General features: G+C 38.2%; 19 protein-coding genes and 1 long non-coding RNA gene across 56 annotated transcripts in view; 9 read left to right on the top strand and 11 right to left on the bottom strand.

The window, feature by feature from the left end:
* Nucleotides 1-98, bottom strand: part of LOC126632862 (chloride channel protein CLC-c) — a 5,301-nt gene extending 5,203 nt beyond the window's left edge. For 4 of the 5 annotated variants that reach the window (XR_007626852.1, XM_050303388.1, XM_050303390.1 and 1 more), the window contains exon 1: nucleotides 1-98. This exon is cut by the window's left edge and continues 258 nt beyond it. The gene's annotated coding sequence lies outside the window, so the exon portion shown is untranslated. The other variant, XM_050303387.1, reaches the window with a different exon arrangement.
* A 588-nt stretch (nucleotides 99-686) lies between these two features.
* On the top strand, nucleotides 687-1,984 carry LOC126632861 (uncharacterized). The gene is made up of 3 exons (XR_007626851.1): nucleotides 687-884; nucleotides 965-1,062; nucleotides 1,796-1,984. It is a non-coding gene; the product is annotated as an uncharacterized LOC126632861 (long non-coding RNA).
* Nucleotides 1,985-2,436: 452 nt separating this feature from the next.
* LOC126632860 (MLO-like protein 13) lies at nucleotides 2,437-6,761 on the top strand. Its single transcript, XM_050303386.1, has 14 exons — nucleotides 2,437-2,650; nucleotides 3,749-3,806; nucleotides 3,955-4,172; nucleotides 4,319-4,435; nucleotides 4,609-4,636; nucleotides 4,727-4,833; nucleotides 4,974-5,048; nucleotides 5,157-5,245; nucleotides 5,422-5,471; nucleotides 5,557-5,597; nucleotides 5,727-5,945; nucleotides 6,070-6,137; nucleotides 6,229-6,289; nucleotides 6,392-6,761. Exons 1-14 carry the CDS (start codon nucleotides 2,528-2,530, stop codon nucleotides 6,623-6,625), a joined length of 1,488 nt encoding a protein of 495 aa, XP_050159343.1. The 5' UTR covers nucleotides 2,437-2,527; the 3' UTR covers nucleotides 6,626-6,761.
* Nucleotides 6,762-13,117: 6,356 nt separating this feature from the next.
* On the top strand, nucleotides 13,118-16,602 carry LOC126632859 (glycosyltransferase BC10-like). 5 transcript variants are annotated; one of them, XM_050303385.1, is made up of 4 exons: nucleotides 13,118-13,299; nucleotides 13,401-13,470; nucleotides 13,645-14,226; nucleotides 15,518-16,602. In XM_050303385.1, the coding sequence occupies exons 3-4, from the start codon at nucleotides 13,696-13,698 to the stop codon at nucleotides 16,157-16,159; spliced, it is 1,173 nt and encodes a 390-aa protein (XP_050159342.1). In that variant the 5' UTR covers nucleotides 13,118-13,299; nucleotides 13,401-13,470; nucleotides 13,645-13,695; the 3' UTR covers nucleotides 16,160-16,602. The 5 variants fall into 5 exon arrangements, with proteins under 5 accessions (XP_050159342.1, XP_050159340.1, XP_050159341.1 ...); XM_050303383.1 differs by having other exon boundaries at nucleotides 13,118-13,294; nucleotides 13,401-14,226; XM_050303384.1 differs by having other exon boundaries at nucleotides 13,401-14,226.
* A 462-nt stretch (nucleotides 16,603-17,064) lies between these two features.
* Nucleotides 17,065-20,009, bottom strand: LOC126632858 (pentatricopeptide repeat-containing protein At1g10270-like). 8 transcript variants are annotated; one of them, XM_050303377.1, is made up of 2 exons: nucleotides 17,823-20,009; nucleotides 17,065-17,717 (listed from the first exon to the last, which is right to left on the bottom strand). In XM_050303377.1, exons 1-2 carry the CDS (start codon nucleotides 19,901-19,903, stop codon nucleotides 17,330-17,332), a joined length of 2,469 nt encoding a protein of 822 aa, XP_050159334.1. In that variant the 5' UTR covers nucleotides 19,904-20,009; the 3' UTR covers nucleotides 17,065-17,329. The 8 variants fall into 8 exon arrangements, with proteins under 8 accessions (XP_050159334.1, XP_050159332.1, XP_050159336.1 ...); XM_050303375.1 differs by having other exon boundaries at nucleotides 17,065-17,801; nucleotides 17,886-20,009; XM_050303379.1 differs by having other exon boundaries at nucleotides 17,065-17,675; nucleotides 17,886-20,009.
* A 674-nt stretch (nucleotides 20,010-20,683) lies between these two features.
* LOC126632855 (general transcription and DNA repair factor IIH subunit TFB1-3-like) lies at nucleotides 20,684-28,068 on the bottom strand. 11 transcript variants are annotated; one of them, XR_007626849.1, is made up of 21 exons: nucleotides 27,931-28,068; nucleotides 27,471-27,549; nucleotides 27,192-27,256; nucleotides 27,020-27,083; nucleotides 26,371-26,497; nucleotides 25,182-25,257; nucleotides 24,891-24,986; nucleotides 24,627-24,671; nucleotides 24,423-24,479; nucleotides 24,125-24,280; nucleotides 23,952-24,017; nucleotides 23,512-23,635; nucleotides 23,281-23,337; nucleotides 23,035-23,144; nucleotides 22,734-22,925; nucleotides 22,512-22,625; nucleotides 22,252-22,329; nucleotides 22,071-22,118; nucleotides 21,531-21,588; nucleotides 21,327-21,386; nucleotides 20,973-21,044 (listed from the first exon to the last, which is right to left on the bottom strand). XR_007626849.1 is itself a non-coding variant. In XM_050303361.1 (20 exons), the coding sequence occupies exons 1-20, from the start codon at nucleotides 28,033-28,035 to the stop codon at nucleotides 20,958-20,960; spliced, it is 1,806 nt and encodes a 601-aa protein (XP_050159318.1). In that variant the 5' UTR covers nucleotides 28,036-28,068; the 3' UTR covers nucleotides 20,684-20,957. The 11 variants fall into 11 exon arrangements, 8 of the variants coding, with proteins under 8 accessions (XP_050159318.1, XP_050159319.1, XP_050159320.1 ...); XM_050303361.1 differs by lacking the exon at nucleotides 21,531-21,588 and having other exon boundaries at nucleotides 20,684-21,044; XM_050303362.1 differs by lacking the exon at nucleotides 21,531-21,588 and having other exon boundaries at nucleotides 20,684-21,044; nucleotides 23,547-23,635; nucleotides 23,952-23,983.
* A 276-nt stretch (nucleotides 28,069-28,344) lies between these two features.
* LOC126632857 (membrane-bound O-acyltransferase gup1-like) lies at nucleotides 28,345-39,053 on the top strand. Of its 3 annotated transcripts, none has more exons than XR_007626850.1 (21): nucleotides 28,345-28,406; nucleotides 28,487-28,752; nucleotides 28,864-28,922; nucleotides 29,635-29,816; nucleotides 29,901-29,949; nucleotides 30,709-30,812; nucleotides 30,914-30,978; nucleotides 31,852-31,922; nucleotides 33,894-33,953; nucleotides 34,084-34,197; nucleotides 34,370-34,494; nucleotides 34,610-34,661; nucleotides 35,323-35,385; nucleotides 35,558-35,667; nucleotides 35,757-35,849; nucleotides 35,970-36,051; nucleotides 36,997-37,074; nucleotides 37,729-37,804; nucleotides 37,889-37,938; nucleotides 38,357-38,578; nucleotides 38,936-39,053. XR_007626850.1 is itself a non-coding variant. In XM_050303370.1 (21 exons), exons 1-20 carry the CDS (start codon nucleotides 28,390-28,392, stop codon nucleotides 38,396-38,398), a joined length of 1,758 nt encoding a protein of 585 aa, XP_050159327.1. In that variant the 5' UTR covers nucleotides 28,345-28,389; the 3' UTR covers nucleotides 38,399-38,414; nucleotides 38,488-38,810. The 3 variants fall into 3 exon arrangements, 2 of the variants coding, with proteins under 2 accessions (XP_050159327.1, XP_050159326.1); XM_050303370.1 differs by lacking the exon at nucleotides 38,936-39,053 and having other exon boundaries at nucleotides 38,357-38,414; nucleotides 38,488-38,810; XM_050303369.1 differs by lacking the exon at nucleotides 38,936-39,053 and having other exon boundaries at nucleotides 38,357-38,810.
* Nucleotides 38,986-40,711, bottom strand: LOC126631528 (probable xyloglucan galactosyltransferase GT14). The gene has a single exon (XM_050301644.1). The coding sequence runs from the start codon at nucleotides 40,709-40,711 to the stop codon at nucleotides 39,035-39,037; it is 1,677 nt and encodes a 558-aa protein (XP_050157601.1). The 3' UTR covers nucleotides 38,986-39,034.
* A 701-nt stretch (nucleotides 40,712-41,412) lies between these two features.
* On the bottom strand, nucleotides 41,413-46,034 carry LOC126632854 (pentatricopeptide repeat-containing protein At5g65560-like). The gene is made up of 3 exons (XM_050303360.1): nucleotides 42,867-46,034; nucleotides 42,186-42,434; nucleotides 41,413-41,978 (listed from the first exon to the last, which is right to left on the bottom strand). The coding sequence occupies exon 1, from the start codon at nucleotides 45,873-45,875 to the stop codon at nucleotides 43,158-43,160; it is 2,718 nt and encodes a 905-aa protein (XP_050159317.1). The 5' UTR covers nucleotides 45,876-46,034; the 3' UTR covers nucleotides 41,413-41,978; nucleotides 42,186-42,434; nucleotides 42,867-43,157.
* Nucleotides 46,035-54,059: 8,025 nt separating this feature from the next.
* Nucleotides 54,060-57,937, top strand: LOC126632852 (ETHYLENE INSENSITIVE 3-like 1 protein). Its single transcript, XM_050303355.1, has 2 exons — nucleotides 54,060-54,231; nucleotides 55,374-57,937. Exon 2 carries the CDS (start codon nucleotides 55,568-55,570, stop codon nucleotides 57,443-57,445), a length of 1,878 nt encoding a protein of 625 aa, XP_050159312.1. The 5' UTR covers nucleotides 54,060-54,231; nucleotides 55,374-55,567; the 3' UTR covers nucleotides 57,446-57,937.
* A 722-nt stretch (nucleotides 57,938-58,659) lies between these two features.
* LOC126632853 (uncharacterized) lies at nucleotides 58,660-65,193 on the bottom strand. Of its 4 annotated transcripts, none has more exons than XM_050303356.1 (15): nucleotides 64,848-65,191; nucleotides 64,356-64,496; nucleotides 64,188-64,247; nucleotides 63,992-64,093; nucleotides 62,739-62,822; nucleotides 62,540-62,658; nucleotides 62,324-62,425; nucleotides 61,913-62,029; nucleotides 60,504-60,569; nucleotides 60,337-60,403; nucleotides 60,000-60,053; nucleotides 59,824-59,913; nucleotides 59,520-59,567; nucleotides 59,375-59,413; nucleotides 58,660-59,228 (listed from the first exon to the last, which is right to left on the bottom strand). In XM_050303356.1, exons 1-15 carry the CDS (start codon nucleotides 64,857-64,859, stop codon nucleotides 59,121-59,123), a joined length of 1,209 nt encoding a protein of 402 aa, XP_050159313.1. In that variant the 5' UTR covers nucleotides 64,860-65,191; the 3' UTR covers nucleotides 58,660-59,120. The 4 variants fall into 4 exon arrangements, with proteins under 4 accessions (XP_050159313.1, XP_050159314.1, XP_050159315.1 ...); XM_050303357.1 differs by having other exon boundaries at nucleotides 64,356-64,475; nucleotides 64,848-65,189; XM_050303358.1 differs by lacking the exon at nucleotides 60,000-60,053 and having other exon boundaries at nucleotides 64,848-65,193.
* A 4,868-nt stretch (nucleotides 65,194-70,061) lies between these two features.
* On the top strand, nucleotides 70,062-71,499 carry LOC126632851 (uncharacterized). The gene is made up of 4 exons (XM_050303354.1): nucleotides 70,062-70,184; nucleotides 70,703-70,783; nucleotides 70,886-71,106; nucleotides 71,287-71,499. The coding sequence occupies exons 1-4, from the start codon at nucleotides 70,100-70,102 to the stop codon at nucleotides 71,380-71,382; spliced, it is 483 nt and encodes a 160-aa protein (XP_050159311.1). The 5' UTR covers nucleotides 70,062-70,099; the 3' UTR covers nucleotides 71,383-71,499.
* Nucleotides 71,500-72,016: 517 nt separating this feature from the next.
* On the bottom strand, nucleotides 72,017-73,758 carry LOC126632850 (mitogen-activated protein kinase kinase kinase 18-like). Its single transcript, XM_050303353.1, has one exon. The coding sequence runs from the start codon at nucleotides 73,277-73,279 to the stop codon at nucleotides 72,227-72,229; it is 1,053 nt and encodes a 350-aa protein (XP_050159310.1). The 5' UTR covers nucleotides 73,280-73,758; the 3' UTR covers nucleotides 72,017-72,226.
* A 272-nt stretch (nucleotides 73,759-74,030) lies between these two features.
* Nucleotides 74,031-82,533, bottom strand: LOC126632849 (uncharacterized). 2 transcript variants are annotated; one of them, XM_050303351.1, is made up of 20 exons: nucleotides 82,387-82,533; nucleotides 80,973-81,052; nucleotides 80,194-80,298; nucleotides 79,932-79,988; nucleotides 79,746-79,816; nucleotides 79,480-79,579; nucleotides 78,829-78,899; nucleotides 78,624-78,724; nucleotides 78,446-78,549; nucleotides 78,311-78,364; nucleotides 78,124-78,179; nucleotides 77,894-77,932; nucleotides 77,637-77,781; nucleotides 77,286-77,467; nucleotides 77,141-77,208; nucleotides 76,288-76,360; nucleotides 76,157-76,218; nucleotides 75,135-76,062; nucleotides 74,702-74,992; nucleotides 74,031-74,416 (listed from the first exon to the last, which is right to left on the bottom strand). In XM_050303351.1, the coding sequence occupies exons 2-20, from the start codon at nucleotides 81,045-81,047 to the stop codon at nucleotides 74,140-74,142; spliced, it is 2,859 nt and encodes a 952-aa protein (XP_050159308.1). In that variant the 5' UTR covers nucleotides 81,048-81,052; nucleotides 82,387-82,533; the 3' UTR covers nucleotides 74,031-74,139. The 2 variants fall into 2 exon arrangements, with proteins under 2 accessions (XP_050159308.1, XP_050159309.1); XM_050303352.1 differs by lacking the exons at nucleotides 80,973-81,052; nucleotides 82,387-82,533 and having other exon boundaries at nucleotides 79,480-79,574; nucleotides 80,194-80,284.
* A 2,498-nt stretch (nucleotides 82,534-85,031) lies between these two features.
* Nucleotides 85,032-89,059, bottom strand: LOC126632848 (uncharacterized protein At5g43822-like). Of its 4 annotated transcripts, none has more exons than XM_050303347.1 (7): nucleotides 88,921-89,059; nucleotides 88,067-88,291; nucleotides 87,744-87,862; nucleotides 86,895-87,077; nucleotides 86,537-86,565; nucleotides 85,917-85,981; nucleotides 85,032-85,676 (listed from the first exon to the last, which is right to left on the bottom strand). In XM_050303347.1, exons 2-7 carry the CDS (start codon nucleotides 88,196-88,198, stop codon nucleotides 85,539-85,541), a joined length of 666 nt encoding a protein of 221 aa, XP_050159304.1. In that variant the 5' UTR covers nucleotides 88,199-88,291; nucleotides 88,921-89,059; the 3' UTR covers nucleotides 85,032-85,538. The 4 variants fall into 4 exon arrangements, 3 of the variants coding, with proteins under 3 accessions (XP_050159304.1, XP_050159307.1, XP_050159306.1); XM_050303350.1 differs by having other exon boundaries at nucleotides 85,456-85,676; nucleotides 85,917-85,975; nucleotides 86,503-86,565; nucleotides 88,067-88,295; nucleotides 88,922-89,047; XM_050303349.1 differs by having other exon boundaries at nucleotides 85,456-85,676; nucleotides 86,503-86,565; nucleotides 88,067-88,295; nucleotides 88,922-89,046.
* A 1,291-nt stretch (nucleotides 89,060-90,350) lies between these two features.
* Nucleotides 90,351-93,258, bottom strand: LOC126632847 (uncharacterized). The gene is made up of 2 exons (XM_050303346.1): nucleotides 93,100-93,258; nucleotides 90,351-91,944 (listed from the first exon to the last, which is right to left on the bottom strand). Exon 2 carries the CDS (start codon nucleotides 91,685-91,687, stop codon nucleotides 90,467-90,469), a length of 1,221 nt encoding a protein of 406 aa, XP_050159303.1. The 5' UTR covers nucleotides 91,688-91,944; nucleotides 93,100-93,258; the 3' UTR covers nucleotides 90,351-90,466.
* A 3,305-nt stretch (nucleotides 93,259-96,563) lies between these two features.
* Nucleotides 96,564-118,656, top strand: LOC126632842 (vacuolar protein sorting-associated protein 52 A-like). 3 transcript variants are annotated; one of them, XM_050303340.1, is made up of 20 exons: nucleotides 96,565-97,101; nucleotides 97,222-97,319; nucleotides 97,793-97,853; nucleotides 98,388-98,483; nucleotides 99,083-99,184; nucleotides 104,259-104,342; nucleotides 104,630-104,710; nucleotides 104,962-105,105; nucleotides 105,575-105,666; nucleotides 112,916-112,997; nucleotides 114,606-114,788; nucleotides 115,545-115,660; nucleotides 115,765-115,823; nucleotides 116,046-116,146; nucleotides 116,242-116,292; nucleotides 116,760-116,939; nucleotides 117,029-117,163; nucleotides 117,341-117,415; nucleotides 117,722-117,779; nucleotides 117,936-118,656. In XM_050303340.1, exons 1-20 carry the CDS (start codon nucleotides 97,075-97,077, stop codon nucleotides 118,241-118,243), a joined length of 2,133 nt encoding a protein of 710 aa, XP_050159297.1. In that variant the 5' UTR covers nucleotides 96,565-97,074; the 3' UTR covers nucleotides 118,244-118,656. The 3 variants fall into 3 exon arrangements, with proteins under 3 accessions (XP_050159299.1, XP_050159297.1, XP_050159298.1); XM_050303341.1 differs by having other exon boundaries at nucleotides 96,566-97,101; nucleotides 117,939-118,656; XM_050303342.1 differs by lacking the exons at nucleotides 117,722-117,779; nucleotides 117,936-118,656 and having other exon boundaries at nucleotides 96,564-97,101; nucleotides 117,290-117,416.
* Nucleotides 118,657-119,300: 644 nt separating this feature from the next.
* LOC126632841 (probable serine/threonine-protein kinase At1g09600) lies at nucleotides 119,301-125,489 on the top strand. Its single transcript, XM_050303339.1, has 9 exons — nucleotides 119,301-120,830; nucleotides 121,428-121,712; nucleotides 122,087-122,404; nucleotides 123,046-123,273; nucleotides 123,408-123,508; nucleotides 123,816-123,894; nucleotides 124,022-124,453; nucleotides 124,634-125,026; nucleotides 125,153-125,489. Exons 1-8 carry the CDS (start codon nucleotides 120,303-120,305, stop codon nucleotides 124,838-124,840), a joined length of 2,178 nt encoding a protein of 725 aa, XP_050159296.1. The 5' UTR covers nucleotides 119,301-120,302; the 3' UTR covers nucleotides 124,841-125,026; nucleotides 125,153-125,489.
* A 2,017-nt stretch (nucleotides 125,490-127,506) lies between these two features.
* Nucleotides 127,507-128,812, top strand: LOC126632843 (glucuronoxylan 4-O-methyltransferase 1-like). Its single transcript, XM_050303343.1, has one exon. The coding sequence runs from the start codon at nucleotides 127,597-127,599 to the stop codon at nucleotides 128,470-128,472; it is 876 nt and encodes a 291-aa protein (XP_050159300.1). The 5' UTR covers nucleotides 127,507-127,596; the 3' UTR covers nucleotides 128,473-128,812.
* An 834-nt stretch (nucleotides 128,813-129,646) lies between these two features.
* On the bottom strand, nucleotides 129,647-134,975 carry LOC126632840 (leucine--tRNA ligase, cytoplasmic-like). Its single transcript, XM_050303338.1, has 3 exons — nucleotides 134,787-134,975; nucleotides 130,942-134,247; nucleotides 129,647-130,071 (listed from the first exon to the last, which is right to left on the bottom strand). Exons 2-3 carry the CDS (start codon nucleotides 134,226-134,228, stop codon nucleotides 130,065-130,067), a joined length of 3,294 nt encoding a protein of 1,097 aa, XP_050159295.1. The 5' UTR covers nucleotides 134,229-134,247; nucleotides 134,787-134,975; the 3' UTR covers nucleotides 129,647-130,064.
* Nucleotides 134,976-135,926: the final 951 nt, after the last annotated feature.

Raw genomic sequence — 135,926 nt, 5'->3', positions numbered from 1 at the left:
ACAATTTGATTAGATTTGGTAAACATAAGAAATTGTTAACGTAAACAGACATCCAACATTGATGAAGATAAGGACAAGGTTTTATGAGGTAACCACGGGACAGCAACGCTATTCCGTCCTTGTCATGGAGTTGCCAACCCTATCTTCTCTCTATATTTTTTTCATCCGTTTTTCATTATGGACTGCATGTAATCGATTGGCCCACGGAACCGGTGTTTCGTATTAGAATAGTCAAAACATATGAATTTAACAGTCATTGCCGGGATGTTACTTGTTATTCTACCCGTGAATTTGTTCGACATATATGAATGACTAAACACTCATTAAATGATTATCATGTTTGTCATATAAAATGATGTCAAGTTGTTGTTATAAAGAGGAATGGTTAATTTTACTGCATCTAGTTTCGAGCCTCAATTTTAGTTCCAATGCAATCCGATTTTTCTATCATTCATATCAAGATGAAGTGTAACACCCCAACCCCCAATTATATGTATATTTCAGTGTTCCCCAAAATAGTTATGGAATTATTATTTTGACCCCTATTTTTTTTACTAAATCTAGACCTTTGATCTAGATTCCAAATCATTCTCAAGCTGCCACGTGGCAGCGCTCCAGCAATCCTCACTCTTCTCTCTTTCTATCCCCTACCCGTGACCCTCTCCTCTTTCTTTCTTCTCTATCTTTCTCTTTTCTCTTTCTCTTTCGAAACCCTCCCATCTCTCTCTCGTTCTCGTCGTGAACACACACACACATACGCACACCATTGCGTAAGGAAGATCATCATCATCAGTAGCAACCTCGTCCTTCTCTCTCTCTTCTGTCGTAGCAAGGACGCCGAGAGCCCAGGAAGCTTCGGCGAGTTTCTTCTTTTCTTCGGTTAGGTAAGCTTCGAGTTTATCTCTTTTCATCCTAGTTGAAGCTTGGGTGTGTGGTATTAAGTGTTACACTCATGTTTTTCAAGGTTTTGGAGCTCGGGTTTAGGCACACCCATTCTCCGGCGAGGTCGTGGGTGTCGAGAGGTTTTTCGACCACCACAGGTTGTTTCACGGCAAGTGGAAGGTACGATTCTTAGCGGTGATTCCTATTACTCCTGTTAGTAAGGATTTGCACCAACGATGTACAGTGAGTGGACCCCTTCTAAAAATGCATGTTTTAATAGTAGAATTGCATACATGAAAAACATGATTTAATGATTACGTTTTATGAAACGCTTTGAGATAACATGCTTACTGAGGCTAGTTTGAATTACTAGTATTTTTCCTATAACCCGTGTTCTTATAGAATATCTGATGGATGACGATATAATATTTAGAACATGTTTAGAACACCTCTTTATAGTATAGATGATGGATGACTTTATACTATGAAGTTGTTTTTCAATAGACATATGTTCAATGATTTTGTACTTACCTAGTTGTCCACATTCCGCTACGGGGCGATGAAGTTCCGTCCTGGGCGACGGTTTGGTGCTGGCATAGGGCCCGAAGTGGTTTTTCCTCTGGATGAAGTTCCCAGGGACGGGGAGTTGGTATAGGGCCTGAAGTGTTATTTCCTCTGGATGAAGTTCCTAGGGATGAGAAGCTGGCAAGGGGCCTGGAGGGTTATGGACATTCACTAGTGACTGCATATACGAGTTATGTTTTTGAGACACTGCGCGGCATGCTAGGTTCCGGAAAACCTATTTTATCATATATATGTGTTTTCATAAAACCTGGGGGTTAGTACGTTGATAACTGTTTTATTATATGCATATCAAATTGGTCCACTCATATTTGTTTTGCGCCCCCTTCAGGAGTTGAGAACGAGGATTGGGACTTGAGCTACGAGGCATTCCCCTATCATTGATATCGTGCTATCTTCCTCCTGTATCGACACCTTTTGTAATAGCACTATCTTATCTTAAATTCCGCCTTTACTCTGTATTAGACGTATGCTCTGGACATATTGTGCACTATCTTAATGTTTAATTATTAGCAGCTGAATTTAGTTGGTGTTATTCGTTCCCATATGCATGTTTAGTATATTTCTCCGCTTTCGCTAAATTAAATTACATGACCATCCCAATGTCCCGAGGACATCGGGGTCGAGGCGTGTCAAGGTTGATATGAAATGACGTCAAATCAAAAGTGATATGTAACACTATTTTTTTACCCAAAATTTTGTCACACGCAAGTTTTTTTTTTTTTTTTTTAACAAACGATATTATTTACATTAAATTGTGGGGAAATGAGCTAAACTTCATAATAAGCTAACAATAATATATGATTCAAATTATGTACATTACTTGAAATGCACGGCCACCTCGAATATGAGTACCCCCAATTTATTTGCTTCTCCCTTTATTCTCTTCTTTTTCCTTTGCTTCGGAAAAGGGTATTCTTTGTCCCCAGAATCAAATTTTCCCTATACTTACATATTTAAAGTTCGCAATCAATTAAAACAACATTCATTTCCGTCCCAACCTAAAATGCTCACCGCGGCAATCTTTGTTGGTGGATTGTTCATTTTGGTGTGATCAAGCTATATGGCAGAAGAAGAACTCAACAGCTCTTTAGAGTATACACCGACATGGGTGGTTGCGCTTGTTTGCTTTGTCATTGTTCTGCTCTCTCTTTGTGCCGAGCGCGCTCTTCATAAACTCGGAAAGGTATCTAAACATTGTTCCCCCCTCTCTTATCATATTTGCAATCATTATAACACTTGAAATCTTTTTGCTTTTTCTCCCTCCCATGCTGGAAATTTTTTTCCACCGTGCGCCACCCCATCCCCATTCCCCCGGCATGCCACCTCACCTAAAGTGTTCACAAACAAATCTAACATCATGAAACAATATTAGCAAATACAATCATTAACAAATCTGATAACTGAATTAGCCTTAGCCTAGATCCTTTAGTGGAGGGATCAGTTTGATCACAAGGTTCATGACGATGATGATGATTCAGAAGATGTAGTGCTAACACCACCTACATAAAAAGCTCAACCTTGCTAGAATTCTACCAGTGTTGACAGCTTGAATCAGGCCCCTGGGTAAGGAACATAGGTAATGGGTCAAAAGAAGTAATAGAACAATGATAAATTAGATTTAACTTAAGTGATCCCTAGCAGTAGCGGTGAATGGAGTTTGTCTTTCATTGTTCCCTCATCGGTACTTGGAGAAAAATAACCCTTTGTCATCAGTTTCACAATAATAAGTAATTACAGTAGGCTAGTTCTTCATCGTCTTCAGTCATCACCATACTGCTCCTCATTCAATCTATAGAATTCTTAGCAGCTGGTGAATATGGAAATATGTGAATAAGCAAGAATGTATTGACAGGTGATAAATGCAATGCATATACGGAGGGCGGGAACTTATTTAGTCGATAAATATTTGTCAGAAATTGATACTGTTGAGATTCAAATAGTTCCAAGGGAGGGAAACGAATCTTGAAATCACAATTTTGTAAGAAAATTGTAGGAAATAAGTTTTGGAGCTTATCAGAAATTTAGATGTCTCAGTCACAAAAGATGCACGTAGCATTGATAAGCTGCGAGACATGTCCAAAATCTTGAAAAATGAGGATTTTTCCTACTTCCAAATTATTGACGGATAGAGTCATAGAGTACTCTTAGCTTTGTTTTTGGAAAGTTGAACTTATCTATAGGACAATTCTTCAAGGGGTTATTTGGGCACATCAAAAAAATTTCAACTAGTTTGCTGTTTGGTTTAACTTTTTTTTTTCTTTTTTTTTGTCTGGAAATTCAGTACTTAAAGCATGAGAAACAAGATGCGCTATTTGAAGCCCTACAGAAATTAAAAGAAGGTCTCTCTCTCTCTCTCTCTCTCTCTCTCTCTCTCTCAACATATCATTTCATTCTTGTATCTTGACCAATTAGATGGATGGATCATAAATTAAGAATGCCTATATACTTTACTAACACTAATCATTGTGTTTCCTATCATTGAAACAGAGTTGATGCTTTTAGGGTTCATTTCCCTTCTACTAACTGTATCTCAGCGTTCCATAATCCGCATATGCATCCCCTCTAATCTAGCAAATCACATGCTTCCGTGCAAGAGGGAAACTTCTGAGGGAAACAATAATGCACATTACTCTCTTGATCAATCTATAAACAACCGGCGGCGGCTTTTGTCTACAGATACAAATTCAGACCATTGTCTGCAAAAGGTACTGTATTTTTAGTACCTTATACATTTTACCACCACTTTCAATGCTTGTAATATGAGTTTGGTGTGTGTGTGTGCGCGCGCGCGTATTCCCCTTTTTTGGCAGAGAAAGTTACAGGACTATGCTTGCTTTTTCTATTTCCTTAGGGGAAGGTTCCGTTGTTATCATTGGAAGCACTACATCATCTACACATCTTCATCTTTGTATTGGCAGTTGTGCATGTGATCTTTTGTGTCACAACTATGGTTCTTGGAGGGGCAAGGGTAATGCTTGTTTCAGAATTTTTTTACTATTTGGATGATTATCTAAATATGTTTGATACAACATGGTGTCCTATTCCAGCTCTTTATGGTTTGGGACCTTTCAGTTTGTATAGTGCTGCGATGGATATGGTTTGTATCTCTACGTTGTAACACATACGGTTTACCATGTGTAGGTACGTCAATGGAAGCGCTGGGAGTCTGGTAAGAGTAAATATGAAATTGGATTTGCAAGTATATTTTAGCCAATCCAAGTGCTTGTATCCGCTTTGTATGAAACGCTACCCTATGCAGATGCAACTAGTGGTGGAAATGTGCATGTTTCTCAACGCCAACATCGTGAATTCTTGAGTAAACGAGGAGTAGGATATTGGCGAAGAGCAGCTGTCATAGGTTGGGTGGTGAGTTTGCTATAGTTTTGTTGTTGGAGATTATGGACTCTATATGCATGGTTCTCAAAATTCCTTGTTGCTTTATATTATTTCCTATATGATATGAAGGATTAAGATCTGATAACACTCAGTTTAATGTACTTTCCTAGATATCATTCTTCAAACAATTTTATGGTTCTGTCTCTAAGCCGGACTACATTGCATTGCGACAAGGGTTTACCAAGGTTAATATCTCCTTCGTGTTTCTATGTGGTTCACATATCAAGGTTAAAGTTTCTCCCGTGGACATGTCATTACCAAAAATGTATGGGACTGACTCGGTTTGGTTTCAGGAGCACTTCCCTTCGGATCCTCAATTTGATTTTCACAAATACATTATGCGGACACTTGAAGCTGATTTTAGAAAAATTGTTGGGATAAGGTAATGCCTGGCTGTTGAGGTTTTGTTGTTGTTCTTGTTAAGCAGCTCAGCTGCGTATAAGTATGAAGATCCTTTTGTGGCCGGAGCCATGTATTAAGATCAGATGGAATTTGATTGTCGACTAATATAGTAATACATATTCACTCAACCGTATGTATGTGTGTGTGTGTGTGTAGCTGGTACCTATGGCTCTTTGTTGTGCTATTTTTGTTGCTGAATGTGGAAGGTAAGCTCTTGTAATAAAATCTCAATTTGAGCTGAATTAAATATCTGAGTGAAGTACTTGACAATCTATATCTTCGAATGTGCAGGATGGCATACCTATTTTTGGTTAGCGTTTTTGCCGCTGATTGTGAGTATTGCCTTAAGGTCCCTTAATTTTAAGTGGAACTGGAAATCAATAATTTCCTATTAATCTTGTTGAGTGACTTTGAGGAGATGATCGCATGTAAAATGATTAATGTTTGATATGGGATGACAGCTTCTGCTTCTTGTGGGCACTAAGCTGGAACACATAATTACCCGTTTGGCTCAGGAGGTTACGCAAGGGACGACAGCACTGGGTGATCATGGAGCAGGTGCAAGAGTGAAACCTTCAGACGAACACTTTTGGTTTCACAACCCTCGCATTGTTCTGAATTTGATCCACTTCATATTGTTCCAGAATTCATTTGAGATTGCATTCTTCTTCTGGATCTGGGTATGTGTGCACTGTGCAATATATATATATATATATATATATATATATATATATATATATATCTTACAATTCCTCCAGATTTGGATCTGCGTATGACTGACAGTCAAGATTCACTTGTTTGCAGACAACGTATGGATTTCGTTCATGCATCATGGAAAAGTTGGGGTACATCGTGCCGAGACTTATTATGGGGTAATGGAATTCTATAAGGAAGCAATTCGACATAATATAGCAACTTGTGTACTTAATTACTCTCATCTGATGGTTCCATCACCGTATGCAGTGTGATTGTTCAAGTGCTTTGCAGTTACAGCACACTACCTTTGTATGCACTTGTCAGCCAGGTAAGCTCTCTCTCGGTCTCTCTCTCACTGCTTGTTTTGTTTTTCCTTGTCTTTTTCATTTCATTTGTACAGTAAATAATCTCTTCCGTTTGGATGATTCAGATGGGTAGCATGTACAAGTTTGATCAAAATGTACAACAATATATTGGTTCGTGGGTGGGAGATGCAAAAAACAAGCAAGATAAAACAGACAAAGACCAATCTTTGTCACAAAGAACACAAACGCACAACATGATGAATACAGAGTTATCTCAAATTGATATTGTACAACAAGAAACAGCTGCCAACAAAACAACTACCACTTCGCCAGTTTCATCCTCTCAACTTTGTTCATGATTTTTTTTAGTTACCTCTTTTGTTCATTTAATTTGCATGTAACCATATACTTAACTATGTGTACAAACAAAATATTTCATTGTCGAAATTTACTTCTACGTACAAATAAATATTTCATCCTCTTTGTTGCAGTCAATATTTAATTAAGGGTAAATATCAGTTTACTACTCTCAAGTTTCGTGATTTTCAACATTTGGTACATGAAGTTTTTTTCGTCCCAAAGTTATACCTAAAGTGTTAATTTTGAAACAGTCTCTTACATCCGTTAGTCAAATTGTTAACCCTGCCGTTAACTGGTGATGTTGCCTATGTGGACAATGACTGAACGCCACGTGTCATTAAAAGGTCCACATGAAAATTCAAAATTTAAAAAATTAATTTTAAACAAAAAAAAAAAAAAAAAACCCAGATCGTCTTCCCCAACACCCAAATCGTCTTCCTCAAATCCCCCCGTGCCCACAGTCCCACCCACACCCAGATCTTCCCATCGACCCATCCCTTCCCTCCTTCTCCCTCCCTTCTCTTCCCCGCATCCATCCTCCCTGCAAACCCACCCATTCCACTCCTTCTCCTTCCCTTATCTCCTCTGCACTCACCCTCCCCACACACCCACCCACCTCGCACACCCACCCATCTGCCCGCTCCTCTTCCACCCATCTGCCCACTTCTAATCACATTCCAATCAAACAAATAAGAAAGAAAGTATCTATTCCAAACCCATCGCAACTAAAATCGAAAGACTTAATATATGATTTTATGAATTAACTTGATGCAAATCACCACCAATTAGTTGAAGTAATTACTTGGATTGACATGGCTTTTCGTTTGTTTTAAGCTGACTTCCTGTTCAAATCAAACAATTAGCCCAAATCAATATTCGTATTAGACCACCAACCAGATCTAACCATGATTCCTTCTAATTTCTCACAGTGGACATTTTTCAGTGAAATTTTACACAATAATCCCCAAAAGAAGCTTGCACGCAATTAAACCCAATTCACGATCGGGTTCGCGGAGAGCTCTAGGTTTCTGACGGTGAGATCAGCAACTTTCCTAAACGGCGCCGGATAGAGATTCGAAGAGGAGGTGGAGAAGAGGAAGAAGAAGACGAGGAGAGAGAAGCGGAAGCCGAGGAAGAGGCTGATGAGGCAGCAGAGGCCGTGGAGTAGTAGCCAGAACACCGTCGCCGGCGCCTTGCCGTCTGATGTGGAGTCCAACGGCGCCGATCCCCTGAAGGTGTTACTCTGTCGAGTGAGGTAGCTCTGGTGCAAAGCCGAGAGCTTCATAATCTCTCTCTCTCTGTCTCTCTCAAATCCTAGAGAGGGAAAGCCGAGCTAAGAATTAGAGAGGTGGGCTTGTTTGTTGTGTGGTCTCTGGAGCTAAGAATGGGAGGGAATGGGTGGGTTTGCAGGGAGGATGGGTGCAGGGAAGAGAAGGGAGGGAGAAGGAGGGAGGGGACGGGGGGATTTGAGGAAGACGATCTGGGTGTGGGTGGGAGGGTGGGCACGGGGGAATTTGGGGAAGGCGATCTGCGTTTTGCTTCTTTTTTTTTTTTTTTTTTTTTTAACTTTTTTTTAAATAATTATTTTTTTGAATTTTGAATTTCTACGTGGATCCTTTAATGACACGTGGTGTCTAGTCATTGTCCACATAAGCACCACATCATCAATTAACGGCAGAATTAACAGTTTGACTAACGGATGTATGAGACTGTTCCAAATGTTTTCAAAATGTTGAAAACCACGAAACTTGAGGATAGTAAACAGATATTTACCCTTTAATTAAATATGTGTTCGTGTAAATCCTTAGATTAAGTATAGTATTACTAGAGATCTAGAAGATCTTTCTTTGCAAAACATTGTTTTTAGTTCTTGACTAGAAAATGTGTCTGCGCTTCGCTGCGAGGATTGAATATATTAGTCGGAACATGCATGAATAGTTTCTACACAAAGTAATTGAATAATGGTACACTCCTCAACAATGCACATGAACATGGTTAGTTGAAATTTTGAAACATTCAACAACAAAAAGAAAGAAGAAAAGAAAGAGATGCTCACTCAAAAAGAAAGAAGAAACAATACCAGGCTTCTTCTCTTTGGCATCCAAAATTCCATCGCTGACTCCTTCAACCTTAAATGTATTTAAAATAAAAAATGGAAAAAACCCAGAAGAAATCATCCCATAGAATTAAATCATCCAAGTAAAATTAGACCATGGACACAAAAAGAAATGAAGGTGTAGTTTAATCTGACTTGATCAGTAACTTACTGAATAATCTTGGAATCTTTCCCACGCATGCGTTCGACTTAACCCCCATCCTCATTGCCCCTGTAATATATAGACATAAAGGAAAAGAAATCGACTTTAAGTTATCAATCAAATCATTTGCTTGGCTAAAAAGGTTAAAATATAATAAATATATTCAAATTCAATTTATGAGATATCATGCAAAAAAAAAATGTAAATGATTTCAAAATCATGAATGCGAATAAGAAACTCAAACTTGCTAAAAAGAAAACCTATTATAATGTGTCAAGATATTCGCAGCATATAGTGTCAAGATAACTGCAACAAAAGTTCCATCCAATGATTTAACACTCAGATCAAACAAAAGATGTGGCTTCATAATTTCCAATTTCAGTTCCTTACCAGCCTCAGTGAGCATTTCACCAATTTCAATCTCTTCCTAGTATAGTGTACCTTTCATTTTCAAAATAAAACATCTTCATGTACCAAGTAAATGATAACATAAAATATCATTTTCAATCTACAGAATTTTGTAATCAAACTCATATACATACACGTAGAAAAATCAACTATGTCCCTAGTACTAACAAAATTAGTAGTGTATATACGTAATATATAAATACACTTTTGGTTTTGTAAGACGAAGCAACCATACCCTGAATATATATAAGCACACTTTTGGATTTGAAGAATTTATTGTTGGATAATAAAATTGCAGGGTAAAACGTACTTGAACCATTTCACTGACGAAGTTGAAACCTCCAAGGTCCATAACGGATCCAGCCAGCAAATATTCACTAATAACCTGTCAAGTTTTGGTATGAAGGAAGCAGAATATGAACATTAAGTAAGATCATGGCATTAAGTTTTCTCTATAAGTTTGGAAATATATGTACACACGTATGTACTTATGAATGTAACAGATCGGTTGTCCAGCGCAAGCAAAGGCAATGCCACCGCAGGTTGCAGATATAATAACGACCACCAAATCTGATATTAATCTACAACGAAACCAGTAGATGAGTTCAAATCAGCATTTTTTGTTAAGAGAAGACCAATGAACTTAACGAAACTGTAATGAGCCAGTAAGTTTGCCTCAAGTCTAGTTGCAGCATTGGATATTTTGATTTAAAATTTGATATTATGAAGACACTGTCCTAAAAATATTAAAAACAAAGTTACATTTAGGTCTGTCAAGATAAATAACCGGAGCAATTATATTTTCCATGAAGCAATCTTACATTGTGATCTATCAGTGTTGGTGTATCTTCCTTCGTCTAATTTTTCTTCGACTTTACTCTCGCAACTGTTTCCAGTACCGCCTAATCCACACAAAGATAGGTAAACAATGAAATTAGAAAGAATTACAACATATCGCATTTGAGACCGAATCAAGTATGCATCAAAACATTAGATTGCACTATATTTGCGCTAGCAACCCATGAATTACGATAAGAAATGGTTCAATGTAAACAAGGGCGGAGCTACCATGGGCCTAGGGGGCGGATGCCCCCACTGAGATTTTTCTGATTCTGCTATAACTGATCTGGTTCTGCAGTAGCAGAGCCCCACTGAGATTTTTCTGGTTATGCAGTAGCAGAGATGGGTCTTATTTGGTGAAAAAAAAAATTTTAAAAAAAGTAAATGAAACGGGTCGTTTCATATATGTTTTAAAAAAAAAAGTATGTATAGTGGGGGACCGCTTGTCCCCACGGTCCACCCCCATTCCATCTCCGTTTCATTTTTATTTGCCTTTGCCAATCAGAGAGCAGTGTGGTGCTGCTCTGCCCCCAAATTCCCAGCAACTTGAAATGGAATGGAACAGGAGCAAAGGTGTTGTTCCCAGCCAGTGTAGTGCAGCCACTCCAGCCAGCCACTCTCTAGCCGACATATATATATATATATATTTAGGTAAAAAATTTAATTCCTAAATCTATAATCCCTAACCCTAATTAATTATTTAAGACGAATTTTTGTTTAATTGGTATAGAAATATAGAATCATATGGTAATGCACTAATATGGTTATTGATTATTGATTATTGATATGAATTCTATGATTATTGATGAATGAAATTATGAAATTACAAATTCTATGAATATGGGTATACATTTATTCATATGATTAGTTGAATTAAATGTTTATTTGTTGAATAATTTGTATGCTCATTGGTATTGGTTAATTGAATTGTTGGTTGGATTAATTATTAGGCATATTAGTATAGTATACTCTAGGATTAAGAGTCTTAAGAATTTTATTGAGATTTTTATTCTATAAATTCTACAAATTATGTATGAACCTTATATGTTATCGGTTGTGTTTAGTAAATTCTTGAGCTTTTTAATTATGACTTTTGTTGTGATGCTGCATCAGTGATGTTGCATCTATTGATGCTGCATATGGAGTCTACTACCAAGGTGACCCCTAGGGTAAATCTCTAGGGTAAGGCTCATTGTAATCTTTAAGGTAAGGGTATGTAAATCACATTTCCCTTGATTTATGGGAGGAGACTGATTGGGGTAATGTCTTTGTGTAAGGTTTAGATTAGGTAGGCAACACGCCTTCTTCTTTCTTGTCGGCTGCTTGCTACAACCATCCTTCCCATCTCTTTTCCCTCTCTCTTCTCATATATACCCGGACTCACTCTTGTACAAATATACATGAAATATACATTGAAACTTTAAACTAGAAAATCTACAACTTTGTTGTTTGAGGATGCCCCCATTCACACAAATCTCTAGCTTCGTCCCTGAATGTAAAGGTTTCAAATTCCTTAAATAAAACTGAATCAGACCTCAAGAAATGGTTCAATGCCACATAAAATTTGCTTAGTATTCAACTCCTGGCCAGCGACGCTGTTATTGAAACTTCCAGGATCAGTATAAGCAAGCAAGGGAAACAATAAATTGAGAGTGGTGATATTCCTACCCCGGTGTCTTATTTCCCAACCCACCATTTAATGAAAATGTTAATAACATATTTATCATTTTAAAAGAAGACTCTTAAACCCCTATTTAATTCAGTATTAAAATTTTGAAAAAAAAAACAAAATATAATTTAAAATAATAAATAAATAATGGTGGGTGGGGTGTGATATATTTGGTGGAAAGAGGTTGGGAAAGATTTGGATTAGAATCGACGGAAAGATTGGAGGAAGAAATGAGCGTGTGCTAGATGAAGGGGAGAAACTTCAATGGAGAAAAAAGAGAATTGGGTGTGAGATCTGTGGTTTTGACAAAAAAGGAGGAAGATGAGTGATTTGGGGATCCGGGGTCTCTGTAGGGTGGCGTTAGGTGTGAAGGAGATGAAAAATGTCTAGGTCTTAGGTCATGCATTTTCTTTCATTTTTTTTCTATTTTTATTTATTTATTTATAATATTATTTAAAGATATATTAGAGTTATTTAAAAAAAAATATTATGGTTATTTTGGGAATAATGGTGGGTGGGAAAATAACATTTTACTTTTTTAATTTTCTTTGGTGGGTGGGATTATCATGTGGGTGAGAAAATAAGACACTTGGGTGAGTCTAGTAGCACTCTAAATTTAATTTAAGACTAAAAACATGAATTAGCTAACGGACAAGATTACCCTTCTAACGTTTCATAATTACCCTCCCAACCCAACTCCATTTGGTTGGCATTGTTGTAAATAAGATGAAATTGAATGACAAACTTTTGTTAGCTACAATCAAATCATTCCTCAATTTTAGAATAGATAATGTAATTCGATTTTTCTATCATCAATATCACGATGAAGGTTGATATGAAATGATGTCAAATCAAAAGTGATTAGTAACGCTATTTTTTCTATCCAAAATTTTGTCACAAGCAAATATTTTTTTTAATAAACGATATTCTCTATGCTAAGAGGTGGGGGAGTGGGCTAAGCCTCACAATGAGCTAACAATGAACTAACAATAATATGATTCAAATCCACCTTTGACGAAAATCAAATCTAAATTTGTGTTTGTCACACATAATTTTCTTTAAGAAATATTTATCGAGGCCAACTAAATTAGCGTACTACCACTAACTTGATGTTTTCACAACTAAAGAAAAGGCTTTATGTCTTGACGGATAAGATTGAAGAGGCGAGACATGCTCTTTTCTTTTGTTTCTTTTTCTGTTTGTCTTATTATCTTGTTTAGGCAACGCTTTTATTCGAACTATAAAGATGACGCTTTTGTTTCTTTTTAACTGTAAACAGAAGCACTCCACTTTATATGCAAATAACAACAAACAAACAAAGCACTCGGATTCAGACAGAGTCAGCCCACAAAGTACATTCTCTCTCTCTCTCTCTCTCTCTCAACCCGCTCACCACAAACCGATGTACCGCCAAACATTCTCTCTCTCTCTCTCTCCCTCTCTTCTCCCAAGCAAAACGCATCACCAACCCCACTTTGTATATGCTTTGATTTGTAAGGTTCTTGTCTTCAAACTCTCTCACATCTTCCTTCTGGACCACTCCGTATGTTGTTCTCATCACCTAATCAAAACTCTCTGCTTTATTTACTTCCTCCCCAGAATTTTCCGGGCAAGTTTATAACTTTTGGATGATATCTTCATCATCCATCATTCATCGATTGAGTTAGAGGTACCCAAATGACTGTGATTTATGTTAAATTCATTTGAGTTTCTAATTATGATTTGAGGCAATATTTGTTCACAGTTTGAGTAATTATGATGCGAGTATTTGTTAGAATTAAGTAATTAATCAGTGCTGATTCTCCAGAACTGAAGTGTTTGTGTGTTCATATATAAATGGTAGTGTGAATTTAGACTTGGAATTTGGATTTGAATTTCTGGAATCTGGAAAGCCATGGCAAGAGGCAGAGAAGACTATGAGAAGCACCCGGGTTTGCTCAAACTCTTGCAGATTCTCTCGTTCTTGGTAGTTTTTGTTGTGGGGATTGTTATAGGATTAGCAACGAGCGCCCATATTAACCGGCATTTTGGTTCACAAACTGAGATTTATTCGTTTATCAATCACTTCTCCGCCAATAAGCCGCACAAGGAGAAGAATTGTACTACTGTGCAAGTTAGTGACAAGGTTGATTGTATAAGCATGGAGACGTTTCTTCAGCCGAAGAATTTGACGCACGGTCTGTCTGATGATGAGCTCTTTTGGAGAGCTTCAATGGTGCCGCAGAAGCCAGAGTTTCCATTCGAGAGAGGGCCTAAAGTGGCTTTCATGTTTTTGACTAGAGGACCTTTGCCCTTGTTGCCATTGTGGGAGAGGTTCTTCCATGGCCATGACAAGTATTTCTCAATTTATGTCCATGTAATTCCGGGTTATGAGCTCAATGTATCTACCACCTCTCCTTTTTATCAACGCCAAATCCCCAGTCAGGTACAAGGCATGTTTTATGACATACTAATCTTTTTTCTTGTCACTGATGCTCTACTGCTTCAATATTTCTCATTGTTTCTCTTTTGGTTTGTACGATTATGTTATTGCGTACTTGTAGCTTCGTATCAATGTTGTGAGGGAGATTGGCATGAAAAAGATTATCTAAGTTTGTGGGGGAGGGAAGTGAACTGAATTTCGTGGCTATGATAATTTTATTTGGCGTGTAATCGTTTATTAGTTTTTCTTTACTTAAGAGATCAGAAACTTGTATCAAGGGAAGTAGGGTAATTATCATGGACTCTTTGGCTTGGTGTCCTGCAAGATTAATGTTTTCTGAATTTCTTTAGGGATGTTTCCTACCACCACCTAATTTAATCTCTAGATCGTTTACTTTTCTAGATCCAAGTTATCAAAGTTTTTTTTTTCTTCATTCATTATGCTGACTTACTTGGGAGCAGCCTCTCCATAAATGGGGGTAAGGCTAGCCGACATTCACCTCTCCCAGACCCTGCGTAAAGCGGGAGCCTTGTGCACTGGGTACGACCTTTTTATTCATTATGCTGACTTAAACTTAGGTACTCATGAACTAATTTAAGGTTGCTTTATCATTTGCAGCATTTTCTAGATAGGACTTGCATTGGCCATTGTTTCTGTAGACCCGTAACATCCTCTTATATATTGAAATTTCACCGGATATGCTTGGTCGTTAAGTTAGGTAACTGATTGCAGTAGCTTCTTGTAAAATCAGACGTAAGGCAATTGCTAAGTGCTGCTTAATTTGGAAGAGATACAGATCAGTAGCTTCACATGAAGTGAAATAATCATTATTGCTTTGGTGCAAAACTTCTTTTCCATAATTCGGGTCTTGCTATTTCCTCTTCATGGTCCTTACAGTAGATTTGTTGTCTGTCATCGCAACAAATCTGCTTAATTTGTTAGGCATTGTTCTTTATCATGTGCCATGTAAACTGTATTTTTTTCTTAATAAACCAAGGTTGAAGAAATTTACGCTAGATGTTTGCATATGGTGTTGTAATTCCTTCTTCTTAGCCTAAGAGAGTTGCAATGGGCGTAATGTCCATATATCAATTAGGTAGTGCTATCCGGTATTGTTAGATCACTTAGATTTTGTCTTAAACTTGTATCACGAGTGTGTTCTGAATTATCGAGTAATCTGAGATGAAAAAAAAAGACCCGAGAGGTGTGTGCATCTATCAACCGTGAAGATAGTATGGTCTACCTTCTTAATGAATTACCTAATGCTTACCCTTAAAAATTTTCTTCTCTGCAGCCTGTTTCATGGGGGACAGTAACATTGGTTGATGCAGAGAGGCGGCTTCTAGCAAATGCCTTGCTTGACTTCTCAAATGAGCGCTTTGTTCTTCTCTCTGAGAGCTGCATCCCGATCTATAATTTCCCTACTGTCTACAAGTATCTGATTGGTTCAAACCATAGCTATGTTGAGTCATACGATAATCCTGGGCGTTATGGGCGTGGGCGTTACAGCCGCGAAATGTTTCCTGATATTCAACTGTATCAGTGGAGGAAAGGGTCTCAGTGGTTTGAACTTAGCCGTGCGTTATCCGTGTATATAGTGTCGGAAACAAAGTATTACACAATCTTCAGCAAATATTGTTTGCCTGCATGCTACCCGGATGAGCATTACCTGCCTACTTACTTCAACATGTTCCATGGATGGCTGAATTCGAATAGGACTGTGACGTGGGTAGACTGGTCACTGGGAGGCCCGCACCCTGCAACGTACGGAGGAGACAATATTACGGAAGATTTCGTACGGTCTATAAGGAACAATGGAGCGCTGTGTCAGTACAATGCGGAGATGACATCCATATGTTACCTATTTGCTCGGAAGTTTGCACCAACTGCATTGGGGCCTCTGCTCGAGTTCGCCGCGTCGGTGATGGAATATTGACAATTTCCGATCTTTTCGGCACAGAATTTTGGCATCAATTTCGTCCCAAATACGAAGATGTACAGGGAGGTAGTTTTGGATAGAGAGACGTTACTGAGTTGGTTCTCTGTGTCATTGAGTTGAGAGAATGAGTTGGTTCTTAAAATAAAGGGAACTTCAGCGAAAAGTTTCTGGTATTGTTCACTTTAACGAAAAATCACATTAATCAGCAAAGTCCTTCGAAGAAGGATATCACCAATATATTATACAAAAGTTCAATTTATTGACGGCTCCGAAATCTTTTTGTCGTATGTATTTGATCTAACTGCTCTTGTTGTAATGAATAACTTAAACGGGCACTTTGGAGAAATCCTCGTATTTGGCTAGTGTTGTCGAGGTGAAATCAAACAGCAACCAATGAGCCGTTAAGTGAGATATTTGTGAAACATAAGACTATAAACGTATTTTGGCATATTTTTATTCACTTGTACGCACGCAAAATTAACACACCTGATGACACACTCAAACAAAAATTGTATGTGAATCGTTGAATCAAAATTGTATATGATTCATATACCATTTGAAACACATAAGCAGTGCGAGGAAAATTGATTTCAACCGAACCAACGGCACAGCACCATCTGCCGAATCGACCCCAAATTACAATGAATCCGTCGTCCCCTAGCCACCACAAGGAACCAGTTTGAAGAACAACAATCAAACTACTAAACTGAACCATTCACCGGGATGTATTCACCTACCGTGCATCTTTAGGCTGTGAATCTCAATACTAATGCCGTGATTCATGGATCCAAATTTACGACATTTTCCTGAAAGATAAATTACCGAGTTCATAGTACAACTTACGCAAGTCAGAAACTATTGGCCCCTACGAATTCATCTCATATATTTAACATGCACAATACTTGATAATTGATTGGTAATTCTATTGTAAGTCATAGTAATCTTCATCAACCATGCAGATGGCCGATCACAAGAATAAGTAACTTATCATATTAATCGCTATAGAAAATATCACGGAGAATTCAGTCACAAGAGCCCCTTATACACCCAATTGAACGCCTTAAGCTTGCGGCATGGAGAGACACTTAGCATAAGTTCAATGTCGCATTGGCCAACTTAAAAATCAAGACAGAAAATTGACGGCGTCTCAATCACTTGATATAAGGATCAAGCAGCTGCTACCTGTTCTGTAATTTGAGCGGGTTCTGATCGTGATTGGTCAGATCCTGTCCCTTGAGCAGGTCCTGACAGATGGTGTTGTGGTTCTAAGCTCTGAAAATCTTCAGATGGCGTGTACGAAGCTGTCACATGAGGGAGTCTGGACGGAGGGTGGTGTGGTACTGCCGTTTGGGGGGCTCCTGATGGAGTGTAATATTGTCCAGCCATTTGAGGGGATTGAGCTGTGGGGTGCTGGCTTGTAGCCATATGTGGGGGTCTTGGTGGTGATTGGTAAGTTCCAGTCATTTGATAGGGTCCATAAGGCGGCTGATTGGTTCCAGATGGTGGCTGATAGGTTCCAGATGGTGGCTGATAGGGTCCAGAAGGCGGCTGATTGGTTCCGGATGGTGGCTTACAGGTTCCGGATGGTGGCTGATAGGTTCCGGATGGCGGCTGATAGGTTCCAGAAGGTGGCTGATTGGTTCCAGATGGTGGCTGATAGGGTCCAGAAGGCGGCTGATAGGGTCCAGAAGGCGGCTGATAGGGTCCAGATGGTGGCTGATAGGTTCCAGATGGTGGCTGATAGGGTCCAGATGGCGGCTGATAGGTTGCAGATGGTGGCTGATAGGTTCCAGATGGTTGCTGATAGGGTCCAGAAGGCGGCTGATAGGTTCCAGATGGTGGCTGATAGGGTCCAGAAGGTGGCTGATTGGTTCCAGATGGTGACTGATAGTGATAGGTTCCAGATGGTGGCTGATAGGGTCCAGATGGCGGCTGATATTGTCCAGTCATTTGGGGCGGTGCCGACGATGGACGATATTGTCCCGCCATTTGAGGCGATCTTGGTTGGAATTGCTGAGGTGGTGCCTCTCTAGGTAGTGATCGATATCCCCACCTATTTGTATTTAATACTCTCTGAATCTCTTCGCCACGCCCAGCTTCTCCAAAAACCTCATTTACAAATTGCTGCAATTCTGGAGGAACACCAATGCCATATCTCACCATCTCTTCCAGTAAATCACGGCCTGTATCAAGCACACCTTCATTGCAAACCCCCTTGATAACAGCATCATAAAAACTGACATCTGGTTTTGGATCTTTTTCTCCCATTTTCTTCAAAATCTGTGCACAGTCTACTGCCTTCCCGTTCTTAATCAATTCATCGAACACCCTATTACCAAGACTAGCAACCACTCGCAGACCAACCTCCACCATCCTGCTAAATATCTTAAGAGCATCATCTATCCTCTCTACTTTCAAATATGCATCAATCAGAGTCCTATGAGTCGTGACATCTGGGGTCAATGACTTTGAGCACAATTCTGCAAACAGTGTCTCAGCCTCCGGTAACATCCCATTCTCACAATACCTAGCAATGATATTGTTATACCCTGCAACGTCCATAGAAAACGGCTTTGAATTCACCTTTGTCCCCACCTTCTTAAAGGTGGCAATTACCTCATCGCACTTTCCAAGCTTAAAACACTCGTTAACCATAATGTTAAATGTTTCCGAATTCACAGCCTGGAAATTTGGTGGGGTGTGATTATCCAACATCTGATCGAACAAATCCAAGGCTTCCTTCTTCTTCCCATGCTTAAGCAGTACCTCCAAGAGAACATTACAAGTTGCCGGGACCATCCTAAACTGCCTATCAAGCAAGGACTTGTATGACTCCATCGCCTCCTTCTCTTTCCCCTGGTTGAAAAACCAATCCATAAAGGTCGAATTCACAACCCCATCATAAACCAAACATCTCTCTTTAAGCTCATCAAAAAGCTCAACAGCCTTCTCCATATTCTCCAAATGTAAGAACCCCTTAATCAAATTATTAAAAACCAAAGAATCCGCTCCGTGGCCCTTATTCAACATCTCCCTCAACAAGTCCACACCCTCACCTATCCTCCCAGCATCAACCAACCCTTTAGTCAAATGCCGGTATGTCACTGGCGAGGGACTGTAGGGGCAATTTGCAATTATATGCCGATAAATCTCCAGTCCCACATCGACACGGCCCTCATCGCAATGAGTATTAATCAAATTATTATAAGATACAATGTTAGGAACAATGTTTGATTGATTGAAGAAGAAGTGGAAAAGGGCAATAGCGTCATTGTACCTCTTGGCGCGATACATTGCAGCCACAATGGCGTTGCAGGTGAAGACGGTGGGGCGAGTGTTGGAGAAAACCGAGTGGCGCGCAACCTCAGAGGCCGCGTCCAAGTCTCCGGCTCGGATGAGCGACTGGACGCGGTTGTGGAGGTTGAGGCGGGGGCCGACGAGGGCGGAGGTGGTATCAGGTAGGCGGGGGGCGTTCGGGTCCCGTGGGGGAGGGGGGCGTGAGTCCCGACGGAGGGCGTTGAGCGGGGGCTCGATGCGGAGGCGGCGCTTGCGACGTCTGCGCTCAGCGGCGGCTTCTTCGGCGGAGGAGAAGGCGAAGGTGCGCGTGGGGGTGGTGAGATGGAGAGGAATGTTTGGGTTGGGGTTGTGGAGGTGGAGGGAGGTGAGGGATTGAGTTAGGGGTAGGGTTGTTGGGGTAGAAGGGCGGCGGAGAGAGCGGAGGAGCAGGCGGTAGAATGACATGGCTGTGAGACTGACTGAGAGAGAGGTGAAAATGCTTAAACCCTAGCAATTTGGGAAATGAAGGTGGAAGAAGGAAGAAGGGTTTTGGTGGTTATCTGCTTTGCTCTGCCTCTGCCTGCGTTATGTTCCGACCAAAAAAAATAAAAATCCGTTTCACGTTTGGGCCAGACCAGACCATTAGACATAGACTTGTTGGGCTGCATTGGAAACTCGCCCACTAAGCCCATATGCTTTTTATTTTATTTTTTGGCGAAATGATGTCTTTTTCCAAATTAACGCTCTTTCGAAAAGTTTTTAAAAGAATTAAAAGCACTTTCAAACACCAAAATCACTTCTAACCATGTTTGGAAAGAAAAAATAAAAAATTCTTATGAGTTCAAAAAAGCCCTTAAATTACTTTCTTCATTATAGACGCTTCAAGCGATTCAATCATATTTTGTCAGTTGGAATAAGATGTTTCATTCAACGTAGATGTGCATCTTATTAAGAATAAAATTGAAGAGTTCCACCCTCCGGCGGGGAGAGTGTTAACATGGGCAGACCGCCTTGCTACTCTAAGAAGTGGCAGACCACCCCCACCCCCACAACCCAACCCCCTTCATCGTAATAGGTCCCTCTTGGACGATGATGTTTTAGGTGTTTCTAGGCCTCGTGCCATCTTGTGTACTCGTGGCACCGAGTACGCTACTGCAAACGCAAACTTGGAGTCGATTGAGTAGAGAGAGAAATGTACATTATTAAAACGTGATTTTTAGTTAAAAATGAATAGTACCGAAAGTGTTTCGTTAAAACTCCCAAAACCTTTTTACTGAGGTTAATATGCATAATACAGTCTACAAGCATCACATAATGCTGTGCAGAAGCCGCAAGTACACACAAGAATGGTTCCACCCAATTTTGGCCTATAGTCGAACATCAATGTACATTTTACGTCAAAAAAACCTCGTCAATCAAGCACAAGCTCATAGCAAAATTGATTGGATGTACAGTTTCATACGATCGCAACAAGATAAAAGGCAGGACAAGGGTGAACCAATCAAGGGGGAACTTTCTCCTATGCATTTCCATTCGGCATCCTTGCAACAGTTGCAGCTCTTTTCTGTAAGTCAGATTCGTAATGTTGAAAAGCCGCATCAAGTGCCTGCACCAAAATGGTCTTTGTCCATCAGTACCAGCCATCGTTAAGAAATTTCTTTTCCCGTTTCCTTTTAACTAAGATGAAAGCTTATAGATAAGTCATAAAGTCCACTGAATCATGTTACAAGAGTTTTATCAGTACAAAGTACTATACAGTTTCAAACTTAATCGGTCATCCATAACATTATTGTAAAAATCCTTAAAACATAAGAGATAGTTTCTTGGCATTAAGATTAAGATGTATTAATCCTTTCAATTAAACTGAAAATTGAAGAGAGGTATTGACCTGATGCATTGGCCGAACAAGGAGAGAAACCTGGTGCCGGAAGTCTGATTCCTTTATCTCCTGGAAAATTTCAATCGATACGTGAACAAAGTAGATCCTAAATCCTTTTCCAAAACAATTAAACCCGATTAATGTGGGGTTTAGAACATGAAGAAATCAATATTGCATATATGAAAACAGAAAAAAGAGTTTTGAGAAGATGACCAAATGACATTTTCTGTTTTTCCGAATTTCATGAAGCAGAATTAAGGTGGATGTTGAACTGCAAAGGTGGAGCACTAGCTAAGAATCTTTAGACGGTCAAAGCAGTAGATAAAAATATGCATCAAATCCTCCAATAAGAAACCAATGTCTCTCTCGTCTCCAAACCTCTTTCCATCGCTCCACTCCAATGAAGATCCACCACACACAGGTTGCCACAAACAGGCAGTTTGATATGAGATACATTCACAGAAAATCCCCAATGGATTGTCATAAAGCTATATGGCAACCAGATTTTAATAGATGACTGTGATAGCAATGAGGCAAAGAAGGCACCAGGAGCACAACTACTTTTGAGGTGAAGGAACCTCGAATTGATGAGGCAGACAACACTAGTGGGCTGTTTTCAGCACTTCTTATAAAATTACTCCACATTCCACATGAAAATTTTAAAACAGCTCAACATCAATAATGACACTATGAAGGAGTCTTTAAATAGCCCAGAAAACAAATGAGAAAAAGATAAAGTAGCAGGACTGATACCTCTAGCTGTCGATAGATTTGTGACATGGCATCCTTCAGTTTGCCTACCTGCGTGAATAATTTAGTGAAATCACAGAATAAAAATAAATTTTTTAGAACAAAGAAAACCATGTTGAAGAGATTCAAACAGTGATGTTAATGAGTAATGATTTTTATATAGCATAAAGGAAACAGAGCTAACCTTTGTAGAAAGATAAGCTGTTGTAATTGGATATGTAGACCAAAAATGCCGCAGTAATTCTTGAATGGACATCGAATGCTGGAATAAAAAACATATCCATAAAATCAAAAGAACTGTGAAGTAAACAAAACCTAATGCAACTTGATCAACTCTATGTCAATGAGAACAGAGCAGCCGTAATTAACTTTTTATATATTATTTTACTTACAAAGCAGCTAATAGTATTTAGAAAGTATACAAACGAGTTGTTATTCACTCACATGCAGCAGTTCCTCTTTCGTTTTGTTTGGCAAACTGTCCAGAATACTCTCCCGAGGATTCTTTCCGAGTTGATACTTGGTACTAGAAATATTCTGAGTCAGTCCATTAAGAACCTATACCGCAGAAATGGGCAGTAAAACTTTCTGGCAATTGAAGTATACAGTTTTATAACTATACATGTCATATCTAGAAAAAAAGACCTGCCACTAAGACTATATTACCATAAGAGCAATTTCTGGTGCAACAGTGGAATTTTTCAATCCAATGCTCTTAATTTTAGATATAGACTCCTTCAAGGAGCCATATGCTTCCTCAGTAGTCATGCTGCATTTTTTTTGTTCCGTTCCTATTCGTGAGTCATCCAAAGCTTTAAGTGCATTAGCTTGTTGCGTGTCAAAGTAGTCTCGAGGATCCTGTATTCAGGACACATGAAAAATCTCCTGAGTCAGAAGAAAACAAAAGGAGTGTGCAACTTCTGCATTAAAACTGTTGGCCCTTTGGAAGAATTATGTCAAAGTGAACCTTAATACATAATTGAGCAACACGATGATCGCGAGGTTCTCGAAGGTCATCTATCTCATTCATCCGAGTAATCCTATCAAGTCTCTCCTGCACAGCACTCTCATCAGGCTCTGCCAAAACATCCGGCAAAAGTTAAGCACAGATCCTGACTTGCCATCAGACAAAAGAGGAAATATTGAGGGGAGGAAGCATGGACAGAAAATCCCAATGGATAAACCAAAGGGGGAAACAAAGGACAACGCTAACCCTGTCTTGACCGCATAAGTGCCTCTGCAACATTATTTGGATCTTCTAAATCCCCATCTGCAGTCAGGTTCACAAATCAAAGTTATCACTAAATTATAAATGAAATATAGCTCAGCCGGTTCATCAAAAAACATCAAAATCACTATACTAATATACAAGTAGATAGAAGCAGCTTACAACATTTATTAATCATAGGAAAGAAAATAGAATAGATTCAGGAGAAACTCTAACCAACAGTTCTGCCTTGAAGAACAACAGCCCCTTGCCTGTTAAGGTCTTGTGATAAAGTCCTCCTGTATTGCTCATTCTGTAGTTCAGTGATGTCCTTGCTACCATCACGAAAGATCCCATGATCCTGATTTTTAAAATGTATCAACCAGATCAGAAACAGTTAAAATGAAATCAACTTTATGGCATCCCTAAAGACGTTAAGCATGATAATTAAAAAAAAATTCATTGTGGATCAAAGGCATAAGTGGGTATTCAGAATATCAGAATATAAAATACAGGAACCACTGAGGAATGTTTCTCCAATGTGCCATATCTATAACTGCAAATCCTATGACAACCACCTTTAAATTTGGGGGTATCAGGAAAATTAGAAGACTGCTTTTAGGATAAGATAGAGGCTACTAGAATAAAAGACTGAAGATCGGTTCTAGAAAACATACAGGAAGATGTGTATAATCATCCCCTTGGTCAGCTTCCATATCCAAAGTTGGATCAACCTGTCGAATCTGCAAAAAAATAAAGGCATAAAAATAAGAATATAAACAAATGCACTGGAAGCATCCAGGGTATACCAAAACGTATAGGGTGAAGAAAACAAATTTTTTAAGAGCACCTTCTGACGAGCTTCCCTTGCCAATATTTCATCCTCCTTTAAAAAAATTGCCAGTTCCTCATCCTCAGCAGCTTCTGCCGCAATTGCAGCAGCATTCTTTGTACTGTGAAGGAATTCAGCTCTGAAATATTTTGTCCAGAAGTCTTTTGCTGTCATCTGGAATTACAAACAGGAAAAGCTAGAAAAACATGATTTGGGCGAAGTAAGAAAGCAAATAGCAAACTTCTCAATTCTCAACTTATAGCTACCATGGAAAAGTGTCCGATTATGTAAGGAATTGTTTGGATATCCTCACTACCTTACTGGGCACTAGTTCAAGAAATGCCTGGTGAACAGCCGGTTTGAGAGCAAAGATCTGAAAAGGAGTGTAACAAAACTTAAGCATAAGCGCCAAAGAAAGCTTTCCAAGATGGATAACCAAACTCTCGTTCAGAGTACTTGCATTTGTTGAAAATGAAAGAAGTATTATCTCAAAGAAGAAGTGAAAAGTGGAGAAATATGCCTGATATTTAATCTCTGGAGTGAAATTAAACGTAACCTTGTTCATCTGGACAATTCCCAAAACAAAACAAAAAAAAAAATTAGTTTCCGAACCACTAAGTTGATGAGATAAAAAAGTTATGGATAAGTAAAGGAATCCTTTAACATCCACAAAATAGTTTTATTAAATGTCATCAAGGAGGTGCCAACTCTACAAGCAACCAAAGTAACTATTGGCAAGAAGAAACAAATGAATCATAAGATCAGAGAGAGTTCAATGTTCTACCCGACCGTCACTTGTAGGTTTGGTGTCCAAAATCATTGAATTTTTAAAACCAACCCGTTGTTTTGGCTTTGTACGGCTCTCTCCATCAAGCAACTTCTGCAATAAATTTCAGAAGGCAGACATGTCACAATAACAACTATACACTTTCGGCTAAAATTTGTTTCAATTGTCAGTGTAGCACTGTGGGTGGGGAGGGGAACCAACACTATGTATAGGCTTGCAGTTGAAAAGAAAAAGTAAACACAACTTTCCAAACATGATCAAGAATCTGTCTTTGTTACGGTATCTAACCTTCCTAGTTGCCCAGAACTCAGATTCTGTCAAAACACCACTGATTACAAACTGCATATGAAGTTTCTGCAGTTCACTGTGAAGAGTAAAATTAAGTGACATAAAACAGCACTTATATGCGGAAAGCTCAGAAGCAAACAATCTAGTAACTAGAAATAGCAAGTAACCCACCTTCTCAAAACCTCAGCTCATCATAAACATAAATTACAAAACTATGCTTACTGTCCAAATTTCCACCTAGAAAACAAAGGCAAAAGAAAATAACTTGTAGACAAAACAAGGTAGCATGATAGTTGGGTATTTTTGTTCATGCAGAGTTGCTTTTGTTGGTTTTTTTTATGTTTTATTTTTCTGGTTTTTTTGGTGGACTGCTTGTACCAGGAAATGGCAGTACAGAACGCCACGGCACCAAATTGTTGGCAGAAAAGACAAGAAAGCAACCAAATGTTTGAATTCAGCAATCTGATACTGAAAAGGGAAGGGACTGAAGCACTTTGAAAGTGGAGGCCATCCAGATTTGGTCTTTGTGTGAGTATGAGTTGTACCTATCAATGCTAGGAATCAAACTAATCAGAATCTGCATTAAACTATGTCAACATTAACTGTTTTTAATTGATTTTAGGGGAATGCATATGACTAGAAAAACAGGTGGGAACTTATAATCCACGAGTTGATGGTGTGTGCTTTTGTTATTCTTCACTGGCTGTCATTAGATTTATTTCAACATTTTTCATTAAAAGTTTATTCTAGGGGAAAGTTATTACTAGTTATTACTAGGAAAACGTAAAAATTATCAACTATCATAGAAGTACATAGAGTACTAAAATGAGCGGCAAACTTGATGGTGTGTATTGTCCTGATTCCTAAATAGCCATCATTAGACTTTGTCATTCACAATCTTTAGTAGTTTATTCTGGGCAAAAGTCTACGACTAGAAAAATATAATATGTACTATGGTATAAATAGAAAATAAAAACATGTGAGCTTGTAGAACGGGTGTGGTATCCTGATTCTTTCCTGCTGAGAGTTGCATTAAGATGAAAGTTACAACCCAAATTATAGTTCAACCAAGAAATATTAAAAATAATACATCTCATAAGGAAACAAAAATTGATTTTAAACTATTCCAAGGCGCTACAAAATGTGAAATGCTGATGTTTTCTATCTGATAGGGAGGAGACATAGTAACCTGTCTTCTTGCAATAGCTTCATACGGAGCTCCATTTCCGCTGCACTGAGTTGTTCATCAGGCAATGTAACTCCATCTTTTTTAGGACCAGTTTTTGCAGCTTCTGAAGCCTTAGATAGGGCATTGGCTATTCAAACACACCAAATAGCACAATCTAAGAGAAAATAATTAACTAAAACACACAAGACAAAAGTCAAATAATTTAAAAAAAAAAATACAATTTAAACAAAATTTTAGTGCAACAAAGCTTGTAAGGAAAGCAGTGGCACAAAAAAACAACGGTTGGCACTAAATGTTATTTAGAATCTTGTAGATAACTGAAAAGGTAAAGGCATTAAAACACCCCTCACACGGTCACAGCGACAAGCAGTATTTGCATGGAAAACTCTCAAAATTCAACTAAAAAAGAAGTCGAATTACATCAGCAGAATGTTAGATTTGTAGACAAATGAGTAATTGAGTGGTTTCTAAAGAAATACAATGGCTACTGGCTGTCTCTTACGATGCAGTCCATTCCAGTAAAGGCGGTCCACACAAGACATTTATACCAACAGCAACCAATATAGAGCAAAAGAAGCATGTGAAAATAAGCCTTTGAACACAATCAACATAGAATTTCATACATGTTCTGGATGTGATTGGGATTTACCTACAAAATCACGGCATTCATGAAGATCGGGAAAACTTTGAAACTCAAAAATGTAACTTTTAACCTGGGGCATCACAGTTGCAGAAATCCAGTCAAGAAAGAATAAGAAGCTGGATTAGACTAGCTCTAAACTAGTGGTAGGATGTAACATAAATTACAACTAAGAGAAAACCTCACGACTGCTGCTGAGATTAAGCAAAGGTGCTTGCTTGGATCCCTCCTTAGTGTTTTTGTGACCTGAAAGTTCATGAGCAAGAATAAAAAAAGGGAATTATATATTTATAACTCGAATAGTGAGCATGTAATCCAGAGAAATTGAATGGTTGAATATCAACATTAGTAAAGAGATGGTCTTTTAGTTTGGCTTACTAAGACTTTTTCAAAGAAACAGGTGAAAATGATAGACAAGGTGCTTACTTCAAAGAAACGAATCCGTTGCCAATAGGAGTACCTTTAATATGTCTAAACTTCACATCAAGGGTTTGGGTAGACGTGGGATCGTTTGGCTTGAACACAAACTTGTTCTCAACCTGCCCAGACCAACATATTCGCCAAAACAACATTAAACAAATGCAATCCGGCAGTCGCATATTTAAGGAAGTTTGACATATAGACCCCGGAAAAAAACTTTAACTTAGCTCAAAACTTAGCAAATTTATCCTTACAACCAATGACAAAACTCATTAGTACAAACCAACTGTTGGTGCATGATTTGCAAGCTATCCACATGAACTATGTCCTTGATTGTTAAAGAAAGTTGGAACTATGTCCTTAATCCCATAAATCTTACCGATAACTGCAAATTAGCAATTGTAGAATATACAAAATGTTTGCAGAATACATTGTTCAAACACGAAAAGCAATGGAATTGAATGAGGGGAAAATGGAAGAAATAAGCAAATGTTGGGTACCATAGTTAAAACGCCGGGAATGCCAGGGTTCTTTAATCTTGCTGCATCCTTGTATTGTGCACGCTTCACCACTCGCCTCGACGACGAGGACGATGAAGAAGACATCTTCTTCTTCTTGTTCGCGATTGGTGGGCACACGATTTCTCAAAAAATCAAAAGAATTTCGAATCGATCAATCAAAATTGTCAAAATCTAAGAAATCGGATTAGGGGTTAGAGTTGTTGTTAAGGTCTTAGGGTTGTTGCAGATATAAACGGCGCGCATTTGTACGGACCGATGGAGAGGCTCACTCTCTCCCAAGCTCCTTCCTCTTTTCTTTGTGTCTGTGTGACCGACTGTTGTCCTATTGAAGTAGGAAGAGGAAGGTCTATTTAAGCAAACCCATTTATTTGCTAGACACACCCACCCAATACGTAAAGAACGAATCTTCGCTGCCAAGATTGGGACTTGGGCGCGTAAATGGAAGTGAAATATTTGTAGGAATTTCCGAACTTTTGGTAGTGGAAATAGTGGCAGACTTGTAATTATTGGTATTGATAGATCTCTTTTGTTATAGGTGGCAGGAGAGTCTTCAACCAAACTGTCCCTTTCGTCAGAAGCAGAGAGAGAGAGAGAGCAGAGACGAAGTGAGAGAGATGGTGTCGTTGGTCACCAAGAACAACCCACACAACAAAATCAAAGTTGGAAATTCAGGAGAGAGAGAGGAAGCAGAAGCAGCAGGAAGAGCTATGAAGCTGTTGAAAGGAGAGGTGGGATTTCTGATTCTCTACGCAGCTGCTTTCTACGCCTACATCATCCATCGATCCCTCCAAATCTCTCGCGGTATCATCCATTTCTTAATCTCTTTTCTTCTTCTTTTTCCTTTTGGTTATTTGTTTATTTGTTTATTTATTTATTAATTGAAAATTGAATGTCCATTTTTCTGATACGCAGATCATCATGCTAAGCTTTTCGGTTTGCGTCCTGGATGGCTCATTCCTCCTCGCCTCAATGTGGGTTTCTTCTTTCAATTTCATTCATTTCTGTTTTCTCTTTATAAATTCAGTTTTATTTCAATGATAACACTCGAAATTCTGGTTTAGATAGTTGGGACAATGATCTGCTGTTGTTAACTGTGTGTGTGTATTTGTAAATTCCGAAGCGGACTGTGACACGCTGCTGTCTTACTTCAGTGTTTTAAGTTTTTGATTCGTTGTTTTATGGTGTGGACTGTGGAGTCGGGTTTTAGGGATTAGCGTTCAGCTCTTGAGTTTTGACCTGGCTAAACATGGGAGTTTGACAAAATTTAGTGTGTTGCCCGAAGGGCTAGTGTTGCCATTCAAATGGCATGTTGTTTGAAGATATATGTGTATATGATGCACGTATGTACGTAAATTCTATTCCTTCACAATTATCATAGAAAATAATGGTTTGGAAAATAGGGGATAGGAGCAGATTAATGCTGAAAATGTGAATTAGATTGAGGCAGAAGTTATCACTAATGGAATTGTAGTGACTTAAAATGTGTATATGATGGCAGAAGTTATCATTTAAATACTAGAAACATTGCTCTGTTTCTCTATGTGACTCTTGTTCGTGTGTTGAGTTACTCCAGTGCCATGGTGTGAAAAACATTGGATGTACTGAAAACTCAAAAAACTATACAAATTCTATTCTCTGATATACCTGTTCTTACCTGAAAAGCACCTGTCTTTTTCTGCTTAGGATGTTTCTGATGCTCAATGGAGAAACTTTCGAGGAAATTTACCAATTCTTACCGTTGTTTTCACAATGTTCACGTTGATCGCTAATTTTTTGAGGACAAGCTTTCATTTAAAAGCGAGAGGGATGTCCATTATTTGGATTTTGATTTCTTTCACATACCTAGCATATCTGCATGGAGCCTGGTATGTCTTACCTTCATAACAATACTTGGATTTTATGCTCTTTCTGAGGAGGTGCTGTTCTCTGACTTTCATTGTTTCTGCAAGCATTCTATTTGTCCTCTCAATCGCTTCAATGAATTTTCTCTTGGTAAAGGTGAGCTCCATTCATGCTTGGATGCACAATGCAATGCATTTTCTTTTAGGGAATTGTTAGTGGCACTCCAAAAATCTAAATGTGCACTTCAAACTTTCTGTATTTAGAAAGAAAAATACTCTTATGAGGAGTTCACAGTTCGATTTTTGGAGTGCCAATAATAGTTCCCTTCTTTTATCACCATTATCATTAGTGTTTTTCTGTTTATATTTATGTTGAAGTATTTTCCTTCAGTTAGGTTGGTTTTCTGATATATACAGGTCCTACATGAACCTTTAGTCTTAAAGTATGTGTTATGATACATAAAAAATATTGGCCAGCTTCCAAAACAACATGATTTCATGTGAAGAATTTGTTTTGGAACATATTGAGACTGAAGAAGGTCAAAACTTGATTTCTATGTATTGTTGGCGTAGCAGTTGATAGTTTGTGCACTTTATTCCACCTTATGCTTTGTGCTTGTAGGAGTTAAAAGCTCTGCATTGTCCCTCGTTGTGTTTCAAATGTTAACTGTTTATGCATGTGAAATTAATGGTGCAGGGTAACTTTGACAATTAGGTTTGATGAAAATATTCTATTTTCCCCCCTAAAATTTGATTTTATAATTGCAAACTGTGTTATTGTATGCTTTATCAGATTAATCATATGGGCTACTGTTTTGAGTCTACTCGAAGAGCTCATTTTGTTTCTTTCTTTGTCAGAGTTATGCGCTACAGTTTTGAATTCTTGCCATACATTACTGGACTTGTGTTTTTGCAGATATTTGCACGAACAAAATATTTCCCTTTTGTATTATGGATTTTCAACATATTCTTTCTTCTGTGCAATCGTGTTTATGAAGGATATTCATTCTCCATAATTGGGTGAGTTTTGTTGGCTAGGCTAGGCTAGTTAGCGCTTCTTTGGGTACTTAACAAATAAATTGTGATATATCTGCTTACTGGTTCTGCATATTATTATGTAGGCAACGCTGGGCATATTTGGACAACTTTCGGGGCACCTTTAGATGGCACATTTGCTTTAACTTTGGTATTGTGCTTTCCTCATTATTGGTTTGACGGATTAATTCCAGTCATCATACTTTCATGATTATGCTTTAATTTTATATATATGACATTTCGTCAAATACTTCCATACCTATGTAGACACAAATCTATATATGCAATCCTACAAAATACCCAGATGGGTTTACCAGTATGATCTGTGAGACAGAACAAGCAGCCAACTTTCTGAGAATCGAATGACATACCAAAAGAACCCATCTCTACAGTATGAGAATCCTCTAATAGTTGAATAATCTTAGACATTAAAAGATGGACTTGAAATAAGTGGCTGCTTGGAACAGCTTGGAAGTGGGTTCTCAGACTGCAGAGACAGGTTTGCATAATTACCAAATACAGCCAACTTATTTCATGATTACTGCAGCTTGGAGCAGACCCACAATGCCACAGATTGGAGCTTTGTGGATGATAGGTCAAGTGTGTTTGTGTGTAAGGAATAAGGATTGTTATATGAGAACCAAAATGGTGGATGAATATGTTTGAAACTTTGAGTCGTTTCAAGGAGTTATGGGTGTATTTGGTAATTAAGGATCTCTTCCGTATCTGCTGGTGTAAAATTGTGGTTTTGGTGCCCCCAATTAAGTTATGAGGTAGGCAGTGGAGAGATGACTAGTTGGGAGATGAGTTCATTGTACCTATATTCTTATTTCAGTAATTGCATGAATAGAAATAAGTAAAAGCTTTCAATTGAGATAATAGGAATGGAAGTTAATAGAAAAAAAAAAAAGAACGGATTCACAAAGCACAATGAGTAATGCTGCAACCTGCTATTGTACATTAGTATATATTTGTGATTCTATTATATGGTGTTTTTTTCTCTAATTCTGGTTGTTTGTGACAGTTGTTTTGCGGATGATAAGCTTTGGTTATGATTACCATTGGGCACATCGAGATTCTCGTTTTGACCATAAGGTATTTGTGTTCCTTTGAGCTGTGATCTGTATGCTCTCTTCTCTGTTTGTGTCCCTCCCCCTTTTTGTCTAGTTTGTGTGCTATAAGATTATTTTGTCACCGTGTCTACATGGAAACGATGTTTCAAACCTTCCAAGGCTTCTGGTAATGGTGGTGATGCAGGACAATAGTAAGAGAAAGGAAGAAAAGAGTGATCTGGACTCACTCTCTGGCCTTTGGCAAAAACTATTGGTGTATTGGATTCACTACAATAGAAATTAGAAAAAAAAAGTCTAGCCTCACAGCTAATACACTCTAAATTCTGAAAGACACAATTCACAACACCTAATCATGTGACAATAAGAGACTTAAGGACATTTGAATGTGAGACTCCAAAACAATGGACCTAAAATACACCGTGTAATTAATACATCAAAACCTTTTCAGACCTACTCCAACCCTTGGAGTAAAACTCAAATTTTAGGTTCTAAACTTACCCCAACTTGCTCCAACCCTTGGGCCAAATATCAGTTAAAACTCAAAACTCATTTCTGGGGCAAATTTAGCCTAGAATTCCCCCCTGGGTTAGTGGGGCTGGCCCATCATATATGTATATTTTTTTAGTTTTATATTTATAAATTAATTGAATCCAACGATTAAGATCTAATTTGATCAAATCCAACAGTAAAAAAAATATCTAATGGTCCAAATTTAAATTTAACGACTAAAGTAATTAAAAAAATTATTTTATGTGTTTCATATTCTTTCGTAGTGTTTCACGAGTTTCATGGTGTCGGTTTAGTGATTTTTCAATATTTATCATAATCTAAATATTTTTAGCTTAAAATGTTCATAAAATTAAATTAGGATAGTCTACATAATTTTTTTTTTTTTTTAAAGTTACTTTAAGAAAGAAATTATCCTAAATTCATTCTTTAATAATCTCGGGCTGAATATTTAACCCAAAAGGGTTGGAGGAGAAAAACTGTTTCTGGGTTAAAACCTAAATTTTCTGGGCTAAAAATTTTAGATTTTAAGCCAAGGGTTGGAGATGGTCTCAGGAGATTAATTTTTTTTGTAAAATGGGTGTAGCGGAGATGAGGATGCTTCGTTGGATGTGTGGGCACAGGAGAAAGGATAAGATTAGGAATGAGGATATCCGAGGTAAAGTAGGAGTAGCCGAAATTGAAGGAAATATGAGAGAAAATCGGTTACGATGGTTTGGACATGTGCAAAGAAGGCCTACTGACGCTCCGGTTCGAAGATGTGACTACGGGACAGAGGTTTAGGGCCGAAGGGGTAGAGGAAGACCTAGGAAAACTTTTGAAGAGACCCTAAGAAAAGACTTAGAGTACTTGGATCTAACGGAGGACATGACACAGAACCGAGCGCAATGGCGTTCTAGGATTCATATAGCCGACCCCACTTAGTGAGAAAAGGCTTTGTTGTTGTTGTTGTTGTTGTTGTATGCCAAACTTGTTTGACTTCCTACGCCCCCCTATGATTGTGGCCTGAAAGAATAACGAGCATGTGTTACTTATTGCTCTAGAACTTTATGGTATTTTTCTTTCCAGCTGATTCTATGGATGAGAGTCAAGAGTGATTATTACTTTCACATCACTCAACCCTGCATTTTTTCAATGTTCTTGCTCTGCAGCTTGCTTTTGAAGTTGACATCTTGTTAGTTTTCTGTGGTCACACTCAATGGTACTTTAACATTGTCCTTCACAGGCTTGCCAATTACCATATTAACAGCATTTAGTCTAGTATTAACAACAAATTCTTAGGCCAATTCATGTACCAGTATCCATTAACATATTTCAGCAACCCTATTTGGTTTACCGTAAACCTTTTACTGCGAATCTTGGTGATTCCTGGTTCTTTCTGATGGATTTTCACTGCTTATTCATGTACGCAGATTATTGTAAAGGATTTAATACTGTGCGCTTTATCTATTTACAAAGTGGTGATGTTTCTTGTTCTTGTATGCAGAAACACATTCAGCGCTGCAATATTTGTAAATCAGGGAAAACTTGTTATCATGTTTTACAGGTTAGCTTATTATGCATTCTACTGAAGGGCAAGTCTAGTATTATACTATTATTGCAGTTGATGGATCCGTAAATCAACTTTCATCCAAATGGATTTTCCATGTGTTCATAAATGTGTTTGTTATACCCAGGAGAGAGGTGTCCAGCATGACAAGTATGCCTTTACAACATACCTTGCTTATTTGGTGTATGCACCTCTTTATCTTACTGGGCCAATTGTTAGCTTCAATGCATTTGCCTCACAGGTCTGTCACTTTCAATATTCGTACTGTTTTGTTTTTTAAATAATTTGAAATATTTGGTCATTTCTGGATTGTCAAGTGCACTGGATGTGCTTCCCATATCGTTAGAGAGGATAGTCCGTACTTGTATGTTACTGCAGAGCCTCAGTATTTGACTTTATTGAAATATTTTCAGTTGGATGTTCCTCAAAATAACTTTTCAGCTAAAGACATTGCTTGGTATGGTTTGCGCTGGGTGTTCAGTCTTCTTCTGATGGAACTAATGACACATCTTTTCTATTACAATGCGTTTGCAATCAGGTGAGTCTCTAGTTAAAGGTACACCATGTACTGTGTATGTGAGTGACCAATGCATGTGTGTATTCTATCTTTTGGATACTGTATTAACTAAGTTCTCTTTTGCTGTACCTATTAGTGGCATGTGGAAAGAGTTACATCCTATGGATGTGTTTATTATTGGATATGGGGTAAGAGATGATCTTTACAGTATCAACGTCTTTGATGATTAGAATTTCAATATCTCAAGCTTTTTATATGATTGAAAGTACACTGTGAAGCAACATAATTTACTTTTCATTTGAGGCGGTAATGTAGTATTTTATTCCAGAAAATACAAAAGACACACGCACCTTAGACTCTGTGCATGGACTAAATGTTGAATAATTTGATAGTTCCTATTTATGAGAATATAAAAAATAATGAATATATCTTAAAATACATGATATCGATAAGCTTCTTTGGACAAAGAAAACCGCATGAGAGAGTTAGCTATTACTAGTTAAAAACAGTCCTCAAATTGTTATTTGTAATAAGTTCATTTGTAATAGTATCAAACATTAAATTGTTATCTTTACATTCCTCATAGATATGATGTAAGAATTGCTTGTGTAAGTATTATCGTTCCTCACCATACTCGTACACTCTGCAGTCTGCCACAAAGTAATTTTAATGGGTCACTTTACCTGGATTTAATAATTTTTTTGGTGAAATTTTATATGACCCTTTTTTAAATTGGGTCTTTTAGTATTTTCCTTTCACTTTGTTTGGATCTCCATTCTATTTGTTAGGTGACTTCATGGATTTGTTTTGGCTTAGGTCAAGGTGATTTACTTTCTTATGATGGTGCAGGTCTTAATGTTCATGTGGCTGAAGTTTTTTCTGATATGGCGCTATTTCCGGTTCTGGTCACTGGTGTGTATATGTAAATAAATTTTTATTTCCATTTCTTCTGAACTTTGGCGTTTACTGCTGAGTTGTCCGTCTACTGTAAATTAGTTGTAAACGTGATTTGCACTGTGGTTTAACAAGCTTTTAGGATTAATATTGTTTTGCTGTGGGACAATGACTTTTCTAATTGCTGCAGATATGTGGCATTGAGGTCCCGGAGAATATGCCGAGGTGTATAAATAATTGCTACAACTTGGAAACTTTTTGGAAAAACTGGCATGCTTCCTACAACAAATGGCTTGTGAGGTGAAACTTTCAACCTGTTATGCTTTTTATTTTCTCATGTAATCCTTTTTCTATCCCTGACATGTTTGTTTGGGAAATGAAAACAATAGGTATTTGTACATTCCTCTTGGGGGCACTCAGAGAAAGCTTCTCAATGTATGGGTTGTATTCACATTTGTTGCCATTTGGCATGATCTAGAATGGTAGTTGTTGCTGCTTTTGAATTTTTCTTCTTGAATACATCTTAGCTTTCCATCAAATACACGTAGAGCATTATTGAAACTTGTTCCTTACTCTATCTTAATTTCTGTCTTTGTCATTAGGAAGCTTCTTTCATGGGCATGGCTGACATGCTTATTCTTTATTCCGGAAATGATACTGAAATCAGCAACCAATGCATTTCAGGTGGCCTCTTTGTTCCTATTCTACATTTGCTGTTTTTCTTTTGTTTGGTTTAATTTATAGGAGGATGATCATTCCAATTCTCGTACCTCCCATATAGCCAATCAGTTAGCTGTTGTTGGCTTGAAGGTATTCAGTGCTGCACCCCTGAACAAGGACATCCCCTAGTTTTTAAATGGGATACTGCTGAGAATGTATACTCGGATGTTGTAGTGGATATGAGTTGTGGCATTAGAACTATAAGTGAGGTAAAAAAGAATTTTGTCAACTTGTAGCCCAACCACTCTTGTGACAGGCTCCATGCCTGCCCCTGAATTTTGGCCCGTGTCCACTTTAGCCCCCAGATTTCCTTTTCTGCCGCATTGCCTCTTGAAGTCACTGGGTGTGTGTTTTTTCCCTGTTTAGAAAGCACCAAAGGTTCAAATTTTTCAGAAACTTCTTCCCCCTATTCCCCCTGTTTGGTTTAATCACGTTAGGTGATTAGGTTGAGATATATAGCACAGAATTTTGGAACATCAAGATATAGGAAAATTTCTCAAAAATCTTGTTCGGATTCATGTGTCTTTGAATATCTTAGGAGTTTGAAAGACCATCTTATAGACATCAAAAAAATAGATTTGTTTTCGCTTATTATGGCCACTTGATGGAGTGAGGGAGAATATTGGTGCTCAAGGATAAGAGGTTTTCAACCCTTAGGGGAAAACATCGAGGACTTATCTTGTACTTTGAAGCTTTTGGAAGAAAATCACAAGCTTGCTCCACAACCCCTTTTGCCTTGTGATTTCTCTTGTTCTAGTTCATTCCATTAAAAGATACTTAAATATATACGAAGCTTGTTTGATGAGAAGGGGAGTGAGAGGAAGAGAAGAGGAGCATATCAACCTTTATCTTCTCTCTTTTATCTGACAAGGCATAACAATTTCGATTTTGTCATGTATTTTTTGTCAGTTTAAGAGTACACATGGTGAGTTTGTTGTTCGTGAACTTAGCGCGGTTGCTGGTGCAATCACGATCACTTGCCTCATGGTCAGTATCCTGTAATTGACTAAAGCATATACCAATCGTAATTATTTTTGAATTCCTGTTGATGCTGTATTGACTTTTGATATTTGCATGTTTATAGAACGGTTCTCTGGATCTTTAAAGTAAAATCAGATGATTAAATTCCTAGTTCCACTAGGAAGGTTTTAAAAAATTACTTGAGTGAAAAGGAAGTAGTAATAAGGCCTTTTTGCTGGCTGATTGGTTTTTTGAGACTAATTTGATGATGTTTACGTATCTGAAACTCTCTACCTTGTCGGGTTTAAACATTTAGGAGTTTTTTCCTACCCTTCGGAAAAGCTGTTTGACTTTTCTCTTTTGAAAGGCTAAATGATTCAAGCTGCTTAAGGCCTTTTTACAGTGACAGTTTTTATTGAATCTTATGCGTTTAAAGAGCATAGTGTAGGCCTAACATTTTTTGTGAGGGTTCTTTTGTGCATCCCACTGGTATTAGTGTACTTAGCACTTAAAAACGTATCATGTTATATGAATCTGCCAAACTGATACGGTAAATCACCTTATGTGTTTACAAGAATGCATAAATGCTAACAATACGAGGATTCAATTAAAGTGCTAATCCTTCTACTGTTTATTTTTAGAATCTGCCTCCAATTTTCATTAAATCCAATGTTTATGCAGGTAGCAAACCTTGTTGGTTTTGTTATTGGACCATCTGGGATTAGTTGGTTGATTTCTCAATTCCTTAAACGAGAAGGTAATTTAAAATTTCATGTCCTCAGGTTCCTTGTTATCCTTATACAATGCTGCTTCTGGGGGACTGATGATTTTCTTTGTACAGGACTCCCCGTTTTGGCTGGCATGCTTTTGACATTTTATGTAGGGACAAAGGTAATTTCACAATGATCTGCTTATTTCTATAAGGGTACAGTTTAAATATATCGCCTTTTAGAATTAGTTTCACAGAGTTAAGGCACGATGTGGATATGTTTTTAGATGAAAAATGCATAAATTTTGTATTTTATAGTAAATTTACGATTTCTTCGCTATTAATGCCTAAATGTAGTGGAACAAATGACTAGATGTATATGTAGGCCTAGTCATAGGAGTTCAGATATTTTCTTATATATTCTGGGCTTACATTTATCTTGTACCAAAATGATGTTTCAGGCTTTCGTTCAATTTTGTTTCTGATATAAACCCTAAACCCTGAACATTTTATAAAAACATAAGCATACAATTGTATGTATATCATGGTTGTTGTGTGTCTGCTATTTCTATGAGTGGTCTGAAGTTGCATATCTTGCAGCTTATGTTCCACATCCGTGATGCAAAGCAAAGTAGCAGCTAAATTGGCTCGCTGTAAGGTTTGATTTATTGGCCCCCGTAGCTAAATGCTGGTGTGGAAACCAAGGTCCTGAAGTTCTGAACTGGAGACAGGTTTGCCAACAATGTAATCTAATGTATGCCGGCTCACGCTAAGGACCTTGATATCACTACTGAGATCTTCTTACACGACTGGCGGATAAAGGTAATCATTCATCGCTCTACATTCTTTTGTTGTATCCAATTAGGACAGGAAGATACTGTACGAACGTAGAGAAAGTTCCTACATTGTACTGATACTCTCAGCCAAAAGTTTTGATTCCAATGCGCAACTCTAGATTCGGATACCCTAGCAAGTGCTTTCGATCGATATTGTACTAAATCCTAAACCTTTTTGTTAGTTAATTGCTTTCTAATCTTTGGATTATTTTTCTTCACTTTCGGTCTTCAAACTTTGACTCGTGTCTCATTTCCTGACTCTGTCTTAGATAGAATTCATTGTTTTCTTGTTGATTTATATTAGCCTGACAGATATGACACATAACGCGATTGTTGCCTACAGGTTACAAATCAATGAGGTTCAAAGTGAACGAAATATAAACAAGTGAAATGTTTGGGATTCAAAGAGTTGATGCGTCTAAGATTAATAAACGGAAACACACTAAACACTCGTTATACTTCTGTTTGTATTTTTCTCTCCCTCTTTCGCGAGCTTAGGCATGTCGAATTTTGCAGGGTTTATTTCCCAGAAAGCATTGCCAGGATCTTTGCCCTCTTTCATGTCCTTCCTAGTTTTGTCTACTTTGTCAAGCACTCCTTTTACTGCTATGTCAAATGCATCTTCAACTGTGTTTAATCTAGGTGCCCTTGGATCTGCATATATTACTTTCGGAATCAATCGTATGACTTCCTCTCTCATTGCCGCCACCTGATGCTTCGGAATTCGAAGCAACATCTTGTTGATGATTGCCTTTTTATCCTTGATATCGTTTTCTGATATGAACACGGAATATTTAGATGGGTCGTTGGGGAAGTGCCACAAGTACTGTGCATAAGCCGAACCCGGATGGAAGAAAACTGGAATGCAGCCTGCCAAGATGGAATCAAATGTTGATCGCCGAGTGTACGAGTCCCCCGGAGGCTGCAGGCAAAACACGGACCCTTGGAACGCCTCCATCACATTTAAGGGGTCATCACACCTAGTTGCACCTTTGTAACAACCAACAAGTTTGCATTTGGACGAAGACTTGCATTGATCTATGATCAAATCCCGGATTTTGAGATCAGGTCTCGGAGCACCGGCAAAAGAGAAGAGATGCCGCCTTTTTCGCTTCCTCATTCTTCTCTGCCACTCGAACACTTCGCTATCCTTTGAGGGATGGAAGTATGTCGGATATGGTATCGCGTGGTCATTGTTCCAACAGCTCGCCTCAATCGACAACATCGTCATGTTCTTGGTTTCCGGCAAAAGCATAAGCTTGGAACCCCAGTCAGAGTCATCGTCTGTTTTCCTCCTGAAATCCCAACCAATCCTCCCTCCGACTATGAAATGGTCTCTCCCCCACATTGTTTTCCATTCGGGTCTACGCGAAAGCCACTTCACCAATTCGAGAGGAGAAGCATCTCTCACCGACGTGTTGCAGTCCCAGAGGTATCGTCCCACATCAAGGCCGGCATAAAAGGGTACAAAAACCGCAGAGGCCAAGGACGAATCATTGGTTAAACACTGGTACTGCTTCATCCTGTTATGGAAAATAACTCCCAAAGAAAACTGGTTTGTAGCAAACCAACCATTTCCCACTAGTTTTCCCGTAGAACTGTGAATTTTAGGACCAAGTCCCATGTTTGATAAGTGGGGGCACATATCAGTCCATTTCATAAGTGAATGGCAATTCTTGAGCAGGTCCTGGTTGAACCTCTTAGGAAGATCATAAACATAAACATACCTTCCCGAGCACGAATCAGAATCAAAACCAGCGTTTTTCTTCTCAATCTCATCAGATATTGGTTGTACTGGCGCTTTTGTCACGCGGCCGGAAGATTGTGCTTGAGTAGTAGTAGTGGTAGTACTAGAGTTTGTGGCATTAAGCGTTCCATTGAGAGGAAGAGAGGTAGAATGAGGTCGTTGGTCGAAAATAACATGGCCAAAGTTGTTGATGAGAAAGGTGATTCCACGAGTATTATTTCTTCCCGCACTTAGATCCGAAAAGTTGAATAAAATCAATACGAAGAACGAAAGAAACGAAGTGATTAGTGCAAACCCAAGTTGTTTATGGCATTTTCCTGCAACGGATGATTTCTCCATGAAAAGCTGCTGCTGCTGCTGCTGCTTGTTCATCAGTGTCGAGATCATGAACACATACGTAAGAACGAGACAAGATTAATAGAAATGCAACAACCAAGCCTTATTCCACTAACAGAAATGATAAATTTAGGAGAGATTAGTAGTTTATGATATGATCATGATCACTCTTGTAGTCTATGAAACACAAATACGAGAGAGAAAAATAGTGTTAAGAAATGATTAAGGTAAACTAATTAAGCACTAATTCTGAGTATCTTCACAGGAAATACATGGATTATGCCATTAACGCAGACAGAGAAAAAAAAAAGAGTTGACTTGAGCTACAAGCTTTTACTTTGCACTTTTTAAGAGATATTATGCACAATATATAAAAAGATACCTTATTTAAACAGATTTTAATCGAAAACTAATATGGTAGTACTAGGATTACATATTTCCATATATATTAAATTAGGATTCGGATCCTGATATTCATGATCTCCTTCCTTGAAAGCCAGCCAGTAAATAAATAAATAAAAATATCATTTTATTGTTCAAAAAAAGTCATGTCTTAATTCAAAAGCATCATTTCATAGATATTTTTGCTCTTGCATTTGTGTGAGCCTATCGTATAACTTTTGGACAAAGAGACTCGCAAATTAACTATAATCAATTATTACTTCAGTGGGCTTTAGGGTTTAGGGCCAAAATTTAGAGAGAGAGAAAGTACGGCGAAGATAAGAGATGAAGAAAGGTTTCATGAGTTATCTATCTAGTCTTGTGCCTTTATTTATTAAGGAAGAGAGAATAACTTGCTCTCCAAATAATACAAGATAATAGAAAAGATCTTCTACATCCCGAAAGATTCCTAATTTACCTAAACAACAATCATACGTCCTCAAGGGAACAATCATTTTAAACGGGATTGCTACGTGGGAATTTAACACAAGAATACAATAAATCGTAAATTAATTGTTCATCAGACTTGAAATATTTGTCATCTGCTGTTTGAAATCACCAGAAAATGCTATACACTGTTTGAGATATATCATGTCAGCAAGGCTGTCGATCGAGTAAATACCAGCACTTCCGTCCAAGCTCCCCCAGCTCAGCTGGTTGGTTCTGCACCGGATAATCTGCACGCACAATCACAGCCATCCAGTACTGATTTCTGTTTTCCGATGAGTATAAGAATGGCCACCTGCCGACCTTGCGTTCTTGCATTTGGTTTGCTAATATGGTTGGCATATACATGTAGCAACCAAACACTGATAACTCCTTATACAGCACAGGATCTTCATTGCAATACAAGATCAGCATCCTAACAAGCAGATAAGTCACACTCACTATATAAGTGGTTGCAGTGGAAGAAAATGAAACATTGAGGCTTACTTTTGGCCTCCTATTGACTTTAAAGGGACCGAGACGTTTATTGAATCCATTGTACATGCAATAAAACATATGTTCAAAGAAATCAAACACACTCATGTTTTTGAATCTTTTTCTAAGGAGGTAGGGCATTACTCACCTGTGCAAATGGATAGATGGACTGAAGGGTGAACAACACCGAACATCAGCGCCAAAGCTTTTTTTGGTCAACATCGAACATCAGGCCCAAAGCTGAGCTCATCCTTCCAGCACAAAATAAGCAATCACTTATCTCCCAAACAATCTTTGCCAAGCACAGTGAAGTCGACACTCAAGCAGCAAAGGATTTGAACTTTCCCCATCTTTTTATACATCAAACATCTTTCAGTATCCCCTTCTTTATTTTGGCCTAACAAGGAATAGGATGATCAAATGTGAGATAATTTTGGAAAAACTAAGATGGTGCATTTGAGTGTACTTTTTTTTTTTATGTGGGAGATCTATCATGTCTTTGTGTACATAACATTTCTCTCTGTGTCGTATCAGGCCAGTGCCCAATTTTCTTCTATATAAACCGTTAATTGAATGGCTTTGAAACTGTAATTTGACATTCCACCTTAACTTCATGGGCACCAACATTAAACAAATCATAACATTCTAATATTTCCAATTCCCAATTTGCAGTTAAACCCTAGTGAGCAAGAAATAAGTATGCATAAATCTGTGAATATTTCATGTATCGTTAATCTAAAACATCAAATCAGCCAAAACAGTGAAATATATCAGCAATCACCACAGAGATGCCAAAATCATTCTACCAAAGTGTACAAGTTATACTTACCATTTTGAGTCAAAATCATCAATGGCAAGGTCCTCGTCCCAGATAAACATATTGTACTTGCTGAAGAGACTGCATATTCACAGCGCAAATAAAGACTGCAAAGACTACAAATCCAGTATCATATTCTCCTGAGACATCAATAACGAGCTTTTGTAGCATTTTATTGTGTAAACGTTCAGTATTCACAATGCATAATGCTTACACAGATCTCTGGGAATATAATGTTTCAAAATCACTTCCGCTCGTAGTAGTGCTCACAGATAAAGAATTAAATACCAGAAACCAACATTTTTATGGACCATCCATTCCCTCAATCAACATTGAATATGTCTGAGGATGAAGCTGGCAACCCATTTTCTCCATGATGCTTATGAGCTCAGAGCATATATTGACAAAACCCCTCTTAAGTAAACCATCAAAGAGAACTTTCCAAGCTACTTCATCGTGATTATATTCGCAAAGAAGCAAAGTACGAAAAATTGCTTTTGCCTTCTCAGTCTTCTCTTCATCAAGAAGCCCGCATACAAGCATCGTGGAGGACTCCAGTGTCGGTAAATAACCATCCTTAATCATCGCATCCACCAAGGTTGCTGCCTCTCCATACTTTTGCAATGTACAGCAACAGTTAAGAAGAGAATTATAAATATTCTCACTTGAAGAAATTTTCCTCTCTCTCATATGACTGTATAACCTCTGGGCTACTTCCAAGCGCCTCTCTTTGCAAAGACCTACTATAAGTTTTTCATAAGTGTTGGTACTGGGTGCACAACCATGTCCAGCCATTTTTTCAAAGAGCTCTAAAGCAATGTCAAAATCCATTGTCTTCCACACATCACTAATATCAATTAAGGAGACTTTTGAGAACAAATCAATTCCCACCATATTATTATTTGTCTCTGTCAACTTTTCATTCGAAAGATGTTTGATCAGAAAGGAATATGTATAATGCGAAGGATCACAACAAGAATCAAACATGCGCTTAAGAACATCAAATGCACAATCAATTAATCTCATACGTCCATATCCATCAATTAGCAATGTGTAAGTCAACGAATCTGCTATAATTCCTTCTTCATTCATCTTCATCATCAATTTCTCTGCCTCTTCTACATTTCCTATGCCGCAATATGCATGAATAAAGGTAGTGTAAGTAAACAGGTCAGGTTGATTACCAGAACTAACCATCTGGTTTAAAAGCCTACGAGCATGGTCAAAGTCCCCTTCCTTCAACATTTGTTTAATTAGAATTGTATAAGTATGTGTTGTAGCTTTGACGCCAATACTTAACATCTTTTCCACCAGTGAAAACGCTTCCTCCAGTCTTTCTTCTTTGCACAACACATCTATCAAGGTATTGTATGTGAATGAGTTCGGCAAACAGTCTTCTGCAAGCATTCTATCAAACAAAGAATGGGCATCATCGATTTTCCCAACCTTGCAATAACCGTCAATCAAAGAAGTAAAGATCACATCATTTGACTTTATGCCTTTCTCATTGAGAGAATCAAACAGGGCATGAGCTTCTTCCAGTCTGCCCCTCTTACAGAGAGCGTCTATGAGAGAACTGTAAGACCATCGGTCAGGAACCAAACCACTTTCTTTCATCAAATTAAGCAACCTGTAAGCACTCTCAAAATGACCCATTTTACACTGCCCATGGATTAATGAGTTGTATGTATATAGGCTTGGTGAGAGTTTCCGATCAAGCATCTTACCAAGCAATGCCATTGCCTGGTGTATATTTTTCCTTTTACAAAACCCACAAATCAATTCATTGTATGTCCGAGCATTTGGATAACAATTACTCGATTCCATCAAAGCCAAAATACCAAGTGCAGCCTCAACTGCTCCCTCCTTGCAGTACCCATCAATCATTGCGTTGTACGTGACAACATTAGGAACCAACCTTTTCTGCAACATCTTGTTCAGCAAGTTTCGTGCCTCGTCAAGCTTATTTTCCTTGCACATGCTATCAATGAGCACGGTATAAGTATGAACATTTGGTTCACAACCCTTGTCCGTCATCTCTTTGAACAGATTCATAGCTTCTAATTTCCTTCCCAATTTACACAAGGCGCAAATAAGAACTGTGTATGTCCGCACAGTTGGAAAACAATTATCCTCCCCCATTTGAGAAAACAACTTTAAAGCCTCATCAATCCGATCAGCCTCGCAAAACCCATGTATCAAATTAGTATAGGAAACTTCATTTCTTTGACAACCCTTTTGCGGCATTAGCTTAAAAACCCTGTAACCACTATCCACATCCTTATTCCTACAATGCCCCAGTATCAAAGAAGTGTAGGTAAATGTATCGGGGTGGAAACCCGCCTGCCCTATCCTACTGAAATACAAGTCTGCCTCGGCCACATTACCCACTTTACAGTAAGCATTGATCATGGTATTAAAAGTATGCAGATTTGGAGAAACCATATCGTCTAACATCTCCAAATACAAAGCTTTCAAATCTTGAAGCAGGGAAAACTTAGACAATGACATAAGAAGAAAATTGTAGCACCTGAGGGTGAGCTTGAACTCGAACTCTCCAGCGCCATTCAACTCCCGCAAAAACTTGAGCACGAAAAGGGCATCTTGAGGGGAACTGGAAGCCTTAATCATGGAAATTCGGATCTTTTCAGCGACCTGGAGAAACCCATTGGGGAGGAGAATGTTGAGGAGAGAAGAGTGGCAATGGACGGTGTGCTTGTATCCGGGTTTAAGAGCTATCCAGTTGAAGAAAGCGAGGGCGGTTCGGGGGTCGAGGTTGAGAGCGAAGACGGAGGAGACATGGGAAGGGGATATGGAGGGGGCTAGTTGCTTAAGGGAAGGGTGGCGCTGCCAATTAGGGCGGGATAGAATGGCGAAGAGCTGGGAGGATAGATCGTGCGGTTCGTTGGAGAGGGGAAGAGGAGCGGCGGCGGCGGAGGAAATGGAAGAGAAGGGTTTGAGGAGGAGGAAGAGAAAGGGTTCAGGTGGGTGGCAGATGACGGCCATGGGTTTTCTCATCATCTTCTTCTTCGGGCATTGAATGAGGACCCGACCCAACTCACTTCATCGTGTACGGACCAAGAAATGGTGTTTGAGTTGCAGAGTGGGAAGAAGAAGAGGAGGAGGGAGATAAGAGTAAATAGCTTCTTTGTTTGGGTTCGTTTTGGAATTTGGAGAAATCTCTGTGAGCTCTACGAGTGGGCTTTTTGAAGGGTTTCATTTTGGGAGTTCTTGCACCGTTTGATTGAAATTAGACTGTTGAAATATTAGAATAAGAAGGCTTTTTAGGGCTGGTTTAGAAGTTATTTTAAAATAATTGAGAACGTTTTTAATGGATTAATTTTGGGTTTCAAGGAAAGGGATCATCTACTGATTCATTCCTCCTAATTCACTAAGTTCGAGAATCCGAACTATTGAAATTTGATCAAACGGCTACAAACATATAAGGGTGGTTCGGTATGGGATACGGAACCAAAACACTTGTCCTGATTCCCAAACCAAAATTTTCGGGAATCCCAATTTCAATACCGATCCCAAACCAATTTTTCGGGAATCCCAAAATATTTTTTGGATTTCGGGACAAATCGGGAATCCCGAAATAGTTTTGGGCTTTTGGGGTTTTGGACTAAATTTAACATATTATGCTTTTGGGCTAAAATTCAACCTTGTATATTGAAAATTTGGGCTTTTGGGCAGGCTGCCAATCTGCCCAATTTGTTGTTACACTAAAATTTGAATCTACACAAATCTGCCAATCTGAAATCTGTGCACAATAGCATCCTTAATCTGCCTATTCAATTTCTACTACACATGCATGCAATAAAAATAAATTAAGTGACAAATCCAAAAGCAAACAAAATTAGTTACAAGCAAAGGTCTTAAAATAAATAAAGTAACAAACCCAAAAAGCAAAAAAAATTAGTTACAAGCAAAGGTCTTAAAATAAATAAAGTAACAAACCCAAAAGCAAAAAAAAATTAGTTATGAGACAAAGTTTCAAAATAATTAAGTTACAAACCAAAAGCAAAAAAAGCAAAGCTTAAAGTTTATGAAGATTGTTGGCCTCTTCGGCCCCTAGCTTCTTGTCTGGCTATCTCTGCCTGCAACAAAACAATGTTTGATAAGGCTAAAAAACAAAACATCGGTGCATCATGTCCAAAATTTAGCAAATGTAAGCACGCATTTTGCTAAAAACTAGTTATTACAGGGATGATTGCTCACAAAACAAATATTTCTCTGCATAATTTCCCAAGAACCAGTGTAGACTAGAAATAAACATACAACACGCTACACAGAGGATCACAGAGAAACTTAGTCTTCGTTTTCTAATACCCACATAGCACTGCAATCAGTTAAACTTAAAAGTAAGAGAAGTTCCTAGATATTGTTTAAAAAACTAAAAATAAAAATTAGGCGTGTAAGAATGAAAAGAACCCAGTTAGATGTGAACTAGTAATGAAAGGAACCCAGTTAGATGTGAACTAGTAATGAAAAGAACTCAGTTAGATGTGAACTAGTAAAGGTTGCAATAACAATTAAAAAAAGAAAAAAATGCAGATGATTAGGCATATTTGTGCTTTGCTTAACTAATCAAGGCAATTCAATCTAAACTTCAAGTCTGTTATTCTGCATTCCAGAAAATGAAATTGAACCCAAGGTGTTTGACGGAAAGACTGAGCGAACAATGTTCACTTAACCATTTTTCCCCTTGGTGCTTACAACCATTGAGTTAACCTTTGATAGTTCAGAAATGTGATAACAAAATTGAAAATTTATGCACTTAAATCAATCCGTTCAGATTCACACCCACAGGGCCACACCACATACAGATTCGAACTCAAATTCGAACTCACACATACAGATTCACACCCACATACAGTATACCCAAATGGCAATACACAATGATTCGAACTCCCAAATGCCGTAAATTCGAACTCACATACTCAAATAATGAACTTTATCGAACAAAAACGTACCTTTTGATAAAAAGCTCACGAATTCGAGAACCCAGTTGGAAATTGAATCTTCCGCTGAATAATACAGAAAAAACTGAAGAAAAAAAATGGGGGAATAATACACAAAATTAATTCCAAACCCTAAGTTAAATTTCAAAAGGAAGACAGAAATTAGATTTCAAAACACTAAATTAAATTAATTACCTAATTTGGGATGACAAAGATTCGAACTCAGTGCTGGATGGAGAGTTCCCCAGAGAGAGATCGTCGCGACAGAGAAAGGTGGCGTACAGGTGGCTGTGTGGTGAAGGAAGGCTGGAGAGTCAGATGTGGCGGTGGCCGGTGGCTAGCCGGAATTCGTCACAGAGAGAGAGAGAGAGAGAAATGAGCTGAGGGCTCGCCGACTCGGTAATGGAGAGATCAGAGATGAGATGAGGAGGGCTCGGCCGCTCGGCTATTCGATAGAAATGGAAGGGAAGTGAACTGAAGTGAAGTGGACTGTGAAAGTGAAATGGTATGCCGTATGCAGCATACTGACCTAAAAACAAACCAACGGCATAGATTAAATCCAAAACAATCAACGGTTCAAATAATTCTTTTATAATTAAAAAAATATATATATATATATAATATTTATTTTCAGTTCGGTATGGGAATACCAAAAAAATAAAGATGCAAAACCGATTCCCGTACCGAAAATATTGGTTTGGTTTGGGATAACATACCGAAAAATTCGGGAATTTTGGTTTGGGATCGGGATTTTTTCGGTTTGGTTTGGGATTTTTGGGATTTTTTTCCAGCCCTACAAACAGAGGCCCATAATAACTTTAGCCAGTAGATCAAATTTCAATGGTCCGGATCTCCGGACTTGGTGGATTAGGACGAAGGGGTCCGAAGATGATCCCTTTCCAGGTTTCAAAAGCATAATAAGCACTTTCTTCTTACAAAAAACACTTTAAGTGTTTTTTTGAAATCTGCTTGGATTTTTTGTTTCAAAAATATTTTCATCAAAAACGTTTTTAGTTATTCTAAAAACACTTCCAATTGAGCTCTTAATCAAAATAGTTCATGAGATTGACTTTACTCCTCACTCTATTTCATGACAATGAAAATCAATATAACTAGTCCTTCCGTTTGTCTACCTTAAATCATTTTAGTTGTTCCGTATAAAATTGTTAATATTCTCGCTAAATTGTCACATGAATGACTAGAAATTGTCGGGGGTAAAAGGTTCCATAAAAAATGGAGGCAAGCAAATCCTTTTAGATAATAGACAATATTAATATCATTTATTTATCAATACAAACAAGTTATATTGTTGTTTGCGATGTTTCATGTAATCAAAATATCGATAATAGGCTCATTATCAATAAAAAGAAAAAGATCTCTCTCCATCACTTAACCATGCTATCACTCACCAGCAATCTCTCATTTCGTTACACATGAGTGTTTTCACAATATTCATAATATAAAACGCTTTATCCACCAAAGCGGTCACAACTAGTACTACAAAAACTTAAGAAACTAATTCACTAACTTTTATCTTGCACACCTCCCAGTCTTCACCAAGTCCTTTAAAAAATCACTAATTTCTTTTACTGATGAATACTCACTATACATTTTCATATCATGAATATAATTGTCAAGTTGAATTGGAAGATTCATGAGATCCACACGATTAAAATCTTAAAAATAAAATTGGGAGAAGTAAACTAAAATGTTTAATTTATCACATACATAACGCCACAATCCAAACACTTGCGTAATTGTTACAGATGCCAACAACGCCTAAACAACATAAACCTTTGCGTGGGCCTTAAAAACTGAAAGCCAACAAATTTTACTTCTTACCTATGTGGGCTTCACAAACTAACCTGTCACCTGTGTGGGCTTCACAAGCAAACAGCCAACTTTTTTCCTCTTCCTTTTACCTTGTTTTTTTCCCCTCTCTTCTTCTTTCTTTTCTCTAGGCATTTCTTCAAATTTGCGTAAAACAAATTAACTGCGATGCAAGGTCAAATTGAAAAAAAGGAACTTTATAAGCGTTACTGAAAGATTTGACTCACGGAGTGGACAAGATTTTAAAAACTGCGAGGGGCTAATCGGGCAGAGAAATGTAACTTAGTGCTTATGCGAATTTCCTTAAAACCTAAAATTTAACCCATAAACAGTTTTTCTAATCCAAACCTTATAGGTTAAATTTTAGTCCGAAATTATAAAAGAATGAATATAAAATATTTTTTTTCTTACAATAATCTTTTCTAAATAAAAAAAAAAATATGTAGACTATCTTAATTTAATTTTATAAATATTTTAACCTAAAAATATTTAGTTTTTGATAAATATTGAAAAACCATTAAACCTATACTATGAAACTGATAGATCATTATCAAATAATATGAAAAAAAAAAATTAACTATTTTAGCCATTGGATTTAAATTTGGACCGTTAGATCATTTTTTTCATCATTGGATTTGATTATGTTAGATCTTAGTAGTTGGATTCAATTAATTTGTAAATATAAAACTAAAAAAAATGCACATATATGGTGGGTTAGCCCACTAACTCAGGGACAATCCTGGCTTAAATTTGCTTCAGAAATAAGTTTTGGGTTAAAATTCATATTTGCTCTATGGGTTGGAGCAAGTTGGGGGAGATTTAGAACCTAAAATTTAAGTTTTACTCAAAGGGTTGGAGTATGTCTTAGGATATATAAATTGCAAAACAAACAATAATATATATTAAAACATACTAAAAACATTGGGAATAAACATATAATGAGTATTCAACAAGCCTCTTATCTTTTGTTAAAAAAAAAATGCAAAATGAAAGTTATCTATTTTCTGACTAAGTGAGAGTTGCGACCTATGTAGGTTAGACAGACGCCTAAGCGGATCTAGGCGCACTTTATTAATTTTTAAACGTCTAGAAACTAATCAGGGTGGTAATCAGCAACCTAACGCCTAGACGGTACTAGCGAGGATTTTCAAAACAATGGTCGTGGGTGTTGAGTATGGCAGGTTGGTGCGAGCAACAGTGGGTGTTGCGCAGCCCAACAACAAACGACATTGCAAGTTTTTGTCTAGGTTCAAAGAAACCAGAGGGACATATTCTCACTCTCAAAAGTTGATTTCAACTACTAGAGGTGTGGACGCACCTCCTCTATGGCTTCATCATTGCCTAATAACATCACATGGCATAAATAATACAAAAAGACACATTAGTGTCATTTCAAAGTATAAAGTGCTAAAACTATAAAGCAACAAGGAGACATCAAGTAAAACATTGTAATCTACTGAATAATGATATGGGTCTCAGTTAAAAGAATATTTCGATAAAATCTTACGTAATTTCCCCAATAAGTTATTAGTGAAATGATGTAAACAATTTCTATTCAAATTCTATTAAACGACTATCATTTGACGAGGAAACGGGAAAAAGAAAAAAATCTAAGTGAAACCTTCAAAGTAAGTTTGACCCGACCCACGCAAATAAAAATAAAGTCAGTTAAAATATCTCTAAATGAGATGTCTCAAAATGTTCAAATCAGCATTAACAGTCATAAAAGATAGCAACAATGGTTTCCAACCGAGAAGCCAAATCCGACGTGGCATGATATGGAATGACAGCTCTCACCCTTGTCGTCAAATTTGACAGCACCTTCAAATAATTTTTTTAATTCATTATTAAATACGTTATGCTAATTTTTATTGTTTTAAAACATTTATTGTAATTAATTAGTGATTGGTGCGACCCTTCCAATCCGTCCAATTCTTCAAACTAAAAAACACCATCGCTGCAATGAAATAAACAGAATGTTGTGATCTTCCACGGATGCTCCCTTGCCACCATTGCTGCAATGAAATAAACAGGGATGATTACTCTTTTTGATGGGGCCAATCATTAACATGTTTGAGCTCTTGTTCAAGAGTTCCCTCAGTATGATTTCTGCCATGTCCGACGGGAAGCAAACCAGGCGGCGCACAGGGTTGTAGTGCAGGTCTCGGTGTTCAGCAAGAATTGATGTGGTTTGAGGAACCACCAAACTTAGTGGTAGACTTGATTCTAGAGGATAGCTCAGGTTTAGCCTAATTTTCACCATTTCTAGGATAGTCGTTGGAATTTGGACCATTAATATATGGTGGGCAGGGGCAATTATGGCTTAAATTTGCTTCATAAATGAGTTCTTGGTTAAAACTCATATTTACTCTAAGGGTTGGAGTAAGTTGGGGGATGTTTAGAAACTAAAATTTGAGTTTTACTCCAAGAGTTAGAATATGTCTTAGATATATAAATTGCAACAAAAAATAATATGTATTAAACATACTGAAAACATGAGGAATAAGCATATAATGAGTATTCATCCAAGTATTCAACAAGCCTCTTATCTTTTGTTTAAAAAAAATGTAAAATGAAAGTTATCTATTTTTTTGTTTAAGTGAGAGTGTCGACCTATGCGGGTTAGGCGGACGCCTAAGCGGATCTAAACGCACTTTATTAATTTTCAAACAATTAGAAACTAATCGGGGTGGTAGCCAGCAACCTAACGCCTAGACGGCACTAACGAGGATTTTTAAAACAATGGTAGTGGGTGTTGAGTATGGTAGGTTGGTGCGAGCAGTAGCAGGTGTTGCACAGCCCAACAACAAACGATATTGCAAGTTTTTGTCTAGGTTCAAAGAAACCAGAGGCACATATTCTCACTCTTAAAAGTTGATTTCAACTACTAGAGGTGAGGACGCACCTCCTCTATGGCTTCATCATTACCCAATAACATCACATGGCATAAATAATACAAAAAAGACACATTAGTGTCACTTCAAAGTATAAAGTGCTAAAGCTACAAAGCAATAAGGAGACATCAAGCAAAACATTGTAATCTACTGAATAATGATACGTGTCTCAGTTAAAAGAACATTTCGATAAAATCTACGCAATTTCCCCAATAAATTATTAGTGAAATGATGTAAACAATTTATATTCAAATTCTATTAAATGACTATCATTTGACGAGGAAAAGGGAAAAAAGAAAAAATCTAAGTGAAACCTTCAAAGTAAGTTCAAAGTCAAACCCGACCCACACAAATAAAAATAAAGTCAATTAAAATATCTCTAAATGAATGTCAAAATGTTCAAATCAGCATTAAGGCAGCAACAATGGTTTTGACAACACCTTCAAATAATTTTTAATTCATTATTAAATACGTTATGCTAATTTTTATTGTTTTAAAACATTTATTGTAATTAATTAGTGATTGGTGCGACCCTTCCAATCTGTCCAAATCTTCAAACTAAAAAACACCATCACTGCAATTAAATAAATAGAATGTTGTGATCTTCGACGAAGGCTCCCTTGCCACCATTGCTGCAATGAAATAAACGGGGAGGATTACTCTTTGCTGGGGCCAATCATTAACGATGTTTGAGCTTTTGTTCAAGAGTTCCCTCAATATGATTTCTGCCATGTCCGACGGGAAGCAAACCCGGCGACGCACAGGGTTGCAGTGCAAGTCTCGATGTTCAGCATGAAATGATGTGGTTTGAGGAACCACCAAACTTAGTGGCAAACTTGATTCTAGAGGATAGCTCAGGTTTAGCCTAATTTTCACAATTTCCAGGATAGCACCGATGATAGGAGAAATTTTTTCATTTTGACCGGAACACACACGAGTGTACGTGTTTTTATATAAATGGTAGAAAGTTTTATTTTGAAAGTTATTAACTTTTTAACACATATATCCCACAATTTGTATAGTGACACGTGATGTACGACTCCGTATTCCAGTCATACTGAAAAATCTCTTCGACAATAGACCTTGCGTAAGAGAAATTTTTTATTGTGATCAGAACACGGCTGGTACACCACGTGTTTTCATATAAGCGGTGGAAAATTATATTTTTTAAATTATTAATTTTTTAACACACATATCTCATTATTTGTATAGTAACACGTGCTATACAATCTCGTGTTCCGATCACATTAAAAAATCTCTCTATACGTAAGGCTTCTTGGTGGCACGTTGCTTCCATTCTTAATTCATATGCATTTTTGTATATGTAAAACTTAAAATATAAGACAGAAATTATAAAAAGAAAATAATTTAATTTCACATATAGGATGGATAGTATAAATGATGTCGAAGTACCACGTAACCCAAGAGTTTACCCCACACCTTAACCACGGTTAAAAGCTAACCTAACCCTAGTTAAATAAGTCCACTGATGCTTAGACTTCATATCCTTGTCCCTTGGGGCTATCCAGCCAACATTTTATCTTCTCTCGTTTCTTCTTCTCTCTCCTCTGACTAAAAAAAAAAAAAAAAAAAAAAAAAAAAAATCTCTCTTCTTTCTCTCTGTGAACAATCAGAGAGTGCTTGAGGAGCTTCAATGCATCCTACCAGCTCATGATTTCAATCAATCAGGTACCTTAATTTTCTACTCTTTTTTTTTTTTTGAATTTTTTTAAATAAAAACTAGTTGTTTCATTTCTGATTGTTCTGTTTATTGTTTAGGTTAATCTGTTCTTGTCTGCATAATTAATAAATAAATATATTTGTTCTCAATTCAGTGACTTTTCAAGGTTTTTGATGGTTGATCTGTGTGCTACTGCCGTATCTTACACTCTAGGGTTCCTCTCTTATTCATTTGCAAGTATATGTAATGGATTCTATCTGGGTTTTGTTTGGTGTTTCTTGCTGTTTACCATATTTTTTAAATTTCGGTTTGATTTTTATTTCCGGGGTTTTTTTTGTTGTGTTTTAATATTTGGATTTGCAAAATTTGGAAATGATATGTTTGGATCTGGATTGATTGATGCGTAAACAACGTTTAGATCCGAAAAGACGGCTACTCGCAATTTCTGGGTTTATATTAAATGATGAAAACGGATTAATAAGTGAATCATGTTGCTTAGATAGGTGGTATATTTGCTGTAAACCGGCGTTATAAGCTATATTTCAGTTTGTGTAAACAATAATAAAAGACCGGAAACTCGGTTCTGTCAATGCTCGTTAATAACGTGTTATTGTAAAGAAAATGAATCTGGAAGATGGTAGATCTGGAGGTGCTTGGCTCTGTTCGTTCAGCTTTAGTCCGTTCGCAGTTGCAGGGTATTACGTGTAACTTTAATTTGGTTTTTATTGCTAATACCTTTTGATTTTCGTGATGCTGGTGGATATATTTTTCTTCTTTTTGTTGTTTTTTTCTTCTTTTTTTTTCTCGGATATTCTTGTAGTGATGATGTCCATGCGTTGGGATTATCTTTGGTTCTTTTATTTTCTTTTTCATTTTGTATGTGAAAACAAGGAGTTCCGTTACGTTTCTTTGTTTGCTTGCTTGAATTAGTTGCGGGTTTGATACCCTTCTAATTTATGGTAGCAGTTTCGCCTAATTTATTGTGCTACTTTTTATGTTTGTGATTAATCGTATTTATGAAATTATGTACTTTCCCTGGTTTTTACTTTCATCGAATTTAAGTCATTACTTGCTAGTTCAATGTACCTGATCTATGATCTGCTAAAATTGTGGTATTAACTGAGTTATTTGAAATTTATTTATTTTGCAGAAAATTCGATTTTCTTTACTTTCGGGATTTATCCTTTATTGGTGAACCTTGGCTCTCAGAAATTTTAAAGCTAATAACTGTGCACAAGATTGGAAATCTTCTACAGAGAGAGAAGGGCAGAGAAGTTTGGAAAAAAAAAAAGAAAAAAAAAGAGAGAAGGGCGGAGAAGTTGACGTGGTTTGTGTCAGTGCTAAATGGGGATCTTTGAGGAGTTGGGCTTCTGTGATAATCTTGACTTTCTTTCTGCTCCATCTGGGGAAGGGGATGCAGCTCCAGAGCATGAACCAGAGGCGACAGCAGAGGAGGATTATAGTGATGAAGAAATGGATGTTGATGAGCTCGAGAAGAGGATGTGGAGAGATAGAATGCTATTGAAGAGGCTGAAAGAACAAACTAAGGGAAAGGAAGGAGTTGACAATGCAAGACAGCGTCAATCACAGGAACAAGCTCGGAGGAAGAAGATGTCACGGGCACAAGATGGAATCCTGAAATATATGCTGAAAATGATGGAAGTTTGCAAAGCTCAAGGTTTTGTTTATGGAATTATCCCTGAAAAAGGAAAACCAGTGAGTGGCGCTTCTGACAATCTGAGAGCATGGTGGAAGGAAAAAGTAAGATTTGATCGTAATGGCCCAGCTGCCATTTCTAAGTATCAGGCGGATCATTCAATCCCTGGGAAGAATGAACACTTCAGTGCGGTGGCCTCCACTCCTCACACCTTGCAGGAGCTCCAAGACACCACTCTTGGTTCACTTTTGTCAGCTTTGATGCAGCACTGCAATCCACCCCAAAGACGTTTCCCGTTGGAGAAGGGTGTTGCCCCACCTTGGTGGCCTACTGGTAATGAGGAATGGTGGCCTCAACTAAATCTGCCCAAGGATCAGGGTCCTCCCCCATACAAGAAGCCTCATGATCTGAAGAAGGCTTGGAAGGTTGGTGTTCTCACGGCTGTGATAAAGCACATGTCCCCAGATATTGCCAAGATCCGCAAGCTTGTTTGTCAGTCTAAATGTTTGCAGGACAAAATGACTGCCAAGGAGAGTGCCACTTGGCTAGCCATTTTAAACCAGGAGGAAGCTTTGGCCCGGAGGCTATATCCTGATAGATGTCCACCTCCATTTGCTGGTGGGAATGACTCTCTAGCAATCAGTGGAACTAGTGATTATGATGTCGAAGGGGTTGATGATGACGAAAATGTTGAAATAGAGGATTGCAAACCTCTTGTTAATCACTTCAACATTGGAGCCACTGGACAAAGAGAGAGGCTGGGACCTCAGATTAAGAGAGAGCTTATTGAGATCAACTCCGATTTTGGTCAAAAGAGGAAGCAGCTGGCTGAAGAGCCACAAATGATGTTAAATCAGAAGGTTTACACCTGCGAATATCTGCAGTGCCCGTATCATGATTATCGCCTAGGCTTTCTTGACATAACTGCAAGAAACAATCATCAGTTGAATTGTCCACACCGGAGTAATTCTTCACAAGTGCTTGGAATGTCAAGCTTTCAGCTTCACAATGAGACACCTGTGAGCTTCTCTCTACCCATTGCTCAACAACCTACACCAGCAAATCAACCAGTGAACCAGTCAAGTATGTTTGATGATTCGGGACTTGGAATTCAACAACCAGTGAACCAGTCAGGTAGGTTTGATGCTTCAGGACTTGGAGTTGCCGAGGATGGGCAGAAAATGATATCGGAGCTTATGTCATTCTATGATAGTAATATTCAGCAGAACAAGAACTGCAATCCTGGAAACCTCAATGTTATAGATGATCGCAATCAGCAGCAGGCGAACTATCAATTTCCAATGAATGATAACTTGTTTGGTCACGGCGTGGACATAGGACGCAACATGAACATGTCGGAACCATCCCCCATGCTTATGCTTCATCCAGGCTTTTCATCCCCGGAAGTTCAGTTTGATCAGTTGATGGCATTTGAGTCTCCATTTGGAAACAATTCCAGCGAAGATGTCGACATAAGATTTGACTCCCCCTTTCACTTGGCGCACGTTGGTTATAATGCTATGGACCCGCCGGTGAACCAAGATGCATCTCCCTGGTTCCCATGAAGTGGGGTTTCTTATGTTGACTGCTCCAGTCTACCTGTTGGAGTTACGCTGTTTAGGTGAAAGCTTCTTTCCAAGTTTAGTTGCTCTTTTTATCTTTTGGACGTGTTAGATGTTTATATGACTGCTACTATGTTACATCCCAAATCTGTGTTTAGGGGTGGCGTGGGTGGGGTGGGGATTGGTTTACACAGTTCCTGGGCAAATAGATAAGCTTCGTTATGTTTGGCTGGGTATTTAGCCGCCGGACTTGTTAGACGTTTAAAACCCTCGAGAACTTGGGGGTTTCTCGTACCGCAACTTTCTCATTTAAGTATAGGTATATATCTAGTTGCAGTCGAGTAGAGCCAATAAAGGACCGGAAAACCCAATCTGATGTTCTGTGCTTTTGTCGAAGTGTTGGTAACATTTTCCGGTTGCTAAAGTCGATGTTGGCATGTGGTTTTTGTAATGTATACACACAAGACATCTATATATGTGGTGGTTTTTATATAACTAGCCGTACCTGTTGCTTGTTTCCTTGGAAGAGATTGATTTCAACTGTTCTTGCTATCAGCTCCATCTATGTTGATCTGTTGCACGAAAATTCTACAATGCACGAGTCACCAGTGTATGGGATGCCACCACTTCAATGGCCGGCTAGATTTCCGGGATCCCTTCCTCCTAATCCACTAAGTCCGGGGATTCGGGCTATTAAAATTTGATTAAACGGCTAAAGTTGTTAAAACTTTTAAAGTTGGCTTATCAACAGAATGGTACGCATTACATTAGTAATGGCATCCGTTAGGAAATTTGTCTCCCTAAAACACATGTCCGCCAAGAGATCGAGTCTAACTGTGTCAATGACAAGTTTGGAGTCACCCTGCGGCAACTTTCGCAACCGCCAACCGGTATCTAGTACCACCCAAGTTTCTAGTCCCCGCAACAATCGGAGAACCAAAATGCATCTCTAACAACGAAACCCGCGGCTGCATGATTATTTATAACATACCCATCAAAATTTATCTTCAGAAAGTTTGGAGCAGGAGGGATCCTTTAGTCATTACCAGCCTCCCGAGTGTGCGAGAGCCATTTATTATCACAGACGTTACGTGCCTCTAAAGATTTTTTTCTGTATATCTTTTTTTCTGTATATCATAATCACGTCATTCGGCATTGAGATGCAATCTTATATCTGCATTTTAATTGAGATAAACTAACAACAAACAGACAGCGAATTCGCAGAACAAAACAGAAGCTCTAAACCTCCTTCACTCTAAATATTATTCCGAACGGCCTTACACAGGTTATCAACAATCAATAAATCAATCGGTCTTCACACATCGAAATGAAATTTACAATGAACGGATGATACAATCACAAACACGAAAGCCGGTCCTGTCTTTCCTGCCTGGAGTACAACAATGCATTGTCTCACCAGGCACCAGCTATGCAACATTGGTGAGTCAATTTCACATCACAGCTTCCATGTCGGTCTTGAAATGTTTGTCGTCAGCTGTTTGATATGAATTTGCGTCACCACGAAAATTTATACATCGCTTGCGATATATATCCTCACAAGCTAAAGCCTAAATGTATGCACAGTTACGCTTTAGTGACTTCTGTTGTCTGCACAAGGATGGCCATCGACCTTGCATTTTGCGCGATGGATGTCCTATAAATATAATTTACGCTCGCTTCAGTTTGTTGATAGTTGATATGGGTCAACCCAACATTTATCCTCCTTTACTGCAGCACTCCATCTTTCCTTAAAGATCTGCATGTCAATAAAGGACTGCATCCTAACCTGCCAACAAATAGCATTCGCCAGATAAGTAGTTGCAAGCAATGTATATGAATTGATAAAATGTTTACATCGTCTACAAATGCGTATGGGTGTGCACGGAGGAGAAATACACGATTTTAACAGGACAGCAGTTTAAGAATGCTTACTTTAGATCGATCATTGACTTTATCCGAGGAAGATGGTGCCTGAAATTACAAATGATGAACTCACATCAGAACTCACGTTATAGGTCAATAAATAATCTAATACATTGAACGAAAAAGAAAATAGAGAAAAATATGCAGAACACACCAATGCTTTCGAGTCCCCTTTCTGAGAAGGATCCGGGCCATTAGTCACCTATGCAAGTGAACAGAAGGAAAAGAGAAAGAGGTCAGAGAATGATATGAAACGTCAAGAACATAAACGAACTTATCCTGCTAGAACAAAATAAATAATCATGTTTGAAATGTTTAGAAACTGCATATTGCATCAATCCAAGTATTTCACACTAATGATGTTGCATCTGCTATAGATGTATGGAATAACAATCAAGACAAGTCTTCAACGTTACTATTTTAAATAGTTAAACGACCCAAGATGCCATGATGCTTGCCTTATTGCCATCTGAGACACCGAGCGTAGAAAGACCAAGATGAACTATATACTCTGAGTCAACCACACCAACGTTTTGTGTTCGATCTCCCTGAAACATAAAGTTCGGTTATCACAAAGTACGTGTGCACAATAACCAAGAGAATAAAAACAAAGCTATAAGGCAGGAAAATTTACTTGTGCACAATAACCAAGCTGCACATCCAGGCCCCATGCATGGACCAGATCATTCTGTAGGAATAATAAATAATCACCAGAAAGTTCCTTACAAATAGTACAAATTCTCCAAAATATTCTTTTGCGTTTAATGGTTGTTTCTACTACAAGGTATTCTGTTGTGTTTAAATTACATGGATCATTCAGCGTCACCATTAATGAAAAATTTGGCGGGCATAAATGATGAAATCTATTTTCACATACTCATCTATATAATGTCGTAAATAGTTGTACGCTACCAAAAATAAGTAAACACACTGTGAAGGTGGTTCGTATTGGTTTAGTAAGGATCATGTACCTGGATCATGTACCATACACATTGCCATGCAGATCTTGAGAATACAGGTGCCATCATTTCCACCCAACTGTTATAACAGAACATACCAAACACCCGAAAGGAAACTATTCAGAAAAGTACTTTATCCGAGTTACAACACAGAAAATAGCGGATAGGAAGTTTCTTACCCTGCACAAGGAGGAGCAGAACTATGGTCGTCACACCTTGCACTGCCTTTATACTTATGAAACCTTCTGTTGAAAAATTAGGCGAAGATGGATCAAACTCAATTCTATGTATGTTTTGATATCCCAAATTGACGAAAAGAAAATTTATAATAAGAGAAGTACAAGTTTATATAAAACCCCAAAATGGTTGCTATGCCAGAAAGCAATTGATGAAAGAAACCATAGCAACAGTAAGAGAACAGAAAGCCACAGTACAAGAACACAAAGCAAATATATATGGTTTGGCCATTCCTCTCAATTCAACCGCAGTTCTCCCTCTACAAAACTCCAAATGAAATTTATGTATACTAGATAATTACACAGAAATTGCACAATGATTACCCATCGGGCCAGTCTTGGTCTAAGCCAATGCAGGTAACCAAAATGGAGAGGTCCTACAATATCCATCCCGTCACTGAACTTATTGAATTCAACATATCACCCAACTTTAAACTAAAGAAAGTGTGCTACAATATTTAAAAGCGGTCTTATGACAATAGCTGTTACTGTACTACAGAGCACTAAGATTTGGTGCGTATTCAAGGAAATACAAATTTCTCTCTACGCTGACGAGAAAACAGCCATTTCTCCTAAGGGGTTTAAATTTTATTGACTTATTGAATGAAATAACTTAGCCTCAAGTAAACCTGATGCCTTATCTAGTATGTTGCAGCAAGAGAGTAGAAATGATACTCCTTGGTCCTATAGGGAACTGTGACAATAAATTAATCTAACGGTTCAAAGTTTCATACTCTGTCATCTACCAAGGAAGCAAAAAACAAGTCAGTAGACCATGTCAAAGATTTTAACCAATAGGGAAGGAGCAGTTAGATTAGTTAATATTAGCTTCTAGCTGTTAGTTATGGGTAGTCTGTGGGCTTTTACATGGGGCAGTACGACAATAGTGAGCTACATATAATCCAGAATCCTACAAGTGTTTCATGGAATAAGTAAATACAGGATGAGGCCTCGTTTCAGAAGATCATTGACTTTCCTAAACAATTCCTAGAGTGTTACAAAGAGTGACGTGTTGCTCAACAACTTTTCTTCGAGGAGTTTAACAATAATGCTTTTGTGTGTGTTAGCCTAGCTGAGCTGAAGTACATTACATATATAATTCAAGTAGGAAATTTAGTTTCTGAATGAAGATACGGATGGGTAAAAAGTGGAATTTTTATTAACAAAACCCCAATCAGCATTTGGCATTCTTGTTCCTCAACTTTCAAACAACGTATTTAGAGATTGGCATAACGTTTAAACCAAGGATGGAACCCAAGGACTAAGAGTCCTAAACTACATTGGTCTCTACGTATATTAGACAGTGAAGTTACCACAGGAAATCCACATTCAAGAAAATATAGTACACTGACCTGTGCACTTTTGATTTCTTCACACGTGCAGTGATTGGATGATACACCTCTGACTTGTCAGGATCAAGTGCTGGCTGTGATATTTCAAGTCCCTCTTCCTGAATAATGGATACATAACTGCAGGACATGTTCCAAACACAATGCATTACGTCTCTATGTGATACCAAATCGGTTTTCTATTTTCTTATCTGTGAAACATTACTACTGAATGACTTGATTACAACATTTCATATTCCAGTTGCTACAATAGCTCTGCACCCAGTTTATAATTGAAAAAAAACATATATTTTAATATTTGTGAATGGAGGGCTCTTATTTAGTTTTCATTTGGCATTTGTAAAGTGTAAACGCATGCATAGGTGCTCACAATTCCAAGATTATTCTAAAAAAATAAAAAATGCCATTGGTTACCGTTTTGGGTTAAAATTCTCAACTCCAAGGTCCTCATCCCAAAGAAAAATATATTTGTACTCGGAAACTATATCTGGATGCAGGAAACGTTTGGCGAGCCACCTATGTCATCATACAATATGTTTCATTAAAATGTTATCCACAAATGTATAGAGTATTCCTGCCCAAAGGTAACTAGCTACAGTTCAAGTGACCATGTGAGAGAATAACATTTACCATTTTGTTTGATTCATCACAGACACGTGTATGGCACGATCACTCCAAGGTAAATCCCTCCATTTATCCACCGCACCATCATAATGAAAAAGCATAACAACGAAATCACTTGATAGAAACTGCAATACAACAGCAGATGTTTATCATAATATGGAAAGAATATTGTAATGTGAAGGGTATGAGCCAATTATATCACTACCTTTTTGACAATTTTGTCCACTATTTCTTTCTGCCTTATTCCAACTGCAATTGCCAGCAAGCTCTTAGAAGGTTTTGAGTTTTCCTGAAACAAGAATTTTGCAAATTTTAGGCAGTATGAACACCCTAAAAGAATAAAAGAAATATATATGCGCACAAACACATTTTATTGTATACCATTGTAGATAACGAATATTAATAGGAATGAACCAGGTGGAAGCAAGAATTTATGTCCCTAAACTAGAAATTTCAAACTTTCTTATTTGTACAAAAAGTCCCAAAGAAATTTCTATGGGGCTAATATTTTCATTTCCCATCTCATGGAAAACCCTTTTTGCTCCTCTTAGCCCTAACCCTCTCAATATTTTGCAGTCTATTGAGAATGATTTGCATCAAAGCAAACAGATGCAAGAGCATGTTTAATTTAATAGGACAGTAGATGCCACAAGCAATTTTGTTCAGGAAACAACCAGTCAAGCAAAACCATTTTAAGCTGGTAGATATGTAGAACAAATGCAAAAGGCATACAAAACAAATGCTAAGTTGTTTTAACTTTAAAGAATTGTTTACATTCATGCTTCTTTATTTCTTTCCCTCTCATCCCATCATTCTTCTTCATCCCTCATTTTCCCCATATCCGTCCCTCATATCTCAATCACAGAAAGTGAAAACTAAAACTAAAAAAATGAATAATTATCAATCGGGGCCTTTTATCTGAGGTTGCTAAGCAAGGTATGATGAGAGTTTGCATCTAAAACCAAGGTACGTTACCAAAATGAATGAGTAATAAGTACGTCGATAGTATACACCCGCCAATATCCTAGAGAAAAAAAGGGACCTGCAACAGTTCATTTCATTTTAGAGCTATGTCTTTACATTTGAAATTACCATTTTTGTAAACAACAACCTGCATTACATTGGCGATGAAACTTATAATAAAACAATGTTCAGGACTTCAGACAGATGTCAAAGAAAACAAATTTCACTAGCTTTAGGACCATGTAAAGTTTAACAAAACATGTCAATCCAGTTAAGATGCTTCCAGCATACTAATATGCTCTCGACTTAGTTAAATGATACATAAAAGACACACGGAAGACAGGGGATAAAAAACTACTTAGCAACATGAACCCGTGCTTCTCATACAAAGGATAAGTATGCATTATCATTTATCAATTAACAAGAAAGAACTATATAGTTTCATAAATGGAATGAATCTAGTATTCAAGTAAAACTCGCCATAGCCTCGCATACATTTTTCACAGATGAACCCCATAGAGGCAGCGGTTCCAAGTCCGATGTTTTGGCAATAATTCCTTCCGGTAATGCCTCACTCCCTGAAGGTTGGCAACGATTCTGAAGATGAAAAGGAAAACAAATTCAGCAATAGAAGTAACTTCAGATGCCATAAAAAAAAAAACACACTTAATATTCCCGGTAAGATGCAAACCCTGCACGTATGAAAATTTGTATTCTGCCTATTGTAGACCACTTTCCATCTTGTTAATTTCTGCAAGAAAGATTTCCGGGACCATTTAATTGATAAAAGGTAATACAGAACCTGCAGAACAAAAGTAAAAGGTGCACACAACTTGAAGAACCAAAAAAACAGACATACTTCCTTGTACTCGTGAGCAATGGTTGCACCACCGATGAAGTAAGCCCCGCAGATCAAAGAAGCTACAAGGAAGAGACTGCAGTAGAATGACCTATTCTTCGGGTCCGACAGCGCAGCGGCCTGACAAAAACAATGAGGAAACTAGTCATAAATGTTAGTCACATTGTATCACATTTGATCCCATCAAGCCTTCATGGGGGTCGATTAGCAGATGAAGTAAGAACGAAAATAGCAAAAGAATTCATTTCTTAGCCCAAGAAATTATTTTCAACTCTAGGCAGTTAAAAGACAAGAAACCGTAAGTTTCCCCCAAACATTGTCAATTTCAACATAGCAATACAACTCTCGCGATCCTTCCCCAGTAACTTTTCAAGTTAATGTGCTGCAAGCCTACAACTTTAATCCAAGAGAATCACAACTCCGTCTCAAAAACTCACAGTTAAGTAGAATCAAACAAGAGAGAGAGAGAGAGAGAGAGAGAGGGAGGCTTACAGGGTTGATCATTTGTGCTGCAACTTTAGGGAACTCTGAAAAGAAGAGGAAGAGGAAGAAGAAGAAGAAGAAGAAGTTGAAAGGACAAGTTGTTTGGGTCTTGGATTTTGCAACACAAAGTCTGAAAGTAAAGAAAGGAATTGGGAAGAAAAAGATGGAGTCTTTGGACACCCAAATAAAGTATACAGTAATATGCCAAAAGACACGCGTGCCAGCCTTATGAAGCGGTGTCGATATCCCAGAAGCAAAACACCCAGCGCCTTCGCCTTTCGAATCAAAACCCAGTGAAGAAGCAGACAGAAAAGGGCGACACAGACGGAGACAGAGGACCGATAAATAAATAAATAAACAAATAAATAATTGGAATTAATTATTGTATTGGAAGAGAGGAGAAGAAGAGACAAGGAAGTGGGTATAAATTAAATTAAAATAAGAATTGTACACATGCAAGCCATGTGCATTTAAAGTTTAAAAACAATTGAGAAAATATTAAAATATAAAATAGCCGTTAAAATTTTTCTAGATTATTTTAAAACGAGAAAATGTTCGTATTTTTTATAATTGTTTCTCAATACTATTTCATTACTAAAAGTTTATTTTATTTAAGATAAATATGTGGAAGAAAAAAAAATAGGCTACTGATATTATTCGGCTGTGAGCTTTTAAAAAAAAAAAATTAGTAATATTATTTTGTGTTTAATTTACTATATTGTCATTATTTTAATTATTTTTTTTTACAATTTCTTTACAGTCAAAATTTTGTTAATAAGTAGATAGATATGATCATTTAGTATTACGGTCTAATATTATTTTTTTTCATTTGTAAGTAAGAAGTTTCAGATTCGATTCTTACCAAGACAAATTTAAACCACATTATTACTAAACACTGTGAGACTGAGCCACTCACTCCTGTTAACAAAAAAAAGTTAGATATGAGTTTTTGTTGTTAAAAAATCTTATTAATTAATTATAAATTTGATTAAATTGAAGAAATGATGAGTGGAAAGACTTGGAAGCCGAATCGTACGCCGCGAGAAAGTGCTTTTATACGCGGGAATGTTTGCTGTGGGAAGGAAAACGCGGCACCACTTGCCAAACTTCTACTCGCTCGTCTAGCTTTACACTTCTACTCGCCTTACCTTGCCAACAAGTATCATTCTCTTTTCTGTTTTCTCAGAATTAAAAGAAACGTGCATAAAGAATTCGATTATTTAAGGAATAGAAATAATTTATTATTTAAGGAAAGAAAGAATTCGATTTAGAAAGGGAATTATTATTAAAAGGAAGTCGAAAAAAAATTTGGCATTTTAGTCCAAAAAATTATGTTAGTTGCTATAAAACTATATATTTTAACTGATACAAAATTAATTGAGAATTCACGTGTTACTGTTTTATTTTAATATAACGATATTTTAATGTTCGGAATAAGGGGCAACACCACATGTCCTTAAACAATTAGAGGACATTGGGGAAAAAAAAAGAAAAAAAAAACTTTTCTCTAATTGTATAATGACATGTGGTGTTCTGTCGTCCCGTGTTTTGAAAACATTGAAAATCTTTCTAGTTGACCAACCTTAATTGAGTATTGAGTTCACCATCTATAAAAATCAAACCTAAGAATAAGTGGTAGGGATTTGAGCACTCATAAACTATAGTACAAATGAAGCAAAGAAGTAATTATATTTTTGTTGGTAAGAAGTGTGAATAATGTAATTTTTTGTATCATAATTTTAGTTTGATATAAAGGAGTGAACTTGAACAAATATCACATGCTTAATAAACAAGTTAGCCAATGAATGACATGGGATCATCTTATCTACATTAACATTGAAATTGAAAACTTCATTAAGTTGGGATGACATGAAATTCTCTAAACAAAACAATTACTAATAGTTATTTAGCACTATGATCTAGTCATACACATATACATATTCAATTATAAATAAAATGTCTTAAATTTAACTTCCGTGGATGACAAGATCCACACAAAACTATTATGGTTATCATTGTCTACTTAGCTCAAATTCTCCACCCTTTAATGTAAACATATCATTTTATTTATAAAAAAACGAATACAAAACAAAAGGTATTACATGAATTCCAATTGGGCATGAACCATCTTATGTATAACTTTTTTTTTGTTTATCGAAACATTAAGGTAAACCAACTAATGATTTTAATTTGTTTTGATTATCAAATATGTGAAATCATTATCATATCTAGTGGTTTGAGACGAATTCCAAACACATGTTTCACATGCTATTTCCCGAGTTTGATTCTTAGCGCATGTGAATACACGATGGTTGTTAAAAGAGGCTGAAATGCTTATGTGAGTCTTTTCGATCTCGAAAAAAATGAACTGCCGAAACCAACTAATCCCTTTGCATAAATGATTATTATATCCACTCGTGGTTTTTTAATCATGGCCAACAAACACATGCCATCATTTTCGCGTTAATGCAACTTTTTAATCATGGCCTCCCCACTTCCAAATTCGACTTGTGCAATCACTTCTTGACCCAAAAATCAATCAGAGTGCTTGCTTGGAATCTATTTGGATTTTTTTTAGATGCGATATTTGTTTACACTAATTTACATTAAAGAGAAGAAAAAGAATTGAAAAGAATAACCCTAACTACTCAATCAGTCTACCACCATTCAAATCTGGTGCAGGTGCCATAACTTCATCGTTTACATCTTCAGTTGAATATCAGAGTGCGCAACAAACGAAACTAACAAAATAATAAGAATATTATTAAACAAACGAGAATGCCGGAACGACTACAAAACCCTAATAGGCTACATTGTGACTAGCTTTTTTTCTAATGAATAACAAAGCACTCTATTTATAATAAACTAACCCTAACCATAATGCTAACAGGCTATACCCAAACTAAACTTATAAGAAAACTCAAACAAAATAATACCTAAAATACTAATATATTCCAACACCCCCCATCCAACTCATGGCGGTATACGACATGAGTTTGCAAACAAGCAGATGCGGACTGAATCCATTAGGCGGACAGACAGACATGCAAACTTGACTTGACTTGATTCTTGACTTGACTGGCAAGCTGGTTCTGGTTCAAACTGGCTAGTGTTAAGAGTATGGAGAGAACCCGTCACTAAACGAACGAGATTTCCATATTTCAATTGTACCAACAAATGAACAACGTCAAAAATATTCTAGCAACTCGAGAATTCATTGCGAACGGCAACAGCAGATACCCAAACTTCAAAACAAAGACCTCATAATAGGATAACCATTTTTTTTTTGTTTAAACTAACAGCAAACAATTGTTTTTCTTTTTCCTTCTCTTTTTGCTTTTTTTTTTCTATCATTTCCTTCCTTCCCATTTTTTTTTTCTTTCATGCGAACAAACAGCAGAACCTTTCTTTTTTTCTTTTTTTCTTCTGTGCAAACAAACAGCAGTAGCAAGATCCTTTCTATTTTCTTTTTTTTTTTCTTGCAAACAATTAATACCAACTAACAAATCTAAAACGAAAACACAAACAACGGAAGATGACGGAAACAAAACTGATACAAACAAATTGATACCAACGAGAACGGATTGAACCCTAAGGATCGAACCCGCTCTGATACCAAGTTGAATATCAGAGTGCGCAACGAACGAGACTAACAAAATAATAAGAATATTATTAAACAAACGAGAATGTCGGAAAGACTACAAAACCCTAATAGGCTACATTGTGACTACCTTTTTTTTTCTAATGAATAACAAAGCACTCTATTTATAATAAACTAACCCTAACCCTAATGCTAACAGGCTATACCCAAACTAAACTTATAAGAAAACTCAAACAAAATAATACCTAAAATACTAATATATTCCAACACCCCCACCATCATCGCTTAACTCAATTAACACAGTTTTGGATGCGCTTGCATATTTCAAATGCTGTTCTTCTTTAATTGTAACTAAGTAAGAGTTTTTGAGTTCAAATTTTGAAGATAACGAGTTCATAACTAATTTGTTATCAACTCTTTAAACAAGGATGACCTCCCTTGTTCTCTAACCTAGTTTTATTTTTTTGAATGAGATTAAGGTGACTTGGGGTAGGTTCCGAGTCTTAGCTTTCAACCTTTCTCTCGTTGTGTTGATGTTGGTTGGTCTATGGTGGTCTTATGTAACTCTTTGGCTTCGGCCCTAATAATGCTATTTTTCAGTTTCTCAAAAAGAAAAAAAAAAGATATTGTTTAGAGATATCATTCCAATCCAACTCCTAATTTGGGTGGATATATTTATTAATTAAATAAATAAATCTAACACGTGCCAATAAAATGACTAAGAGAGAAACGAACACATATCCTTGTATTGAGAAATACTAAGGGGACTCTCTCAAAGTGGATTCTCCGTGGAATCTCTGCCACCTCAGAATTTAACGTCAATTCCCATGTTAACATCATAAAACATTATGTTAAAAACATGAGCTACATAAAATTCATGGAGAGTCACACTTTTGAAAGTCTCCTTAGCATTTCTCTCATGTACTATTAGTTGAAAATAAAGGGTTTAGGATAAATAAAAAATCTCTACAATCTCACATTTCTCAAAATACTACTTCAATAATTTTATTTATTCTTCTCCATAAGGAGGTATTTATAAGATTACAAAGGAGCAATACTAGAAAATAAATCAAAATAATCCTTTGTCTACAAGACAAGGAAACCTAGACCAAATCAAGTCATATCAAAACCTTAATTAAACCATATAAAATCACTAATTAAATCAAATCCTAAAATACTTTCCCTTTTATTTTCCAACACTATTGATACTAAACACTATCAAAAAGGCATAATCGTATAATCGTATCATACAAATTATTCTGGTTCTTTACACTAGAGACTGACCAATTTTCTTCTTGTACAACGCAACATGCATGCTCTTTTTATATGTGCAAGGAATTTCTTAAAATTCGGATAAACAATCAACCGGACTGATCCATAATCCAGTTTGATTATTATTTTTTTTAAAAGGAAAAGGAAATGACCCATATAATCCAGAAAACTTAACAATCTCCAGCCATTTCGGCTGGGAGGGCATTTCTGAATGACCCTTCTCTTTGACAAGTTTCCGACTCCACCAAAAAATAAAACTTGGACAAAAAGTTAGCTCTGATCGTGTGTGTATATATATATACACACACGTCAAAACACAAAAAAAGCACCTGGAACTACATCGAGTAAAAACCTCTTCTTCCAGATATTCGCCAATTTGCTTGCTTCCATGCCTCGCCGAAGCTCACGAGGTCGATCTGCCCGCGCAGCTCCCCGTCGTCATGCACCAGCACGCAACCCTCCCCCTCAGCCTTGTACGTACTTGTGAAACATATATTATCGGACGTGTTTCAAACTGCTTCTTTCAAAAGCACTTCTGCTCATAAACACTTTTATTAAAAGCTACAATTAAAAGCACATTGAAATTTTGCTTCCTAGAAAGCATTTGAAGTACTTTTCTAGAACTCAAAAGCACTTTTTAACTTTTTTTGTCAAACCTGATTAGAAGCGCTTCCAATAAAAGCACTTTATAGAGATGTATCTCCAAACGAATTTCTTCAAGTAATGAAGGAAGCCAATTTCTTCAAGTAATGAAGGAAGCGAGGTTCATCATAATTCATAGAAGTGCCACACATATCATATCAAAATCCTTCCTATATCATCTTACTCATGCATAACTGCAAAAAGTTTTCTAAATAGTTTTACATCCATAATCAAGACTTTCAAGTAATCCTCTAAAAGCGGTTTTAGTCATTTTAAAAGTACATCAGAACCGGCTGATGCAATGTTCTCCTTTCCACCTATAATTGGATTGTTATGTGTTGCCATGCAGTTTATGAAGCTCGTTGCTCTCCATCTCCAGCTCCAGCTCCGACTGGCCGTGGTGGATCTATGTTTTCAGGATTTGTTCAGGGTACGTAAGTACGTGGATAGATAATGTTTTTGTTCGTTTGGTTGCTTATAATTATTGTACATTATAAAATACAATCATTCGAATTGGTCTTGTTGCATGCAGGTATGGCTTTGGGGATTGGAGATGCCGTGGCACACAGGGCTGTGGATGCTTTGATGGGTCCTCGCCGCGTCACTATTCGAAATGAAGCTGCCGCTGCTGCTTCTCCTACTCCTGCGGTTCCTGCTCGTCCTGCTGCTGCACCAGTACCAGAAACCATGGCTAGCACTAGCAGTATCAGTGGTTCAGATGCCTGCAGTAATCACTCCAAGGCATTTCAAGATGTATGCAATCCTTTTCCTTTTATTATTTTCCCCAAGATTTATTGTGAAAGTCAGGGACTGTTTGATAATCATTTCGTTTTCACTTTTTTTTTTTTTTTTTTTTTTGGAACCTGAAAACTACTTATACGATGACCTTTGGGTTTTTTTTGGGGAAATTATTATATGAACACCTTTGTGCAGTGCATCGACGAGTTTGTAAGTGATATCAGCAAGTGTCAGTGGTACATGGATAAGCTGTACGAGTGCAAGAACAACTCCGGCATGTTGAGTGCTTAACTAAGCACTGCTTCCTGTGCCTGTCAAGATAGTGAATTAGTGGTCTATTTTTGGGGGAAGGATTTCTTTAAATAAATCTTCATATAAGTAGTAGTACCTCTTCTTATTTGAACTTGATCGAACGATGCTTGTTTCGTGTATTCATGCTCATAAATAATGATTTTTGTAACTATTTGCTGGATATATAGTGGAAGAGTTTGAGCATATGATATACTCACATATCAACTGTTAACACTGAGTTCAATAACAGTTTAAGTTTGGCGATTAAGTTTTTTTATACCGGTTCCTTGAACTGTTTTCGACTATGAAAGGGAGACTGGATGGACTTATTTGTGAAGAGCCCAAAAACTAGTTGGCGTCATATTTGACAAGAAATTTTATGACTTCATGAAACTTGAATTCTGTCTTTTAACTAAATGAGATGAGACGAGAAGGAACTGTGAGCAGGAAGAAATTCTGAACAATAATTCAAATTCTTTGTTTACAACTATGTTATGTACAAACTGTTTCGAAATTAAGCAACCCTAAACCTCTCTAAACGAGCATCGGAGACGCGTTTTCTCAAGTTAACTTTCAAACGCTGTGGAATCAAACCGATTGGAAGACGGCTGAGAGCAAGTTACATGAAGAGTGATTGAAATTAAACTGAATATTTTGCTTGCAAATCTATGGGTGTACAAACAAAGACAGGAGATACCTCCACAAAAATAACTATCATGGAAAAACAGACAACCTGTCTTTTTCTAGCTACTGGCTAGCTGTCTCTACATATTTTCACAAAATTCTGATCATGTACAAATTGTGTTTTACTTCTTCCGCTGTGGTGATGTGATCTCGTAATCATTTACCTAACAGTAATCCAATTTCCTGACGACTCCAAGTGATTCTCAGATATCTGCTGCCTTCTTGAAAAAGGGTTTCTACTTGGGCTGCTGGGGAACTCATCGCGATCGCAGCTCTCAAATCCCTGATCTGAACAATCAGAACCCTCTTCGTAAAGTCCAATGTCTAATGTGCTCGCTGGTGAGTAGGCCGCACCATTTCTTGAAAATTGCATCGAGTTTCCAGACACAAATGGATGGTTGAGCAACTCCTTAGCAGACCACCTCCTTTTGGGGTCTCTCTCCAAGCATCTTGCTAAGAAATCCAACCCTTCGTCCGAAAGCTTTTGCGGGAACTGAGGCTTCTCATTGCCACAAGCAATCTTCAAAACAGCAGCAACCGGATTCCAAATCTCATTGCCCCAAGGAGGCCTCCCGGTAAGCATTTCAATCACCGTGCATCCCAATGACCAGATATCCGAAGCAAAATCTAGCCCTTCGTTTCTCAAAACTTCAGGAGCCATCCACAATGGAGTCCCGCCAATACATTGCAAAGAGTGCTGCACTGAAACCCCGTCAGCCTTTGAGGCTTTTAGCCTCTTTGCGAAGCCAAAATCCGCCAACTTGACATTCCCGGAGGATCCCAAGAGCACATTGCTGCACTTGAGGTCACAATGCACAATCCCACTTTCATGAAGATACTTGAGGCCGTGAAGAATCTCCCTTGTGTACAACCGAACCACTTCTTCCTCCAACGCCCCGCCAAATATCTGCATCACATCTGACAAACTACCCCCTGCCATGTACTCCATGAACACATTAGTGCATTTCCCTTCACCATTTTCCCTCCCCATACATTTAACAACATGTGGGGAATTCATACTCTCGAGAATCTTAACCTCGTTCTCAAGAGCCTCAGCTCCATCCCTAGACTGAGCAGATTTCACAACGAAAAGCGCTCCTGTGGCTTTGTTCATGGCCAGATGAACACTCCCATAAGAACCAGAACCGACCATTTTTCCCTTCATCCACTCACCCGGCAGAGGAGATGTGCACTGATCAGGATTCGCAGCCATTTCTTCTTTGATATTTTGAATCGGGCAAGAATACCCAACTCAAAACATGATGCTTCTGGTGCCTCTAAAAGCATGCAGAGAAAAACACCATGAATTGTATGATATCGAAGACCGATGTATTTATAGAGGATTTGAAAAAAAGGGAAAAAAAAGAAAACAGGTTGATGGAAAAAAAACTTGCCAACAGTTCCAGATTGAATCAAAATCGGAAACATAAACAAAACGAGGAGTTATTTTTAGGATTAAACTGAAACTTCAATGACAGAATTACTCTCTTACTTTGATGGTAATCAGAGTTTCCAAAGAAATTAAACAAAGTGCAAGAAAAAACTATAATGATGGTAGAGCGGTTTCCCCTTCGCACGGAAAACCGCTCTAGCAGCAGGGGATTTCTCCTGAAGTTTTTACAAAGCAGAAAACTTTGATGATCTCCTTTTTCCCAGATACAAAATTATGGCCAGGAAAAGGAAATGAAAATTTGAGGAGGAATTTGGAATTTTTATGGTCTGATGGGGGAGGAAAAAAACGGTTGGCCATCCTAGCCTTGTGGAACGCCCTCGAGTCCTATGGGTACCTGCCACGTGGCAGAAACTACAATCTAATTCATGTTTGCTCAGACAGAACAAAGAATGGCTATTGAGACACTGAATTTCTTGCCGTTCATTTCTCTCAAGTTCGAATTCTGTCCCTGCGGATTAATAGATTATAGTAGTTTAGAATGTCGTTTCTAAAAATAGAAACAAATAACCACTTCTAACCAAATTGGTTTTCTTAGTGAATGTCCAACATCACCGTGGTATATACATCAATTTATTACAAAATGGAGATTTGATATTGTTATATATGGGTAGAAATTTCACTCATAACCACATCCTCTTGCAAGTATAATCGAAAACAGTCTGCAAAATACTTCTTGATGAATTGTCTTCCGGCAACTTTAGAAGCTGAGCAACTTTCGAGAATCCAGCCTCGTGCCTAAACGAAGAAACTTCAGCTGCTTCTAACTCCGTCTCCTGCTTGAACAGCGGTGGTTTTGATAATGCCCACTGCATTGACCAAATGGCCAGAGGGCGCATGTAAGTTAAAGATCTGAATTCTCCGCTGGTGGTCCAAGCTTCGGGAGTCTGAAAAGAGTATCTGTTGATAAAATAATGAAGGAGTTAGGAAGCGAGAAACGGAGAGCAGATAACATATACATCAATAGGTTGAGTTAACGAGAAATTGACAGTGAGTGAGTCAACATTTAACGGATCATATCCCTTCGATGAGGTTGTCGACAATCGTCAGTATGGTTGCATCTCAGAAACTAGGAAAAGAAGTCATGTATTGGCATTTGTTTAAGCTAACACCCGACATACACTTTACACAGATATTTTATGTCCAAACATAGCTTGCAGGTTAGGGATAATAAAGTTAACTCACCCAAGACCTTCTTTGGACCATGCAGCTTCATAGACTCCAGCCGCAGTATGAAATCCTATATCAACCATATCTTCCTGAATCATCGTTGCAGCTACAGCGTATGTAACTCCAGACCATATTTCTCTTGACTGCATTGATGACATGTCAACCTTTCCATCGGGTAGCATCCCATTAACTGCTCCTTGTCTCCCATCCTTAAACTTTTGGACATTGTAATTATAAACCATTGCCAGTGCACTCCGTGCCTTGTCTTCATCAACAATTGGCAACAGACCGGATGCTCTTGCATACCTACAAAGTAGCAAGATAGTAAGTTCTATTTCATCGCCATAACTACATAGATCAGACTGATAATTTTGTGAAAGAAATCTTTTGATTGGCATGAATAGATGACATTCAAAATATCTAAGATGTCAGTTGAGTCACAACAGACCATTGTCCGGCCAGTTGATCAGCTTGGATTGAGGAACTTGATGTTTGACCACTGTTGTCATAATTAAAGTAAGATCCATTCCATAATTTCGCATACACAGATTTTGCCTTCTGATACTTGTGCCAAAAATAAACCTCTGAACCCTTGTCACCTACTTCTCGTGCCATGGCTGATGCAGCCTGCAATGCTGCTACCCACAGCCCACCACTATATGCACCCACACCAGAGACCGACCACGTATCATAAGTCTGATCTGGGGAGCCATCACTCTCAACCATTCCATCGCCATCCTTATCAAATTGTTCCATATAAGCCATTGCAACATAAACAGCGGGCCAAACGGCTTCTGCAAATTTCTTATCACCAGTGGCAACCACATCCCTGTAGACTTGGAGAACAAACTTAGGATTCAAGTCTTTCCACCTATCCGTGTTATACAGGTTATACGCATTTACTTCAAACCAGGGGTCATGGAGGCCGATATCATGAGGAACAGCTCCAAGAACCTTTCTTTGGACCCATTTTCCATCAGATAGAAGTCTCATCTTAGAGGGGTCGTGCATCATTACTGCTGCCGCAAAGTCCCGTTGGATGCTGAGCTCAAGTTTTGGGAATAGCATGACTAGTGCAAACGAAGAGTAGAAATGGACATCGTAACTGTTCCACATATGATATTCAATTCCTTCAAGACAGAGAAATTGGCCAATGTTTTCTTCTCCCTCCTGAAGGAGATTTGTTCCAAACGCAGAGTTTGATGCTATGGGAGTGTGAACTTGCTCAAGTATTGATGTCATCCTTCCAAGAATGTCAATAGCAGTATCATTTTGTTGGGATGCGTCAATGACGCTTTTCAAACCTAATGATGACTTATCCAAGGAAAACTTCCTTTCCCCAATGCTCGATAAGCTATGGACTGGCGGTGCTCCATCTGCAAAACAATTTATATGAAAAGAAAAGATGAACTAATGTTTCAATATAATTGTCAAATTTCCCCGCAAAAAAAATTCAAACTTAACAAATACCTGTCCAAACTGTGCCCCCAGAATTCAGAATGTAGAGCTCATTGAACAGAGTGACAGGGTACCTGCAGAGAACCTTGACAAATCTTAGAAATCTGACATGTACGTGAATCAGTTTAGACATCTAAACTCACCATTCAGGAAGTCTCTTGTCCTCAAGAACTGGTCTTTGCCATGCTTCAATCTGGGATTCCCAATGGTGATGCTCTATATTTCATGGAAAATAGAACAAAAACAAAGGATGTAAGGCCACCGATCACAATCAATAGATAATATAACAAAGAAACGGTGAATTAGGGTTTCCTAGTTAAAGGAATGGGAAAGTTTCACACTCTTTCTTATGATCAGACGATAATATACTATGTGACCATTTCCTAGTTTAAAGAACACAGTAACTTGGACCAATGTTCCTTTATGATATGTTTGGATGAGGGACTTTCAAAGTCCCAAAGAACTTTAGACTTTGTTCTTGAAAAAACCAATGAACTACTCCGACACTAGAAAGCTACTTTAGAACACTAAAAATGCTTACAAAGACACTAAACAAAGGACCTTCAAGGTGTCATTTGAAAGTTCTATTAGATGTATAGCACTAATCATTTTCACAGTCCATCCAAACTAATTTAGCCGAAGTTCCATGGAACTTCAAAGTCCCTCGCACAGACGCACCCTTAGGCTTGGATGACGACTCAAGGATTCTGTAAGAGTGCATTAACCATCAAATTTACAATCTCATTGGCAAAACTAGGTGTCATGTATCATGTTTCAAATGAAGATTCTGAACTCAACTCAGCTATCCCGAAGTGGAGGAATGAATATCATCGTCGATGAAAATTATTGTCTTCTCTAATGGCACAAAAATGACAAAGAACTGTCATGTGATTTACGCTGACCACAATATGTTAAGGGGTAACGGCCCAACTTTGACTACCAAACAAATAATCTAAAAAAAATCACCAACATGAAGTTTATGAAATCAACCATTACCAAGAATAGCATCATGAGCAATATTTGCAGCTGCATCCCCAAGTTTGCCATAGGACTTAGAGTACCGCCTGTTCATAAAAAAATTGCAGCATTTAAATACTGTTCCACTGTATCATATTTTTCACCCAAGTGTTTCTCCACCCACCTGTGATACGTCTTCCCACCCATAAATTTTACTTCTGGGCAATCCCATGCCAATGAAAATGTTACAGTGCGTACTCCATCAGGTGGAACTGCCACAGACGCAGCAATGGCTGCCCCAATAGATGATCCGGGTTCGGAAGGTAATGGCGTTTCTGCAGAATTAAGACTGTCAAAGGATCCATGCTGTAACAAAAGAGGCACAAGTATCAAGTTTTATGAAGAATAAGAATAGTTCAAATATACCAAAATAAAATGGGTCTCCGACCCTTGTAAATTACTTTCTTGCGACAATCAAAATAAAGCAAGCTGAAGACACTTCTATGACATGAAAATGTTAGCATAATCTACTGACCTCTTTTATCTCACTCCACATGTTCTTAGCTGTGATACCTTTGGAGTCGCCAGAAATCACAAAGCAAGGGCACTCTGATACGTGAACACCATCAGTCTCCTGTGCTGCTATTGCAAATGTCACTGGGGGCAGCCCATTTGCAGTCCTGTATTTGCAAATAATGATTGTTACATGTAGAGAAAAATAACAAACACATCATAAATTGAGGAAACGATTCCAAGAATCTTTTTCCATCTATACCAAGAAAGGAAACTTACTTGTGATGTAGAAGTACGCCATGCACGCCATCCTTCATCCTAAAGATGTTAAATGATACTGAGAGTTAGAATAATTTGCAAGTATGGTGATAAGCAATCTTTCGTAAGGGCACAAGCAGATATACATTTGTTGTTATATCAAAAGTCAAAGGTTTGATTCTCAAAAGAAAAAATTCAAAGGTTTATGTTAGAAAATCCGACGAGAAGTCAAGCTAAGGACAAGATCTTACACTGCTCTTGAATTGGAGTGATGACCAGAAAGTTCAGAAATCCCTCCAACAGAATTCTGAATGGAACATGCCAAAATAATTTCGAATTAGTTGTAATGGCTTCTCATGGGATAAGTCTTCGATTCAAGATTGCCAAGAAAACATACAAAAAGAGACGGAGAAAATATTTTAAACAAAAAGGACTTACTGCCCAAGTGAAAAGCAGTGTGACATCAGCTGCAGTCTTCCCAGAATTATATATCTGAAAAGAGAGAAAAACTAAAACTCCAATACAGCTGCGCCGGATTTTATGAAAACATATTTCTCACAGAATCATTCTTACCGTGTAAGTAAAAACTGAAACAGGTAGGCTGCTCTCCTTGTAATTATGGGGAATAAAAGGCGAAATTTGACGACAGACTATTTTGAGAGCTGGATCAGGTTCACCTGTATCAAAGAGAAAAATATGACCCATGAAGGACATAGTACCACTCATATGTATAACATTCAATGTATGTTACCGTCGTAAACAGACCAAGCCCTTGGAAAAAGGGCATGATATGTAGAATTATCCCCGTTCAGATTCCAGTCCCAAGATCCAATCCCTGAAACTTGACTTTCTCTGTTCATGCACACAATATCAGTAAATTCATTCATTCATTCATAGGGGTTCCTTATTATAACGAAAAGTAAACAAATTGTCTTGTTTCATGTCTAGGAACTTACTTCAGAACGTCTGGGATCCTCGGACAGAGCACAGTAGAGTATTTTTCACCATTTGTGCGGGAAACAAATACCTGGCACAGCATTTGTATCCAGTTTAACTAAGGAAAGAAACTTTTACATCATCTAAAAAAAAAAAGTGTAATACGTTTTACATCATCTAAAAAAAAGTGTAATAAGAAAGGCTAATGCAAACTATTTGGTTAAAATGATGATGAAATATTATCAGAAGGTTCTAGAAGGGAGAAGAGCGAAGCTAAAAGTACGTCTATTGAGATTGTATCAGACATTTATGCATCTTATAACTAAAGGAAAAACAAATGAAGGTTATGTAATGACGTACAACTATTGATTTTTGTCAAAGATTCTAAAAGAAATCATGGACTTAAATTTGCAGGTTCTTCCGCACACTTAAACTGAACAACTGTAGAGAACAACTGTAGACTCTTTTGCGAGATCATCAGTCTCTAACACATGAGGAGATGTATTCCGCTTCTGGAGTGTTGCACTGCATTAAGTACATAATTCTTCGCAAGAGGATGTGTATATTATCTGACTTCTGATTGTTGAAAGCATTAGCAAAGAAATGCCTTGAGATGGCAGGCAATAAACTTATGTAATTTTCTATTTTTCTTTCTATAAGAATTAACTTACAGAAAATTGATCTGCTAAAACAGGTTTCTCTTCACATCTTCCAGGGAAGAGCTGCCACCGCTGAAAATCACCACTATAACTTCTTCCGATGCTTCCTGCCCTAAGAAAGCAAACAAAAGGATTATATACCATGCAATTGGTAACAAAAGGATTATATACTATGCAATTGGTTATACTTCTTAGTAAGATATATATACGTATAGATAGAGAGAGAGAGAGAGAGAGAGAGAGAGAGAGAGAGAGAGAGAGAGAGATTGATGAGTTACCCAATTCCACCAAGTGGGACACCATGATTAGATGTCAAATGGTGCTTAACAAATGGATTAATGAAGCCCTCCTGCAGATAAAATATAAACAGGTTCATCCGTGTTAGGAAGAAATTCAATTAGATGGATCCCCTAAAATAAGCAATCATCAAAGTAACTAAGCTCATTTAACATTAAGAAGATTACCCTTCCCTTAGCAGCTTCTTCTCGTAGATGACGCCATAGCCGAATACCTATTGGAGCCTACCAAAAACAAAACAAGCAATATTGTTGACAGAAACAATAAGAGAAGGTAAAGGTCAGATACTAAAATTGCAGTCAGTCATATGCTGCATCACCAAGGCCTATGACCAAAACTTTATGCGAAATATCTCCAGTCGATACGTCATTTGTTCATTTTCATATATGGTGTACTTCAAACTTCATACATACTATGTTTCAAACTTACCAAGTGAATGATCTCTTTTAAATATAGATTGAATGGCAAAGGTGCGTCGCCCGTGCTGTTTAATTTTCGTTGCCATGTCAGTGATGCAGGCTTCCCAGGGTCAACCTTAATCCAGATAAACAAAAGAAAATACATATTAGAGAGCACCAAAAGGCAAAAATCTTTCAAGTCTCAAACAAATTTCAATCAACGATTCAACAGTCTTAGGTCACTTGTCAGATCTTAAAATTACATCATGCGGACTATGTTAAGTAATCCAAAAACCACTATTTTTATTGGCGAAACCAGAATTCCCCAGTGACAGATTCTAAGCATTTTCTTCAATTTTCATATATAAAGTAGAGGCATGAACACAGTGAGTCTTCAATATCATATTATCATTATATCAAATGTTGCAACGTTTCCGTCTCCTCTAAGACGCATAAGAAACAGTGATGGTGAAACTAAGGCCCTCTAAGACATATTCAGCACAAGTTAGTAGTCACAGGCTTTTCGAAAGAGTATGCAAAGTCGGTAATTATCCAAACAAGTACCCGAAATTCATCTTTCGAAGATTATAAACACCGAGTTAAATCTCGAAACCTTTACTTGTTTCAAACAAAAAGGAAATGCTGTCAGGTTACTGTTGAGAGTTGTCCTATATCTGTGAGGGACAAGGTTTGCTATGTGCTTATATGGTATTGGGCTACTCCCCATATTGCCAATTGGTTTTATGGTGGAACCTCAATTTCATCAGTTACTTCTCACATTTAAGAGTATATAATCTTGATTGAGCCTACCTTTTCAAGTGAAGAATCGGAATGCTCGTTATCTCTTTCAGCAAACTCATTCTCGAACATCTTCTTCTCAAGCATACTTCCTGTATTAAACAAAACATTACTTAATCGGGCAGAACGCAGTTACAAAGTTAATTAATAATGTTCTTCCTCTTATCATGTTCCATCAGTTTACTGGAAGTTAAGAACATCAACACAAGTATTGAAATTACAGCAACCATTTTACTCCGATAAGTTGGTAACCAAAGAAAATGCCCTTTTCCATCCTCTCATCCACCAAATAAACAAAACTACTGCATATAATTTTCGAGAATTCTCTGCGAGATTATCAAAATTATAGTGGTAACCCAGATAGTCATGTTTTGAATCACTGTAGGATCCACATTAATCACTTTGCAATGCTTATGTTACACTACACGGACACTCTGAAACCTCGAAGTGTCCGAGTGGCAGATACCCTGACACGCCTCAAACACGCTCCAAACACGGTTTAGACTTCAGACATGGTCAAGACATGACAAGGGATTTTTGTAAATGTAAAAGAAATTTTGAGGCAATTTTGTAAATATTGAAACTTCTAAAACCTAAAGTTTTCTGACCTACTCTTTAGTTCTCTTTCTCTCCAATTAGAGGTTGTGATCTTTCCTAAGGGAACTTTAACGAAAAGCACCAAGTACTGTTCATTTTAACGAAAAACCACATTTTTACACTAAAAAGTCAATCCTGGTACTATTCACTTTACCCTTTATTTTGTCCTTATCATTAAAACTCAAAGTTTTCAAGCCCTTTTCATTAGTTTTCTTGTTTAATTATTATGTTTAGTGAATGAATTCGATGAACACGAGCATTTTGTCATATTATAAATTTGAAGTATTGTTTTTAATATATGTAATATTAATTATAAACTAGTCGTATTTTAATCCCCGTTTCGTATTCTTATTTTATGAAATTTTCGGTATAGCTGCGTCGCACGTCACTCCATATTTTTCCAACATATTGCTTTCTGATTCCGCAGGATTATTGACATTTACAATTCAGACAATTCGCGAAACAAACAAAAATACAAAATAAAAAAAATCAAGAAGTGTTGTGGCCTATATGTAACTGAGGGTACGGCATGGAGAGGAAGAGATTGGAGAATTGGCTTGAGAAATTGTGCGATAATTCCTCAGTCTTTGTGCCTTTATTTATAGTAATAAGGAGGAGAGAAACTTGTTCTTCAAGTAATACAAAGTCTATTAAGAAAGATCTTCCAGATCTCAAATGATTCATAATCTATCTCTACATTCACGCAATCACAATATGTATTAGAACTTATGTCACAATAAGAAGAGAAATCTTGATGACCCATTTCACTGCATATACATCTGATCTCACTCACCCAACAAAAATATCAACTGGTGTAAATAATTCATACCCGACAGTTATCAGACTGCAACTCCAACCAACTGGGTTCACAGAGACAGCAAACTCCCGCAGATTACAGGAGAGAGAGAGAGATATAGAGTTGGTGAATAATGCTGAATGTTTTGATCATTCAGAAGGCCGACCCTTTGACCGGTATGCATGTCCATATACTTCTTTTATCCATACGCTATCTAATTTTCAATTTACAGTTTTCTCTTCTGTCAAGTTGGTTGGTGACACGTGTCTCTGTGTGTCAGGTTTTCTTTCTATTTTATGTTATCTTAAGTTGAAGAATGTTTACTTTCGTTTGACGGATTAACATTTTAGTGTTCCTTTTAGTGTTGCGGTATTCATCAATTTATCCTTTGAATTTATAAAAATTGATCAATTTTCCCCATCAATTTTAATTTTGATCAATTTCTATCATCAACTCTCATAATTAATCAATTTGCATCCTATTGTTAAATTTTTTAATCTTCATCTACTTTTTCGTTAAGTAAATTAAAAGTTATCCGCAGGACTGCTTTTAAAGGCCAAAAAAGTCATTTTCTCTACTCCTTCGATCTTCTTCCTTTTCTTCGAACTTTCTCTTCTTCTTCCTTTTCTCCAAGTCGAGCCTTTTCTCCAAGCCGAGCGGGTGCTGGTTCCACAGGTGCTCCACCGGCACGATTTTCCGGTGAACACCTAAAGAAACAGCGGGAGAGATCTGAGCTCGTAGATCCGCGTTCACTTCTGGGGTGTAGTCGCTGCGTCGCTACTGGTCGAGGTCCAATTTCTCTTTGGCTTCGAGAAAGGTCGCGTACCAGACATAAAGCAAAGAGTGGCCAACACAAATCTCCCCGTGCAACATTTCCAGAAAAACGCTTTCGAAATCTTCACTGGTATCCATCTGCAAATCCACAAAGACAAATAATTAATGTTTCATGTCAATCACATTGACAAACAAACTAAACAACCTCCTCAAAATTTTAACCCAAAAAATGTACCAAATTTGATGTTTATTAACATAATCAAAGCAACTAAACAAAAACCAAAATTGAAAGTAAAAAAAAATAAATTGACCCATAAAAAATACACAAGCAAAATGTATGAAAAAATGTCAGAAATTAGAGAGGGAGTGTATTAATACATACATAGAGGAACCAAATCTTGAGAAATCTGATGTCGTCCCTGTACCGAGCATTGTCTTTGAATGCGGCGAAGCAGTCGGATAGAAGCTTGGTGAGATCCGACCCGGAATCCTTGCCGGAGTTAAAATCTTCTAGGGCTTGCTACACGGACCTAGTTCGGTAACTAATTTCAGTAACAATTTGAAGAAATTGAAGGGTAAGAGAGCGAGAGAGAGAGAGTACCATCCACTCCTCATCGGGGAGGGTGGTGATTGAAGGGCAGTCTTGGGAGTTAAAGAACTGAGATGCTTCTCTAACAGAGAAGAATCTCGGGAGTACAGAGTGTGGGTGAAGAAAAGGAAGTAGATGGAAGGTGTATGGAAATGATTTTTTTTACCCTTTAAAGGTGGTCATGTGGATAATACGTTACCTACTTAACGGAACGGAAGAATATATGAAAAATTAAAAAAAATTAATAGTAATGTGCAAATTGATTAATTATGAGAGTTGATGGGGGAAAATTGGCCAAAATTAAAGTTGAGGGGGAGAATTGGTCAATCCTTACAAGTTCAGAGGGGTAAATTGATGAAAACATCTTTAGTATTAAAATATTAAAAATAATGTTTACCGAATTGACACATTCCAACATGGAATGTTCACGTGTCTGTTTGGAACGTGATGTGCTGGCCGACATCCGGAGCTCAAAGGGTGACGAAGTCATAAAATGCGATTGATGTGTAAAAGTGAGAATAAATTTGAATTTTAAATAAACTAAACAAGAGTGCACAACGTGATTAGGTGGTACTAAAAAGATAAAATATAAAAGCTAAAACTTTTATGTGGCAACCTTCAAACGATTTGATGAGGTTGCTCACATCTTTAGCGATTGTATTTTGACAATTATTTCGTCACTAAAAGTTTATTTTATTTGGAAAAAAAAAAACGTGAAAGAGAAAATTGTAGCAATTGATATGGTTACCTAGCTGTAAGCTTTGAAACAAAATAAATAAAAAAAATTGTTTAATTTACTATATTGCTCCTAACTTTTATTTTGGTTATTTTTTTTTAAGTTTCATTGACATGTTAATTTTTGGTTTTTTCACTTTCTTTTTGTTGACCAAGAAAATTTTGTTGATATGTAGTTTAGATTTTGTAGATGTTTAAAATCTTGTAATGGAAAGAGAAAACTTAACAATGCGCTTAAATATTCAATGTGCTTAAATATTCTTTTGTTGTTGGGAAAGTAATGTGCTTAATTAAAATTTATTTTGTTTTGTTTTGCCGCGATGTATGAGAGTCAAGAGTGACTGGTGTGGGATCGGAGTATGGTCAGTGAGCTCTGGGAATAAAAGTGGAAGATGCGTATTTCAAAGTCCTAATTCGTACAGTAGAATTTCTCCCTTGTAGAATATTGTTGTATCAAACGAAAATTCCGATCCGAATAATCAAGAAATTACAAACTAAGAGAAGCGACTTAAGGTTTTTTTGTCATAGCAGTGTGTTCGCTCTTTTGCATTCAGGTTTGAATAAGTTGTAGTTTAAAATGTTTGTCTTAAAAAAATCAGTAACTTTCATTTCTGTAAATGGGGGGCATAGAATCCCAGTGAATTCTTTATATTTTTACTCCAAAGTAATTCTCAAATTCTCGTTTGAATCAGGAAGTATAAGGTTAAACCTGCAACAGTAATTCTCAAATTCTCGTTTGAATCCCCTTCAGACTTTACTGTCCGAGCCTAAGAATCAGGAAATTCTTATCCTTGGTTTGTGTGAAAGAGAGATCGTAGCTTTTGACTTGTGTGAGATACATCAGCGGAATGAGTTAATGTGGACCATCAGATTCAATATGAGTGGTCCGGATTGTCTGGTTCTTGAGCTCCGGACAGTGAGGTCTCGGGAGGATCCCTTCCACATCCCCACCTTCCGCTGCATCACTTCCATGAATACACTGGTACATTCAAGTTTGCAATGAATTCTCTCTTTTGCGTTTATATGCATCAAATGTTGCAGGCACCTCTCTCAATCTCAGCACCAGAGCACAAGCATCCAACTGTCATCACTCACGATTCAAACAAAACCAAGAGGTTTCTGTTTTCCAAACTGCTCTCGTCCAGAGCTCGGAAAGCTTGCAGCCAATGTTCCAGCGAATGTCAACAAATGTCTTCGGCAAATATGATATCGAAGATGAATTGGACTGCAAAAAGAAAAAGAAAAGGTACCAGTGAGACTGTGAGAGCATGATTTTAGTACTTCAGTGTCATGAGTTAAAGTTGAAAGAAATGACGACTACATAAAAAAATAAACAATATGGAAAGGACAAATACACAAAGTAAATAATTATAGACGAGAAAACATAATGAGATAAATAGAAATCAGGATGTTTTAATCACATGGATGATGGGATCACGAAGGTTATAGATGATTGGTATCTTACCTTCCTCCCTGGGGATGTTAGGCTGATCAACCAAGAGCTGCTGGAGCGCACCCAAATTGCTGGCACTGGGAAATTGATGAACGAACATCAAGTACATAAACTTAATTCTTAAAGAAGAAAGAAATATGCGGAAATATAACCACGATAAGAAATGGCTGGCACATCTGCAGATTGCACCTAAGCTCCAAACTGTATCAAATTTATAGTAGATGTGTAACCGTAAAATAAAAGGTTATAGCACACTGGAGGTTGAAATATGGTTCAGTCTGCTAATCTCAGCACCCAAAACCCCTGCCCGGAAAAGATAGAGTCGAAGCTCAGAAAATGAGAAATTCAAGTTATAGAAACAAGTAGATAAATAAAAAAAGGGTGCCAGCAAGGGAGTAGAATCTCAAAATAGATGGCTTTTGGTATTAACAGTTCATTCTCCCTCGATGTTATACGTTAAAGAAGAATAAGAGTAAGTTGTATTACATAACACCTTCCAAACTAGAACAGACTCTCTTCACATTCGAAAGGATCAAGTTCCTAAACAATCAGGAAGGTAAAATATCAGTTACGGTCAGAAGATAAGTACTTCGCACACCTGGGTTTCAAGGTAAGTTGTGAGAGTGCTGTACCTGTAACCAATGATGACTTCAAAAGGTACCTGATAACGGAAGGGGAAAAAAGAAAAATATTCACAAACTAGGTTAACGTGATGTCGAGTGTCGACCCATATATAACTAGAAAAAAAGGTTTAGTTACATTGGTGCGTGTGTGCGTGCGCGTGGGAGTGGGCGTGTGCATATGCGTGTGTGTGCGTGCGTGTGCAGGAGAGGACCAGATACTTTTGCAAGAATTTAGATGAACTTTCTAGAACACCTAATTACCACTAAGTCGCCGAATTTATAGGAATGAAATCTGGCAATACCAGATTTGATATCTCAAAGCTAACACACAACAATTTATCATTTAAGACATATAAAAGTTGCATACTCAGAGCAATGCATGTCCTGAAGAAGCATAAGCCCATCCAAGCAATCCGCAAGACTGGGTTTTACACCAACTCGTTGCTGCAGTTGTTTTACACTCAACTGACTAGAACCACCGCCTTTTGCCATCTGCCCACCATCGCGATGAATCTTCCCGAGAGACAATACAATAACATGAAACTCTTCCCTGAAATTAATAACAGAAATTCAAAAAATTTCCCCCGTTTTCCACCTAAAAAATGCTAAATAATCATTATAAAAATTGAAATACTAATCTATAAAATGACTACAACAACAACAACAACAACAAAGCCTTTTCCCACTAAGTGGGGTCGGCTATATGAATCCTAGAACGCCATTGCGCTCGGTTTTGTGTCATGTCCTCCGTTAGATCCAAGTACTCTAAGTCTTTTCTTAAGGTCTCTTCCAAAGTCTTCCTAGGTCTTCCTCTACCCCTTCGGCCCTGAACCTCTATCCCGTAGTCACATCTTCGAACCGAAGCGTCAGTAGGCCTTCTTTGCACATGTCCAAACCCATTTTGTGTACGTGTTGATGCTTCACCGCCCAACATTCTGTGCCATACAGCATCGCCGGCCTTATTGCCGTCCTATAAAATTTTCCCTTGAGCTTTAGTGGCCTACAACGGTCACACAACACGCCGGATGCACTCTAATCTATAAAATGACTACTAACAATAATTAATATGCAAATAAGCACCGGCTGCTATGCTTTCAATTGGAATTATCATGGTTTAGGACTAAAATGGATACAATTGTAGCTCACACAAAATTAGCTACTATAAATAAATTTCAATTACAAGAAAGAAAGAGAGAAATAAAAAGAGGAAAATTACATGGTTTTCTTCATGGAGAGCAAGATGTTTTGCAACGAGTCCATTTGCTTTGCCAGTAGTGCCTCTTCAATGCTGACAACATCTTTCAAACAGCCGTAATTCTTGGAATCTTGAAGCACCTGAGAAAAAAAAACACACACACAAACAGACACAACTTGTAAATTAGCATAGCCAAATTAAGAAATGAAACCCAAGTTGTAAATTAATAAAGGCATGTTAAGAAATGGTTTTTAGTGGGGTTTGTTTGTTTGTTTAAATAATAGATAAAGAATTACTGTGGCATATGGAAAAAGCAATTGGATGAGAAGGGGGGGGGTCGAGACCTGCAACCTCTGGACGATGGAGGAGGCGTTCCTGAACTGCGAAATCAAGCGAGACTGAAGCACGGCCCAGCTGTCCATCTCATCCCTCACCTTCCTGAACCTCTGCTGATACTTCTTCACCATGGCCTCCATCCCCACGACACCAAACTCCACAGAGAGAGCCAGAGACAGACTCAAAACAGGGTAGTCGAATCCAAACTAGGACTAAGAGGAGCTTAAATTTCACTACCACAACACAGTAATATAGCACAAGATTAGAACAGCACACCAAAAAATCACAAAACTAGCGGTAAAGCAGAATCGATTCTAAAATTAAAAGAGAACAAAAAGGAACTAGTGCAAAGTGTATGGGAAATGAACTGAAGAGTTTTCAAACTCCATTTCAGATTTAACTTTGGATGTTCGAGTACACTGCAAGTGGCAAGTGGTGGATTGCCCTAGAGATTAAGGCTTTCTTCTTTAACCCACTATGTCTCGGGTTCAAACACTCCCCCCCTTAGTGTAGATTAGAGTAGAATATCGCTTGTACTCTCAAGTAAATTGCAAGTATATTATTGCACTAATATTCTAGACAAATGCAGAAAATAGGAACTGAAGAAACATGCACAATTGAACAAACCCAATCCAATTCAAAGTATGTCACAGAAACAGAGAAACCAATTCAATAAAATGCATCCAACTGAATGAATTTGACAACAAAATTCAACAAAAATTATGAAATTAACAAACTTGGAAGAAAAACAGAAAACCCAAGAAAAATATTCCAAAACAGCCAAAACCCAAGACCCACGATCAAATGAACAAAATCCAATTAAACAGAGAGGGAAAAGGACGTGGTAAAGACGAACCCTAACCTCAAGAGTGAGTTGTTGCAACACTGAAACGATAGCTAACGTGGGTTTTCAGAGTAACACTGCCTGAGCTTCGGGTTTCAGTTTTCTGAAAGACTGCACGGGTTTCTTCTCCCGTTATATAAGTTTTCCTTATTTATGGAATTAAAATATGAGATTATATAGTCAACAAACTAAGATTCGGTAAAGTATTATGAACTATTTATCTATTTTTTTACAACGGATTAAGTAAACAATTTTAATATTAATTAATTTCAATAGTAATTTATATATAAACCATGTCAATTATAAACATAAATTCGTGAATCGAATATATGTATAACTCCCCCTCAATCTTTAAGGGCCAAAGAGTTTTTAATTTTGTTTGTTACACCCAAAGGCCACCGTCTCTACTTTAGTGGTACCTCAATTAGCATCAAGAGTAAAAACTTAAGACACTGTACCAATTAAGGCATGTTCCATTTATATTGGGGTGGTCAGTGGTCCAACACGATACTCCTCAGATCCTTTTGGTGAGGATCCCGAAAGATCAATATATGATGTCAATTCATTGTATATTGTGCAATCAATTTTTATCAGATATTGTTTGTATTTAATTTTAAATAAAAATATTTAAAATGATTTCTAATCGCACGATGTATGATGAACGCATATAATTCACGAATCTCCAAAATCCTCACAAAGAGGATCCGACGAGAATCCGGATTTGTCAGTGGTAGTTCATGACTCGTTATGTGGGCTGGCATTTGCAAAGACAGTTCCCTCGTTGATTTCGATTTTGGCAACACAACTCTTTGCACCGAAGGTTGGGATCGATGTCGCATCCACAGCGAGTTTTGTTCCGTTGGTGGTGGAAATCCGATTCTTTGAATGCGGTTAATCTTAATACTGCAGGAGTGTTGGTTGTGGAATGCAATTGTCCATGTCGTCCGTAACTTCTTGCTCTTCTACATCAACTCACTTCGCAGTTTGTGCTTCGAAGTGCCAATCAATGACGCAGCGGCCAAAAAAGATAGAAGAATGATAAGCGTCAAATCCGACATCAAAATACAATTAGATGAGTCCGGATCCTCGCCAAATCCTTTTAATGAGAATCCTGAAGATCCGTGAATTATGTCCGTTTATCGTACATCGTACAGTCAGAAATCATTTTAAATATTTTTATTTAAAAATACATAAACAGTACTTATCAAAAACTGACTGCACGATATACGATGAACGAACACAATTTACGGATCTCAGGATCCTCACTAAAAGGATCCGGAGAGGATCCTGTTGGCAATTAGATCTCATGCAAACTTGGAACTTGCAGGAAACTAGAAGATGGTTATAAAAAATAGTAGAGGAGAATAAGAGAGAGATCATAACATGCATTCGATCAAGCAAGCGAAAACCCATCACTAATCTGAAGAAAACTAGAAAAACAAAAAACAAACCAAGAATAAAAATCCTTATTCAAAAATCTAAACCCTTTACAATCAGTGTTTTTTCTTTACCACAAAATTGATATTGATATTGACCAGGCGAATTCAGTTGCGGCTACATGCTTCTATCTAGCTGCGGTTCGATGAACTTGAACGACCGGTGACTGAGACGATGGATGGGGACGCATAGGCCAGCCAAGGAGCGGAGGCGAATCTGGGGGTGATGCATCTCGACTAGGAGAGAAGAGGCTCAGTTCCACGAAGGGTACCCTAGAAGAACCCTCCTCCTTTTCCATAGTACGAAAAGAAATTGATCCACGCTTGGCTGATACATCGGAGTCTCTACAAGGGCTGATTCCAGAACTTTCCTCCATATGACTCTGGTTAGCAATGAGAGAAATGGTGTCATTCTGATCATCATTAACTCTCCTACTCTCCAAGTCCTGTAAACTCCCAAGGGCTAAAGAATCCGCAACTGGGCAGTAAACAAGCATGCATATACACACCCCAGCACAACATAAAAGTGCAAGAAACGCCAAGAAAGCAAGAACTTCAAACTGAACGTGCTCTGGTTTAGATAAAACAGAGAAACCAAGCAAAGTAACTCTTAACGGAAGGAAACTTGAAACCGAGAATATCAATGTATAAACTCTCTTCTGCAGACCTTTGTTGATGACCAATTTTAAAATCCGCCTTCCAAGCCAAAACAAGTAGGCAGTTAGAATGATTGCAAAAATCCCAAGCACGATGGTGCTCAGCAAAGGGTAAGTGCAGAAGGCAACATGATCAGTCTTGTTCACTGTACTTGTGAAGTAGTCAGGCAATTTATGTAAACTGTCTTTCTTGTGGAGTTCGGGTCCAATTAAAATAACAAAGAGCTGAAGAGCAACCAATGGGAGGCAAAAGAAAAGAATGTAACCAGCTGTTTTCCCATTCCACTTTCGGCTTAGAATTCCTGACTCCATTGTCTGCAAAGGCGCACGAAGTAGGAACACAAGGGTCAGGAATAGGCATGGTTCCGCAAACCCAAGGTTTGAGACAATGTAACACTTGCAAAGATTCTCCTGCCATTTGAAGTTAAGGGCGTTCAACACTCTCCCCTGACGTCTCAACAGACTTAAACGGACAACTTCACCAAAACCCCACCAGATTGCAAACAAGATGAAAGTGATTCGGATAATCCAAGGGCCACTGAAATAACTCAGCTGAATAAAACCCTGATTATGAATGCGAGAGCGAAAGTAAAACAGGTAAATAATGCAGAAGAGACCAAGAAGGGTCAAGAGGGCAACTAGACATATGGTCAACACACCGAGTGTATCGGCAGCAATTCTCGTCAGGGGCATTACCCGAAGCACAGATTCCACGCATGCTATCTGCCAGCATGGATACGATGATCCTCTGGTAGTGTAAACGCTTCCTTCTCAGAATTAACGAAAACTACCAAAGCAGTTTAAATAGTAATACCAGAAGATTCTCATCGAATTCATGGATATATCTATTACTGAAGTTGATGTTTCCGAGACATTCCCTGAACAACCATATAGCACCAACACTATCTGAACAATGTTGGGCTCTTAGGTTGATATCGTGACCCACACAACTGCAACAAAGATGGAAGAAAACCATGATCACACAAGGATCTCCAAAGATTGAAAAAATATAAAAAGTTATGGTCATAATCAACAGGACTTAGATAACTTAAACTTTAATTAAACAACAAGCTGCACCAATAAAAATTATAATTCTTATACCCAAAAGAAAAGATAAAAAGGTGACACATAACCAGCCTCATGTAAGATTGTCAAAGCATCATACGGAGAAGTGCAGAACACTTAAAGAGGAAACATGAAAACTACTTTTTACTTGGGGCAAATAATAAGGGATTACAGATTCTACGAATTTGTCAGATCTCGCAAGTACCAATTTTGCATGAAAAAATTAGTACAACAGATAATTTTCTGCATCCAGATTCCACAAATTATCAATAGCGCACACTTGACCAATGACTTGACCAAGTCAAAGTGGGCGTGCACCCGTTCAAATATCTACTCTTTGTAATAGGAGAGATCAGTAGATTCCAGATTCAAAGAGAAGCAGCAGGGGTGGAATTTACATCGTTTACGCGACATACTTCCCTCGACATTTTGAGAACTACTTTTGCGCGATTGATGTGCTTTTAAAGCGTACAAATTATCAGTCAAACAACAATACCTCTATTCTAACAAAACAGCATTTGCTCAAACGCTTATACTCCGACAAAAATCACAGGATTGCATCTCACTCTAGGACGCTACTGATATTCTATCGAGCTATATTGACGCGCAAACGAATCATAAAAAATAAAAAAAATAAAAAAACAAGATCAATCAGCAAATAAAACTCAAACCAGGAAGTATAAGGTTATTCATTTATTTAACATCCATTGTAAAAGACCCAAAAACTGGAATATACAGTTTAAATTTATAATCTAGTTTTTCTTCAATTCCTACCATTTCTCAGCAACCAAACAGTCCATAAACATTAAAATAAAATTCAAAATAAACCTTGCACAGACATTATATTCCAAATCCTTTCATGAAGATATTACAAGAAAACAAAATTGACCATAAAATAACTACACCCAGAAAAATTAGAAGAATTTAGAATACCATAAATAGGGCAGCCAAGATGATAGAAACCCCCAAATTCAAGAAACTATAGCAAGAACAAAAATTAGTACGAATTAAAGCAAAAGGGAGATCAATCGAGATCTTACAGAGGCGAGAATCGTGATCTGGTGAAGCCGAACCCAGAATTGCAGAATCGGACAAAAAAATCAGAAAACCCTAACTTGCAGAGAGAGAGGAAGAGATGGGGAGACAGAAGGAAACAGAAGGGAAGGAGGGCGAGAGAGAGAGAGAGAGAGAGAGCGCACTTTAGAGCAGCTCCAGCGGGAGCTCCTGCTCGAGGGACAGGCTCTGGAACAGGGCTTGATTGCCCGAGGGAGGAAGTCCAGCGTTGGCTGGCGAGGGAGCCCGAGCACCCCCGAGCGCCAGGCCCGTCGATTCTCGCCGGCCCGAGAGCCTGAGGTGGGTCTGACGTTAGCTGACGTCAGACGCCTGTTTTAATGTTTTTTTTTCTGTCGAGCCTCGAACTCCTCCAACATCTTGCCGATCTCGTCCACTATCCCATCCTCTCCAGCTCCAGCGGTGGTCACGGTGGAGGAGGAGAAGGAGCTGACGGAAGATTCGGAGCATGCGATTTCGGCACCAAAATTGTGATCTGATGATGCATGCAAGAGAATGAGAGAGATTAAAGAGAGAGAGAGGTTTCAGAAATGAGGGGGGTTGCGTCGTAGAGAGAGAGAGAGAGAAAGGAGAGACAGAGGGCTAGGAAACATGAAGAGTGTTCTGGAAAAAAATGAGAGAATGGTTGTCGGTTGAGTTTGGAAAAATGAAATGGAAAAGGAATAGGAAAAAAGAAAAAGGAAAACAATTAAAAATGATTTTGTATTATTTTATAAATAAAAAAAATACTAATATTTTATTGCCAATTGCCCCGGCTATTCAGTGCAGGGGTGGAGATGCAAAAGACAATTGCCAGGGGAATGCACTATTTATTAAATGCGATTACTGTTCATTGGGTGGATTAAATAGTGAATAGCCTGGGGGGAGGGCTCCTACACTGGAGTTGCTCTTAGGGGAATAGGTGAGTGGGACTTTGTTGGTGACAGGCTGTTTCCAGCTGTGTCGTCCGAGCCTCATGGTTCGAGAACTGAATAGGCTTGCTTCGGCTTCTTCTCGAGCCTACGTGGCAGTCTCGTGGCGGCGTTTACGGTGAGGGTTTTTTTTGGAGGCAGATTGTCTGCCTCGTCTTGTTTGGATGTTCTTTTCATCTTTTTTTTAATTGTACGGTCACGGTTAAGTTATATTAATAATTTATATTCTTATTATTTTTTATTATATTATTTCTATAAAAAATTAATATAAATATTAACGTGATCTAAGTAACTATATAAAATAAGAATGAATAAAAATCACACCCAAACAGACGGGCAGAGAATCTGCCTCCGCTTTTTTTAATCTTTCTTTCTGTTGACGACAATGTCTTCAGGAAATTGGGCGGTAGATCTCAAGTCTCCTCTACACATTTTTTTGTCAAAAAAACGTAACACCTTTGGTTAAAGAATGAATTTATAATTTTTTTTCTTAAAATAATTTTTAAAAAAAATTATGTAGACTATTAATTTAATTATGAACATTTTAACTCAAAAATATTTAGATTCTGATAAATATTGAAAAATCACTAAATTATAAACTCATGCAACTCTACGAAAAAATATGAGATACATAAAATAATTTTTTTTGTATTCAATAAATTTATAAATATAAACCTAAAAAAATACACATATATGGTTAAGCATCCCCAAGAACTTAAGAGGAATCATGAGCTAAATTTGCCTCATAAATGAGTTTTAGGCTTTAACTCATATTTGTCTCAAGGGTTTGAGTAAGTTGAGGTAGGTTTAGAACCTAAAATTTGAGTTTTACCAGTAGGTCTAATAATTTGGTTTGAACTCAATATCGATGAGAATCGAATGGAAAACCTCTTATTTACAAGTAAGAAAAATAATCATTAGACAACATTTTTTTTTAGGTACGACGATAGATTTCAATAAGGAAAAACGTCATTAGTACAAAAAATTTCCACCACACAAGCAACTAATTGATATACTCGTCAAATTTTAAATCTAAAACGAGTTTTGGAGATTCTCAAAATAGTTAAACAAGTCATGGTAAATTGCCTAACGAGCTAAACAATAAGTAACATTATTGCTTGGCGGCATACATGGGTAAAAGTTACTCCAATAATTGTAGATATTAGATGCTATGCATCTTCCACAATAGGTCCAATGAAACACAAATTGAGTGACATATCCTTCAACGTTATAATAATCTAGATAAAGTTACTCTCGAAATTTAGATTATGTAAACCCATTTTTAACGCTAACACCAGACCTTCGATGGCAGCCAAAGCTTCAACTTGAAGCTGAGATGAGACATGGTTGTACTTTTTAACAAAGCCTGAAACAAAATGTCCATGGTCATCTCTAACCATTGCTCCTACGCCTCATAACCTAAGGTCTTCATTCCATGCCTCATCCACATTCAATTTGTGCCGGCTTCCTCCGTCTCACCTCGCCGGAGTTTCTCCTCCTCCAAAAACCTCCTGAGAATGGAAGTCGGTTTGGAAAAGTGACATGGACATTTTAAGGAGTGAGAAAATCCAAATTTCACGATAAATGCAAATGTTCATAGCACTCTCCTGCCAAGTATAAGGTTGATTTCAAAATGGTACACCATTTTTGAACACCGCTTACCAACTCATGCACAAATTTACTTTTGAGTTTTCATTTGCTCCTATAATTCCTTGTGCACAAATTATAAAGAGAACGACGTGCATCGCGAGATAAGATCAACCATTTTAACAAGGAAATATACTCGTATATTGCTTTTAAGAGTTTATGACTCTCGATTAATGATGTATTATTATCGTCATAAGGACCCTTCTCAGCTAATACAAATACTCCCTAGGGTGAACGTGAAGGGTGTTCCATAATATGCTCTCAGTCTATTGCTTGAGTTCTAATATCTTTACTGACTTGATTGACCGGTATCCCATTGGTAGCAAGGCTCTTTACCGTTGTTTGTTCTTGTTTACAAGTTTTCCGGAGTGTAACTCAGTTGTATATAGATGTGCGCAAATTTGGTTCAAACAATTATAATCTTTAAAGTAACAAATAAGAAGCACATAACTGAGTGCTTATTTCAAACTGCACTTCAAGTACTTTTGAAACTCAACAACATTTTTATAATTAATTTTGATGGGTCTTGTTTTTAACTATTATGTGGTGGGTCTGTATTAAGAGATGAGTTGGGGAATCCTATTTTTGTTGCACCAAAAATCTTGCCTCAACCACAATTCTGGTGGCAGAGGTGGCTGGCTACTCTCATGGATGCTTTCAAGTTTGCGTCTCGAAGGAATCTCCTAGACATTTGGGTAGAGGGTGATGTCAAAGCTGGGGTTATCAATGTAATTTTGGATAAATGCTCGATGACATGGCGCCGCAAGACTGTTATCGAGGACATTTTGGTAAAATAATCATCTTGATTGCTTGGAGACATTATTTTCCTTTGAAAACCGGACTTACATTGACTTGGGCTGGGGTTCATATTTTTATATCCAACCCAATCAAACCCGACCCGGAGACCCGCCCGAATTGTAAAAGGTTGGGTTACCCTTCCAACCCGGGCAACCAGCCCCAGTTGCAGGGTCATCCTTCAGAGAGGATCAGAGCGACTTGCAAATCGACTTATTGCTCATATCCTCCCCCATTGTTACAGTTCAGTCTCTTATTCTTCGTCGTCGTCGTCATCGTCGGAGCTTTGTTTCCTTCTTCTTTCTCGCTCTTAATTTGTGATCTGGTTTCTTTCTAAATCCCGATTTCACGGATCCCTACAGGAATTGAGATCCTCTCCGTCGCCGAGCTTTGTTTCCGGTCAAGCTCCTGTGAAATCAGTGTATACTGAGACCCACCCTTCTCCGTCGCGGGAATACTCGGCATTGCCGCCATAGCAATGGCCTAGAGACGATCAGCAATTATCAATTCGGAAAAACGATTTTACATTGTCATCGAATCTTCAGTGGCGGATCGATTGGATTTGCCAACCACTTGCACAGAACAATCAACATGACTTATGTTGCAAGCAACGAAGAGGTAAACCTTACATTGCTCAATTTGGTGAAGCAAGAGCTTAATTAGAATGATCTGTTTCCTAATTTTACAAATATTGTGTTAAATTACGATTTAGCGGGCTTCGTGCGTGCGTGCTTGTAGGGTCAGTTTTATGATGTGAGCAATGATGATGCTCAGAAAGCGGTTTTCGATTTGGGTGCATTTGTTGGGGACTTGATTGTTGAGGAGGATGCAAGCAGGTATATGCTTCTTTCGAATTTCTACATAGTTGATAAATTGAATTCACATTGTCAAATTTTGGCTAACAGCTATCGGATACTACACTAGGAATCAGTCTTCACCCATGTATGAGTAATGCCACGCACACAAACAAATTTCTAACCCATAGACACGATGACACAGACTACCATAGACACGATGACACAGACTATCATGTATGATGTATGTTGACAGGGCTGTTTTTACAAGTACTGTGATAAACATGCCTGCAGAGGAACTGTATGGAACTTTTTATTTTTATTATCTGTGTATCGAAATTAGGAGAGGTTTACGCGTGCAAAATTAAATTGATTACTTGAAATGCATGTGCGGCGCCACATGTTATGCTGAGTATGTTGATAACTAATGGAATAAATATTCTAGAATTGCAAGATATAGTTTGAGTGCATCATCTTGGTAATGATTCCATCGTAACTTTTCCTTCTCCTCTCAGCACTGATGATATATCGTTAGAAGGACTGCAACAAGAATTGGAAGAATGTAAACATGATGATGTGAGTAAGATTTAAGTTTCTATGCTATTTAATGCTCTAATACATGGTTTCATTGTATTTCTTTTAATTGGTTTTATGTTTGTTGTGATAAGAGAGAATGGTCTTTTCTCTTTGTTTTGTGAATATGGTTTGTTCTAGTGAAATGTTCTAAAATGTAATTATCCGTTTCGTTGCATGCTACTAAGGAGAAGCATATGAAATCATGACACATGTAATGCCTAGAAGTAATTTTTTCCTGGTCAGAGAATGCATATGATTTTATTTATTTTTTGAAAATAAGCTAGTTAGTTCATAAGGATTCATGTAGTTGGACTCCTATCCTATTTTTATACTTATGTTGTGTGTAGTTTGTGTAAATAGTGAATACAGTAATTTCTTTGTACTTTCTTAGCTCTAATACTTGTGATGAACTACTCAATGCATCAATATTTCTTCTATCTATCATCTGAATCTGATGTAGAAAGTTGGGAATATGTTGCCTTGTGTTGGTCACTAAAATGCATTAATCTTTTGACTATATATCATCTAATGTAGGTAGTTGCGAACATATTGTCTAAAGGCACAAAATTTCGGGAGCATACAAAGGGGGTTGAGAACAATATACGACAAGTTGAATTGGACTCGATCCAGGTTCTTGGTCACTCACATTCTCTTTACCATATTTTGTGCATTCCCTAGTTCATTTTATGTCTAAAAGATTAACTTGTAAAATAATATCTTTTTTGAGTTATGATAAGAGTTCCTTTTTACTGTTTCACTTTAGTAGCTTTGCTTGTGTGCATAATATGTGCAAAATATGTGCAAATAAGATAGTGTTAATGTTCCTGTTGAAATATGTACTTCCTTTAGCTTTGTGATTACAAAATTTACCTTGTAACAAGGTTTAATCATGGTAAACTGTTCTCGTTTTGGTTATGAAACATTTGTTATGTGTTCAAATCTTTTCAAGAGGTACTCCTTTTTCTTGGAAGATGCTGTGCAAATTTATGAAGGGTTAAAATTTTGGTTCCATCCTGTTGTGTTTTGGTGCAGTGTGAAATGATGCAGTCAAGTTTTCACAGTTTTCAGCATAAATGCTTCTTTTATGGTGCATGGTTATTAATTTTTTCTGAAAATCATTTACCCATGGCTCACATGTGCTTTCCTGCATTAATGTTATACAGATAGTGGATAGGGTTCTGGGAATAATTAATTTGATCGTTAGGATCTTCCTTTTTGCAATACTGCAGGACTATATTAAAGAAAGTGATAATCTAGTATCTCTTCATGATCAAATTCGTGATTGTGACAGCATTTTGTCACAGATGGAAACTCTTCTGAGTGGATTTCAGGTAGATTGGTCCCTTCTTTGCCGTTTTACAATCATTACATGCTTTCACCCACACAATGACTGTATCTTCTATTGCTTATATTGATGGAAAGACTTCTGACTTCTCACTTATGTTTCTGGAAAATGTATTTAACGATGACTCTTTAGCATCAACATATTTGCCCAAATAAAAACTGTCGTCCATATCAGTATTTTGAGTCATTTTAGTTATACTTGCCGCAGTAATTTAAAGGGAATGCATTAAAAATCCTTTTGTTTTTCATTTTAGTTATATTCTAAAATTCTATTTAGTGTATTCTTCTTGATTGTACAGTGTTTGAGTTTTGAAGGTGTTAAGTTAGATATACGGATTTCTTGTCCATCTTACATTTTATATATTTATTTTTCATTTTTTTCATTAATAAAGTATGTGTTTAAGGAAAGCATATTTATTGATATCCCCGATAAGCTACAAATATGTACATATACATGAGTCAAAATAAACAAACAAGAGAGAGCCTTCACAAAGGTTGCTTAGGAGAAGTCGCAGCAGTCGGTAGAGCCCCAGAAAGAGAAGGCACCGGAGGGGGATCATTCGGAGCCTCAGTACTGGACAGAACCCTAGAAGGAGGAGGCATCAGAGGTTGATCATTTGGAGCTTCATTACGCGGTACAGCCCCAGAAGACGAAGGCAATAAATGCCTTTGGAACAAACCCACAAATCTCTGATGATCAAGTAAAACCTGACCATCAGATTCCTTCATCTGGTCCAGCTTCCTCTTCATGTTTGTAGCATAGTCATGTGCGAGACGGTGCAACTGTTTATTCTCATGCTTGAGCCCTCTAATCTCCTGTTTGAGACTCATCACTTCAGCCGCCAATGATTCAACTTGGTGGGTTCGAGCAAATAGGCGTTGGGCCATATTAGACACAGAACCTGCACACTGAACACTGAGAGCCAGAGAATCCTTAACAGCTAACTCATCAGATCGTTTGGAAAGTAGTCTGTTATCTTTGGGAGTGAGAAGGTTCCTGGCCACCACCGCAGCGGTCATATCATTCTTCATAACGGAATCCCCAACGGTAAGAGGACCAGTAGGGGAGACGAAGGATGGGCGCCATATGTTGTCTGGAGAAGGCGGGGCTGCCTCTTCAACAAGGTTCAAGTCAAAACGACGGTCGGAAGGGCCAGACATTTTCAAAGGTGTTGAAGAGAGAAGAGGTCGAACAAATCAAGATCTTAGAAGTGTAAGAATGGAGCTTCTACTGGTGGAGATTCAAGTGTGCTTTGGAACTTAATGCCAGCCCCTATAAAAATCTGCACTCGACGGAGCTTCAGAAATCGAAGAGGCGCCTGCTCAGAAATCGAAGAGGCGTTTGCTTTCTCAAAAGCTGGGCTGCTCAGAGACCACGAGGGTCGATCTCAGAAATCGAAGAGGCGTCTGCTTTCTCAAAAGTTGGGCTGCTCAAAGACCACGAAGGCCGATCTCAGAAATCGAAGAGGCGCTTGCTTTCTCAAAAGTTGGGCTGCTCAGAGACCACGAGGGCCGATCTCAGAAATCGAAGAGGCACCTACTTTTCCAGCCTTAGCAGCACCTGTCACACGCACACTCAGCTTTGCGGAAATTATGGGCATTCTGTCGAAGACTTCTGGTGAAGTAGAAAGCACATGAGTCTTACTGTTCAATCACCCACTTCCCACACGCAATAGTAGCTCATGTGTATCACAGATAACTTTGCCAAAGTTCTCTGCCAAAGTTGAGCACGTGAAGCTTGCAGCTTCCACTACATCGCTCTGACCAAGACGGGTAAAAGAATAGCAAAGAAACAGCACTAACAAAGTTTAGACACATAAATTTTGAAGGTCTAGCTACCCCATATTATTACCCACAAGGGTAAAGGAACAGTATCACTGCTGGATAATTAGAAAGTCCCTGTGTGTCAACCTCTGTGCTTCGTGGCAAGGTAGACTAGCAAACATGCCCAACCTTTACTCACATTCGAGAAAACACTCCCAACAAGATTGCTTGCTCCAAAATCGAAGAGGCACCGTCCTCCGAATCTCGAGAGCCAGACTCCCAACATGACTACTTTCTCAAAAATCGAAGAGAGGGTAAAGGAACAGTACCATTGCTGGATAATTGGAAAGTCCCTGTGTGTCAATCTCTGTGCTTCGTGGCAAGGTAGACTAGCAAACATGCCCAACCTTTACTCACATTCGAGAAAACACTCCCAACAAGATTGCTTGCTCCAAAATCGAAGAGGCACCGCCCTCCGAATCTCGAGAGCCAGACTCCCAACATGATTACTTTCCCAAAAATCGAAGAGACCGCTCTCCGAATCTCGAGAGCCAGACCCCCAGAATGATTGCTTTCTCAAAAATCGAAGAGACATCGTTCTCCGAATCTCGAGAGCCAGATCCCTGATAGGATTGCTTGTTCGAAAACCGAAGAGGCAACACTTTCCCAACTACAAGAGCCGGATCTCCTTGGATAAAGCTGTCTGTAATCTTCACACGCAACATCAGCTTTCCACATACCACAGACCACTTTTTCAAAGTGCTCTGACAGGGTAAAGGAATAGCATTATTACTTGTTGTTAAGGAGACTCCTATATATGTCAACCTCCATCCCCAACGGACAGACAGACCTGCAAAAATGCTCAACCCTTCCTCATATATGAGAGGGCACTCTCATCGAAGCCTTTCGAAATATTCAGCTTTCTTTCCCCCCGATAATACCTCTGCAAACAAGTTATACTAGAGCAAGAATATCTCATATCATCAGGGTTAAAAGCAAGAGTATCCCATATCATGCTTTTTCCCTGTCTTTTCCTTTGGCCTTGTTCTTACCTGCAAGACAAGGAGAAAGAGAGCAATCAGTCAGCACTTGGAATCAAGCTTCCAGCCAGGAACTGACTGCCTGGAACTTACTTACCTGGCATTGCTCTCGAGTACTCATCTTCAACATCTTATGCTTCCAGGGAAGATACCGCATCTGCCTGAGGAACAGATAGGGCAAGTGAGAAGGATACAAGGAAGCATGTGGAGACAAGCGTAACAGCACACGTGCCGATACATCCATTACTCTGTCAAAGCAAAAGTATCCCATATCAGTAGGGTCGAACGTACTCTAGATTTGATGGACTTGTTTTGACCCTCAAATTCTTCAGTCGGCCTTATACTCTGGAGGAAACCAGAAAACCCTCCAGCTCAGTTCAAGAATAAGCCTGTGGAAAGTTACTTCTTCAAAAGCAAAAGTATCCCATATCATCTCTTCTCATTTTTCTTCTCTTTATCCTTCATGCTGCCTGCAAGATAGGGAGAATGTGAACAATCAGCCGGAGCTCTGATTGCTTACCTTGTCTGTCACCTCTTTCAGCAAATCCCCTAGCTCGGCAACTTGAGGGACTCCTACTACATGGTTTGTATCGCGCTTGACCAAGCCTGAAACTACAAGTAAGCTTCAAGTGAAATTGATACATTACCTTGTGCATCTCCACCAGTTAAAGATACCACCCCTGGATGGAGAAAGAGTACTTCCAGAGAAGATGCCACATCTACCTATGAGACAGATGTCAAGACGATACCACATTCCGATACTTAGAAGTTTCGTGATTACAAGATCATTCTCCCACAATATTTCCTAATGTCATTTGTACTAAATCATTCACCTGTACTCACTAAAGGAAAGCTTGAACCTATGTACTTGTGTAAACCCTTCACAATTAATGAGAACTCCTCTATTCCGTGGACGTAGCCAATCTGGGTGAACCACGTACATCTTGTGTTTGCTTTCCTATCTATATCCATTTATATACTTATCCACACTAATGATCAGAGCAATCTAGCGAAGATCACAAAAAGCGACCGTTTTCGCTACCTAGGATATATCGTGCAAGAGAACGGAGAATTAGAGAGAGATCTCAACCATAGAATAGAAGTTGGATAGATGAAGTGTAAGAGTGCATCCGGCAGGTTGTGTGACCGTCGTAGGCCACTGAAGCTCAAGGGAAAATTTTATAGGACGGCAATAAGGCCAGCGATGTTGTATGACACAGAATGTTGGGCGGTGAAGCATCAACACGTACACAAAATGGGTGTGGCGGAGACGAGGATGCTTCGTGGGATGTGTGGGCACACAAGAAATGATAAGATTGGAAATGAGGATATTCGAGGTAAAGTAGGAGTGGCCGAAATTGAAGGAAAGATGAGAGAAAATCGGTTCCGGTGATTTGGACATGTGCAAAGAAGGCCTACTGACGCTCCGGTTCGAAGATGTGACTACGGGACAGAGGTTCAGGGCCAAAGGGGTAGAGGAAGACCTAGGAAAACTTTGGAAGAGACTCTAAGAAAAGACTTAGAGTACTTGGTTCTAACGGAGGACATGACACAAAACCGAGCGCAATGGCGTTCTAGGATTCATATAGCCGACCCCACTTAGTGGGAAAAGGCTTTGTTGTTGTTGTTGTTGATGTGTTTCTTTTAAACGGTTTCTAAATTTTTATTTTATCCCACAACTATGCTCGAAAAACAATACATCATTTCAGCTGTGATAGAACTAAAAAGCACATAAACTTCAGATATTATATGCCTTTTAAATGATATTCATTTTTTTTTCCAGTTCCTTTTACTTTGGCCTATTAATTTCATATTGGGTTTCCTCATGTCTTGTTGCTTAACCTTCTATTTTTTGCATTGAGCTTTTATTTTCTTTTCAATAATTCTTTTAAAATTTTGAAACAATTGCTTTTATTAAAGGGAGTTTTAACAAAACACTCCTGGTACTGTTCACTTTTAACGAAAAACCACATCTATACCTTTCCCTGGTACTATTTCACTATACCTTTAAAAAGGGCTTTTCATTAAAAGGGAAGTTTTTTTGGATTTTTCGTTAGTTTTCCTTTTATTAAAAGCATAAGCACAAGACTGGATACCAAGGAATCATCTGAAAAAACCGCACAACATGCAATCACCCACTCTACTTTAAATAAATACAACAAAATCGTAGAACTTTAAGGGGATTGTTTGTCAATTATCCTCCCCTTTAACATATGTTATATCAATATCATTAATACTTACAAGAATCCTTGTCCAGTCAGAGATTGGTTCAATAAGTTCAGACATCAAAATTCTCCAGGAGAAGTCTATGGACATGGGTTTGAAGCTTAAGAATCGCAAGGTATCATTTGTTTGTATAAAAAGCTCTATGTTTTCACTTTTCTTGAGTTCAATTAACAACTAATCTTTTGAGTATTGATGAGGCATGCTCCTCTGTAGCTTGCTTGTTTGTGTTGTAAAATTGTTGGAATAATATCTATAGAAATTTCTTACCAGATTAGCAGATAGTATGGTATGTTATGCCCGTATATTGATTAAGGTGAAATAATGGTAGACATAGTTGGTCTGATTCTTATCCATAAGCTTCTTGTTTCTTATATAAATTACCGGTTTATGTTCACTTAACAGGTGGCGGAATCAAAATTGGCTAAGTTTGTTGAAGACATTATAGTCCCACCAAGAATGGTAGACATAATTGTTGAAGGCGAGGTATATCTTATTCCTTTAATTGTTAAATTTCTCCTTGTAATTGCAATATCATCATTTTTCACGTTTTTTCTGTTCGTGTATGATAATAAGTGCCATTATAATCTTGATAAGAATGTTTTCTCACAATCTCGACTGAATCATTTCTTAAGTGAAACTTAACATGTTCTTTAGTAGGCACATTGAATTTGTATTATGTTGTGTTGTCTTTCTTTCATTGCAGTTAACATGCTCAATGTGTCATTGTTATCCAGGTGAATGATGAATATATGAGAACTTTAGAGATTCTTAGTAAGAAGCTCAAGTTTGTAGAAGTAGATCTTATGGTTAAAACTTCAAAAGCCCTAAAAGATGTTCAGCCAGAGCTTGAAAAACTTCGACAGAAAGCAGTTTCCAAGGTTGGTACCTGAGTTGCCAGATAAACTATCTGATATTGATCATCTAATTGCTTGTGTTATTGTATGTTCACGTATTGTACATGCCTGATCTATGTCAGCAGAACAGTAAATGCCTCTTAACATATACCATATAGGAGTAAATTCTAGTGTTCTTCCAACAAAATATTGGTTTTCAAATTGAGGGACCAAAATATTGGGTATAGTCTACGTGGCATCAAAATATTGGTTCTGTGAGTTTTCTGTGTGCCACACTGCCACGTCAGAAAACTAACAGAAATTTTGACGGATTTGGACAGCAGGGACTATACTGGTGTGCTGTGGTCAAATTAGGGACTCCATTGATTGATTTTCGGCGTAACAAAATGAGGGACCATTTGTGATAAAAACCCAATGTTTAATTTGATCCATCCCATTTACAAAAGATTCATAACGTATGAGCTTTCATCTGTCTACATCTATCTTTCCACAGGTGTTTGACTTCGTTGTTCAGAAGCTTTATGCATTGAGAAAACCTAAAACAAATATCCAGATCCTTCAGCAGAATGTTCTTTTGAAGTACAAGTGAGTAGTTTCTTACAGTATTCTCAGTTCTATTTGAGTTGGTTTTCATTAAAAAAAAATGTCGTACTCAGTGCACAAGGCTCCCACTTTACGCAAGGTCTGGGAGAGGTGAATGTCGGCTAGCCTTATCCCCATTTTATGGAGAGGCTGCTCCCAAGTCTCGAACCCGAGACCTACCGCTCATGGGCGAAGGCACTTGCCATCGCACCAAGTGCGACCTCTTGAGTTGGTTTTCATTAATATCACAAATTAATTTATCAGGTTCAAGTTGAATTCAGATCATTGAACCAACCCATTGACAGCCCTAGTTACAGATACTCAGGGTGGCAGCAACTATTAAGGATAATGAGTCTATTTACATGGGTTATTGGAGGATTCAGTGGGAAAAAAGTTATGTTGCTCATTATTTTGTTCCCTGAAATAATCTGATTCACTTATGAATTTGATCGTACGAGATAAATCAGGCTATGAACTATTTGATTGTCAGAAATATCTTCGTTCCAAAAGGTTTTAAAGGTATAGGATGGAGAAATCTGGAGGAGCTGATGTACGAAATACTGCAAGGGGGAAAGAAAACGGGGACTACAATGAGGAAGATGAATCGGGGTGGAACTGAGCCTAGAAGGAATATGTCGGGATCCGGTACTCAAGGTTCTTATAGGGATGCAGTCACTGGAGGAAGGCAGACGACAAAGGAGGAATACAATCGGAGAGCCAGAGAGGAACTTTGGAAAGAATTCACTTGGAATCAGAGGAAAAGCTCTAAAGAATCTTACAGTTGGGGAAGTGTTGTAGTCTGTGAGAGAAAGGTGGTGCATCAATCATGGAGGGAGGTGGAAGCATCCCTTCGAAATCTTCTGGGAACGGAAATCAGACTCTCGCCATTTCAATGCAACAAAGCACTGTTTGTTTGCCAGAACGAGGAGGAAGCAAAAAAAATAGCACTACTTGGAGCAATAGGCATGAAGGAGTACCCCGAGGTGAAACTGGCGGGGTGGTGGGAGAGTTTGAACACAAATCAAAGACTGGCGGTCAGTTACGGAGGTTGGGTGGCACTGGAAGGTTTACCACCGCATCTTTGGACCAATAAATTCTTCCAGGATATTGGCGAGGCTTGTGGCGGTCTGGCGGATATCGATCAAGCAACATCTGGATTCGGATTCTTGCTCGAAGCAAAGATAAAACTCAAAACCAACATAACTGGTTTCATCCCTGAGGTAGTAGAAGTGGCTGACGGAGACTTAGTCTTCAGGGTCAGGATCCGGCAACTTTCTCCAGCGATGAGACCCATGACTCCGGCTGAAGATCGGGGTAGACCAGAAGCTTTAGTTGGGTCTCTGAAAAAGGAACAACAATTACAACGGACTTCTGGAATATTTCATCCGGCGACGGCCGAGCTCGGGGAGGCAACCCACGCGACGGGGAAATGTGCCAGCTTTCGAATCGGCGCCATCGACTGCCCAGTCACTACCGGTGGTGACAGAATGCTTGGTCACGACGGGACTGAGACTGCGGACGCGAGTTACGAGATGCCGGCAAACCAACTCTCTGACATTATTGTCTCTGAAAAAGAGTATGGGACGTCACCTCAAACACAGGGCGGGAATGATGGCGGAAGTTCAAGTACAGAGGGGGCACAGATCTCATCAAGCAGGGAGTACTTTAATGGAACAAGCGTGGAGATATGCACTAGAAATGTTGCATATGTTTCTCTGGGTAAAAGCAAAAGGCTGGAATTAGATGGGAAAGAGAGCGCTGGCTCAAGTACAGAGGGGGCACAGATTTCATCAAGAAGGGAGTTTTTTAATGGAACAAGAGTGAAGATATGCATTAGAAATGTTGTAGAGGTTTACGAAGGGAGGGGGCCCAATAAAAACAATTTCATTCCAATTAAACTGGATGGAGTGGTGGGCTCTGATACTCAAAGCCCAAATATTGAAGATAACATGGCGGTCACCGGGCTTTTGGGTGTTAAAAATTTATTCTCAACTTTAAACGGTAAATCGATGGGCTGTAAATCTCATTGGGATGGGTCAGGTCGAGGTCCACTTATTCAAACAATTTACGGGATGAGACATCGGTTTCAATCCGAATTGGAATTTTTGTATAAGTCTCAAACGTCGTCGAATCCTTTGGAGGATCTAAGGCTGCTGACTCTAAGGCACCCCGTTGGAGGATATTTGGCTTTGGGCGATACCCAGCAACCACGGGCAACGGAGTATTATACAGCAGGCAGTCCAAGTAGATCTTCGTCGAGCACATGCTCGAGTTTCCTCGGGAGATTTGGTCAACCTGACAGGGGCAGATTGCGGTTAAAGAGTCTATCCCCACAAGATTTTGGCTCTGGTCAGAACCAACTAGAAGAGCCTATTTCGATGAAAGGCTGGCCTGCTAATCTCACATTCACTGATTTAGATAGTGAATTAGAGGAAGTTCTGGTGAGCGAGGCCGATGAGGACCATGCTGAATCACCGAGCGGGTCGATTGAGAAGAATCCAGCAGATCAATGGTGGAGAAGGATGGAGGCTCTAGGCATGGATTCGGCTCAATTGTTTGGCAGCGACGACGAAGATTTCTCCGCTCAATCTTCTGTTGCTGACGGGGAGACGGAGGCCTACGCACAAGAGGAAAAAGAAACATCTGAAGATTTCGAATTATCCTGTGATGTCCTCCACAACCTATTCAAGGATTTAAATTTGGAAGAAGTGACAACGTTGAAGGAGGCATCTAATCACGAGGAGAAGTCTGATACTAAGGCAACAGGAAGCAACAAGGAAATACTAAAGTACAGAAGAAGGAAAAAACTGGCAGGCCAATTAGCTAACAGTGAGCCACAACATCTAAATTCCAAATTTCTGTCTAAAATGAAGATTTCCTTGTTTCCGTTGAAGAGGTCTCTGTTAAAAGAAGCGAAGAAAGGGAAAGTCAGAAGAGGCAAGAAAGAGGATGGTTTTAAGGGAGACAGTAAACTTCACAGGGGCAATACCAGTTTTAATGAAGATAATTAGCTGGAATGTTAGAGGATTGGGAAGTAGACGGAAGAGGCTAACTTTGAAAAAGCAATTCCAACGGCTACAGCCCGACATCATCATACTACAAGAAACTAAGAAAGCTATGATTGACAGAAGCCTTGTGGCTAGTGTGTGGGGAAGCAGATATAAAGACTGGATTTATGCCCCTGCACAAGGAAGTTCAGGGGGCATAGCTGTAATCTGGAATACAAAACACTTGTCAGTAACCGAATCTTTGATCGGTGTTTTCTCTGCATCAATAAAAATTATGGCTCCCAATGGGATGGAGTGGTGGCTTTCGGGAGTCTATGGTCCATGTAAAAATAGAGACCGAAGGGAGTTTTGGGAAGAATTGGCGGGACTTTATGGCATGTGCGGACCAAGATGGTGTGTAGGAGGAGATTTTAACGTGGTTAGATTCATAAATGAGAAATCAAACGGAGGGAGGTTGACTAAAAGCATGAGGGATTTTAATGATTTCATTAGAGAGACAGAACTCAAGGATCTGGAGCTGCTCAATGCACAATTTACTTGGTCAAACCTCAGAGAAGAACCTGTGTGTCGGAGATTAGACAGATTCTTATGCTCTACAGGCTGCGAAGATATCTTCCCTGAGGCTAGACAAACGGCCTTGGCTAGGGTCATTTCTGATCATTGCCCAGTCCAGCTAGACACCAACAAAGTGAAATGGGGGCCATGCCCTTTCAGATTTGAAAACATGTGGCTTCAAGATCCAGAATTCAGGAATAAATTCAAGGAATGGTGGCAATCGGAACAAGTGGAGGGGTGGGAGGGTTATAAATTTATGATCAAGTTAAAAGCCATGAAAAGAAAGGTGCAAAGCTGGAGTAAGGAGAGCTTCGGCGAAATTGAAAAAGTCTTGAAAGAAGTGGAAGCAAACATAGAGGAGTTGGACAGGAGAGAGGGGTTGGAAGGCTTAGATTTTGAAGCTAGAAGTAAAAGGGAAGAACTCCAAACCATTGTAGGAGACTTGGCTTTTAAAGAAGAAGTGAAATGGAGGCAGAGAAGCAAAGTGGAATGGGCAAAGGAAGGGGATGGTAATACAAAATTCTTCCATCGAGTTGCAAATGGGAGAAGGAAGAGAAACTATATTGAGAGGTTAGAGTCGGTGGGAGGGGGAATAATAGAGGAAGCTAAAGAGATCGAAGAGCATATTGTCAACTTTTTCAAATCCTTATTCAGCAGTAACGACGAGGCATGTTGGGGATTGGAAGGGATAAATTGGGCTCCAATAAGCGCCCTTCAGGCAGTTTGGCTTGAGAGGCCTTTTGAGGAAATAGAAGTTCAAAGAGCAGTTTTCGATTGTGGAAAGGATAAATCACCAGGTCCAGATGGCTTCTCTATGCAAATGTTTCAACATTGCTGGGAGATTTTGAAGAAGGATATAATGAAGATCATGGAGGAATTCTTTGAGAAAGGGATAATAAATGCAGTGACGAACGAGACTTTTATTTGCCTTATCCCGAAGAAATCAGATTCTTTAAAAGTGACGGACTATAGGCCCATAAGTTTAGTAACTGGATTGTATAAAATTATAGCCAAAACACTGGCTTCAAGATTGAAGGAGGTTTTGGATACCACTGTCTCTCCGAATCAGGGGGCGTTCGTCAAAGATAGACAAATTTTGGATGCTGTCCTCATTGCAAATGAAGTGGTAGAAGAGGTGAGGCAGAAAAAAGAGAAGGGATTGGTGCTTAAGATCGACTTTGAAAAAGCGTATGATCATGTGGAATGGAGATTTCTGGAAGAAGTACTACAAAGAAAAGGTTTTGGCAATAGATGGAGGAAATGGATGCAAGGATGTTTAAGCTCTGCAAATTTCTCCGTTTTGATCAATGGAAGGCCAAGGGGAAAATTTCAAGCTTCAAGAGGTTTGAGACAAGGCGATCCACTGTCACCATTTCTTTTCACCTTAGTAGTCGATGTTCTGAGCAGGTTAATGGAGAAGGCACAAGAAACTGATCTCATCAAAGGCTTGTGTATCGGCCAAGAAAAGGTGGAGATATCTCATCTCCAATTTGCCGACGACACCATTTTCTTCTTGACAGAAGACGAGGAAGTTTGGAACAACCTAATCCAAGTGCTTAATTTATTTTGTTCGGTCTCAGGATTGAAAATCAACAAAGCTAAGTGCTTTTTGGCTGGGATAAATTCAGACAATGAGAAACTAAACAGGCTGGCAGTTTCTTGGGGGTGCGAGGTAGGGTGCTGGCCGATAAAGTATTTGGGGCTTCCCCTCGGAGGAAGGCCAAGAGCAATAAAATTTTGGGATCCAGTGGTAGAAACAATGGAAAGAAGACTTCAAAGTTGGAAGAAGGCTTTCCTATCCAGAGGGGGTAAATTAACTCTAATTCAATCAGTCCTGGGAAGCATGCCGATTTACTATATGTCCTTGTTCAAAATTCCATGCGGGGTAAGAGGACGTATAGAAAGATTAATGAAGGGGTTTCTATGGGAAGGCATGGAGGAAGGTAAGAAAACACACTTGGCCAAGTGGGAGTTAGTCACTAAAAACAAAGAGGAAGGAGGTCTAGGGGTGGGGAACTTGAGGAATCAGAACGAAGCATTATTGGCTAAGTGGTTGTGGAGATTCCCAAGGGAGTCACAGTCTCTGTGGCACAAGGTGATAAAAAGTAAGTATGGGCTACAAGCTAATGGATGGGAAGCACTTCCTCATGGGAGGGTTTCAAGTCGAAGCCCATGGAAAGACATTTCGAGTGGTTCTCAACAGTTTCTTAGATGCTGCACGTTTGAGGTGGGCAACGGTGAGAGGGTGAGGTTTTGGGAGGATGGATGGGTAACAGGGGGACCGTTGAAGGAGCAATTCCCCAGACTATTCCTTCTATCGAGGAAGCATAATCAAAACATCTCGAGCTTCGTGGAAGTTTCAGCAAATCCTTTGTGTTGGAACTTTGATTTTAGGAGAAACTTGAATGAGATGGAGATAGTAGAGGTGGCCACATTATTACAGAAATTGGAAGAGGTTCGATTGTCTCCATTAAAGAGGGATATCAGAAGGTGGAACCTGGAAGCTTCAGGTTTGTTCTCATGCAAATCCTATCGTTCATTACGGAACAACGATGGGAGTGTGCACTATTTTCCACCCTACCCACAGATTTGGAAATCAAAGGTTCCTCCGAAGGTTAAAATACTTGTATGGCTTGCGGCCAATGGGAATCTAAACACATGTGACAGAATTCAAAGGAGAAACCCTCTTATGTGCTTATCACCACATTGGTGTAGCCTGTGCAAAGCCAAGGAGGAGAGTGTAAATCACATATTTCTTCATTGCTCCTACTCGATCCAACTGTGGTGGAAATTGTTTCAGGAGGTTAAAGCAAGTTGGGTCATTCCTAAAGGGTGTTTCGAGCTACTAAGCACAAATTTTAAGGCACTTGGAAAAAGGAAAAAATCCAAAGTTTTGTGGGGTTGCTTGGTATCGGCAATTTTCTGGAATATATGGCTGGAACGTAACAAGAGGATTTTCGAAGACTATACTGGAGTGGGGGCAGAAGAACTTTGGGGGAGAGTAAAATATTGGGCAGCTTTTTGGGCTTCGGTAACTAAAGAGTTTAAGAATGTTTCTCTATCTCAAATACTATGGGATGTGTTAGCTGCAGTTAAGTGAACGAGGTCTAGAAATGGCTGCTGTAGCCAAATTCTAATGGGTTTTTCTTTGTTGTCAGTTAGTGGACTCTTATCCACTTCTGTGTTGTTCTTTATTCTTTTAATAAAATTGTTTCTTCTCAAAAAAAAAAAAAAAAAAAAAAAAAAAATGAGTTTGAGATTAAGAGAAACTGGATCATACATTCTTAGTGTCTTTTTTATGTGTGCCCTACTATCCCTTTTCCTGGATTATATGTTGGTAGTGCTAAATGATTGTAAATGTAGTCTTCCTTGAGTTGTCGAGAGCAAGTTCTCAGTGGTGATATTGCTTCTGTATAAATACGGCGTGCACTCATGTGCCAGTAATGTGTGACACGACTAAACGTAGGTATCTGTTAGATGTGCATGCTGTTTTGGGTTTATTTTGGGTGCCAGTGCTGTTATGTGCAATCAATTTGGGATGCCACTATCATCAATTCAGGGTATAAGTACCTGTTAGATGGGCTCTGTGTCCTTTCTTTCCATGAGATATGTATAGATATTGTTATCAGAATGATTTTGTGTTTTTTTTTTATTGTTTATTATTGATTGATTCCAGCATGACAATGTAGGTATGTTGTTTCCTTCCTGAAGGAACATGGCAAGGAGGTATATATTGAGGTTCGTGCAGCATACATTGACACAATGAACAAGGTGAATACTTTAAAACTGATGACCTGTCTTTGAATTATGATATTGAAGAACTAGAATACTGCTAAATGAACCATAGTTTCCGGATACGGGTTCGGTTCAAGTTCGTGGTTCGATTCAGGTACAGAATTCAGTAATAACCTAAAGTACCATTCGTCAGAGGGTACACATAGACAGTATGATATTGTCAGAGGGGACACATAGACAGTATGATATTCAGTTCGATTCATTCTTAATACGTTAAAAATATAAATTAAAAATATTTATAATATACATTTTACAATAATATTTATAGTTATTGTAAACAATTATTTTTGTTTAAATTGATTATTTGTAAGCAATTATTTGTATACAAATAAAAAACAATTAATTCACTTAATTGTCTAGTCATAATAATATACATATTACATTAATATGGAACTTGGGAAGTGCTATCGGCCTCTGACTCTTTACTTCTCTAAAAAATCAATACTCCAGATGGGACCCTCAACTAACACAATAAAAATATTAAAAATTACAATTAAACTTAATATTTTATCTCTCTTCCTCTCCTTCATCGTCTTCCCTCTACCTGACAAAAACCAAAAGCACAGAGTTTCTCAAAATTCCAGTTGTTTCCATCCTCTCTTCCCAAAAATTACAGCTTTTCTGTAATCTGATTAGAAATTATAGGAGATGGTTAGATGAAACACTGAATTCACCACCGAATCCAAAAAGGACTGGTACGTCCATACCGATACGGAATTCGGACGGGATTTCACCGAATCCGGCAACTATGAGATGAACTACCATACATAAACAGGTAGTGTCACATGCTCATTGTCCATTTAGCTTAAAATGCTCTCTGTTTTCTTCTGTTATCAGTTCTGGATTAGGTGATTTTTGATGTACATTTTGTTGATCTATAACACTTTCATCAAAGCCGAAGCTGTTTATAAGCTTCACAAATGTTTAATTTCAGGCAGTATCCTACTTCATCAAAAGCTTCACAAATTTATTTTCGGTTTTCCTTTTGTCTTTTTGGCGCAACAGAAAGGTTGCTCCTTTGTGACCCAAAGGTCACGGGTTCAAGTCATGGAAACAGCCTCTTTGCAAAGCAAGGGTAAGGCTATGTACGATAGATGTTGCTCCCCCAACCCCCCACTTCCAGGTTGTAAACATTTTACAAAGCTTGTAATCTGCTAGTAAACATTTAAAAAGTGTGTAACCAGTACCCAAAAAGACAAAAAGGGTGACCCCAAGCCAACAAGACTCCCCGTTTTGTGAGGGTTGGGAGAGTAGAGAGTGGGAGTAAACATTTTACAAAGCTTGTAAAGAGGCTGTTTCCACGACTTGAGCCCATGATCTTTTGGTCACAAAGGAGCAACCTTTCCATTGTGCCAAGGCTCGCCCTCTCATTCCTTGGTACCTCATTTTAACATTTAATGTAGCTTTAGTAAAGGAGTAGGATAATTTATGCTATGAATGCTATTGTAAAGAGTAATTGATTTCTTTTCCCAAAGTTGGCAGAGCTCCCAAGTCTGAATCCACCTCTTCACATTAATAAAAAAAGGGCAAAAAGAAAATGGATAATCTATGTAGTATATTGAAGTTGAGTTATATGTTTTGCAGGTTCTCAGTGCACATTTCCGTGCTTACATTCAAGCACTTGAGAAACTACAGTTGGATATAGCAGCGTCTAGTGATTTAATTGGCGTTGAGACTAGGAACACTAGTCTCTTTTCAAGAGGAAGGGAACCACTGAAGAACCGGTCTGCTGTCTTTGCTCTTGGAGAGAGGAGAAAAGTTTTAAAGGTTTTGTTACTGCAACTAACTTGTTAATCCAATTTTAATACAAGACCATGGGAAAATGATATCTAACTGTAGCATCTTTGCGAAAAGCTTGTTTCCTTTTTTATATTTTTTTTTGTAAGAATAGTTGCCAAAAACTATTGCAACCTGTGTACTTATTAACGAGACTGTGATTATTATATTGAATGTTTCTGGATGAAGGTTACCATTTTATCCCACTATATTATGAATGTGACATTACATATTAGAACAGCCTGCAATATATGTTGAAGAATATAAAAATTACAAGATAGGCTGAAGCAACAGAGGAGCTCTAGTGTTATGTTGATCATTGTATCATGACTCATGCCTTTTTGAATGAAGAATGATCAACATTTTAAATCAGTTGCCATAATCGAATTGACTGTAACTTCTTTGGTCCTGTTGGTTATATGATATTGAATGTCTTTGATATGGAAATTGTTGGGACCTTATAATGAGTATATCTTTAATAGTTTTTGAATGCTTGGAATTGGCTTTGTCTAAAAACAGGCAACCCTGTAAATGTAGTGTATTGTGACAAATTACGTCTTTAATTGCGATATTTTTATAAGGATTGTTATACTTTGTCTTATACTCCACTTTTAAATGTCCAATTGGTATAAATGTGATAGATGATGGTTTTGTAATGGCAGCTAGTCTTAGTTTTCTTATGATGCCATTTTCTTTATATATCTTGCATGTAAAACATGTCATGTTTAAATTTTTGCTATCTACCAGGAAATTGATGAACCTGCGTTGATTCCACATATAGCTGAAGCCAGCTCCATCAAGTATCCATACGAGGTCCTCTTCAGGAGCTTGCACAAGCTACTTATGGATACTGCTACTTCCGAGTACGCTAGAGTTTGCCCTGCTCCTTGATAATGATTTCTAAATTGCTAATTGAAATTTGACCAAATACTGATTTGTTTTCACAATTTTCCCCTCTTATATGCAGGTATCATTTCTGTGATGATTTCTTTGGCGAACAATCCGTATTTTATGAAATTTTTGCTGGTAAACATGACAGCTATTCCTGATTCATTCTGTTATGGTTAAACATTTGGCAATTGCATACTGATTATAACTACAAAGAGCATAAACTTCTCCCAAATTTTAAAGCATTCTACCGGTGGCTGTTAGATTCAGATGATCGATTTGGATCTTTGAAGACTCTCATTGTGCTTCTTTTTGAAAATTCAGCTTATTTTGACGACTTGTAATGCTTTTTAACGCCAGGCCCATTTTCTGTAATTGACGAACACTTCAATTCAATACTTCCAAATTGTTACGATGCTATTGGTGTAATGCTAATGATTCGCATAATACATCAGCACCAGGTAGTTATCATTCTAATGAGACCCTCAACCTGTGTTCTGTGGTGCATTTGCTTGAAGATATTCTATTTCTGATTTTTGTTTTCCTTCCTTTGCAGCTCATTATGTCTAGGCGGCGTATTCCATGCTTGGATTCATACCTTGACAAGGTGTGTGTCGTGAATTTGTCTCTATGGTAATCATATCATCTGCATTTTGCATGTAACTTGTATTCATAGATGGTTGATGATATGTAAATGTTAAAGAGAATTGCGAATTGGTAGTATTGGTTCATGTTTCCTCAAATGGATTATATTGAAACTTGAAAGCGCAGTTTGTATTGAGCTCTTATATCATAAATGCATGTAACAAGAAAGCCGTGTGATTCTGAAACATTAACAGGTCAATATTAACCTATGGCCTCGTTTGAAGATGGTGTTTGACCTGCATCTGCATTCTGCATGTAGTTACTTGTATTCTTTGATGGTTGATGATATGTAAATGTTAAAGAGAGTTACAAATTGCTAGTATTGGCTTATGTTTCTTCAAATGGATCGTATTGAAAGCACACCTTGTATTGGGTCTTATATCATAAATGCATGTAACGAAAATGCCTCTGATTTTGAAACATTAACAGGTCAATATTGCCCTATGGCCTCGCTTTAAGCTTGTGTTTGACCTGCATCTAAACAGCATGCGGAATGCAAATGTGAAGACATTGTGGGAAGATGATGTTCATCCTCACTATGTCATGAGGCGTTATGCTGAATTTACAGCTTCACTTATCCACCTCAATGTGGAATATGGAGATGGGCAGGTTAGATGTAGAAAATGAACTTAAAACTTTATGCTCATTTAAGATTCTTGATCACTTCGTGGACTTAATTATCCATCCATGATTTGCAGCTTGAATTAAATTTGGAGCGATTGAGAATGGCTATTGACGACTTACTTATCAAGCTTGCTAATTTATTTCCAAAACCAAAGCTACAAACCGTGTTTCTGATAAACAATTATGATATGACGATTGCTGTTTTGAAGGTAAACTCAGTTTCTTGTTTCTTTTTTTCTTTTGAAAATTGAAATGAACGTCAAAGGATCTATATCAACATGAAGGTGAAATTTAAGTCTCTGGCAAAATTTCTTGAACATGCTCAGTTGTATCAGTTTCATGCTTTGGTTGCTGCTGTTTCACAATTTTTGTCATATGAATGCTAGGAAGCTGATCCAGAAGGTGGTAAAATTCAAATGCACTTCGAGGAACTTCTGAAAAGCAACACAGCATTATTTGTGGTAAGTGAGTGGTTGTGCTACCTATCTTGCAGATCGTGTTTTGGTGCAAATTCAAGATTGAATTATTAGTCTGCAAATGAAGTTTGGATTTCAGCTAAACATTTTATCTTTCTAGTTCATTTCTGATATGGTACTTCAGTCTTGCTTGTGCATTCGTTACAAGTTTTCATGAGAACATAAATAGAAGCATACGAGGAGAATGGGATAAATAACACAATTGTATAGCCTCTTTGTTCTTTCTTCCCTTTACGGTATATGGTTTTGCTTTGCTTCTTTTGTTTTAAGCTTTCACCTCTCTCCTTGCAGGAAGAACTACTACTAGAGCATTTTAGCGATTTAATCAAATTTGTTAAAACCCGAGCTTGTAAGTATTTTGGTGAAGAAATGCTGTGGCATCTTCTATCCTTCTTGTTTTGTTTGTGCCTTTGCGAGCTTCTTGTCCGCTTTTGTTTTTTTATTGTTTGTTTGCAATAAAAATTTGCTTCTTCTTCAAAAATGTACTTACCTGCAATTTTCCTTTCAGCGGAGGATCCAAGTGCTAGTTCTGAGAAGCCTATAACTGTTGCAGAGGTTGAGCCCCTCGTGAAGGACTTTGCGAGTAGATGGAAAGCTGCAATCGAACTGATGCACAAAGATGTCATAACTTCTTTCAGCAACTTCCTGTGTGGTATGGAGATCTTGAGGGCGGCGTTGACTCAGCTGTTGCTATATTACACAAGGCTCTCAGATTGCATAAAGAGGATTGTTGGTGGGTCTGCTCTCAACAAGGATCTAGTGTCCATATCGTCAATCATGTACGAAATTAGAAAATACTCGAGGACCTTCTAGGTTGTTTCGGTTCATATGGGTTACCTGCCAAGAGAAGGCTTGAGAGAAAGGGTGATTGCATGCGTGCCAACGTTGGAGGCTTCCAACAGACACAGTTTGTGTAGTGATTTTGTAGGTTTGCGTGAGATCTGAATTATACACCAAACGATTGAGCGCTGAATGAGACGGTGGTTCGGTTAGGTTCTTTTTTTATACCTCAATGAACGAGGACTTTTTGGTTTTCAATGTGCTATGCTTGCCTAAAACAAATGCAAAGACCAAGTGCCCGTTACATGATTGATTAAACTAAAAGGAAATAGACTTGAAATGTAAAGATTGAATTTGACGAAGATCATGAACATTGAGGACTTTGCTTCTATTAAAATAACGTGACGTGATCTTCACAATATTAAAATAACATGAGATTTTCGGAACTTGTCGTCTACGTGAAAGCTCGGCCTGAGAACTAGTCTTGGGGCTCAAACTTATTTGTCCCTTAAAATGGACCCACGTCGTCGTTCAGTACTACGGTCTGATGATATTCCTCTTTACTTGTAAGTGAGAGATTTTACATTTAAATTTCGTAAATGGTAAATTCGATATCAAATTAGATTGTCCACCTACAATACATGGCGTAATTGAATTCCCCATCTTCTTAGTATTGCTGCACTTAGAAAAAAAAAAAGGCCCACGTCAAAAAGGATGGGATGTCATTTTCTGAGTGCGGATTGTCCAACTAGATTACATTTAAAGTGTGGATCAAGTAGGCCCAACTATTACCACGTCATCAATATCAATTCAAATGACCCAAACCTCTTTTTTGGGAAACAAACTAACTTAACATATCCCAAAAATAATTAGGAGAATTAAAAAATATTAAAAAAACACAGCCTGGACCTTGACTAGTCCTGTCCCATTCCATCTTCCTGTGGGACCAATAATCTTCAACAACGGGACCCACATTTCGCCACGTTGCCGACCCTCAACTCTCTACCCGTGTGGTGTCAGGCGTGCAACTCTCTCTCACTCTCTCTCTCTCTCTCTCTCTCTCTCTCTCTCTTCTGTATGTCTACATACTTTTGCTTTGTGTTGCTTTGTGTTTGTTCGAATGTAAATTTTAAGCACTCTCTCCCTCTCTCCCTCTCGCTCTAAAACCAACGATGTCAAATATAGCAAAGCAAAGCAAATAAAACCTACTCGGTTTCTTTCTGTTGTAGAAAACAGAGTGGGAATTGTGTCTGAGAGAGCTCTGCCTCTGTCTGTTCCGACGTCAATATCATTGGCTGGCTCATCGTAATTCCAGATCCTAAAATCTCTCTCTCTCTCTCTCCCTTTCTCTCTCTAGAATCTCCCTGTTGCTTCTCTGCCACGACCCACGTTTCAAGTCCCCAAAAGGGTAAATATTTGCAGTTCAAAGTAATAATCTTGGATGGCTTTCGTTGGAATTTACCTACTTGTTCTATTTATGGAACTAACCACATTGGCCACAGAAAATTTCGCTACTTACACACCCTCGCTCTGTTGTTCCCTTTCCGCCATTTGATTCCGTTCTGCATCGTTCTGCATTGCCTGATTCCCCAATTCACATTCTTTCTGCAGGTTTGATTCCTTCTCTCTCTAATTCCCACTGAATAAAAAAGCATTGGCCTTTTTTGAAAAAAAAAGATTCCTGCTCGGGGTTTATTTTGATTCATCGACATGTTTTCGATCTGGGTTTCTTGTAATTTGTGAATTTGGCTTTGGGGGATTCTTAATCTCAACTGGTAGTGTGAAGAAATACCCTCATTGGGTTGTTGGCATTGGTGGAGTTTTCTTGAATTTGGGGATCTGGGTTCTTTTGTGAGTTGTACTTTTATTGTTCTTGGTAGGTTTTCGTTTAGAAGCGTCAATTCGGAGATCTGGGTTCTCTCCCACTCCCATTGTCCTTGGTTGTAGAAATTTGAGTTGAACTGCTGTTCTTGCATTTCGTATTCAATAAGTAATTTGAAGGGTGTATTCATTAGATAGAAGTTGTTAATTGGAGAACTAAGTTATTGATCAGTTGATTCTGGAAGTGGTGACGCGATGCTGATCGGATTACATGCATTGGCTGCAAAAATCGCGGCCTGAGAAATGGCGTTTGGCGTTGGGAATTAGACGAATTTTGCAGTGTTCTTGTTGGAATAATAGGGGACTGCGAAGTAGAATAATGGGCTGCATTTGCTCAAAAGGAAGTTTATCCAATGAATATGTTTCTGAGAATCATCGTAGAGACAAAGAACATAAATCAAACAAGTCATCAAAACGGTCTGAAGCTGCAGTTGGGGCTGATGCAACTGCGCGGTTGATAACCAATCCTTGCAAAGAAGACAATGCAGGGTCAACTCCTATTTCATCAGATGAAGGGGAGAAGATGGTGGATGCTGAGAAACCCACAAAACCCTTCACGGAGGGCGGGGCAAGTGGGGGAAAGTTGCCGTCTGGGCTGACTAGGATAACCAGTGTAACAAATGGAGAAAGAGGAGCACAAGTTGTTGCTGGATGGCCTTCTTGGTTGACAGCAGTGGCCGGCGAAGCGATCAGTGGATGGGTGCCTCTCAAGGCAGAGTCATTTGAGAAATTGGAGAAGGTCCGTTTGTTTGCTTTAATATCTTTTAATCCTCTCGTTTAATAACATTGATATTACGAACCCTACATTTAATAATTTTCAGGTGTGAATATTTCATGTTTAGTGTAAATCTCTGATTCCTTTCGTTAAGTTTTTACAGTAAACTAAAACTTGGCATTTGTTTTGGAGTTGTGCTTTAAGTTTGTACAAAGAACATAATGTGCATTTAGTTTTGTTGTGATAGTAAGATGGATGTTTGTAGGTGTTATAAAAGACCTACTCCTACATACAGTAGTTTTTTGTTTCTAAAAGATCTATTTGCTTGCACATTCTGAGAGTAAAGTTATCATACATATAACCATCGTAAAGGGGATCATATGCACTCCTACTTTAAAAAACTAACGAAGTTAGGTACATCTGACTGGGCTATTCAGCTGCAACTATTAATGGATCTCATCTATGCTCATTTTCATTGATACCTTGTTTGTGGGAACCACATGAAACCAAGACGTTTGAAACTTGTTTGTACTCTTCTCTCTTGTTGGTGTCCTTATTAAGGACATTTTTATTTTAGTCCCTTTTCTTTTTGTAATTCTTTCTTTACTGTATATAATGCAGATTGGACAAGGAACTTACAGCAGTGTGTACAGAGCCCGTGATCTTGATTCAAACAAAATAGTTGCATTGAAGAAGGTGCGATTTGCCAATATGGATCCGGAAAGTGTGCGATTTATGGCGAGAGAAATTCTTATTTTGCGTAGGCTTGATCACCCCAACGTCATGAAGCTTGAAGGTCTGATTACATCGAAGGTTTCGGGCAGCTTATACCTGGTCTTTGAGTACATGGAGCATGATCTTGCAGGGATTGCAGCACGACCTGGAGTCAAGTTCACTGAAGCACAGGTCTTTGCCCCTTCTGATCTTATTCATTGAGACCGTAAAGAAATTGTTTTACACTTTTTAGGTGCTACAACATGCTAACTAAAAACTAACGCATCATAGCCAACTCTAGTGTATCCATGAAGTGAGAATATCTGAAACAGTAATATAAAACGAATAGAAAGACCATAACCCTGAGGAAAAAGAAATTGTTTAGCTTTTGAAGAAATATTGTTTCTTATCAAGACTGCCCTTGAATGGTCTGTTTTTAGCAATATGATCCATGCATCTAATGGTAGTTGTGTTAATTTTCATGATCTTATTTTTATCATAGTAGCAGGATGTTTGACTCATCTTTTCTTGTAGTTGATACATATTGTTTGTGCACTGGGTTGCAGATTAAATGTTACATGCAACAGCTTCTTTGTGGACTTGAGCATTGTCACAGTCATGGTATCTTGCACCGTGATATCAAGGGATCAAATCTTTTGATTGACTACCATGGCAAGCTAAAGATTGCTGACTTTGGGCTAGCAACCTTTTACAGACCCCGTCAAAAGCAGCCTCTGACAAGCCGGGTAGTAACCTTGTGGTACCGACCACCTGAACTTCTGCTTGGCTCTACAGATTATGGGGTTGCTGTGGATTTGTGGAGTGCTGGTTGTATTCTTGCAGAATTATTTGCTGGGAAGCCTATCATGCCAGGAAGAACAGAGGTATTTTCCCAGCTTCTTATCCGCACCTAGAAATATATGTGTATATATCTTTATGTCCGCTTGCTTTTTGTGTATTAGGTATGAAAAAACTCTAGAAATTCAGTTATCTTAAAATCCTAACAGCAACCTTCTTAGAATTTAGTATCGTGTGTGTGAATGTGTTATGGATACAAGAGGGGAAAATATGTGTTTGATGACTGGTTTTGCCATAATGGTCTGAAACAGGTCACAACAACTGTGTTGTTCTTTGTTTGTTTCTTCCCACCACTAATTGAAAAAGATATGTGCTGGAACTTAGAATGTAAGCATGAAGTGTAAGCATGAAGAGTTTAAAGTTTATACTACTCAGATGCAACTGTAGTTGTTCAAGAACATGAGCTTGATGTTTCGCTGATACAAACTTATTATGTAACCAGATTCTAATGAATGTCAGATGATGGATGAAAGCATACGGAAACTTTCTATAAAAATAATTTAGTAGGTTAAAACATATATGGTACATTGCATGGTTAAATCCGTTATGCTCTAGTCTACCAACATTGTATGGTTAATCCCTTATGCTTTAATCTACCAACTGTACCAGTGGAACTATCAGACATCTTATTTGACTGTGATGAGATCTCATTGTTTATTATTTACAGGTGGAGCAACTACATAAGATATTTAAACTTTGTGGCTCACCTTCTGAGGAATACTGGAAGAGATCAAAATTGCCGCATGCAACTATTTTTAAACCTACACATCCATACAAGCGATGTGTTGCTGAGACATACAAGGACTTCCCTCGATCTGCATTGGCCCTGTTAGAGGTTCTTCTAGCTGTAGAACCTGAAGGTCGGGGAACAGCTTCTTCTGCCCTTCAGAGTGAGGTAATCACGGGTTTTCTTTGCTTTTTGAAACCATGCTGTCTATTTCCATTGAATTTTGTGATCTTGTCAATTTGAAACAATTTTGGAAATTAGATCTTACCTCTGATATATTTTTAATTATTTTTGTTTCCCAGTTGTTCACATCTTTGCCTCTTCCCTGTGATCCATCAAGTTTGCCCAAGTACCCACCGAGTAAGGAGTTTGATGCCAAGCTCCGAGATGAGGAAGCTAGAAGGTGAGCTATTTCCAAATCGTATTAACTAATTTTCAGTTCGTTATGCAAGATTCGATTACAAAATTTCTTTACTGATACCACTAAAGAGTATCTATATACAGAGAGAATAATGTTCTCTTGCTAGATATTTCACATGTTATGTTGCCAAGATGTCAATATGGCACCACACATTCAAACAAGAGTCCGCCTAATTAATGACAAGACAACATTTATCATTTGTATATGTATGTGTATTTTGATTTTTGAGTCATGACCAGTTTATTTGTTTACTCATGCTTGAAAATTATTTTTCTCATCTTTAAACCAGGCGGAAAGCAGCTAGTGGTAAAGGAGGGAGTTCCAAAGACTCAAAGGCTGTGCCAGCATCAGATGCCAATGCAATACAGGTACCCTACCCTTGAACTTTTATAATTATATTATTTGTGCCTTTAATTACAAAAGTCAAATTTTTTGCGAAGAATTACTTATTTAGGTTCTGAACTTTTTTGTTGTATTTATTTTCTAATCTTGAAGCGACAAGGGCAGACTAACCCCAAAAGCATCAGTGAGAAGTACAATCCTGAAGAGGATGGTGGCTCTGGCTTTCCTATCGAGCCTCCCAAGGGAGCAGCATCAAATGCCTTCTCCCATTCTGGCCAGTCAGTGCACCCAAGTGCATTTGAATCTTTGCAATCTGGCCATTCTAAGAATGGATCTTACATGTATCGTGGAGCAGCCCAGTCATCGAGGTTTTCTAATTCAGCTTCAGTTCGAAGTGGTTCACGATTTGATGGTATCGCAGAAAGTGCGAATCCACACTGGCCAGAGGAGCGTAAGAATGCCAGATATAACCATTTAGACAACGGGGAGTCCTCTGTGAAACATGATTGGTCACACCATCTTCTGGAAAGGCCAAAGTCTTCACATAAGAAGGATGAACAGCCATCTGGGAAGGAGTATGCAACGGTAAAGGAGTTTCATATTTTCATCTATCGCACATTTAATTTTATAATTTGACTCCATGCAAAACAATATTCAAGTTATTCTGACAATTTTTTTTGTAATAGGAACTCTCTACTGCTTTGTTTAGTGAGGTGTTTATTATTTAACATGAATATTACTAAATCATTTCCTGTTTGGCATCAGGGTTACGGTAACAAAAAGAACCGGATTCACTACTCTGGACCATTGATGCACCCTGGAGGAAACCTTGAGGAGATGCTCAAAGAGCATGAGAAACAAATACAACATGCTGTCCGCAAAGCTCGTCTAGACAAGACCAAAGCCAAGAAAGCTAACAGTGACAATGGACAAACAGAATCCCTACTTCAGCATGTAAGAAACGGCAGGTGATGATGGAAGAGAGATTTGCACTGCCTTAATTTTGAAAAGCCGGAGCTCCTTCAGATCGGCATAATTCTGATACTGAAGAAGTATTCCTTTCGGGAACTTTGACAAATCTCACCACGGAAAGATAATCTGGGACGCACGGAGCTTCTTCTGATTATGTCACACCAAATATATACGCGATTGTTGAAGGTACGCTATCAACTCAAGTACTAATCTTCACATGCTAGAATTGATTCTGAATGATTGTTAAGTTTTGCATCCGAAATCCATCAAATCCACAGGCATTGACTTACCGGAAAACTGTTTCGTTGGCAGATGGTGAGAGAAGGTCGTCGCATTGGTGTTGAGATGCAGGAGACAAGCTGTGGAAGCTGAAATTCTATCTGCTCAATCACCTCTAATACATTCTTTGTAGAGTAAAGGTTAAGTTATGTGATTAATTAGAAGGTTTTGTCATCACATTCACAATACAATGCTCTTTTCTTTTTCTTATTTTCCCCCTTTTTTGCGATGCTTTTGGCATGGAATACACAAGTGCATATAATTTAGGATAAAGTCTCCGATGTCTTCAGCTTGTTTGCCGTAGCTTTTTTTTTCACTAGGCAATATTGTAAACTATCTTAAATACAGAGATTCGAACTTGGCTGCAAGACATCGAGCATATTGCTCTTGTTAATTGCCCTAACCCACATATTCAACTTGTTTCTCTAATTAAAGCATTTAGAGACTATGAGCAAAGTACATAATATCATTCAACAAAACTCTAAGGCCATCTCCAACCGAGGGCTGACCAAATGGCTCGTTTTAGCCCTCTGGCTCTCCAAGATATTAATATTTTAATGAACAGTAATGGTTCGTTTTAGCCCTCTGATCCTCTGGTCCTTTGGCCCCTTCAAATTCCGTGGGGTCCACGAGCTCTCTGGCCTAGTTCTTGGATGAAGATGGTTTCAAGCTCTTTTCGGCCCTCTGGACCCTTCAGTTGGAGATGGCCTAAGCTTCTAGGGAACGAAACAAGCTCCATTGGTGCAATTAATAAGGATTTTTGAGTCACTTTATACCACTTAGTACTACAGTTTAGTGATAATCCTCTTCATTTGTACGTGAAAGGTATTAGGTTCGATTATTGACAAAGGCAAATTTGAACAACATTATTGCTAGCTCATTATGAGGCTTAGCTTACTCCCTCACTTAATCTAGATAATAACAATCTTTTTATGCCCCCGCCCTGATAGCTTGCGAAAGACCAAGATGCAGTGTTGTAGCTTCCGCCAAGAGCACATTAGAAGGTCCAAGCGGCTTAGCTCCAGAAATCAAGGGCTAACCAATTTGAGATCGAATAAAAAAACCTGCATCTTCATGAGATACCAATTATATTTAAAAAGGTGCCAATAATTGCCTTAAAATAAGCCATAAAGTCGAAAAAACTTAATAAAACCACAAGGCATGAGATCCACTAATGTGCCTGTTACAAATCCAATAAACAAAAACATTATATAAGGAAAGTATATTTGGCAATTTATGATTCTAATCAATTAATTTAATGAGGGTTAAATTAAAGAAAGAGTAAATGGTAAGTTTACTAATTGATTTTATTACTTTTCCTTTTCTCAAATAAATAAATAAAGGCCAAATTGGATTATTCATCCCCGTGGACATAGGAAACTTGCATAATGACCCCCGTGGTGAAAAAACTAGGAATTAAACCCCTGTGGTCAAGAATGTTAGCAAATTTAGTCCAAAAGTAAGATTTCTGTTAAATGACTGTTAAAAGTATAGGTAAAACTGTATTTTCAGTTCCATTTGACATTTAAAATAAATAATTTTTTTTATAACAATTAACAAAAAAAATAATGCTTAATTTTTTAAATAAAAAAAAGCCCCAATTCAATGTCAATTGGAACTGAAAATACAGTTTTACCCCAACTTTTAACAGTCCTGTAACATAAATCTTACTTTTGGACTAAATTTGCTAACATTTTAGACCACAGGGGTTTAATTCCTAGTTTTTTTCACCACGGGAGTCATCATGCAAGTGTCCTATGACCACAGGGATGAACAATCCAATTTAGCCATAAATAAATGCATGAACTGATAATGGTTAGTTTGTTAAACATGTGGCACGAATCTAGATCGGAATAACGTTACATCAAAGATTAAGGAGGGTAAGTAAGCACTAAGAAAACGGATCCTACCTTGTGGAGAGATTTTCAAGTCCTTCCACTTATAATGACATAAGGCGTATGAGCCATGTTCCGAACACGCTAAAACGTCTCTCCTACTTGTGTATGGTACCTTTTTGGAGTGCCTCCATGACTAAAACCTAATAATGTTACAAAGTACTGTATCAAAACTGAGGAAATTAAGCAGGCACTAAACAAATCTCCGACGAATTTAATAATAGCTAAACAATTGAGACCTGCAACCAATCGAACTCGTAGATCTACCAACCTTAACTTGTTCCCATTGCTTCACCAACAATCCTAAACCTAGCAGCTCTTATGTCTTCATCAATTAATCATCCGAACCAACTTCCTTCCCTTCATGTTTAAGCATCCAATGCTAGTACTACAACGTAGCACCTCCTCATCAACTCAGTCCCTTTCTTCCTCCAACTCACTTACTAAATTAATCAAAACCGTTACATATATATACATTTGTGTGTGTGTCTGTATATATAGATATATATGGTTTAGGGTTCCAACCTCTCATACTGATCAAGAACACAGAAAAAAAAAAAAAATATAACCTGCAGCCAAAACATGAGAACCAAAACCCATCCGACTCTCAATGTTAAGCTCCTCATCCTTGGAGTTTTCCTCGCTTTTGTTGTCATCTTCGTCCTCAGGTCAAGTTTTGATTCATCACCAGCTTCGTCCGATGAAAAACCCACCATTCCGGTCAAAGAAGCCGAAGACGATAACGAAAAATCAACAAGTTGTGACTCCACAATGACTTGCAACAAGATCCCGACCTCCCTGGCGAAAGCCCTAATCCACTACACAACCTCCACCATCACCCCACAACAAACCCTAAAAGAAATCTCAGTCACATCAAAGGTCTTGGACAAGAAATCTCCATGCAACTTCCTCGTCTTCGGCCTAGGCCACGACAGCCTCATGTGGACTTCCCTCAACCACGGCGGACGCACCATTTTCCTCGAAGAAGACGAGTCGTGGATCGAGCAAATCCGGCGCCGTTTCCCCACATTGGAATCGTACCATGTCACATATGATAGCAAAGTGAACGAGGCTAACAATCTCCTGGGAGTTGGGAAGGGGCCTGAGTGCAGTGCAGTTGGTGATCCTAGGTACAGCATGTGCCAGCTGGCACTCAAGGGGCTACCCAGTGAAGTGTATGAGATCAAATGGGATTTGATCATGGTGGATGCACCCACAGGGTATCACGATGAAGCACCGGGGAGGATGAGTGCCATCTACACGGCTGGGATGATGGCCAGGAACAAAGTGGAGGGATCGACTGATGTGTTTGTGCATGATGTGAATAGGGGTGTGGAAGATAAGTTCTCCAAGGCTTTCCTTTGCGAAGGGTACATGAAAAAACAAGTAGGGAGGTTGAGGCACTTCAACATTCCTAGTCACAGGGAAGCTTCCGACAGGCCCTTTTGCCCTGAGTAAATAATTCATGTGTTTTTTTTTTTTTTCGGATTAAGTACCTAAAACTCTCCAATCTTCCGGCGGGATTCCAAATTAGTCTCAATATTTTCAAACATTTCAAATCTCAAATCTGCAATTACGGTGATCTGAAACATATCCTTCCCCTTCTTCCACCTCTGCAGTTGGAACAATCCTCAAATCCGAAAGTTTCGCCAACAGCCTCGCTCGTTCTTCTGCTAAATTTTTCTTGTTATCTGTTTCTTTAATCTGGTTTTTTTATTTTTTTAATAATCAGATTTGTTTTTTTCTATTGTATAATATTACTACTGAAAAACGAAAGAGGGTTTTTTATTAATCATCAGTTTTTATATTTGCAAACGGCATATCTAAATCCTAGTTTTTATATTAGTCAATTTTAGTCTAATGTTATGTTGCCATCATGCCCTCCCCTTCTAAAACAATTTCAATTAGCAATCTCCAAGCCGTGTCACCACGATTGTTGTTTGAGTCTGCAACCTAAGTGCACTTCAGACGGTAAGAGGTTAGGGTTTCAGAAGAGTGTTTTGAGGTTTGGCCTCCATCAGGACCGATTTAATTAAGGAAACTTTGACGAAAAGATTTCGGTACTGTTTACTAAAAACCACATTTTTACTCTAAAAAGTCAATACTGGTATTATTCACTTACAACACATTTTTGTTATTTTCATTAGAACTCAAAGTTTTCAAGTCATTTTCATTAGTTTTATTTTAAGGATAGGGAATCCACGTGTTTATACAAATTATGAGATTTGTCCACGTTATTAAAAATAATATGACATAAACGCCATCCAAGTACTTAACGGTTATTCTAACTTGAGACTTAAGGGAAGTGGTATTTCCCATATGCTTGGTACTCTTTTGAAATGTGCGAAAATGTTAAGACTAATTTGAAATCACATTAAAAAGTTGAGAGTTTTAGGTAATTAATTAAAGGTTTCTATTGTTTCATATTGCATATTGTTTTTTATATTGTCTCAATTGGATTCCATCCATTTAAAGGTTTCTTTCTTTCTTTATGTTTATTTTCCGACTTTATGGGCATCCTTATATAATTTAGAGAGTCTTTATAATTGGTATCCCATTAATTTTTTCATTTATTTTAATATAACAATATATTTGCCACTTAGTACTACGGTATAGTAGTATTCCTCTTCACTTGTAATTAAGAGATCTTAGATTCGATTATCGTCAAAGGCGAATTTGAACAACGTTACAACGATTAAACTGATACAGTGGTCCAAACTAATTTTAAAGCAAAAGTTACATCCATCTGTTGAAGATATAATGTAAGTCTACAATATGCTGAAACAGAACACAATCAAACATTCCAAAATCTTAAACACAACTAAAATCTGATATTCAAAGATTCAAATACGAGACGTCACTCTCAGAAAACCTCACCCAGTTCATCAATGGAGAAGACCGATAAGTGTTATCTTCAGGCATGTAACTTAAAATTCCAGATATACTATGACGGCGGAGGGCCTTTCTGCAATCACTCTAGTTCCTTGTCAAGCAAAAGTATCATCTTCCAAGCCGGCTAAATTGTTCGTTGCCAGTGTTTGAGAGCGGAGTTATGACCTATGGAGAGAAGAAACAGAAATTAGATAACTCCGTTGATCAGAATACAAAAATCAGATGTAGTATAGCACAACGCCTTTACTATCAATATCAGCAAAAATAAGAGTTTGATCTTAATCAACAAAAATCTTGCAATGAAGAAACCAATACATATTGCATACTAATGAATAACACCAAGGATATTAGTCTCAAAACCCAGTAAAACACACAATTGCATATTCCAGACTCAAGTTGAAAATTGCACAACATAAAATCGAACTACTACCAAAATTTACATTATACTTCAAACACAAACTCATTCAGACGCACCTAACAAATGATGACCAGCAGAACAAGACTTATTTCACTAGTAACATATCTATACCAGTGCAGCATGATGTGACACATTACAAATTTCTGCTAAAAATGTTAATCAAACATATCTACACCACCGTGACAGCTAACGTGACTGAAACCCCGAATCAAAATTGCCTCCAGATAGCACACAATGTGGCACAACAAAGATCTGTAAACAGGTTTTCTTTTATTGGTTCTTCCAATCTGGTTTACGACATTACAAGGTGGGGTATGGAACAATTAAATCCCCATCTCTAGTAGAGGGTTTATCGTATATAAAGTAATTTTCTCCTTCATCCACCAGCGAATAAATGCAGCACAGGAGAATGATTGCAAAATTATAACTGAAAAAATAAAGTACAATTTGGTTGTCAATGTGTGTTTGTGTGCTTATGTAATATGCAGATGTCGAAATAAATTATGAACAGTTGAAACTTGAAAGTCCTTTGGTGAGTTGAAAAAACCTGACCGGAAGTCCCTGTGTGTACATGCTTTATGTAAATTGCAGATATGTATCAAATGGTTTATAATTACCGGGTCAAGAAGATGGCAGTTGGGCTTCCAGGGGATGGCGGATTCTGCTCTATTAATTTAGCAAGTGAACCAGCTTTAGCAAGAGCATCAGGGTCGGTACCAGAAAGAACTTCTACTTCTTCAAGCTCGATTTGTCCCTGTCCCTTAGTGTCCACCTTCACTTGTCTCTTAATTAAGTCCAAGTTCTCCTGAAGGACCTCCATCTCTCCGAATGGTAGCTTCAAGTCTAAGGCATGGGGCCCAAGAGTAACTGCCTCGTCCTTCTTGAACCTCAAGAAAGGCATACAAAGCTTTTGGGTTTGTCTAAAATCTTTACTCTGACCAATTGAACAACTCTGCAAAGCCTCCAGAATTACCTTGTCTGGAGCAAAAGTGCGAGTATCACTGTCAAAGTTACTCTGTAGTATCCTCAAACACTCCGCCTTCCATCCATCAAATTGCTCATTTACATATATTAAACCAATCAACCTTTTGGTTTCTGTCGATGCTTTAACTGGATTACCCTTCTTATTGGCTTTCGTTGAGCCTGAAGTTTGCTTTTCAAGAAGCTTCCTCATTACAACAATGGAATGTTGCAAATACTTGTTGGCATTATGGAGGGTCAGATCTGGAGAATCAGACACGGGCCATCCTGCATTGACCACAAACCCTTCCTTCTTCAAAAGTTCCCTCCAGACATATTCTGCATAGTGCGGACAGATTGGAGTAATAAGACGTGTCTGCGCATCCATAAAATGCCACAGCAATTCACGGTTCATGCCCCCAGAACCACATGAAAGCCTGTACTCATCCCTAGAAGCCTGAAGATCGTAAAACCCAGTCTTTAGTGCATCTCGGAACATGTAATCCCGGTAATTCTGCTCAGTCCTGTTCACAGCAATATTTATCTCATTCAAAAAGACCCTGTCAGCATATGTAGAAGGAGGACCTATTCTCAAAGAGGATTCTGCGGCTAAAACTTCTTCCATCCATGCAATCTCTTTAGTTAGCTTTAGTATAGCAGCATTTGCAGTCTCAAATACGAAATTTGCATCATCAACACCATCTCCAGCATCAGCCAATGAGAATCGCGTGGCATCAGCAGAAAATTCCTCAATTGCCTGGCGAATGGTCCTAAAGTTCCCTGTGGACTTAGACATCTTCTCAGCATTTAGCATGATGTGCCCATTGCATCTAAAGCCACGAGGCCAGTGCTTCTTGGGCATAATTGCCGTGTGGTTGTAAATGCAGAAGGTTAAATGATTTTGGATTAGATCCTTGCCAGACACTCGAAGATCAAAAGGATACCAATACTCAAACTCCTGCTTCATCTTATTAAGGATGGATGACGATATGTTAGATGATTCAGGATATGGGCCATCACAGAAAACATACTCCCATACCTCATCAGTCATTTGTTCAGGTTGAATTGCAGATTTGCTGGGACCATACATGTCTCCATTGTGTAGAAAGTGAGCGATAGTGTAATAAGCCATGTAAATAGTTGAATCAGACAACGACTCAACTAAGAACTCTTCATCCCAGGGAATACGAGTCCCAAGCCCAAAAGATCGTGAACAAGCCCACTGATTCAACCAATCCAATGTGTGTTCAAATCCATGTTTTGTCTCGTCATGATACAAATTCATACTGGACAAGCACTCCTCCGCCAGTTTTTTCCATTCAGGTTCCCCATATGTGATGTACCATTGATCTGTGAGAGCCACAACACACTCATCACCTGATCGTGACACCACCCGCTTCTCCGGTTCACTATATACAATTGCCTCATTTGACTCTATGAGCTTGCTCCTTATCAACGGTTTCACCTCCTGGACTTTCCTTCCTTCGAATTCACCCACAATAAGTGTTCCTTCAGTGAATCCTTTCAGATATGTCAGCCTCTTGGCTTCTGCTAGCTTCTCTTTCTCATTCTGGCTCTTGATTTTTAGATCTGCACAGACCTTTTCCGCAGCCTTATTCCCAAATTCAGGAATATCGATAATTGGAATAATCTCAAAGGGCATGACCCACTCATCCTTCACGCCATATTTTGCTCTAAGAGCAGGTTTTGCTTTTAAATCATGCAAGGCCATATAATCATCAGGAGAATCAGCAGGCACACTGGTCACAATCCCAGTACCTTTGTCTGTCAGGACAGTCAACATAGGAAGAGTGTAAATGATCGGATTGATTGTGCGTGGTGACTTCAATGGAAGGCCAATCAAATCATGACCTGTGAGATCCACTAAGCAAGTAGGTTTCTCTGGAACCCTAGAATACTTCTGATAGGCAAGATTAAGTGCTGCTCTTTGTGTTATAATAAATACCTCTGTTTCGTTGATTTCGAAGGCTCCATATTTCCCATCAGGCAATACCCATGCATTTGTCTGTCCATACATGGTCTCAGGTCTAAGTGTTGCTGCAGCAAGGAACACTTTCCTTCCCTCCAACACTTTCAGTTTAGATGGAAAAGGTGCCACCACCTCCATTTTGATGAGGGTGTATTCTTGGGGCTGAACTCCTTCACCACTTGCCCTGTCATGATCTGCACAGGGCTGCCCATCCAGTGGAGAGTAAATTGCATAACGGACATCTTTCACAATCTTGCCCATAGATTTTAGTTTCCTCATCTGCCACCTCACAAAGGCATCAAAAAATGGGTTCATGTCAGTAGTAATAAATGACCGTCTCCAGTCACATCCCAATCCAAAAGCCTTGAGGTCTTCCACTGCCAATGGAGGGAAGAATGTCAACCAATTGTATGGATCTTGGAATTTGGATATCTCGCTATCTGAGAGGCCAAAACTACGCATGATTTCCCATTGGTATACTTGTCCACCTGATTTTGATGCAGCCTTTGACTTCTTTCCCTTGAACTTGTCGGGAGGTGCTCCATTATTTGCATCTTCTGCTTCCACTTCCTGACTCCCCTGTTCTACTTCTTTTGGAAAAACTGGCGGGTTGCCAAATAGTTCAATCTCTCTCGCAAGTTTATCAGCAGACGCTTTAATGGGCATGCCAGTGCAGTGAAAACCAAAAGGCAAAAGCACATTGGCACCTCTTAACCTATGGTAAGCTGCAGCAAACTCTAGCTTGGAGAGCGAGAATGCATGTCCAAGATGCAAAAAGCCATTCATGTAAGGAAACGGGAAGTTTCCAAAGAACTTCTCCCCAGGTTCGGGGGGCTTGTCACAGGATTCAGCCCTGAAAACATCCTTCTCTTCCCACCAGCTTCGAACCTTTGTTTCAATCTCGAGAAGGTGGTCTCTCCTGGCAAAGCTCTTCCCACCACCTTCGGCCGCCATTTCAGTAATCTTACAGAAACTGTAAAAAAAAAAAAATGCTTTACATAACCAAACCAGCTCTTCGAAGGCATCATATCACAACAAAAAGTGCGTAAATTATCTAAATTCATATAATTTGAAGGTGAATTTAAGTTAAGATAGAAGCCTGTGATCACCACCATATATATATATATAGGATAGTGCTATTTACTCACACACATATATACACAAACACATACAATAACCACGTCAATGAATCATAGATAACCAAATTTCATCTAATTAGTAGATACTGAAAACTAAAATGGCAAATTTTAATAAAAAAAAATGGTAGCAATTACATACTGAAACTCAACACTTCCCAAATTTTAAAAATTAGAAAATATAAATAAATAAAAAACTTCACTTAACTCCTATTCAAGCTAATCAGTAAGTTAATTCGACATGAGCAATTGGTAAAGAACAAATCTTTACTATTCAGTTACAGAATGCATAGATCGATAAACTCTAGTACAAATCATAAAAACAAATATTTGGAACTGAAAAAATTAGGAAAAAAAGGGGCAGTGTGAAATATACCTGCGGTTCAAGATTGAAAAGGGAAGGGAATTATAGGTTAGTTTGCGCGCGCTTTCTCGAGCTTGAAGAAAAGCCAGGAGGGAGATTAGGGTTTCCTTCGTCCTCTGAGAAGAAAACGATGTGATATTAGCGGAAGAGGGAAGGAGGGAGAGAAGGAAGCAAGTTGCTGAGAAGAAGAAGATGACGCGTAAGTTAGGGTTTTGGGCACTCGGACTCTAGACGGGCCACGTGGCAAGTTTTGAGATTGGGCTTGTTTTTTCCTTCGATTCTGTGCGTGCCGTCCACGGGTTTTGAATAGGATAAAGATTTGGTTCACTTTGACAGAGCCGGATCCCTTCCGAACTCAAAGGAACTAAGCCTACTTATCAAATGATTCGGATTTTGAAATTTGATTCAATGGTTACAAATATGAAATCCTATAAAAGCTATAATAATTGTAGTCATTTGATCAAATTTCAATAGTCCGGATCATTTGATCATTGGGCTCAATTCCTTTGGATCCGGATAAGATATGGTTCCCACTTTGGCCAAAAAAGATGACAAAAAAAGATTTGGTTTACGACTATTCTGACGTCTCAGTTGAATAATATCATGTTATATATAAGTATTCTATGAGATAATATTATAGAATTAAAACGTCACGAGCTTGTGAATTCGTTGAATACAATTACTCTTGTCGTGATAGAAATTTTCATTGTAAACTTTATGTGGTTATATAATTAAAACACAAACAAGGAGTTGGCTAACCTGATCGTGAAGCTATAGCCATTGGATACCAAGCGGAATGATGTAGGATGCGGCAACACCAAAGTCTTCTACAAAGCACCTAGCCGGATACAACTACTTTATGGGAAGTGTTTGTTGTGTATCTAGGGTTTGCAGGGACCTTAGTATTTATACTGGCTAAGGCATTAAGGTTCCATCCATAAAGGAATCCCAAATCCCACTTTTTAGCCTATCAGTTAGGTATCATAATCACATAAAATCAAGGACTCCATCAATCTTACTTGTATTACAAGACACCTAATATAAGATTGATATCTTTAAGAAATAAATCACAATATCTACATTAATCTCCAATATTACATTCCTATTATATGTTGTAGACCATTTAAGGTTGATTTACATCGGAATAAATCC

This window comes from Malus sylvestris, chromosome 8 (genome assembly GCF_916048215.2).
Source record: "Malus sylvestris chromosome 8, drMalSylv7.2, whole genome shotgun sequence".
NCBI classification, from domain to species: Eukaryota; Viridiplantae; Streptophyta; class Magnoliopsida; order Rosales; family Rosaceae; genus Malus; species Malus sylvestris.
This window is presented reverse-complemented; position numbering and strand designations above follow the sequence as displayed.

Excerpts from the sequence above, each read along its gene's own strand:
- LOC126632848 (XM_050303347.1), bottom strand. The coding sequence starts at position 88,198 with ATGGAGGCCATGGTGAAGAAGTATCAGCAGAGGTTCAGGAAGGTGAGG. Across the intron at positions 85,982-86,536 it reads GAAGTCATCATTGGTTACAG|TGCCAGCAATTTGGGTGCGC; the intron begins GTACAGCACTCT and ends TCAATTTCCCAG. Across the intron at positions 85,677-85,916 it reads TAACATCCCCAGGGAGGAAG|TCCAATTCATCTTCGATATC; the intron begins GTAAGATACCAA and ends TTCTTTTTGCAG.
- LOC126632857 (XM_050303370.1), top strand. Across the intron at positions 28,923-29,634 it reads TCATTCCTCCTCGCCTCAAT|GATGTTTCTGATGCTCAATG; the intron begins GTGGGTTTCTTC and ends TTTTCTGCTTAG. Across the intron at positions 30,979-31,851 it reads GCACATTTGCTTTAACTTTG|TTGTTTTGCGGATGATAAGC; the intron begins GTATTGTGCTTT and ends TGTTTGTGACAG.
- LOC126632858 (XM_050303371.1), bottom strand. The coding sequence starts at position 19,903 with ATGTCATTCTACCGCCTGCTCCTCCGCTCTCTCCGCCGCCCTTCTACC.
- LOC126632850 (XM_050303353.1), bottom strand. The coding sequence starts at position 73,279 with ATGGCTGCGAATCCTGATCAGTGCACATCTCCTCTGCCGGGTGAGTGG.
- LOC126632853 (XM_050303356.1), bottom strand. Across the intron at positions 59,914-59,999 it reads AGCTTGGTTATTGTGCACAA|GGAGATCGAACACAAAACGT; the intron begins GTAAATTTTCCT and ends TTTATGTTTCAG. Across the intron at positions 59,229-59,374 it reads AAGTCAATGATCGATCTAAA|GTTAGGATGCAGTCCTTTAT; the intron begins GTAAGCATTCTT and ends ATTTGTTGGCAG.
- LOC126632860 (XM_050303386.1), top strand. The coding sequence starts at position 2,528 with ATGGCAGAAGAAGAACTCAACAGCTCTTTAGAGTATACACCGACATGG. Across the intron at positions 4,834-4,973 it reads CAGCTGTCATAGGTTGGGTG|ATATCATTCTTCAAACAATT; the intron begins GTGAGTTTGCTA and ends GTACTTTCCTAG. Across the intron at positions 5,472-5,556 it reads TTTGTTGCTGAATGTGGAAG|GATGGCATACCTATTTTTGG; the intron begins GTAAGCTCTTGT and ends TCGAATGTGCAG.
- LOC126632852 (XM_050303355.1), top strand. The coding sequence starts at position 55,568 with ATGGGGATCTTTGAGGAGTTGGGCTTCTGTGATAATCTTGACTTTCTT.
- LOC126632849 (XM_050303351.1), bottom strand. The coding sequence starts at position 81,047 with ATGCTTGAGAAGAAGATGTTCGAGAATGAGTTTGCTGAAAGAGATAAC. Across the intron at positions 79,989-80,193 it reads TAAAAGAGATCATTCACTTG|GCTCCAATAGGTATTCGGCT; the intron begins GTAAGTTTGAAA and ends TGTTTTTGGTAG. Across the intron at positions 74,417-74,701 it reads TGGTCCAAAGAAGGTCTTGG|ATACTCTTTTCAGACTCCCG; the intron begins GTGAGTTAACTT and ends TTTTATCAACAG.
- LOC126632847 (XM_050303346.1), bottom strand. The coding sequence starts at position 91,687 with ATGCCCCTGACGAGAATTGCTGCCGATACACTCGGTGTGTTGACCATA.
- LOC126632851 (XM_050303354.1), top strand. The coding sequence starts at position 70,100 with ATGCCTCGCCGAAGCTCACGAGGTCGATCTGCCCGCGCAGCTCCCCGT. Across the intron at positions 70,185-70,702 it reads CAACCCTCCCCCTCAGCCTT|TTTATGAAGCTCGTTGCTCT; the intron begins GTACGTACTTGT and ends GTTGCCATGCAG. Across the intron at positions 70,784-70,885 it reads GTTTTCAGGATTTGTTCAGG|GTATGGCTTTGGGGATTGGA; the intron begins GTACGTAAGTAC and ends TGTTGCATGCAG.
- LOC126632842 (XM_050303340.1), top strand. The coding sequence starts at position 97,075 with ATGACTTATGTTGCAAGCAACGAAGAG. Across the intron at positions 99,185-104,258 it reads CTCTTCTGAGTGGATTTCAG|TCAGAGATTGGTTCAATAAG; the intron begins GTAGATTGGTCC and ends ATCCTTGTCCAG. Across the intron at positions 105,106-105,574 it reads GACAGAAAGCAGTTTCCAAG|GTGTTTGACTTCGTTGTTCA; the intron begins GTTGGTACCTGA and ends ATCTTTCCACAG.
- LOC126632855 (XM_050303361.1), bottom strand. The coding sequence starts at position 28,035 with ATGTCTTCTTCATCGTCCTCGTCGTCGAGGCGAGTGGTGAAGCGTGCA. Across the intron at positions 24,672-24,890 it reads AACCTACAAGTGACGGTCGG|ATGAACAAGGTTACGTTTAA; the intron begins GTAGAACATTGA and ends GGAATTGTCCAG. Across the intron at positions 21,387-22,070 it reads AAATCTATCGACAGCTAGAG|GAGATAAAGGAATCAGACTT; the intron begins GTATCAGTCCTG and ends GAAATTTTCCAG.
- LOC126632841 (XM_050303339.1), top strand. The coding sequence starts at position 120,303 with ATGCATTGGCTGCAAAAATCGCGGCCTGAGAAATGGCGTTTGGCGTTG. Across the intron at positions 121,713-122,086 it reads TCAAGTTCACTGAAGCACAG|ATTAAATGTTACATGCAACA; the intron begins GTCTTTGCCCCT and ends ACTGGGTTGCAG. Across the intron at positions 123,895-124,021 it reads CAGATGCCAATGCAATACAG|CGACAAGGGCAGACTAACCC; the intron begins GTACCCTACCCT and ends CTAATCTTGAAG.
- LOC126632854 (XM_050303360.1), bottom strand. The coding sequence starts at position 45,875 with ATGATGAGAAAACCCATGGCCGTCATCTGCCACCCACCTGAACCCTTT.
- LOC126632843 (XM_050303343.1), top strand. The coding sequence starts at position 127,597 with ATGAGAACCAAAACCCATCCGACTCTCAATGTTAAGCTCCTCATCCTT.
- LOC126632840 (XM_050303338.1), bottom strand. The coding sequence starts at position 134,228 with ATGGCGGCCGAAGGTGGTGGGAAGAGCTTTGCCAGGAGAGACCACCTT.
- LOC126631528 (XM_050301644.1), bottom strand. The coding sequence starts at position 40,711 with ATGAACAAGCAGCAGCAGCAGCAGCAGCTTTTCATGGAGAAATCATCC.
- LOC126632859 (XM_050303383.1), top strand. The coding sequence starts at position 13,696 with ATGGCAAGAGGCAGAGAAGACTATGAGAAGCACCCGGGTTTGCTCAAA. Across the intron at positions 14,227-15,517 it reads AACGCCAAATCCCCAGTCAG|CCTGTTTCATGGGGGACAGT; the intron begins GTACAAGGCATG and ends TCTTCTCTGCAG.